At 42.8% G+C, this 124,959-nt stretch overlaps 8 protein-coding genes, 1 long non-coding RNA gene and 1 pseudogene across 16 annotated transcripts in view; 6 read left to right on the forward strand and 4 right to left on the reverse strand.

Annotated features, from left to right (window-relative positions):
* Window positions 1–6,815, reverse strand: part of LOC115016098 (uncharacterized) — a 10,577-nt gene extending 3,762 nt beyond the window's left edge. The window contains exons 1-3 of the long non-coding RNA XR_003833061.1: window positions 6,719–6,815; window positions 6,383–6,438; window positions 243–401 (exon numbers count right to left, since the gene is read on the reverse strand). This is a non-coding gene — a long non-coding RNA (uncharacterized LOC115016098). The remainder of the gene's footprint in view (window positions 1–242; window positions 402–6,382; window positions 6,439–6,718) is intronic.
* Window positions 6,816–13,283: 6,468 nt separating this feature from the next.
* On the forward strand, window positions 13,284–16,669 carry LOC115015647 (cholecystokinin-like). Its single transcript, XM_029443137.1, has 4 exons — window positions 13,284–13,428; window positions 13,937–14,057; window positions 14,149–14,304; window positions 16,216–16,669. The coding sequence occupies exons 2-4, from the start codon at window positions 13,937–13,939 to the stop codon at window positions 16,350–16,352; spliced, it is 414 nt and encodes a 137-aa protein (XP_029298997.1). The 5' UTR covers window positions 13,284–13,428; the 3' UTR covers window positions 16,353–16,669.
* A 4,046-nt stretch (window positions 16,670–20,715) lies between these two features.
* trak1b (trafficking protein, kinesin binding 1b) lies at window positions 20,716–31,413 on the reverse strand. The gene is made up of 18 exons (XM_029443683.1): window positions 31,258–31,413; window positions 30,447–30,641; window positions 28,563–28,639; window positions 28,320–28,436; window positions 27,561–27,661; window positions 27,339–27,432; window positions 27,164–27,242; window positions 26,882–27,012; window positions 26,705–26,779; window positions 26,488–26,625; window positions 26,308–26,384; window positions 25,352–25,600; window positions 24,846–25,123; window positions 23,881–23,999; window positions 23,560–23,767; window positions 23,359–23,464; window positions 22,714–22,839; window positions 20,716–22,485 (listed from the first exon to the last, which is right to left on the reverse strand). Exons 3-18 carry the CDS (start codon window positions 28,611–28,613, stop codon window positions 21,891–21,893), a joined length of 2,544 nt encoding a protein of 847 aa, XP_029299543.1. The 5' UTR covers window positions 28,614–28,639; window positions 30,447–30,641; window positions 31,258–31,413; the 3' UTR covers window positions 20,716–21,890.
* Window positions 31,414–35,383: 3,970 nt separating this feature from the next.
* Window positions 35,384–44,191, forward strand: LOC115015829 (solute carrier family 22 member 13). The gene is made up of 10 exons (XM_029443421.1): window positions 35,384–36,143; window positions 36,737–36,840; window positions 40,257–40,411; window positions 40,668–40,836; window positions 40,985–41,099; window positions 41,665–41,762; window positions 41,846–42,057; window positions 42,143–42,251; window positions 42,857–43,069; window positions 43,192–44,191. Exons 1-10 carry the CDS (start codon window positions 35,802–35,804, stop codon window positions 43,292–43,294), a joined length of 1,620 nt encoding a protein of 539 aa, XP_029299281.1. The 5' UTR covers window positions 35,384–35,801; the 3' UTR covers window positions 43,295–44,191.
* Window positions 44,192–44,570: 379 nt separating this feature from the next.
* On the reverse strand, window positions 44,571–50,676 carry LOC115015828 (digestive cysteine proteinase 1). Its single transcript, XM_029443420.1, has 11 exons — window positions 50,526–50,676; window positions 49,684–49,743; window positions 49,510–49,602; window positions 49,028–49,200; window positions 48,499–48,760; window positions 48,211–48,406; window positions 47,925–48,118; window positions 47,755–47,846; window positions 46,099–46,260; window positions 45,208–45,397; window positions 44,571–45,116 (listed from the first exon to the last, which is right to left on the reverse strand). The coding sequence occupies exons 1-11, from the start codon at window positions 50,566–50,568 to the stop codon at window positions 44,929–44,931; spliced, it is 1,653 nt and encodes a 550-aa protein (XP_029299280.1). The 5' UTR covers window positions 50,569–50,676; the 3' UTR covers window positions 44,571–44,928.
* Window positions 50,677–52,887: 2,211 nt separating this feature from the next.
* LOC115015424 (SH3 domain-binding protein 5-like) lies at window positions 52,888–65,611 on the reverse strand (annotated as a pseudogene).
* A 1,676-nt stretch (window positions 65,612–67,287) lies between these two features.
* On the forward strand, window positions 67,288–73,696 carry mturn (maturin, neural progenitor differentiation regulator homolog (Xenopus)). 2 transcript variants are annotated; one of them, XM_029442723.1, is made up of 4 exons: window positions 67,288–67,751; window positions 71,181–71,303; window positions 72,152–72,244; window positions 72,742–73,696. In XM_029442723.1, the coding sequence occupies exons 1-4, from the start codon at window positions 67,593–67,595 to the stop codon at window positions 72,898–72,900; spliced, it is 534 nt and encodes a 177-aa protein (XP_029298583.1). In that variant the 5' UTR covers window positions 67,288–67,592; the 3' UTR covers window positions 72,901–73,696. The 2 variants fall into 2 exon arrangements, with proteins under 2 accessions (XP_029298583.1, XP_029298584.1); XM_029442724.1 differs by lacking the exon at window positions 72,742–73,696 and having other exon boundaries at window positions 67,295–67,751; window positions 72,152–72,486.
* Window positions 73,697–74,698: 1,002 nt separating this feature from the next.
* Window positions 74,699–81,414, forward strand: znrf2a (zinc and ring finger 2a). Its single transcript, XM_029443038.1, has 4 exons — window positions 74,699–75,425; window positions 77,305–77,400; window positions 78,967–79,072; window positions 79,696–81,414. The coding sequence occupies exons 1-4, from the start codon at window positions 75,110–75,112 to the stop codon at window positions 79,751–79,753; spliced, it is 576 nt and encodes a 191-aa protein (XP_029298898.1). The 5' UTR covers window positions 74,699–75,109; the 3' UTR covers window positions 79,754–81,414.
* Window positions 81,415–81,585: 171 nt separating this feature from the next.
* Window positions 81,586–84,560, forward strand: txnl4a (thioredoxin-like 4A). Its single transcript, XM_029443037.1, has 4 exons — window positions 81,586–81,746; window positions 81,983–82,162; window positions 83,963–84,066; window positions 84,153–84,560. Exons 1-4 carry the CDS (start codon window positions 81,618–81,620, stop codon window positions 84,322–84,324), a joined length of 585 nt encoding a protein of 194 aa, XP_029298897.1. The 5' UTR covers window positions 81,586–81,617; the 3' UTR covers window positions 84,325–84,560.
* Window positions 84,561–89,723: 5,163 nt separating this feature from the next.
* fam49al (family with sequence similarity 49 member A, like) lies at window positions 89,724–121,577 on the forward strand. 7 transcript variants are annotated; one of them, XM_029442645.1, is made up of 12 exons: window positions 89,724–89,743; window positions 107,299–107,389; window positions 111,395–111,474; window positions 115,601–115,722; window positions 116,712–116,817; window positions 118,881–119,017; window positions 119,121–119,198; window positions 119,359–119,475; window positions 120,101–120,180; window positions 120,506–120,632; window positions 120,965–121,035; window positions 121,121–121,577. In XM_029442645.1, exons 3-12 carry the CDS (start codon window positions 111,405–111,407, stop codon window positions 121,182–121,184), a joined length of 972 nt encoding a protein of 323 aa, XP_029298505.1. In that variant the 5' UTR covers window positions 89,724–89,743; window positions 107,299–107,389; window positions 111,395–111,404; the 3' UTR covers window positions 121,185–121,577. The 7 variants fall into 7 exon arrangements, with proteins under 7 accessions (XP_029298505.1, XP_029298501.1, XP_029298504.1 ...); XM_029442641.1 differs by lacking the exons at window positions 89,724–89,743; window positions 111,395–111,474 and adding exons at window positions 94,983–95,327; window positions 112,942–113,021; XM_029442644.1 differs by lacking the exon at window positions 89,724–89,743 and adding an exon at window positions 94,984–95,327.
* Window positions 121,578–124,959: the final 3,382 nt, after the last annotated feature.

Consider the following 124,959-nt stretch of genomic DNA (forward strand, 5'->3'; position numbering starts at 1 on the left):
AATCAATCCGAACGATTTTTTAAGTGATATTCAACTGTCAGAAAACCAAGCAGGTAATATGAAGTATAAATGATCTATACAATCTCCACAATCTATGTAAAATATAAATCAACATTTAAAACTCTTAGGTTTGAAAGTTAAGGTCTTAGAAGTTCTACTTTCAAAGGCTAACTTGCCAAGCTGCATCGTACAGCAGCTCCTAGCAGCTAGCTTAATGCTAACGGTTAAGCTATATAGCTTACCTGAGGGGGATACCTAAGGCCGTGAAGGATCCATCAGATGTATCCTCCAAATCCGGGAAAAGAAGGCCGCATTTGAAGGAGTCGCCGAAATGGGACATCCCCGTCACAGCCGCTGTGACGTAATCGGTCTACAAATGCGTCCTCCGAAAGCTGCAGTCCCTGAATTGAGAAACAGTTATTGGATGACATGAGGCCCGAAAATACTTGAGGAAGAATGCCGGAAGATCCGAGTAATTTTATACTCAAAAGTCGAGCCATTTTGGCTTTATGCACCACCGAAAAACTTTCATAGGAATGAACACCGCCTCCAACGCTGTATCCAGTTCTCTTAAAGTGAAACTCACGTGAAACTCACGTGAAACAGATTCAGGAAATAGTGTGTGTGTGTCTTAGTGTGCCCTCTCCTTTCTATACCGTCTCTGGTATGAACGTATAACTGCTAAACACATGCTGACGTTACCATTTAGCTCAAGGTCACCGTTATTTGTGAGTTCAACGGAGCCTCACAGAGCTGCGAGCATGGCTGCAGATTCTTAGACTTGTATTCCATGTTTAGTCCATAATGAAAAAGGGCCATTACAAGTTTGCAGAGCCAACAGTAACTGAAAACTGCAAGATTTGTCCAACCAACAATCACACAAAACACTACTTGTTTCAGCTGTAGGCTACACTTTACAAAAACAAAAAATCAGCAGCACAAGTAAAATATGTAACATCAAAACAAGAGTCAATACAAATTTGAGCATAAAAAGGGAGGTTGTAGACTAATTTCATTTTCAATTCAACCAAATTGTCTTACACTCTTCCACAGACCTTAAAATCATCTCTTTCAAAAAGGTTTTCTTGCAGCAAAACAAGCTTCATTAGTTCTTCAAGGAATTTTGTGCGTACACCCCCTAACTGCATTTAGATGGAGCCATCTGGGAGATGGGCGGCTTGGCTCTTCTGAGATCGTCTGTCAAGCTTTAGCGCAGCCTCTCGCGTTTGGCTTCATCTCTGTGGGATTCTCTGTAGATTCAGGTTGCTTTTTCTTTCCATTTTGGCATCCTGAGGACCACATGGTTGACTAATGGGATGCCCGTGGAATGGATAATGGTGACTGTGCACAAGAATATATTTCCATTAACAGCCACCCTGCATCCACTTTAAAACACAAATGGAGGCTTTGGAATGGCTTTCTTACTTTTGACCTTTTAGTTAAAGGGCCTACGAAATGATAAACATGAATTTCTACTGATGATAGTAAATGCTATTTGTGGTGTAAAATGATGTGTTATTTATGACACAATTATCGCAGTATTTAATAAATCACGATTTAGTATGTCGATCGATGTTTACATTGCCGCTACCGGAAACACCCGACGCCGTGTTCTGACGTCACAAGTAGAACACAGTGCACCAGTATACACAGACAGCACGGCAGACGTGGCGATGTCGGACTCAGAATCGAGTGACAGTGAGTCGTCAATAGACTCGTTGCACCTTCAAGAAGAGGAGTTTATTGAAGAGGATGCTGGTGTCGTGGATTTAGATCATGCGGGCGAGTTTAACGTGGTGGAAACAGAGCAGCTCGAGACACAGTATTCAAAATGGAGACACAGATGGGAGCGAACATGCGGATGATGGTGACGGTGATCCTGGATTGGCGGAGATCCTGTGCGGCAACAGAACACAGACAGGTATATACACAGGCATATAAATAGTATGACATTAAGATGACGTTAATATTGGCCTTTTTCTGGATATTGCATATTGTGTACATGTCCTTACCACTCTTCTTTTGTACATTTATGTGTACATGTGAGAACTGTACAATTATGGAAGCAATTGAAGAGCTGCTGCCAAGAAAAGGATGTCATGGAGGAACTCAATGAACATGAGGGACATGGTGCAAACAACCTGCATAACAGATCACCCAGGATTCAAATCAAAGTGTCTGGATGTTTGGGTGTTGCAGACAGCCTATCAAAGGTATTTGAAGAGGGACAGACAACAAGCAGGTGATCAGCCACGTAATGAGGAAGTTACTTTGTTCAAGTATCCAGCACTTTATTAGAGTCAATAACAAAACACAATGTCAGTTCAGTGATTGAATCTGCTTCTATACAGCACAACAGCATCCCTCTTGTTTGGTTCTTCCACCGACTGCTGAGTGGATCTGGGACTTCCAAAGGTTCCTCATCAACATTGTCTTGGCACAAAGCGTAGAGTCTCGGTCAAGAGTTCAGTAACACTCTGCAAAAAATATGTTTTATAATCAAGCATTATATATAATATGTATGTGTGTGTGTGTTGCACATTCCCATGCAACCCATAGCTTCACAATTATCCTTGGCGATCGATTGTTGTCCGTTCTTTCTCGTAATAATTGACAGCAGTCTTTGCTGGACGCTTCAACGCAGACGAACACGGGCAGCGGCTTCAACGCAGACGAACACTGGCGGCGGCTGTATTCTACTTGTGACGTCATCGCCCGAACATTGCCGAAGGGGATGCTCCCGGCGTAGCGATCGATTGTTGTTAGCGGAAGTCATTTTTATGCGGTATGATCGGGATTTATTACGAATACATCAATATTAAAAATATATATATGGCACATTTCACAATAGATATGCAACCTCTATCATATACCAAGGCCAATAACACTGGTGAAATATCATTTCGTAGGCCCTTTAAAGGTTAAAAGTTACATTTGACAAGGTTAGAATGAAGTTTTCCTTTATTTTATAGCCTTGTGAATCAGCTACACTTCAGTTTAGGGTGGTTGCCAGCTTTGCTTTATAGACAGAATAATACGATATATCCTAAGGTGAAAAACAGCTCTGTTAATTTAGTCAGGTTTACAAATATTAACCTTCTGTTGCAGGCTGCGCATCAAACTGGCTTCAACAGGTGTTTTTCAAAGTGACAAAGTGCAGCATACAGTTAATTTCCTTTTTTTGTTTTAGCACAGATCCCACTTGAGATTGACAATAAACAAAATGTGGGCAGAAATTGAGCAGCTGATCGTGTGTTGTCAAACCAAACTAATCATATGTTTCCTGGAAAGTGAGTACATACCGTAGTTTAGACAGAGAAAGGATAAAGAGAGAGAGAGGGAGGGAGAGAGAGAGGGAGAGAGGGACGAGACATTCTTAAATGCTAATACGAGAACTGGGTCCAGGTGCACGGGAGACAGGCAGAAGAAGTACCATCTGCTTATCCAGACAAGGCATGCCAAATATGAAATATTCATTATGATTTTTAGAAACACACAAGCATACCATGCATACTGTATTTCAGTAGCGCCTGAGGCTGTGCACATCCATATGCAATAAGATAGGAGCCTGATGTACCTGTCAGTGCGTGTGCGTGTGTGTGTGCGTATGTGCGTGCGTGCGTGCGTGTGTGTGTGCATAAATGACTATCTGGATTTCTGTGTGGCTCTGTGACTAATTCCTTCATGTCAACTCTGATTACGATCGTTAAGTGTCTCATTCCCAGACCTGCACCATCTCAACAATATCATTGTGTTTCCCAATCAAAAACTTCCAGGTTGGGCCTTAGCTGAGTCTATAATTCTGTAATTACGTATTCCTGGAAATAAATGTGTGTATGTTTGCTAATAATTGTGTATAGGTAAACTAATTGGTGCATTTCCTATTATTTAATTCCAGTCTTTTAGTCAATGCAGAGCAGCTTAGCTTGTCATATTTGATATATATTGAGAGTAAAGTTACCAATAATAAATTAATACGATTTGAGGACAACTGCCTATGAAGTCACCTGACTAAATCCTAATCCTCTAAGCCAGGGGTCGGGAACCTTTTTGGCTGGGAGAGCCATAAAAGCCAAATATTTTTAAATGTATTTCCTTGAGAGCCATATATTTAATAAAATTGAGTTTTAAGTATATCACATCTCTGAGTACTATCAGTGTTTCCCCTACCATTATCTGTGCCCCCCCCCCCCCCCCTAAATGTGTTTATTTAATATTCACAACTCACTTTTCACATTGAACAGGTGCTCTGGCATAACTGGCCCGTGGGTTTTGGTAATTAAATAAACGCATGGCACAACCACGGGAAAATACATATTTGAGGAAGTATCTAAATGTGTGAATGAAATGAAACTGCCCCGGGACAAATTGCCCCGGGACAAACTGACGGGACCGACGACAGACAGCCTGCGATGTGATGAAAAGAGCGGATTAGTGCAGGATGCGGGAGAAGATGCAGCGGGAGAACTGTGCAGGTGAGCTGACGGTGTATCACTGCATCATACACCAGGAAGCGCTGTGTTGTAAAGCTCTGGAGATGGAACATGTAATAAGCACCGTAACACAGACAGGAACTTTTAAGTGTTTTAAGTGTATCATGTCTCCGAGTACTAAAAGCGGTATCAGTGTTTCCCCTACCGTTTGTGTCCCGTATGAAACTAAAACGCTTGAGATACTTCCACTGACGTAGCCAACGTAAGCAAAGTTCCCCAACGTACGGAATTAACGTAACGTTATGAACAAACGTAATTGTACCTATTTTAACCCAAAACATGCTCTTTTTCCTTAAACCTAATGAAACTGCGACTCTTTCATAACGTTAGATTTGCACCTTCTCCCCAACTGCAGGTGCAGTTCTTCTGAAGCAATATAAAGGTGGACAAAACAAGTGATAACAGCCATTTAATGGCCAGATAACCTTCAAAACGAATGGACATTTAGCACATGGCTAAATGTGAACTCATCATAATACCTTGGCAAAAAAAAAAGAAGCAAGAATGTTAAAAATAAAATAATTCAGATTCGCTCTCTGCTATGAGATCCTTGAAAACAGCAGCTCAACAGAGGTCCACATCTGGTCAGAGAAATTGAGGGCTGACTGAGGTGGATATAACAGCTCAGACTAACCTACCCACTTCTTCTATTTATTATAACAGGTATAAAAACAAAACAAAATACACATTTGTAGACTTAAAAAGGTCAGGGATTTCAGGGTGTCAAGTTCCCAGCGGGGAAAAGTTCTGGACGTTGGAAACAGTGGTGGACAAAACAATCTCAACATCATATCGTTTTAGAAAAATAGAAATTTGTCACTTTCATGACAAATGTGCAAACCGGCTGAGGACGGTGACGTGAAAGTGGCAGCAACGGCTCCCCTGATAATGCCACCACTAACTTAACTCTTTCTTATTCTTATCGTACATGGAGCCATTACAACCTTGAAGCATCTCTGTGCGCAGGATTGAACATCTACCAGCTTCAGGTGTCAAACTGTTAGGGTTAGGGTTAACCCTAACCCAGACTTTGCAACCTCAAATAGCAGCCTGGCCCCCTAAAAATAACGTCTCTATACAACTAAAGTGCATTGTAAATTACATTTAGAGGGAAACATACAACATTTGTCCCGTCGGGAGGAGGTGGAAGTGAACAGGTGGTCAAACACCAGACTCAGAAGACGGAGATTGAGAATGCAGTTGAGTTCGTATGGGAACTTTTGTAGGAGACAGGGTTGCAAATCGAGCCGGGATGACATTAAACAGAAACCCTGAAGGTTTAAAGAGTGTTCGCTCTCACCACCACCCAGAGAAACCTTTTGGATTTACAGTAATAGGCTGAATCGGTGCTGGTTACACACGCTAATTGATGATTTCCCATCAGCAGCAGCATCACTGACACCTGTAATCTCCCTCACCAGCGCACACCAACTCTCTCTCTCTCTCTCTCTCCCTCTCTGGACAGTGCATGTCTTCCTGTGGAGTCCACTTGGACACATTTCTTCTAGTGATTGCCAAATTCGTGTCACATTGCAGCTCTGAACTCTCACAGCGCCAATGGCTGCCAAAGTCCACTAACGCCTAATGAATTATACATCCAGTGGGAGGGAGAGGGGGAGGAGAGAGGAGTGTGTGTGTTTGGAAATCATTGAATCCCCTGCTGTCTTCAGCGTTTAACAAGTGTTTAGAAATGTATGGTAATGGGAAGCCAAGACAGCAATATAAAGAGAGTAGAAAAAGTCAAATTAAATGAGGACTCAACACTAATTTATTCACTAACGTGGTGCGAGACACAGAAAAACAACTCGTCAGGATCCGTAGACTGTCTGTCGCTCATTTAAATTCTGCAAAGCTGTCAGGAAAACACTGTGATGCAGAGCAACACTTACATGGCGGAGCGGTCACAGGCGGCGATCTGCAGCATCACACCATCAAGTGTTTTCTCCTGTCAGAACCGGAGACAGTAAAGACTTCAGTTTGTTTTCTACCTACACACAGTTCAGTCAGAATAACAACCTGCTAAGCTGTACATTTTGGCAGTGAGTGGCAATAGTCCCTGTAGTGAAATTGGGAACGATGGATTTTGGCGAAATGTATGGTCTCTGTTCTTCATATTTGTAAAAGAATACTTGTTTTAATTGGCATAATCGACATTTTTTGCACATTAGTCCATAAACTGCACTACAAATCTGACCAAACAGGTTGTAAACATGCCAGAGCCGTACCTTAGCACATGTATTGTTGTCTTTCTCCTTCTGTGCCCTCTGTGTGTATGAAGCATGGGTGTGTCTGCCTCCACCTGCACACACCTGGTCCTCGTTGCCATCAGCTCCTATCTAATCAGCCATTCAACAGTATATCTCCTACATTAGAAGAGCGTTGATGAAACAAGTATTCAGATCCTTTACTTAAGTAAAAGTACTAATACAACACCGTTAAAATACTTACAAGTAAAGATTCCTGCATTTAAAATGTTAAGTAAGAGTATGTAAGTATAATTAAGAATATATACTCAAAGTATTAAAAGTAAAATCCTCACATTTGAGAAGCTGGAAACATTTTTTGCATGAAAAACGACTGAAATGAAATGACAAGTACAATACACACCTCTGAAATGTAAAAAAGAATACATTTTTAAAAGAGTAATAATAATAATAATAAGATCATATGATGATGATTTGGTTCATTGTGTTGTGTAAAGCTCTCCTGCAGAGCGGTCAGGCATCAGGTGTTAATATCATATTTTGGGTTGTTTGTCGTTGATGGCTCAGATTTCATTTCCACATGTAACCAGTTGTGTTGAAAACAAACATGTTGAGCATCCTGATGTCGTTATTCGGCTCCGTCTGAGTTTAAATAATGTTGTTTTCACCCGGACAAACAAACCGCAGTAAACACTCCAGAAACACGCGTGATGTGAACACGCTGAGTTCATGACCTCCACACATGAAAAAAATAAGCATTTCCTCCCGCATAGGTCAAAGGTCAACATAATTATGTTTAATATTTAACGATTTTATTTTTGCCCGAATGGATTTGTGCCGTAACGTAAAGTTATGGAGCTGCATTCAAGTTTTCTCGGAGAATCAGAGGAACGTCACGAGGAGGATAAAAAACTCCCACAATGCTGCACATGTGACACAGCCCTTGTGATGGTTTCTAAGTAAAAGTTTGGCAGTGAAGTCATCACAGATATCTTTTCCCTGCGTGAGACCTGTGTTTGCACGATGGGAGTAACCTATATCCACTCTCGTCTGTCATCACCGACACACCGCAGCATCATTTATAATTCAGCACCGAGACCAAGCAGAGCCAGAGAACGCACACGGATGGCTTTCCTACAGACAACAAGGCAGTGGAGCAACGATTACCAGCCTCTCCAGCCTCTCCATCCTCTCCATCCATGTATGCCTGTGCATAAACATGCAGGTGACGGCATTTCCCAGGCAACAAGTGCCAGTGCAGAGGAGAGAGGATTAACGTCATTATACCTCATGCTGGTGTGTCACATAAACGTTGTTCATGTTGGAGATCTTTGGCTGTTTCTCTCATTTTCTTCTTCTGCAAGAATGTCACTTTTTTGTGTCTCACGCCGCCTCTTCATCAAGAGCTTTTTTAATTGCACAAACTTTTGAAATGTGCCATGATTTAATGAACCCTCATCAACTTAATTGGATGGAATATATCTGCACACTTTCAATGCAACCTGTACACATACACTCGGACAAACACACACGTGTGCACTGGGTGATTGTGCACAATAACGTGCTTTAACAGATCAGCTAAGAATATTATGTATTATGGGGACACTTTGGATGTGCAGGGAATAGCTTCCTGATAGATGCTGCTTCTCTCTCTGAGCCCATAATTGGAATATAGATGTATTTTATTTCAAACAGCGGCCATAGCTTCGGCGTCAAAGAGGGATTGATCAGCTAGTTTCTCTGAGAGCTGATCTTCACCTAAAATAATGGTTTGTAGTATTAAGAACCAGACAATGCTTCCTACATCCGGGTTATGTCCCATGATACACACACTTTTCTATATACACAGATTGTTGCTGTTATACAATGACATATTAATAATTTATAGATAGGTCATGAGGAGATCACGACATGCAGGAGCAGTTAGCGAGAACCTGGCTGAAGTAAAGTATCACGTGACTGAGACGAGCGTCTTGACCTATGGTCTTGACATGTGTCACGAGGCACAGACGGATGTATCCGGTGATTTTTCAAAATAAAATCTCTTTCAAAATAATTAATTTTTTTATTCATTCTTTCTGTGCGGTCCGGTACCAAATGACCCACGGACCGGTACCGATGGTTGGGGATCACTGCACTCGTGGATTCTTAAGCCATTCGTCTGATAATGTAAACACTTTCGTAGCTCCCTGCTGAGCACAAAACATGTAAAACCTCCAATAGATTTGTTATAATAAAAATAATACGTCATGAGATGAGAAAGAGGAGAATAACTTCCAGGAGCTTCCTGGCTGCAGCAATGTTTTCATTAACGCTGATCGATAGTATTGACTGTTCCAGGACCCTTTGAGTCTATAGAGCTAAAGTTTCTGGCTTGCTGTTAATTACTAAGTTATCACAAAGACCCAGCACGCTGACTCCCTCCCACCTCTCCTCCTCCAGTCAAACACATCACTCTCCTAATCCGCTCGCTCGCCTCAAAATCTTATTTTTCCTCTTTTCTCTCGTCTTCTTCTTGTAACACGTTGACCTTGATTTTGTTTAGAAGGTCAATTTAACTTCTTTCAGTTAATTGACACACGAGGGAGGAGGGAAATGAAATAGCTGCTCTATTACAGCATTTATATCTTTTGTACATTTGTACGTCTGTGACACGAGACGAGAGGAATACAATGGCGAAAAAACCTTGAGAATAGGATTTGAGCCACGTGCGCATGAAAATTAATGTGAACATCTCCATCAGAATGGGCCCATTGCCGGAGCGAGGCGAAGTTCGGTCTCATCACCCCGGGTGTCGGAACAATTGATGTGAAGCACACAGTGTGATAGGTCTTCCCGTCCTGTCCATACTGCTGCTCCATCTCCTGGGAAATTCATTCACACGCTGCAGAGAAGTCGCCTGCAGGCCGCCAAAGAAAAATGGAAAAGCTCCAGGTGTGGAAGTGAAGCAAGAAACAAATCTCTGAAAAGAGAAGGTCCAGAGTGCTCGGACGAGGCTGCTTGTGGTGGTACGTGTGGTTTCTTTAATCACGCATTAACAGTGTCTATGTTTTTAGAATTTAACTCTGAAAAAGCCAACTGATTAAAGGTTCACTCTGTGCCAGAAGAGTTACTTTTTCCTTTTTGAATGAACAAAACTTTTGTTTTAATAACTTAATTCATATTAAAATGATTTTGATGTTCAGATTTGAATGCAAAGATGAGAAGAAAGGAAAGATGAGGAGCTACTGAAAAGGAATCTGCATAAAGATACCATGTAATCAGTTTTGTTTTATATATTTCCAGCCGTGCAGCAAGTTTGCAACGGATGTGTTGTTGCATATTTTTTGACCCATTGTGTGTAAAGACGTATCTGGAGCTCCTCGCTCCCCTGAAGATCCGACTTTCAAGGACTCAAGTGCTGCTGGACCCCCTCTGTATCCACACACACACACACACCAACCAGCACCGTCCACATGTTGGCTCTCATCAATAACCAGAGTGTGTGTGTGCTTGAAATGAAGAGGAAGAACGTACTGCCACATTCATGTACAAGTGTGTACACTTCCATGTGACACTTCACATGGAGAGGGTTCATGACAGCGGCCGGGCCTGATGGGAAGATATGTGACACACACATATATATGTGTGTGTTCTGCATATAGGAACTCATAATGCAATAGTTTGATAGAGTTTAAAGTTCTTGCTGGTGAATGCACATTGCTCAGAAAGAACACTCTCCATGCAACAAACAGAAGCACATGGCTGCTTATTAGACCTTGTTATGGATCTCCCCGGGCTCCTTCCCTCCTGGCGAAGGCATGACCCGCTCTGCTCCGGAACACTTGTTGTCTTTGTTGGATGGGTTGGCGACGTTTAGGCATGAGGATTGGTTAGGTTTCGGGTAAGAACAGCAGGGTTAGCCAATCAGAGGCAGAGTAGGGCGGCTCATTCCTTCACCATTAGAAAAATCAAAAAGTTAGTCGTCACTTTAAGTCTGTGTTCCTCGAGAGTTAACTGTTGCTATGGTTACCTACCTTAATATATCTTGCACACACACACATTTAAAACAGTGTATCCAACAGTGTAACACCTGCCAACAGCTGCAACATCTGGATTGTATTTTATATATTTAATCTAAAATGTGGATCAATGTGGTAAAATAGCTTCATTTTTATGTTTTAAAATGACAGCCTTGAGATGTGCAAACCGTGACTCGACTATCTTTACTATTACATGTAATTATTTATGATCACACGCACACACACACACACACACACACGCACAGATATTCTTATAGAAACTAACAGATGTCTGAACAGTGTGCAATGTTCCTGAGGACATGAGGCTCCTGCTGAGCTTCAATTTGAGGCACTGCGACATCCCACCACGGCTCACACGAGGAAGATATAATCGACAGTTCAGCAGGTACAACCATCAGGTCGTAGAGAATATACGAAGGGGCTGCGAGATCTACCGTGTGGGCTGAACGGCCCACTGAGACTGGCCTAAGTGTGTCTGCCGAGCGCCACTGAGACATTAATAGACATTTATGCATTATTTAGCGCGTGTATTTTACTAACTGTATATAAAGCTGTAGCGAACGCTCTCGGCAAGGAGTCTCTCACTGTCACTAATTAGACGCTTCAAGTATTGAAACTCAAGATATCCGTCCAGATGTGTGTTTCATGCACTCAACAGGTTGCCTTGAGGCTGCACTGAATTAATATCTCAAACACACACACACACACACACACACACACACACACACACACACACACACACACACACACTAAAAAAAGTATATATCTAGTATAAAACTCACAAACACACACATTTCACACACATGCAGGCCTCCCACACCACATGGTTCATTAATTCTAATTTGAACGTCCGTGGCCTCACCTCCTACACTCATGCCTTCTGATGGTGCCTGGAGAAAAGCGTCTTCAGCGAGCGAGAAAGACAGGCTGAAGCAAAAACCATGAATGTGAAAGTAAGTCCGAGTGGGCTGATGTGATCGAGAGAGACTCATCGCTCCTGACTGACAGCTAGGAGTTGTGGCCCAAAGTTCAGACAGCAACGTCGCAACTTTCAGCCGGAGGTGATCTGCTCCTGAGGGAGATATCTTGGGTAGATAGTGCACATTTAGTTTATCGGAGCGATTTTGCTAAAAGCGACTGCCTGGAGGTCGGTGAGAGCGGAGGGAGTGAACAGAAACAGTAAAGATGTGTGCGGAAAACCAAAACAATGAGCTGAAAGACGCTACAAAGCTCTGTGAAGCTGAGGGCAACCTCAGAGTCAAGGGATAGCTCTCTGTGAGTTTGTCTTTCACATCATTTCCTTTCACTTTCGGTAGTACGGGTAAGCCTTTTCTTCACACTTGGATTGTGCTTTTAAACAGGTCGTTTGTCTGCACTGCAGCAGCTCAAGTCAAATGTTGAGGGAACAGTTACATATTATAACCGAGACTCTTCAAAGATGTAATTGCATATTCTTTATTTATTTGACAGCAAATGAGCACTTGATTCATATTTAAATGAACATCCTGGAGAGTTACTTCTGAGTAGCGCTCACAGTGTGTGTGTGTGTGTGTGTGTGTGTGTGTGTGTGTGTGTGTGTGTGTGTGTGTTCAGTAAGCTCAGCTTCACACTGTCACTCATTTATCGCTCCTACTTAGACTCCAGCAATAAAAGGATGTCTGTGTTCCTCCTCTGTGATTCCCCCGGTGGATGTTCGCCTTAGTTAACAGCCTCGCTCGTGCTACATGTTCTTGTCCACATTATCTCAGGAGGTACAAACAGCTCCGGAGCCGCGATGGAGATCCTGATCCTGTCATGCAACAGCAGGCTGTCTGCTTCATTAATAAAAACATTAACTCACGACAGCTGATCATTAGCTATTGACTCAGGCTGACTGCTTTACCACAATTGCATGATCGATGAGCCTGGTTAATCCTATGTGCTTAGAGGGAGGGGGGAGGGGAGAGAGGGGGGAAGCAGTGGGGTGGAGGCAGTGGGGGGAGGCAGTGGGGGGGAGGCAGTGGGGGTTTGCTGGATGTGTCTCAATTCGAGCTCAGTCACCTGTTAAATCAACGAAACTGAAGATTCTTTCTGCTTCCGCCCACTTCTTAAGTGTGAACATCCACTGACATCTAATACATGCGTGGGTGTGTACAAATACACACACCTACACATGCCTGACCACACACACACACACACACACACACACACACACACACACACACACACACACACACACACGCTTCTCAAGACAGCAGTGGATCATTCTATCAGTATACTGAATAAAAATACACATATTTCCAGTAGAATAAGGAACTTTTCAATATTTCTACATTAGTTTCAAGCTATACTTTGATCCAGATGATTCACTGTTATGTGCACAACACACTGAAACACTCTATTAAACACACTCATAACACATTGTTAGTGCACGTCCACCAGGCAGCTCCTGACTTTTATGATTAGCAAACAGACAATAAAACTGAAGCACGCTGTTGTATTGGTGAGGTCGTAGCAAATACACTCACATTAGGCTCGCAACTACACCGATGGATACACAGGATGTACGCTGAGGCAACACACACACACACACACGCACACACACACACACGCACACACACACACACAGGGTGCTGAGCGCGGAGTATAAAAGGGGCATCCTTCCCACTCAACAGAGAAGTGCTCTCCTCACTCTCACACACTCTGACTTGCTGAACCTCTTTTCTCAAGGTAAGACAACCACTTTATATATTGCTTATCAAAGAAATGTAACAGAATATATACATTTTATTACAATTCTTTGCCTTGAATCTTTTAATAAGTAAAAGCAATATTTAATAACATCACATTTGGAATGTTTTGTCCTAAAATTATTTATCTTTAGATTGAAAAATAATTGAGATGCTTTTATTTTCTTGAATTTTATTTCATGGATTTATTTCCAGGGATATTTCCCCCGAAAGCAAAGTGGAAGATTATTTCTGCGTTGCTTTGACCTGCTGAAATTGCGCTCAAGATATCAAGATCCACAGTGTGCTGCGTGCTGAGCCGCTGGATGAAAGTGTGAATGTGCTGTTTCTCTCCTGTTCGGTGCAGTTGTCTGGCAGATGGTCTCAGTTGTAGTTTCTTAGTGTGGAAGACGACTGTTGAGTCAGGGGACGCCTGCTGTAACCCCAGACTGGACTGCATCATACATTCCAACTTTCTGCTTGTCTCTCCATCTCTCTCTGTGCTTTAGATGACTGCAGGGCTGTGTGTGTGTGTCGTGCTGGCAGTCTTATGTACGAGCTGTTTGGGGCTCCCCTTCTCCTCCCAGCCCCTAGACGAGGGCCACCGCTCCATGTCCGCTGCGTCTGAAGGTACACGTTTCTCAAAAGACAAGCACTTTTATTCAAATAATGAGTTTCCATATCTTACATCTGCTCTTGTGCGTGTCCTTGTGTTGAGTAGCTCTCCTTGAGGCTGACACCCACACCTTGGGAGAGCCCCACCTCCAACACAGCCGCTCTGCCCCCCAGCTGAAAGCTCTTCCTCTGGCGGAGGACGACGCAGACTCCCGAGCCAACCTCGGCGAGCTGCTGGCAAGACTCATCTCCTCCAGGAAAGGTGTGTGAGGATGCACGTGTGAATGTGTGTGTATCTGGATTATTAGTTTGCATGTGTTAAAACATCTGGCAACAACAATGTTTGCAAAATTGTTTCATTTTCAGAGACAAGTGCTTCTCCCTGCATTTCTCCTCCCCTTGGTCCTGCTAATTACTGGAATCAACACACAGCCGGCGTTGTCAAACGAATTAGTGGCTCTGAAAAGCTTTTGTGGTTTGAAAGAGCGCGTATTAGTGTACGCATCCTTCCGGCCATTCTCCTCATGCCATTTTATTACACTTTGTTTCTACCCGAGTGACTCCAAGTGGCTCTTTTTTTAAACTTCAATGCCAAGAAAGCAAACCAAACACATTAATAATGCATGGACACACAAAGGAAGAGAGGGTCATAGTATGTTGTCACCCTATAGTCCAGCTGTCCGGTCGTAGTTCCTTGTGTTTCTCTGGTCGTGTCACAGGACCGACTGACGGAACACAACACACACACTTATACTCACTGTCAAGACTTCTCGTGTGTCCACGTCTCTTTGTGGAACGATCCCTGCACCCTGACACTTTAACACACATTGTGAAAGAGCTTAGAGAACTCTAAATGCTCTGCAGAAAAGTTTTCTGCGTCCTTCAGCCACAGTTTCATTTCTGTTGCATATTATTCAGTACAAAAATAACAGGCTCAGAAACTGTTCAAGCAGACAGAGAAGTCTAAAAGGTCACATCGAATTTAATATGTGATACCTTAAGGGAATGTGTGCATTTCTTCCCCCCCCCCCGTTGAATCGTGCGTGTGTGTTTGTGGGTGTTTGTGTTCGTGTACTCGCTGTTCACTTGCATGCTTCGGTGTAGGAGGTGTCGTTGTCGAGCCTTCTGCAGCCAATCGTCTCAGCACACCAGGGATCTGAAACACTGTGTTTATGTACGTGTGCGTGTGTGTGTGTGTGTGTGTGTGTGTGTGTGTGTGTGTGTGTGTGTGTGTGTGTGTGTATGTGTGATACGTAGGAGTATGTGGGTGGAGTGAAAACAGCATCTCTGTGAGCGCTCTATTGATTACCAAACGGATAGCCTTCCTGCTTCACATTGAATAAAAAAGTGGAGGATTCGGAGATGTTTTACAAGAATGGAGGTCGCAGTGTGTGGGGAAGAAGAAGAAGAAGAAGAAGAAGAAATGAGGGTGCGATGATCCTTTCAAGGGGAATGGACACGTACTTATTACACTCGAACACATTAATAATGCATGGACACACAAAGGAAGAGAGGGTCATAGTATGCTGTCACCCTATAGTCCAGCTGTTGGTGCATGTGTGTGGATGAGAGAGAGACATATTGAGAAACAGAATATTAAGATGTCCTAAAGCAAACCAGCTTCACAGCAAAGAAATACAAAATCACAAAATCAAAACATCTAAAAACCCAATTAGTCTCAGAAACCAAAGTTTTCTCTCTGGAAGGCATAAACACCAAATTGTTGAATTTGGTAATGAGCTCCACTGACTGCTAAACTGCCCTTTAAGGAGCAAACAAGTTGTAAAAGTGATGACATTTTTGATATTAAAAGCATCAGTCACTGTGAATACATTTGATTGCATAATGACTACTAACTGCTTGGTTTGTGAGAGCATCACTTTATGTCCAGTCTCACCCAAAACCCTGCCACATTTCACCAGATATAACAGAATCATAATGTTTTAGTTATTAAAATTCTGTCTCACAGATTAAGAAAAGTCACATTCATTCTGTTATTGAACTAACTGCGCAGAAACAAACTGAAAGTAGGGCCACGACCCGGTGAAGTTCTTAGCGGCTCTCACGCTCCACTAACTCTGACCAATACTAATTTCCCTCCTGCTCTGTTTCTCCTCCACCCACTCTTTCTACCAACTCCACCCCTCCTCATCCTCTCCACTTCTCCTCCCAGGTTCTGTGCGTAGAAACTCCTCGGCAAACAGTAGAGGCAACGGACTGAGTGCCAACCACCGGATAGCAGACAGGGATTACTTGGGGTGGATGGATTTCGGCCGCCGCAGTGCAGAGGAGTACGAGTACTCCTCGTAAAGGGAAGTCACGGCTCATACCTCTGCGTACGGGCACAAAGGAAAAAGACGAAGAAAAAATAAAAACCCCCACGCAAGCTGACTCCTCACTGTCTCACAATAAGAGTCTATTTATGATGTATTTGTTGTACATTTGTTTGTAAAACTGTAATAATGCAATATATACATATGCCAAATTTTGCAGAAAAGCTGTCACTGTCCAAGATTTGTTTGTTCCTGGTTTTCTCTGATTTCTTTATCATTTTGGGTGGAAAGGACTGGGATGGTGTGAAGGTCTGTTGGGACTAACTGGACTGATTAAAGATGGGAAATATCACTCTCTGCATATTGAATTTCTTACAATACAATGCATGCTGCATAAATGAGCGTCATTAACATTCGTCGGGTGCATAGGGTGTCAAAAACAGGATTATCTGTGGCACCTCATCGCCGCTGCAAACAGATTACAATGCATCTCTGTGTAGTTTTCTAATGCTATGAACCTTAATACATCACAAGCCAGATTAGGTTTGACAGCCTGAGCATGTTCTAATACTTCTAACACATGCACGAGCACAGTCAACAGTCATGTTGGTGATGAGAGCAAGGGCCTTATGAATACAAGAGGATATACAATCATCCTTAAATACTTGACTACAATCTTGATTTCAGTGTCACACAGTGGTTTCTTCGCCTTTACACACCACCAAGTCAACCACAATGTTTTTGACAATGGGACAGAGAGGACGGCTGATTTTAAATGCAATATACTGAGAATAAGTTGGATCCCAGTTCAACAGATCTGTGTGTAAAATATCTCAGAAACAGAGGAATTGTAACGTAAGGAGGTTAGTGGTGTTGTGGAAGAAATCTAAAAGAATCAATTTGGCTTTATTTTGTTTCTGCATCTTCCCTCCGAAGCTCTGACACGTCCTTATTCAACATTTGAATTGCTGGAGAAATTATAGCTTTTGGCAAGAACATACATTTAGTTGAAATGGATAAAGGAAGACTCTGCTGCCGTCACCTTGTGGGGGGGGAAATAAATGTTTCCACACGTAAACTAAGCACGACAGTAAATACTGAAACATGTAACCTATGAGCACATCTTTTAAAAAGCATTGTGTTTTATATCTGCTATCCCAATAAGAGAGGCATAATAATATGTTCACGTTACTACAGGAGAGACTTGAGAGCAATGAGGTGGAAAGAAATATGAGCTGGAAAATATTAGATATCGGCATTATGAAAGGGAATATCTTTATGGAAATGTGGAGCCGAAAGAAGTGTTCTTGTCGGGTGTCTGTTGAGTTATTAGCGCCAGTGTGTAGGCTATGTGTGTTTCTCCTTCTGCTGCTTTATATTTGTTTGAAACAAATTGTATAACTATAACTGTATAACGTCCAGGTGGAGTTTCTTTTATATTAACTGTTACATTTAGCAAATCAAATGTGTTGAAATCAAAATCTCACTGCGATTCAAGTGGAAATCGTAAGAGAACGAAATGATTCCAGTTTCAAAGGGTCAGCGTATTTTCCTAATGCAATGGTGCATTATGGGTAATGATGCTGGTGGGATGAATGTAAAGAGAGAGATTTCTGATGCTGAGAAAAGGGGTCATTATGCGGCACAAAGGAGATGAAAGACAGTGAACGCATCACTCGGGAAGCAGGCCGGGGAATGTTCGAGAATATCTTCAAAAGTGCAGCGAGATCATTATGAGCTTCAACGCCTGCGCTAAATATTGAAGCGGTTTGAAGCATTTGGAGAAACTGATATCGACTGAATTATTAAAGCGGGCTCAAAATATATCCTGATATTTGCTTTTGACAGTGTTTCGGAGTTATGAAGACATTTTGTGCAAAGGAGAAAGATGCGATTTGATTGACATATCATGCAAACAACACATTTGGACAAAAGCCAGCGAACAGGCTGCTGTTCGACCTGCAGAAGGTTTAAGTGAGAGGGAAGAGGAGGAATCCACAGTGGTGGTGAATCGTGCTTCTCCTGGCTGGCCCAGCGTGTTAAGTGAAAGATGTCTCTGCGTGAGTGAGAGGTGCAGAGAGGGATCGATGGACAAAGCATCTCTGTCAATTATTCAGAGAAGTGGTTTTGGACGCCTTGGGGAAAAGTGTGTTTGTTTGTGTGTGTGATGGGCATTGAAGACGGCCTGGACTGAGGTCAAACTTCAATCAGAAAATTGACTTGAAATTCTGAGAGGTTCTTGTGGGACTTGAATCAAACTTTCTGTTTAAAGATCTGAGTTTGACTTGCGAGTTAAAGGCTCTGGAAAGGTTTAAAGGCTTCAGTGGGATCGCCGGTAAATGTCTCCACTGTGTGTGTGTGTGTGTGTGTGTGTGTGTGTGTGTGTGTGTGTGTGTGTGTGTGTGTGTGTGTGTGTGTGCACCAGCAGATGTGTGGATGTGGATATCTGCTACCAGTGCAAATGATGCAAAAAAGGTTGAAAGGCGAATGTGTGTGTAGCCTACAACATGGAGCGAGTTGAGCACTCATACATGCATAAGTGCTCTGGTGTTTGTGCTAATGGGCAAAGCCACACACTCATGAAAGGAAGATGAGCTCCAAGAGTGTGGCTGTAATGAAGATCCAGCAACGGTGACGAGCAGATGGTTGGAGCTCTTCCTGGATCATCTATGAAGCGGTCTTTTATCTTTTATTCTCTGTCCTGTTTGTCTCCAATCCATTCTTTAACTTCCGATCAGCTGTAGTCTATTCAAAGGCATTTTACTGGCATGTAACACAGAAGATTCATCTTCCAGCCATCACCACGTAACACAGCAGCAAATGTTTGAGAGATAATGATGTAGGAAACTACACATTTAAAGTTGTTCGACATTTTGAGTACACTTATTCTCCAGTCTGTAGGGTAAGTATGAGCGGCCTGTTAGCTTAGCTTAGCACAAAGACTGGAAACAGGGGGGGAGCAGCTAGCCAAACCAGCACCTCTTTAGGAAATACATTTTTATCTCCAGGTCTTAAAAGTGAAGCCAAGGCGGTGATACCTTAAAGGCGTATTCTCTGTATTATCCATCAGGGGGCGACTCCACTGGTAGCAAAATGAAGTCTGGTTGTATAGAAGTCTATGAGAAAATGTCTTGTTCACCGTTTGGTTGTAATAAGATACTGTAGTAAGCAATAGAAGTTGGCTGTTAATTATTCCAGTAAGTTGCCTACATTTAGCCAAAATGCACGCATGCAGAAGCATCCCAATCACAGTTAATCTGAATTATGCACCTTGCTAAACAAGCTAGCTAGCGTTACCTGGTAACTTAACGTTTGCTATGCCATATCTGACCCGCCGGGCTTTGGTCCTCTCGTCCAAATATGGTCACTCCTGGCTCCAAAAAAACAAGAGGGTGACGGTCAACATGCCAAACTCGAGGCTTCAACACCGACGTCACGGTGGCTACAGCCACTTTTTCTATACAACTTATGTCTTCGATATATTTTGGTTAAGAAAATGACCAGATATGAGACTTCACAGGATACGCCTCCCAACAGCCTGAGTCAGAACATCCAATAGTCGTAATGTATAATGTATATGGACCAAAATGACGGATTAAGTGACTGCAACCACATCGCTAGCATGGCTAAAAGTTAGTATTCATTTTAATATATTATATTTATGTAATACTGGTAAATAACACCCAGTTTAATATCAATTTCAACTAAAAAGGTCAGAGCGCAGATCTCCGCCAGGTGTGTCTGCAACAGACTCGGTAAGGCTCGTCTTGAGCCTCGGCGTACGGAAATGCATTTTGCTACTGAAGCAGACGTTGATCTCTTGTGGCTCCTACTGGCTGTCAACGACGGTATAAAACATTCAACAAAATAGGTTTTTCAAAAATTAAGAAACACCGCAACCACGAGAGGTCCTCGTCCACGAACCACGAACGCGTGATCTGAGATAATGAACACATTTGGACATTATTATGTGCTGCTCATGAGGGTACTTACACTCATCTAATAGGGCTGTGTGGGTACATCAGACACTGCCATACTGTCTGTTTCTGTGCTCAGAAGAGGATCCTATTTGCAGCTGAGGGTGGATGTCCTCTTTCACATCAGGAGGGATGATGATGACAAAATGTCTTCTTAAATTACATGTAATTTATTCTAAAAGCACTCTCCAGCTTTTTTTTTTTATTATTGCTCACCTCTCGTTCACCCTGTGGCCAATAGAGGTTTAATAAGCAGCCGTCATCATATCCCTCATAGCACAAGAGATACAGATGGATGTAATGGGTTATGACTGCGCCACTGTGGACAGACAGACAATATACTTCACATGCTGACTGTCTTCTGAGTTATTCATGAGCACCATCTGCTGGACGAGGAGAAATGATGATTTCCTGTCGTTTGATTACTGAATTTTTATTTTTTTCAACAAAACCCTGATTACATGCTCACCCGAATACTTATAGAATAATGTGTGGTTCATGTTTATGCACTACACACACACACACACACACACACACACACACACACACACACACGTAACAATTCCTTTTATGGATGTGTCATTACGGACAATGTATTTACAGTGAGCACATGTGACACGCAAAGAAAATTAAATAAAAATAGGTTATATTCATAAGATATTTTTAAAAATAAATAAACACAAGTGCAACAACGTCTCTTTCACACCCAACACATGAAGAACATAAATAATGAACAATAGATGGTCGAGGCACTATATTGCTTCATTTGTCCGAAAGCTTCCCACGACGGCTGATTAGCCACTTCCCTCTCTCTTCCTCCTCTTTGTGAGCTGCGGCTTCAGCGCATCGACCCGTGCCGTCCCGTGGAAGCACCATCAACTCCCCCGTCTAATGGCCAATTAGCAACTAAAGCAAAGTATCTTTAATACCGACATAAAATCTATTTAATGATTTGCTGAAAGTGACTTCAAGGGTTTTTGGTAAGGGTAAGACGGAGGGGATAGAGTGATGGTAAAGGTGACATATCTTTCTGTATTTGGTGGAAAGGTTTATCGTTTATAAAAAGGTGGATCTTAACAAGGGAGAAGAATGAAGGCATGGTTTAGTGCGACAGAGACTACAAAGAGCCAACTAGTGCGATGGCAGATTTAACAGAGTGAACCTGTGTCTGTCTGGACGTGTGTGGGGATTTGTGGATGTGTTTCAGAAAAGGCGAGTGGGAGGACTACATCTAGCCAGCAGAGTCAGTCTCCAAAGCAGGGAAGTGACAGCAGTGGGAGATATCTCAATAACTATGGAGATCTTCTGCTTTAAAGGGGCCACTTTATCCAATTAGTTCAAATGTATTTAAATGAAGTTGGTTTTATACGCTCAGATATTTTGAAAGGGTGCACACCAGAATAGTTTATCATTTATATATTTTTTAAATATAAGCATGAAAGAGTGGATAGTGTCCGTGTGGAACCACAGCAGAGATTAGAAACGTGATGGTAGTGCCATGTTGCTGTCTGTTGTTGTGTTTGGGCTCCGGGTGGCTGCTCAACAGTCAGCCCTCGGCCCTGCACGACTCCTGCTTGGCTCCACTGCAGCAGTCCAGACTACTCCTGGGGCCCCGGGGCTTTCATGGCCATGCTGGCTCCAACCATAGCTGGATAACTCCGGTTCCTCCTCATTCCATCGGGTCCAAAAGGGGAGCCGGATCTGCGTAGCCCACCCAGAGGCCCCAGGATGGGGCCGGGACTCATTGCTCTGCCGCCTTGAGCTCCGGCCACACCCAACCGCTTCACCTTGTCCAGCAGGTTGAGGTTGTGGACGGTCACGCTAACGTCCGTCTGGCTTTCGCAATCCTTCCCTCTCTGCCTGCCCCTCATCCTCCCCGTCACCTCCTTCAGAATGGAGCGGGCCGGTTTGGAGGTCAGGAAGTTGTCGTAGGACGGGCTCTTGAAGTCGAAGCCCGCGGATGTTGGCACAGATGAAGCTCTCTGTCCTGTGGGCGAGTTGGGAGGGGTAGAGGCGCGAAGGGGGTCGGGGCTGGGCTCTCGGTTAGGGGTGATGGAGGTGCTGAATAAGACTCCTCCGTTGCCCTGACCGTACTCCTGGCCCTGGCTCTGGTGATACATCGCTGCTGAGATGCCTCTCTCCTGGAGAAGCCGCACTAACCCGAGGGAGGTGCTGGTAGTGCGTGTTGCATCTCTGCACAAACAAATGAGAGTCAACATCAAACCGCTCACAGCAATGCAATATGCTTTCTTCTGCCTCAGACAAACATTGGGATTAACAGTGAATGACTTTACAAGAGACAAAGTAACAATCTGTCAACTAATTACCAAAGAAGAGTTTCTTAAAGTAGCAAAAAGGAAACATATTGTTTTAGAAAACAGCTGAAGTTGAAGTAATTTTCCGGTGTAAGTAGAACCGTGCCTGAGGTTAGTTGAGGATTCAGACGGCCTGAGACTGAGCCTGCGCGGCGTGCAGGGTGTAACAGCAGGAGAACCCAACAGAGTGCTGGTCATCACGCAGGAGGACGACGCTGGGGCTGAGTTTAGACTGGAAAGACAACACAAAGAGAATTATAAAAGAGGATACTTCTTGCTGATTTCAGGAATTGAAATATGTTACTGACATTTGGGAAGTTGTTCCTTGTAACCACGAGCACCTGCATGTATTATTTAGCACCTCAGAGTATCGAGCAGGCGACTGACTGAATGTTGTTGCTGCCACGATCCCACCTAAGTGACTGTTGTTTGGATCTTATTTGTTTGTCCGGTGGGATTCAGTCGATTTCAGACTGAGTGCACATTTAGCACTCTGTAGGAACATTATCACATTAAGCTGCATGATATGTTTAAACATCATGTTTATTACAATATATGAAATGCAATAAAAAACTCATTTCGGTTGTTTTTTAAAAGCATGCACTGTTTAAAAGAGAGCATCCAACACGTGACAGCTCATGAGGACGTTTGAATAAAAGTGCTTTTAGAGAAGCTCAACGTTGCAGTAGTTGATTATGAATGAACTCAAAGAGAAACCTTTACAATAAGTTTACTTTGACTTCTTTGTTACCTCGGTGTGACGCGCGTCAGCTCATCGGTCGGGTGGAGGATCCGACAGGTTGTGAAGGTGTAGGTCGAGCTTGTGTGGGCCATGGATTTACCAGGGTAGTATGCAGCTGCAAGTCACGCAGACACAAACAGTTGTTATTAAAGAAAACTCATTTCAAACAACCCCCCCCCTCATGCGTGAAATTGTCCAGTCTGTCCTCACCCAGGAAGTCGGTGTTGCTGAGATGTGGCGATGGGGATGGAGAGGGTGGAGAAGGTGGAGCGAGAACGGGGGGAGGCTGCACGAGGTTGGTGTCGGCTGTGATGGAGATGGGGGGCACGGCTGGTGAGGAAGAGGCGGAGGAGGTGGGCAGATTCTGGAAGTATTGCTCTCCTGGTTCATCCTCCTCAAAGCCGCCCCACGGATATGCCTGCAGACAACAGAGAGGGAAGATGCAAGTCATGACAGATGCATGTGTTACACCTGGTAGTAATCTTATTACAAGCAGGGTAAGAGTGCACACACACACACACACACACACACCTGCTCCAGCTCTAGTTCAAGCGGTCTGTATCCCTTCGGCACGACTCCCGGCCGGGCGTCCAGAATGACGCCGAGGTGAGGCTGAGCTAACTGCTGCCAGTGATGCAGGGTGGCAGAGCCTGGTGGAGAGACATGAACACAACTGCAATGTAATCAAAGTCTTCAAACACACACACACATATTTGAGGGAGTATTTATGACTCAATACTCGATGTGTAGCTTTCCTTAAAAAGGAAAAATAGTGTCCTATGGTTACAGTTAAAATGCTTAACGAACATGATGTTCATCAACCATAATAAATGTGTAATAAGCATATGGGCTAATACAAGGCTGAAGTATGATATTTAACCTTTAAACGTGTGCATTTTACGCTAATAACAACTTGTCTTACATATCTAATAAGCAGATCCGTGAAGAGAAATGTTACAGGATGAGTCTCGGTGATCACGAGGACAAACAAAGACACTAAAAAGTGATGAAGAGCAGATGGAAATGAAATGGAAGAGTAATTAGAATGAGAAAAGATCTTTATTAGTCAGCCACGTGAATTTGAAACAAAGAAAGCAAGAATAATAAAAACAAACAAACGTGAATAAATAATAAATGGTAAAGAAACGACAGAATAATACGTATATAATAAATGAGAAACATGAAGCATCTGCAGGGTTCGTACATACTGGAGATGTTTGCAGTGTTTTTAGATGCAGTACGAGTTGTTACCAGCAGAGGGCAGCAAAGTAAACAGCAGCAAACTTTAAGGTTAAATCAGAGCAGAGTTGAAGAGCATAAGTGACAGAGGCCTCTCTTTCATCTTCCTCTTTCTCCTCCCTCCTCCCTCTCTATCCCAGCTCTGCTCTCTCTCTCCCCGTCCGTCCACCAGCCACGCTTGCTCCCTTTCTTTGTCCCGACCTCTCGTTGTCGGTCCCCACTCTGCAGCTCATCCCGCTCTCCCTTTTCTGCCTCACCTTCAAGCGGTTTGACGATCTGGAGTTTGTCAGGGAGGTAAGGCCCTCGTGAGGCCCAAAGGTGGAGGTTTCCAAGGGACATGATGCTTTCTGAGGGAGTCAACGGACTCTCTATGCCCAGGGCATCATGTAGACTGTCATGTCCGCCCCGTCTCCGCACCCTCTCCTCTTCAAAGAAGCGCCTCTCGCTCAGGTTGTTTTGTCGACGCAGAGACAGGCGGCGCAGAGCGAGCTGCAGGTCCTCAGGTCCGCCGGCCTTCTTCTCTCGACCCTCTCTGCTGCTGCCAGAGTTGAAACAGAAACACTTTCTTTTATTATCAAGAAAAGACAAATGTTCCTGGTAAAAACCCAAAAAGTCATAAACAAATAGAAATATCACCCGAAAAATAATAAAGATCTGCCTCTCAGGGAATTAAAAAGGTTCTTCTTCACTCTTTCATTCATGCAGATGTCTAACAAATAATAACATCAACTTCCTCTCTCAGCATAAGCCCGCTCCCCTTCACCTCTCCTGATTGGCTGCCGTCTCCATCAGGATGCTCTGCGTTCTGTTGTCAAGGGCAACACCGTCTCCGCTGAAGTCCCCTCCGTACATGCTGGAGTAAGGTGTGGAGAGGCCGCTGGACTGGGGCGACGTCCGCGCTGACAGAGACTGGTTGGAGCCCGGGATGTTGGCGCTGGTTGGAGTCAGAGAGCGCTGACGGACCGTCTGGTTCACGTTCTTCACCGTCTCAAACACGCGCCTCCGATGGATTCTGCACGCGACCAAACGCAACAGAATGAACCGAAACGGTGTGAAGTTAGTGTTTATTTCTATAATGTGTTAGGGTGCGTTCAAGTGGTGTCGGAATAATCTGGAAAAACACGACTGTCAGAGAAGCATGGTAAGAAACGTTTTATTAACTAACATATAAATGATGTGCTCGCATGTCATTTGTAATATAGTGTTAGGCTGTGAGAGTTAGTCGCTGTCCGATGGGATTTTAGTGGTTCAGCCACAAGTCTGGGACAAAATCACAAATATAAACAGCTCCCAACGTGTTGCACAATACAACTCATCTTCTTTATGTTGTTTCCACATTACGATTTAAAGTTCATGAACGCACCGAAGTTGGAAGAACAACTTCCCGACTCACTCTTTTAAAAACTTTATTGTTTTTTCAATATGTAAAATGTTTAAATGTTCTTCTTAGTCTGTGAATACATGCAGACGTTTACAGAGCTGCAGCAGACCCACCAGAGAAGCCTCAAGTGCTAATTATAATCCTGCAAAATGCTAGAACTTGCTTCATGATCACTTGAAATCAGCTGCAAACTGCAACAAACCTACCCTGATGTCTGGCTTTTAAATGTAAAGTGTGTTTTATTGTATCTCGCTGTATTCTGTTTAAACTTCTTACTGTTAGTTCCATAAAAGCCCTTCTAGGGACGAGTATTGCAAACTAGCATTAGCTATACGTACTTCAGTTCCTCGCACTCGGGGTCCTCCAGACTCAGCTCCTTCCTCATTGTTCCCTCGATCTCCGCTGCCAGAGAGTCCTGCAACACAAACGCTCCTCATGAAGGAACGGACGACGCTCATGTACACACACCTGCAGACGCACACGCACACACACACACACACACTTGCACGCTCCCTTACCATCGGGTACAGTCCGAGAGGATGGCAGCGCCGAGGAGTTCCTGCGGGGAAGTTTCTGTTCCTCAGGTTCTTCAGCTCCTCCTGGGCTTCATGCAGCATCTCGATACACTCTAAGTACTTCTCCTCCAACTCCTGGAGCTGTTAGTAGCAGATGTTCAAAGTATTATTAAAGTCAAACCGTCAAACAGTCGAGACAGGGCAGTGCTGTGGACGTTACCTCAGCTGTAAGCTGCCTTTGGGCATCTTTAGCTGCCACCAGGTGCTGAGAAAGTTCCTCGTTCTCCACCGCAAACTAGAAGCACACATGCAGGTTTGAATTAGCGAAAGGAACAGAGCATCATAACGGTCACCTTTCAGGTCAAACGGGTACATGTGTATGTCCATGTGCACGCACAGATTTGGCTTTCTTTTGCAGGTCTACTATCTGAGAGAGGAGGTGTGTGATCTCTTCTTGCTGGCGGGAAGCATCCTCCGTCTTACGAGCCAGTTCCTCCGCTATGGTAGAGATTTGGAGGCTGGACATCCCTGATAGGACGCAAAGGAAAGTTTGGGAGGGAAAGACAAGACACGAGAGAGTAAAACAAGAGAGTTAAAGCATCCAGCTCAGTCTAAGTTACTTAAGTTTCAACATAATCGTCCCATCAGACACAAACACAGGGAAGCTGAACAAACTTACGGAGCTCTTTCACACAGTCGTTGACAAGCTGCTGCTCCTTTTCTTCATAAATTTCAGTTTCCGATTTCAGATGGTGTGCCTGTGTACAATCACGCATTATGTATATATAAATACACACTTTATAATCCCAGAGTTTTGACAGTTTCATACGTCGCGTCGGTGCGTGTGGAGATACCTCTGAGCGGAGTGAGAGGTTCTCGTCTTCCAGCTCTTTGAGTTTCCTCTGGAGTATGCCTCCTGTAGCCGTTTCCACTTTACTCCTTTTACCTCTGTGGACAGATAAATATATGAGATAAAAGTATGCGTTTACGTGTCTCAAATGTGTAAATTGTAAATTATAAAATAAGTATTTACAGATCGGAGGAGTGAAATTGAGTAACAAAGAAAGGATGCTAACGTTGGGGAGCTGCTGGACTCGTCCTCGCTCTCCTCGACTGCATTGGTGTAAAACTGCAGCAGCTCATCCTTCAGGTTCATCTCATGGTGCAGCTGGGCCACCTGGAAGAAGAGCAATTTAAATGTGTGTATGCATGCATGCATGTGGTGTGGCTGGATCTTATAGCATATGTAATTCCATATTTTATTTTATATTATATTTTATCCTGTTTTATATCAAACGGATAGCTCAGCTGTTTCAGATGCCCAAAATGTATTTTTGCAAGCTAAAAAAAGGCCCATCTAAAAATATCAATATCAGTTTAAGCGTGTGCTATATTTAGAAGATTTTCACAGCTTTACCTTGCTGTCAGACAGCCCTTTCCAACGGGCAACTGAAGCTGTTCTCTATGATCCTTTAAAACACCAAAGTCAAACAATAACACAAACAAAATCAGCGATTGAGGCAGCTGTAGATCAACTACTCCCATGTTCTGCGAGCTAAAATGTCTATTTTTGTCAATGGAGTCTGGCTTTAAAGAGAGTATAGATAACGGCTGCAGTTCCCGTCGGAAAGGGCTGTCTGACAGCAAGGTAAAGCAGGGAAAATCTTCTAAATAGTGCGTGTACTTGGTGCCGACCGCCATCTACTGCAGGTAATACTGACTAATATGAATAAGTACCTCACATGACCCCGCTTTAAAACGTTAGAGCTATCCCTTTGTGTTTGTGTGTGTGTGTGTGTGTGTGTGTGTGTGTGTGCGTGTGTGTGTATGCAGACCTCTTCTGCGATTTGTCCCACTCGCTCCTCCAGATAGTCATTCTGCTCCGTCAGATTTCTGTTCTTCTTAAGAAGCGACTGGCCGATTCTTGCAGCCAACTCCAAATCTCTCTCTTTCTGTGGGTTGGAGGAGATAGATAGTAAGTAAAGCACCAATAATAACAATCCCACAACACAACATTAGTAAACTTGGTCATGTGTTTGAATTACACTGATAGAACAGACACAAATAGTCAGACTCACCTCCTCCAGCAGACGTGTGACAGCATCGATGTCATTGTAGGTCTTCGTCATCTGGCCCACTCTGTCTGCACATAGCACTGTGGACAAATACAATACACAAACAGAGCGATATATAGAGGCCAATAAAGTCCATTTAATTGAATTTAAATTGAATCGAGAGGAAGGTAGTGAAGATGAGCAGCGCTGCACACAGTTTGATTCAGGCCCCATTTACTGGATGAAAGCAAACTCTCATCTTATCACTTCTGGTGTGAGTCATCCTTTGATAGGTGATAGAGGGGTCATGTTGAAGATGTGATACCTCCATCACCATGAATGTAATGTTCGTGTGTGAAGCAGCAGGGCAGAGCTCTGAGCTCTTCTCGACTTCAGAGCTCTAATCAATAATCTGCTTACATCTGAATCGTCCTGTTAGCATCACAACCAGAACAAACTGTGTGTGTGTGTGTGTGTGTGTGTGTGTGTGTGTGTGTGTGTGTGTGTGTGTGTGTGTGTGTGCACTCGAGGGCAGATATGTCAAAGCAGAGCAAATTCAAAGTCAGTAGGCTTCAAGAAAATTCCTCTTAATGAGAATAACAAAGGCAAGAGACGAGCTGCAGTGTTGCACAGAACTGTTGCTACAAATGTTCTGTTGTAATCTGTTGCCGTCATGAACAAACTGCAACAGCGTAACCTCGAGCCACAAAACATCTTGTATTTTAGACGTGTACTGCACCTTTCGTGTCCTCCTTATAGGACCAGTCATCACATTCATCCCTCGCTAATCTCCTGCTCCTGCTGTCCATCTCTTCCCTGACCACCCCGAGCAGAAACGACAAAAAGGTCCAAACACAGATCCTTTTACTTTCCTTCTCCTGCGCTCACTGCTGCTCAGAGACTGAATGACCCTCCGCCCACATGTCCGCCCCCCCCTGTGAGTGAGAAGGCGTGCGCTCGAGCTACTGAGCGGAAGTAGAAGTTATGATCAGAGAGGAGGAAGAGCCAATCAGAGATGGCGGGCTCCTTTTCCCTTTTTTGTCTTTTTGCTCCCCACGCTTTCACATCTATCTGCCTCCAGTGACTGTTACCATGGCGACCCTCCTCCGCAAACAAACCCCTGACACGCACACACACACACACACACACACACACACACACACACACACACACACAAACTCTTTACCAGAGGTGGAACAACTACTGAGATCTTTTACTTAAGTAAAACATAAACACATAAAAGTGTGTGATTGTGTGTTATATTATATTAAATAATGTTTTTGAATTTAATTTAATTTATAAACCAGTTAATTTGAAGTTAGAGGAGATCCATGAAACAATGACCTCCTTATTAATATCACAAGGCATCACTGCAGTCGCAGCACATGGAGGCTGAACGTTACATGGAGCCTGAACGTTACATGGTTACATACTGTATCGCCACCTTGTGGAGGGAGGCTGCAGCCTCACATATATTAACAATAACAGGGAAAGGACTGCACTCGATACAAGTGAGGAATCTCACTAGGTTAGAACATATAAACCTTAATAATAGAACATAAATAGAAATCTTAATATATAATGTTATTTCCTATTTTATTTAGTCATTTTAAATCTATTTTTGCACCTTAAATTGTGTTTCAAGTAAAGTGGATCTTTCCCAGAAGCAGGATTAAATGCAGCAAGTGCTCAGGTGGGTACATCCTTCACTTTTAAAGCCTGTATTCCTACACCAGTCCCAGAGATAAAGACCGGTTTGATCTCCAAGGTCCCTCATTATCTATTTCTTTACTTCACTGCATTAATTTAACCACTAAAAGCTTCCTGCTCGCTTCATCAGGACCATCAGCAGCACAGGAAACAGACATATATACATATATATATATGTATAATCATGTCACGACTTACAGAAGTATTTGAGCGTCTCTTCGATCTGCTCGGTGGTCAGGTCGATCCTGGCGTCCGGTGCGACGAGGGGAGTGTGCAGCCAGTCATCGTGGTCGTAGCCGTAGACGGTGTCGGCCCGCAGACGGTACACCGGCAACTGCTCCTCCAGAAGACTGATGATCTCAAACTCCGGCAGGTCGGTGCTGTTGCACACATCTGCACATCACAGAGAGGGCAGGGAGGGAGGAGCGTCAATATACCGCAGCCTGGTGCACGCAGGCCTTCATTATGTCTCTGTGTCGGGGTCACATGGTGCCGAATACTCTCAGCCCAATAAGACCTCATTGTGACACCAATACAAGTAGTTTTATACTGTCGCTTTGGCACCTATCACTTTTATAACTTGTGTTTTATGTGTCTTTGTATACATTACCTGAGATTACCTGTATAGATACAAATACACGTTAATGATCCAGTATGAAACAGCCAACAATAAACATAATAACATGAAACTCACAGGGAGCACACCTGAAGTACATTCTGTTACATTTAATTATAAAGAGCAACAAAGACATTCTACATTATATATTCTAAACGAGCGCTGCTTATGTTACTGACAGAAACAGCAGGTTACATATTGCTGCTGTCACGTGCAAACTATCTAGATATATTTAGAGATGTCGATGCCTTGAGTTCAGTCGAAGATGCGATCCTTTTATACTGTGACACATTTCCAGAATAGAAACTGAGATCAAGGCTCTGTTTTCTAAACCCTGACACACACACACACACACACACACACACGCACGTGCACACACGCGCACACACACACCTGTGATGGTCTCGGCGTCTCTGCAGTCGGGAGGCGCCGGGCGCGCGTCGAGCTGGCTGGACTCCCCCACGCTCACATACTGCTCCTCGTGGGGGTGCCGCCGGTCGGGATCTGGGTCCGGGTCCGGGTCCAGGTCCGGGGCCGGGTGCAGGGAGGGGGCCGGGGAAGCCAGCTTGGCTCACCTCTCACTGGTGGAGAGAAACAGGGGCCATGGGCCTCTGGAGCTCCGCCGGGTTAGCAGGTCCACCGGATAGACAGCAGGTACATCAACCTGGAGAGGAGCGATGGGGAGGGGGGAGGATAAAGGAGGGATGGAGAGAGGCGGAGACCTTTACAGAGCTGTACATACTCGTGTTGCTGCAATCCAAAGTCTAATCAATGCGCCTCTCTCTTTCCCTAGAGTCTTTAACTTCAAGTGCTGAGTCTGCACTTTGCTGCCTGCCAGCAAGATGAAGAAAACACAACCAATCCAGTGCAGACACACACCAGTCTTCATCTGTCAGGAAACGAAAGAAGGCACATGGGGGTTAAGAGCAGCTCTTGTTAAAAGCATGATGTAATGATAGTGTACTACTTAACTGATCCATGAACGGGAAATTCTGTTTTCTTGTTGTTGTTTTCCCCTAATGGGAGTTCAGACGGCAGGTAAAATGACAGAACTCTCGGGCTGGTTCTGTGTTTCACCACCTCCCTCACCACATCTATAAACCTCCTCTTGCCTTGCCTCCACATATCAGTTAAATAACAAAGTCTAGAACCACTAACCAACACTGCAACCCAACCTCCAGACGCCCTCCTCACAGCACAGACTGCTGAAGTAAGACCACAGTTTGATCCGGAGCCTCTTGACTGAAGTAGACACAGAAACTCTCGTGCATAGCAAACCTCGCAGTCGTTATTCTGCAGGGCTCAGTGTGTCACTGATGCACAGCAAGCTACAGTCAGTAAACACACCACGGATCTGGATCATGAAATTCACCTGCGTGTCAGATCAAACAGCGAGCGATGCGGAGGAGAATAAAAATAGAGGCGGAGAAGAGGTGTGTGTGTGTGTATGTGTGTGTGTGTGTCCTCTGTAGCCAGATGCATGAATAGGTGATTGTCTCTCGGTACTAGCACAGCACAAAAGACAGCTGGTGATTGATGAATGCACCTGACATCAAATGCTTTAAGCACATGCATGACACCAACAGATAAAGGTGACCAGACGCTCTGTGCAGCAGCACCACAACCTTGGGACGTCTTTCCCATTGCGGCAGCTGTATTCACTCTCTCCGGTGTTAAACCCTGTTCACTGGGGCAGTTACAGAATTACATAATCTGTGGATGAAAGGTGATTTCGGTTTCAAACTGCAGATTTGGGATTATAAATTATGCATTTTAACACTCCCAAATCACCATCCCCATCCAACTCAACCATAGTATGCCAATTTGTAAAAGAAACTCCTCCATCCTCAGGTTAAGGTAAGTAAAAGTTATTTAATATATCTACATAAAGATGTGGATTAGACTTTGAGAAAAGATCTCTTTAGAAAGTAATTACTGAGCTACAGTTGGGAATCTAACAGCGACGAGAGAGAAAGCTAAAATCAAGGTGGTTGTTCTTTTAAATAATCCAAAGTAAAAGCAGTAACAGTACAATGGCATGTCTTAGAAAGCACTTGTATAAGGCCCAGCAGCTCATTGATATGACTACAGTCCTGCAGTGAAAGCTGCGAGCTGCTGCTGCTGTCTGTACCCCCCAGTAAATAGGCCAGGGTTCATTCATGCATGTGGCACAAAACAATGATATTTGAATGCTGTCTGAGGGCGTGGCTTCATCTACATCAGCAGCTCGCATCACGGATGCAGGTCTTTTCATAAATCGTGTCCTCACAGTAACACAATAAGTGTGTCAGAACATGATCAGCTGACCTTATGCTGCATGACATCGCCATTAAAGAAATCTTGTGAAAGCAGCGGTACAGAGCCATACTCACACTCAGCTGTGACTGATCCAAAGCGTTGTCTTTGTCAGAAAGGGAGTCCGGTGCAGTTGAGTAATCCTTCAGGGAGGGGATTGGCAGATATTGATGATTGTCCCAAGGATGAGCAGGTATAACCGGCCCCTGTCAAACAGTCGCTGTGATATGTCTCCTGTCTGGACTCTCCCCACAGCGCGCACAGCTCTGGATGATCAAGGTTACCTTAGTTTGGTTCCCAAAGTCGTTCTTGACCCGGTCCACTCTTCCTTCCCTTCAGCCATCTCCCTCTGTGTCTGTCTCTTGTCTCTCGCCCTCTCCGGAGCCTCTCTCACCACTGTGAAGCCAGCCAGGAGAACAATAACACTTCTGCTCACCGCCTTCAAAATAAAACCCTTATCATTTTAACCCAAAACATATCAGGTGAGTCATAGTATACTATGTCATTCATTTTTACGTCTACTTGAAATTATTTTACATAACTGTATTTTATTTCCATTTTAATAAAATAAAAATAAGTAAATTGTGTTTTATTTTATCGGCAAGTTATCTCTTTGTTGTTGTTCTGTTTTCTGTGTTTTTGTAATGAACTTGATGTCATTTTAAACGATAGTGGTCCCTCACTTATCCGTCGGGTATAAATAAAGGTTGAATGAAAATTAATGAATAAAAACCCAAATTTCCAACGTGAAAATACTTTCCCACATCATCATAATAAGCAACCAAAAACTATGGAAAACAAGAGAAATATCTACACAGTATAAATGTCACCTGACGATTTGAATGTGTTTTATGTGTTATATGTTTTCTATAGACATAGATTTCACAAATCTTTTTATTTTAATATTATTTTTTACTTTTGTTTATTTTTCGTGCTTTTATTTAATTTATTTTTTAAAGCGAACACTTTATTTCTCACCACTTCCGGGTAAACTCTATCTCACTTGACAGTTTTTCTCCTCGCTGCCATCAGACACCCAAACGAGCACCCAGCCCGTTCAGGCGCGAGCATCAGTGACGTCACGAGCACCCACAAAAGGAATGGGACTCATACGATTTATAGCAGACATGTGAAATAGTACTTCCAAGTCATCCAATAATAAATAACATGTATTTTAGATCTAAATCTTTCACAATTTGTACTTATTAAATATAATTATTTTTCTCCTACATTATATTTACATACACATAATTTACCCCAGCAAGGTAAGAAGGATTGTTATTCATAAAAACATCTTTCCATCCACTTAATGTAAGGACTTTTTTTTTTTTAAAACGTTGAACTAATTGAATCTGCAGTGATTGTTTCCCACGTGACCAGCTACACTGAAGAGAGAGGAGCCATTGTTGCCCAGAATAACACAGCTGAGTCAGCCATTCCTCAAACCCACTACTGTGGACCTGACAATGTTGCAAAAAAAGAATAAGCCCAAGGAAAGACAGGCTTAACCGTAACATAACATACGACATATGGTTCTGCGTGGTGTGTCTGTACACCTATTAGGAAAGAATTTTAATAAACATTGTGGATACAAACAGAAAACTGTAGATCCATGTGTTGTATGTTGAATACAGGCCGGAGTCTATAACAAGAACCTGCAGAGGAAACTTATTTGGGCGCAGCTGAAGGCAGTGAGATTAATGTTTGACTGTCAACCATATCATCTTTGGACTGTGCACCAGAAACAGGAACCTGTAATATTAATGACCACATACACTATGTGTGACTGACACTATGATACCGGCTATAAGTGATGGAGTCTTACTGTAATTCAATCTTCCAGCAGCCGATGGCAGCAGAGAGCCTGTGAAGATGTGTTGTTGAGGATGTTTGTTGCACATTTATAGCAGACATGTGTTGTGTATACTATAAATAAACAATGGGGAATTGTAACTCAACAATGTGATCGGCACGTGCAATTGATGCTTAAATGATTTGCATGAATAAAACGCGTTATAATAAACCCATTCGCCTATAGGATCACTATAGTGTTGTGAGTCCTGCACTGGAGCATCTGTTGTGGGGTTTTGTAACGAGGCTATAGCCCTGCCCTACGGTTACATACACGCTCCCTACTGCTGTTATACAAAACGTGTGTGGGGTTCCCCAGATATTGCACCGCGTGGAAGACAGCAGAAGCATTGTATTGGATGCTTGTCCAACTTTCTCACATTTTAAACAATGGATCCAATGAGGACTGCTTTGCATTTAGTTTTTCATGCATCAAGAAGTTTCCGTTATTTGGTTTCCACGTTATTTTGAGAAGTCATCATTCAGCGAAACTGACCTTTGCACTTGATCGACCTGTGTGAACCCTGGTGTGGAGAGAAAACGGCTTGCAGCAAGGGGAGACGTTTCTGCGTGTCAGGTCATATCAGGCCTGCTAAAGATGGATCCTGTTGGTAGACAGCAGCTGGACTGACTACACAAGTACATGGGATTTGACGTAAACTACCTTGTTTACCTCCTGAACAACACCCCATAGCTCCCCACCGCTCCTCTGGTCTATCTATTGCCTGCTGGGTGTTTACACTCAGGTCTGGATTAGATCCAAACTCCAAATTGACCCATATTTCCCCAAAATGAATTTCGACCAGATCCTCTCTGCCATCGGAGGCTTTGGCAAGTATCAGAAAACTTTGTACGTATGGATCTGTTTACCCCAGATCCTCCTCGCCTTCCACATGATGGTGAGCATCTTTACCGGATCCACGCCGCCCCACTCCTGCCAGGAGAGCTCGCTCTCAGTGGCCGGGAATAAGTCCTCCTTCCCCGGTACACTCAGTGTGAACTTCAGCCTCTCGAATTCCTCCTGCTTTTATTCCGATGTGCTGCAGCTGCAGGGCAACCGGACTGCGCGCGTCCCATGTACACACGGGTGGGTGTACAGCAAAGAGACTTTTCAGAGTACAACAGTCACCGAGGTATAGTAGCATGCTGATTTATTTTTATTTTTATTTGTTTGCATAAGGAAAATATACAAAACAAGAGATTGGAACATGAGAGATATAGTCGAATCAACGAAGTTGGAGAATATGCTGCAAAACATGAATACCATCAAACAAACAAAAGAGATAAACAATCAGTACAGAAATAAAGAATGATTCATCCGTTTACTTATTAAGCTTTTATCATTTGTCAGTCGACTTTCAGCAAGAAGTCAAATAGATGTATTCCCCAAAATGTCAAACTACTTCTTTAAAGCTAAATTTTGACACATTTCAGGGATTAAAGCCTTAAGGCTCTATATTACATCTGTCAATATCCTAGCGGTGCATATTCCCATCTCCCCCAATGATACACCTCATCATATTACCATAAACCAACTGCAACACAGTGAGATGTATCCTTGCCCAGCTGGAATGCAGCCTTGGTACCATATGTTGTTATAAATCACTATGGACTGACTTTTGAGTAGCACAGACACACAAGTGATCTCTGCTGGAACACTTGTCCTTGTTTTTCAAATGTAAAAAACAACAACCTTGCAAACACTTTGGTTTTTCCCTTCTACTAGTGGGACCTGGTGTGCGACAGAGCTGGACTGAACAGTCTGGGTTCGTCTCTCTACATGTTTGGTCTGTTGGTGGGATCTGTGCTGTTTGGATCCATGGCTGACAGGTACGCTTTTGTTGTTACTCTTTTAGCCTGCAGACCCTCACAGCATGGCTGCAGGGGCAGACACTTGTGGAGGCTTTTGCATATGGGAGCCACATGTACGTACAAAGGGCACGTCATGCTGGTTGAGTTGAAAGGCTGAGGTGTTTGACTGATACTGTTTCTTCTTCTAAAATATTCAGTGTCATGGTGGGAACATCGTTAAAAAAAAGCTTGTTCTTCATTAATTAATTCCACCTTTATTTAAAATCATAAATACATAGAGGTAGAGACCCCATTTACAATATAGCCAAGTTTAAAATAATAAGAAAATAAATTGCTCTAAGGATAAAAAGCTTTAGATTGTTCTGCATATTATTCCAGGTCGCAGGTGCACAATGAGCAAAAAATGGAGTTTCCAAGTAAAAACATCCGACACCTGCAACTCCATCCAATCATATGAGCGTGTTCAATCAGGAACCACATTAAAAGACAACAATGTAGTTATGCAAGTGTGTAAAGGAACAGCAAGGGCCTTATAAATAACTAAACCCAGCTCACAATGACGAGTATTGTTATTCAAATCAAATCAAATCAAATTTATTTGTATAGCCCAATATCACAAATTATACATTTGTCTCAGTGTGCTTTACAGACTGTACAGGTTACGACATCCTCTGTCCTTAGACCCTCGCATCGCACAAGGAAAAACTTCCTAAAAGAAACCCCAAAATTAAAGGGGAAAAAATGGAAGAAACCTCAGGGAGAGCAACTGAGGAGGGATCCCCCTCCCAGGACGGACAGACGTGCAATAGATGTCGTGTGTACAGGATAAACAACATAGTACAAATACAACATTTGACAGAAATTATGTTGTGTTGGAAAAAAAAGAAATAGAAAGTATGGATGAATCCAGGAAAATGTCAATAAGGCTTCCCGGTGTCCAGCAGGACCAGGTCAGCAGGCGCTGTCACGATTCATGATCCTGATGTAAACTTTATCAGTGGCAACCTGCCACATGAGAGACAGACACTCCGGGGATGATACCCCGGATGATGAGTTAGTAACATACATTTACATAAATGCATACAGATAGAGAGGGAGAAGAAGAGAGAGGGAGAGAAGGAAGAGAGCAGGGAGGTGTCCCCCGGCAGTCTAAGCCTATAGCAGCATAACTAGGGGCTGATCCAGGGCAAACCTGAGCCAGCCCTAACTATAAGCTTTATCAAAAAGGAAAGTCTTTAGCCTACTCTTAAATGTGGAGAGTGTGTCTGCCTCCCGAACACAAACTGGAAGCTGGTTCCACTGGAGAGGAGCTTGATAGCTGAAGGCTCTGGCTCCCATTGTACTCTTAGAGACTCTAGGAACCACAAGTAACCCTGCAGTCTGGGAGCGTAATGCTCTAGTTGGTTTATAAGGTACTATGAGATCTTTAAGATATGCTGGAGCCTGACCTTTAATTGATTTGTAAGTCAGGAGAAGGATTTTGAATTCTATTCTGTATTTTACCGGGAGCCAGTGCAGAGCAGCTAAGACAGGAGTAATATGATCCCGTTTCCACGTGCCGCTGCATTTTGGATCAACTGAAGAGTCTTAAGCGACTTTTTGGGACAACCTGATAACAATGAGTTGCAGTAATCCAGCCTTGAAGTAACAAATGCATGGACTAGTTTTTCTGCATCATTTTGAGACAGGATGTGTCTTATTTTTGCAATGTTACGTAGATGAAAGAAGGCAGTCCTTGAGATTTGTTTTATGTGGGAGTTAAACGACAGATCTTGATCAAAGATGACGCCAAGATTCCTTACAGTGGTGCTGGAGGCCAAGTTAATGCCATCCAGAGCTTCTATGTCATTAGAAAATGCGTTTCGGAGGCGTTTAGGGCCAAGTATAATAACTTGGCCCTAAAAGTTGCTAGACATCCAAGTTGCTAGACATCCAAGTTTTTATGTCCTTAAGGCATGCTTGAAGTTTAGCCAATTGATTGGTTTCGTCTGGTTTAATTGATAGATATAATTGGGTATCATCCGCATAACAATGAAAGTTTATAGAGTGGTTCCTTATAATATTGCCCAAAGGAAGCATATATAAGGTGAATAGAATCGGTCCAAGTACAGAACCCTGCGGAACTCCAAGACTGACTTTGGCTGTCATGGAGGATTTATCGTTAACACATACAAATTGAGATCGTTCAGATAAATAGGACTTGAACCAGCTTAGTGCGGTTCCTTTTATGCCAACACAATGTTCCAGTCTCTGTAGTAGAATGTCATGATCAACAGAGTCGAAAGCAGCACTTAGGTCTAACAAGACAAGAACAGAGACAAGTCCTTTGTCTGATGCCAATAGAAGGTCATTGGTAACTTTCACCAGTGCCATCTCTGTGCTATGATGAACTCTAAATCCAGATTGAAAAACCTCAAATAAACTATTATTATGTAAAAAGTCACACAACTGTTTTGCGACTGCTTTCTCAAGGATCTTAGCGAGAAAGGGAAGGTTAGATATCGGCCTATAGTTGGCTAAAACCTCTGGATCAAGACTAGGCTTTTTAAGAAGTGGTTTTATTACAGCTACTTTAAAGGATTTTGGTACGTAGCCAGATAATAGAGACAGGTTGATCATATTTAATAACGAAGTGTTAATTAAGGGTAAAACTTCTTTAAACAGTTTAGTTGGAATCGGGTCTAAAAGACAGGTTGATGGTTTAGACGATGAGATTGTTGAAGTTAGTTGGTTAAGGTTGATTGGAGTAAAACAGTCTAGATATATTTCAGGAGTTACAGATGTTTTTAAAATTCCAACAGTTGAAGTTAAGTCATTACCAATTGAGGTCAGGAGGAGATTAATTTTGTCTCTAATAATTATAATTTGATCGTTAAAGAAACTCATGAAGTCGTCACTACTGAGAGATATAGGAACAGAAGGCTCTGTAGAGCTGTGGCTCTCTGTCAGCCTGGCTACAGTGCTGAAAAGAAACCTGGGGTTGTTCTTATTTTCTTCTATTAAGGAAGAGTAATAAGCTGCTCTGGCATTACGGAGAGCCTTCTTATACGTTTTAAGATGATCTAACCAGACTAAACGAGATTCTTCCAATTTAGTGGAACGCCATTTACTTTCAAGATTTCTCGACTTTTGTTTTAGTTTGCGGATTTGTAAATTAAGCCATGGAGCTTTCTTTTTCTGTTTTATGATCTTCTTCTTTAGAGGAGCGACAGAGTCGAGTGTTATTCGCAGTGAGGCTGCAGCGCTATCAACATATTATCTCCAGTAATAAATCTTATCAATTACACGGGACACTGACACTTTCATATTACTGAAATTCCTGAAGGTGTATTCTCACCCCCACTGGCCTGTAAAGCTCACACTGTCACAGTCATGGCAGGTTACTTCTGCACTGCATGTGCAAACCTATGTCCACGTCTCTCTCTGTGTGCAAGGTACGGCCGACGCTTCATCCTGCTGCTGTCCATCGCTCTCCAGACCGTGTTTGGAGTCGCTGTGGCCTTTGCACCCAACTTCCCCGTCTATGTGACTCTTCGCTTTCTAGTTGGCACCACGATATCTGGAGTCATCATCAACGCCTTTGTACTTGGTACTAACAAAGCACAGATACTCACATCCCTCACATATGGATTATGTAAACTGGATCAGTGGACAGTCTGCACATATTGTACTTTAAGCGTTATAACGGCTCATGCTTTCTTCTGCTGTTTCTTGCCCGATCCCACAACACAAACCTTTGCCACTCCTCCCACTACCTTAAAGCTCCACACCACCTCCCCAGTTTAACCCTCTCCCCATGATTCCTCCTCTCCTCTCCTTCCAAACTCTGCCCTGTTTTTTCAAAGGCACTGAGTGGACGTGCACCAAGAGGCGCATGCTCGCCGGTATCACCACCGACTACGCATTTGGTCTGGGCTACATGCTGCTCGCAGGCTTAGCGTACTTTATACGAGACTGGAGAAAGTTGCAGCTGGCTATATCAGCCCCGGGCTTCCTGCTCGTCTTCTATATATGGTGGGACATTTAATGAGCATCTGAACATTAGATCCAATGTGCATTCATACATGTTAGTGTATTATATGTTTAAATGATTGTCTTGCCTCTGTCCACTCTTTGTCCTCTCCCTTCCCCCCCCCTGTCTGCTCTCACCTTCTCCTGTCAGGGTTCTTCCTCAGTCTGCCAGATGGTTGTTGGCCAACGACAGGAGGGAGGAAGCCATCGCACTCCTCCGCAAGGCAGCGCTCGTTAACGGGCGGGTCTTACCTCCTGCTGTACAAGTGTGTCTCTCTGCATTTCACTACTCTGAGCTCGCTAAGCTTGTCTAATGTGTGTGTGTGTGTGTGTGTGTGTGTGTGTGTGTGTGTGTGTGTGTGTGTGTGTGTGTGTGTCTGCTGCATGCAGTATGATCTGCTGAAGATGAATCTTTTTGTGAAAGGATAAGGATGATGTTACTCTATATTTTTATTATGGTCAACAAACCCTTTTCTTGAGTGGTATACATTATGTCATCAAACCTTGATAATATATATCAATATATATATATATGGCTTTTTATTTCTTAAAACCGCTATGCACTGTAGTTTTTAGTAAATGTAATTGAAATTGGAGTAAAAGTGAGTTTGCTGGGAACTATTTTCAGCTGGGGATGAACACACATTAGGTGTGCTGGTGACAGGACAGTGTATGTGGGATGTGCAAACAATGGGTTCATTGATTGAGCTCTATGGCACAGAGAAATAACACACATCTTTGGTCTTTCTTTCGTTGGATTTGTTAAAGAATGAGAACATTTTGAATATCACCAGCCTCATCTTCTAAAGCTTTTGCTTTACGTGTGTCCAGGTTGAGAAGTTCGGCGGAGGGAAGAGAAGTTATTCAGCAGTGGATCTCGTACGAACACCTCAGATGAGGAAAAGGACAATCATCTTGTTCTTCCTCTGGTAAGTTATGTGTGCATGCTCGTATGCTTTATAGTTTGTTTTACCTCAATAACAAATCCCTTTGTATTCCCTTCGCACCGCAGGTTTGTGAATGTGCTGGTGTACTACGGCCTCTCACTGGGCGTGTCCAGGTTGGGGACAAACCTCTACTTGACACAGTTTGTGTTCGGGTTGGTTGAGATTCCGGCTCGTTCTCTCGTGCTGCTCGTCCTGCCCTTCAGTCGCAGACTCTCCCAAAGTGCATTTCTGGCTGTCGGGGGTCTCGCCTGTCTGCTCATACTCGCTGTCCCTGCAGGTGGGGTGGACACTGTGCATTTAATGTCATCTCTGTCCAAACCTTAGAAACATCACTTTGTTTATTTTGCTCCTCCTGCCTGTAGATTATCCCAATGTCCAGACCGGTCTTGCCCTGGTGGGGAAGTTTGGTATAACAGCTTCCTTTGCTATAATCTATGTGTACACAGCTGAGATATTCCCCACTGTGCTTCGGTAAGACTCGTCTATCAGTACGCTTTTATACCACTTTTCTTCCCAAGGGCCTTGCAATAAGTCCCTATAAGATGCTTATTATTAATATAATGTGTTATAAGTGTTAATAAAAGCACCATAAACACCCTTATTGATGGATTATGAGACATTTATGTTAAAATAACTTACATATTATGTCATTGTTAAATCTTTACTAAGCTTTTTGTTGTTGTTGCTTTCTTAAGATTAATGCATATTAATACTTTAATATGCATTCTTCATCCTGTAGTTGCAAAAAAAGCATAGTTAACTGTTAATAAGTGCATAATAAAATATGCATTCATCTTAAAAAAGCAGCAAAAAAGCTTAGTAGAGGTTTAACAATGTAATGAAAGGTTATTTAAACTCAATAAATGAGTTTGTGATGCTGTTAAAAACAATTATAAGACACTCGTAAGGCTTTTATTAACATTTTAAGTGCTTATAAATGTCTTTAAAATGCCATTTTTAAGACTTAAATTGTGTTTTTACCACATAATAAGCATCTTATTACCTATTAACCTACGCTTATTACAAGGATCTTGATATAAAGCGTTACCAACTCTTCTCCCCTTGTGTTCCTACAGGCAAACAGGAATAGGTGTATCCTCCATGTTTGCGAGGATGGGCGGCGTGTTAGCTCCCATTATAAACATGCTGCATAACCACAGCCCCGCTACACCTCTGCTCATCTTCGGCACCTCCCCGCTGCTGGGCGCTGTCCTGGCCCTGGCGCTGCCAGAAACTGCCAACAGACCTCTTCCTGACACCGTGGAGGACGCAGAGAACTGGGACATAAGGTACGACAGCGTGACCTCAGTGCTCAGCCTCCACGACCCTCAACAGGATGCAAAATCTCAACGTGAAGACCCAAACGTCTGCAAACAGCTCAGTGTGTGCGTTGTGTTTTTGTCTACTACAGGTCGCCTTCCAGCAAGGAGAACCCTGACATGTCTGAGGAGACGAGCCAATCAGCAAGCAGCATCGAGGAGCAGGAGCTCCGACGTCTAGCGAGCCAGGCATAACTGTGTGTGACAGGATGCACACATATTATACAGCCTCAGCTTTGTGTCCAGGTACTGCACTTAAGATGAGACACTACAGATGGAAACATACGTTTTTTTCATGCTCTGGTAAATTGTTTTGAGATTTTTGGCTCCTTAATAACACAAAAAATACACATTTAGGAGTTTATTTTACGACTTTGCAGCGGTAGATTTCTACTAAATCCACCAAACGTCAGCCCTACATGAAGCCTCATTTGCATATTCAAACATATATCTTCAGACATTGTTATGAATCAACTGGTGAGGTTTTAATGGTGATATCTAATAGTTAAAAGATTTAATCCAAAATGCAAAGAAAGAAGCCAGAAATCTCCAACTCAGCAGCACTTGCATTCACCGAGAACTTTGAACATGGTTTCGCACAATGTTCAGATTTCTGTTCCGGGAAACGTACGCACAGATTTAATAACATGCCTGACTTTGACGGTGAGATCTATCAGTTTACCAATTAACTCGCAGTGTGTCGTCTCTACACTTCATCCTCTACACGCAGTACATGAGGATCTGATTAAGAGCTCCATGTAAACCCACTGAACCGGCACGCAGGTGAACACGCGCACAAAGCAGGCATTCATATTTGATGCCAAGGCAAATCAACAGCCGACTGTTTTACGAGATGCAGTTATAAACCTTTGGTCGTCCTTTACGATGTTCCATTTCTCAAATGTTTACACCTTTATTTCAATTTTGAGAAGTGGTTTTGATATATTTTTACACGCAGTATGTGGGGAGACGGGATGAATCATTCCCCTTCAGACAGAAACGTCTGTTTATGTGTTGATTTGAAGAACTTTAGCAGCCGGCCTCTCTGAAGCAGAGCGCAGTCCTGTTTAGCAGAGAGTGTTATGACTTCGTATGAAGAATGTTAGATTTTTGCATTGAAATAAAAACACTTTTATATATTTGTATAGAAAAGTGCACCATGTCTGGACTGTTGTATCTTAATGCTGTACTGAACAAGCAACTGGCTGGTTTTCTATGTTCTCATTCTCAAGAGAAATAAAGCCAGTCGAATGAGATTACATGCAGTTAACTTTATTATACCTAATTTAGCTTTATGAATACTATAGGGAGTGGATATCTCAAGCATGTTTCCGTTTACTTGAAGTGTTAGAGCTGGTCGTGTAATATGCAATGTAGCTCAGACTCCATTACTCCCAAAGCAAAGCAGCCAGCATGCGATCTGTTCCTCCGCTGCATGAAGCTAGAAAGCCAGCAAATAGAAACTTTCCACTTCTTTTTAAAAATGTTTTTATTGTATTGATTCCAGCCAAAGTGCATTTAAATGCAACACATTTATAAAAAGCACAAGAACAAATGTAAGTGTCACAAAAATGTACTACACCTGAAATGAAGGCACTGTAGCCGTGTGGCACCAGCATTAAAACATGTTTGAGAAAAGTGTTCTGTGTGCAAGTGCAACATCTTAACTCACGGCGACGCCATTTAACAGCAACACATCATCATCATCATCATGCAGCTCAGTTTCCCGTGATAATCACATCCCAACAACGTCCAACATTAGGGGCGCTTCATCCTCATGCACTCTCATGGTGGCGTTTAACCATTTTACAAAGAGGAATGGTGCAAATCTATGCCGGTGTCACATATGTAGCATCAGTGGCGACGCCGCAGTTGTTATCCTTCATGGACATGAGGATGTAGCCGTCATTGCCCCAGTAGGTGGACCACGAGTTCTTCACCAACCAGTATGGCTCTCCCTTCATGGTGCCGTATCCAACTGCAAGCACAGCGTGGTCCAAATCATACGTGGCATTACCTGGAAAACACCAGAAGCATGGCGAGTTAAAAAGAACAAGACGGACCGTTTATTGCTGTAAAGTGTGAGAACCAGCGAGAAGTAAACTCACCACAAGCCGGCTCATAGTAGACACCGTGGCTGTAGAAGACAAACGATCGATGCGAGGCGTCGATGCTAACAGCCGTCGGCCCGTTTTTAAAGAGCGCCATCTTAAGGGCTTCTGCATCTCCTGATGTGACGTTGGTGTAGCTCTTGATTTGTGCAGTAAGCTGGGATGTGTTAATGTGGCAAAATCCATTCTGTTCAGAGGGAGGCAGAACATTTAACACTGGGACTAGGACTGGAAACCATTCTGTGTTTCCTGTTATGAAGGAGGCCTTCTCAGGCTCTGAGTCACTGAAGCAGATTTATTATCCGAGTCTAAACCCAGCACAGCGAGCACTAAGTGCAAGGCGCCAGGAAGCGTTTAGGTTTAAGGCAAAGGATCTTCCCACGCCACAGATGTAGGGACGAGCCTACATCTAGGTTATTAATGGGGGAACCTGCTGGTTCTTGTCTCCAAGTCTCCAGCAGCGTAGACGCAGATTTTGACATCATGTCGCACGAGTTGAGGAACATGCGGGCGTCGAGGAAATAAATATATAACCTTGGAGGCGATCAATTATTCCAGTTGATTGGACAATTTCAACCCAACTGGAATCGGTTCTCGAGTTCCAACACTAGTTGTAAGAAGGAGGGAATGGTCAACAGGGGCACAGCGGAGAACATCTGTAATAATTGGGGGCAGATGGATGGACTCATGTCTCAAAGGAGTTTGTAACTTCAAAAGAGCTCAAAGGTTCTTTTTCAGGATTCATTTGGGTAATTATCTCCAAGTTAAAACGAGGAGAAATAAGGCCAACAGAGTAAAAACATTGGAAACGCTCCATCAGTCACCTTAAATATGGAGGACGCACGTTCATTTTGTCAAACTAAATGCAACATCTTAGAATCCTCTCACCATTCCCATGTAGGCTCCGTATGTTTCGGTTGTGGCGATGCCGCCATGTTTCATGATCCACTCGTAGCCTCTCCACTCTTCCCCTCCGTCACAGCCGTTATTGCCGAAACCCCAGGAGCAGTCCACCAGCATCTGCTGAGACAGAACCAGCAGGGAACCCGTCTGCAAAGAACGAGAGCAAAACACGATCGCACACAGATTAGTAACCTCTCGCTCGGCATGAATCACATTCTTTAAAGTCCACAGTATATAGTGAAGAGAGGACATTTTTTACACCAGCTGTTGTCAGCAGGTTGCTAGGCAGACGCTGTGAGATCACAAAGAAGTACATTTAAACGTGGCCCCTGCGTAGCGGCTGTTTATGAAGCTGCCTGTGGGGACGGGGGGGGGGGTGCTGCAGGTCACTTCCTGCTGCTGGAAAAGGCACAAAGATGAACTTCTGGAGCTTCAGGACACCACTCTCTCCTAGCCTCAATAAACTACTTGCAAACACTAAAACTTAGTTCTCATCCCCGGAGAAGTTCCTTCATCTTCTCCCTGTCGTCTCATTGTTGACGAATCACAAATCAATTTAGTAAAACAGGAACATCTTTTAAATGGTAGGAGTCGCTTTAATCGCTCCATTTCCTTTCATTAAAAACTTTCCTTCGTCAGTTCGTAACACCCCTCCTCTTCTCACATTACGCATCGATCCACCGGCACATTACCCACTGCCCAGACGCACATTTCTTAATGACCCTCCGCCAACATTTTCCCTGCAGTGGGTCAACTACTATCAATAGAAGTGAATCATCAACAGCTCCTGGCCCAAGACAAAAATCAAGAGTGTGCGAGTAAAATAGTCAAAGAGTTTGGCCACGTCAACGGGGTGCCGTCAAATTCCATAAACCATTCCATTCATGTCTGGCTCAAGTTGCTTGGCAACGTGGGAAAAGGACTGCCTTTGAGCTTTGTATGCACTCGCACACACTGTCAAGTCTGTGTAACGTGAGGGAAAGTGGCACAATGACTCGTGTTGTGGACCCCGCCCCTCTGAAAGGAACTTGTTTTTCACTCTCAGGGTGTCGTGGAGACAAAAGAGCTGCACTTAAATTAAAGAGCATCAAATGCAGATGACTGAATACAGACGCAAAGTTTACTCAGACATGGAAGAATAATGCTTTGTCCCCCCCCCTATTATTGCCATCTTTCTAAATATTTAAGACTTGCTCAAATGTCATTTTAATAATCCTTGCAACATAAGGGAGTGTCTTATTTAGGCAGAAAAAAAATATATATACACACATAAATATATATATATAAATAATTATAAAATATATATAAAATATATAAATATAAGTATATATACACATTTTAATATTATATATAATATTTATATTAAAATATAAATATGTATTAATATACATATATATTATTTTTTTCATACTGGACATTTATTTTAATTGGTATTATACATTTCCTTAAACTTAATATGGAATGTTTTTGAAAGATGCAATAATAGATTAACACCAAACTGCAATGCAAATCAGACAAAACATGAACAGATGAACTGCCATGCTGATCATGTGTGGCTTCAAAGAGCATAAGTAAGTAGTCTCGTCAGTTGAAAACATCTGGAACGTGGCAAGTGAAGCTACTTTTTAAAATCCCTGTCACCTTTAGGAAGAGAGCGCCCTCTATTGCTCCAGTGGTGGCAAAGCTCCAGCAGGAGCCGCAGATGGCCTGGTCCTTCACCGGGGTCACAGCACCTGCAAGAGCAGAGGTAAAAACTAGAATATCCTGGCAGGAAGATATTTGGTGAGCATTTTAGATATGCATATATGTACCGAAAAGCCTCCAGTCAAGTGACTCGGGTAAGTTCACCCCTTCGTAAAGCATTGAGGGGAAGGGGAGTCCTTTGTTTGGGGTCTTTCCTTGTTTCCTTCCCCTCATGATGAACAGCTCCGACAGTGTGCGATCTGACAGAGAGTTCAGAGTCAGAGAGAAGGACAGCCCTGCTCTGTTCTTTGAGTGGACATACCTACAGTAACAAGGAAACAGTCATAAGAACATGTATTAATTAAAAATGCCTGTGTCCTTTAATAAAAGTTCATACAGCTACACAACTCTCACCGGAGGTTATGAACAAAAGCATGGTGCCTTTTCTCATGCTCTCTTTCGTCGCTGTACTGACGCTGAAACTTGTCCTTGAAATAGTCGAACATGCGCTGCGAGTGGCCCGACGCCGAGGTGTGGATGAGATCTTTCATCGGATTGGCCAACATGTGGTGCTCCACACCTGGACCAGGAAACTCTCCACAGCTCATCCCTGTAGGGGAAACATTTACAAAACGAGTTTGGTTTTTTCCTCACCCTTTCGACTCTTCTAAAATGTCTTGATGTAGACATCAGAGCACAAACCTTCAGGCAGCGAGAACACTTTGGGGTCCACATGAGTGCTGAACTCTTTGTAATCCACCAAGTATTTGTCATAATGTGACCCGAGCAGCGTGTCGTATCCCATCATCTCATAATGGAGCGGTGTGGCAGACTCATCCTTGCCATCCGCCCCGCTCTCCGAATGAGTCACCCACAGTGTGTATGTGTTCTTCTTGTAACCCACGGTCGTCACATTCTGCCAAACTTCACACAGGGAACCTCCATAGTACTCCATCCTCAGGAACTATTTATACATAAATAAACCTTGGTTACATTTGCCATGAATAATAGTGCGTCTTGTTGTAAAGAGGCTAATTGTTGTGTTTTTAGTAATCTATCTTTAGTAAGTAGTTTTCTCCTTTAGCATTTACTTTGTCCCATACTGTAAAATAATATAGTGTAACCTGGTGCCATGCAATGACAACTGCTAAGATGTCAACAACAACGTCTTCAAGCTCATTTATAGAAATAAAAACCATTTAAATACTGCAGTGCGTCTTTACACTCTGACCTGGAAACCCTGCACATCAGGCAGCGACGCCTGCGGTGTGACGGCTTCATCCTTTGTCCCGTTAACCAGGAAACACTTCATCACGTTCAGAGTCATCTCTGTGGTCTCTGGAGTGATTTTATAGGAGACGCCCCACCGTGCCGCCGTCCCCAACTGGTAGGTCGACACCTGGCCTGTTGATAGACGTTATCAGCTCCGTTAAACTTATAACATTTTACCTCTTTAGGACGGTAAGGACACACAATCCTCTTCAGCACAGAGAACAGGCTCAAAGTCATACGAGTATGTAACATGAGTCAACAGAATAAATTCCCCAAAAGTGCTTATTCATTCTTTTTCACTTCTTTGTTTATGTACCGAGTGCTTATGTTCTGCTCTGGTCACATTGGTCTGACACAAGAGGTTCTCAGTTTCCCCTCACTTATCCAACCAAGCAGAGAAAATACAGAGTCAGCTTTAAGAGAAGTCGAGAGGTTTCTTACCATGGTAGTAGTCTAGTCGGCTGGACTTTGCTGCGAGGTCTAGCCAGGCCTCAAATGGCTCCTTGATCTCAGCGTAGGGCAGAGAGATCACTCCTGCAATGGAAATGTGAGACAGTCATGTATGAGGCTAAATTATGAAGAAGTCCCTCATGTGTAATCTGATGTACTGCTTACCTTTCACATGATAGCTGCTCCCAAAAATTGGGAGAGAAGGGACTGCTTTACCCTCTGTAGCTGAAAACATAAGTGTTGAAAGAGGCTTTACAAAAAAACAAACTGACCTGATCATAAAGACAAACACAATGAATGTGAATATTGATGGCGGTCCTTGGACATTTACTCGAACAGTGTTTCCTTATCACTTAAAAAAAGAAAGTCTAATTCAATATCTGCTGGAGAATGTGGCAATTCAGTAAATGCGGTTTTTGTTCATAAGCAGATAATCAATTTCCTGTTTTGGCAAAAAACTAACTTGTCATTTTGTAGGGAAATTGAACAATTAAGATAAGCAAATTCTTTATTAGTGCAGTATTACATGACGATAATGAACATAATATTGACATTGCACATGAATACATGAATGAATTGTGAGTCTTGTATGTGCAGTCTGCTCTTCCTCACAATCCCTCACACTTTATTTATCTAGGAGACCACTAAGAGAATATAATAAGATGTAACAGAAGGATTACAATATAGTTAAAGTTAAAGTTGAGTATCATACGCCTTATTTTAGGATGTATGCAGCTACCCTGTTAAGACAATTAACTTTAAATTGACAGATTTGCCTGAAGTTTAGCCATTATTATTATTATGCCATTCTCTGCAGACACTTTATAGTATTTGAAGACATATACTGTACGTATTTACCACAGCTGTAATGAATTTCTGAAAGTAGTTCAGCAAGCCGAACCATAGCTATCATGACAATACGTTATAATAACACTAACTGCTAAGCTAGCTGTTTTCATAGCATGTAGCTAGCTAAGAGTAAACACATTGTAAATATTGTTCCTTACCTTTGACAGCCAAAAACAAACAAAATGCAATGTAGACACACATTGTTTCTACTGTGAGCTCAGACAATACAGGCGATAAGGTAGTCAGACTAAACTCAAACTAAACCCCATGACAAAACTGTCCAAAATACTGATTAAATAGCCAATCGCAAATTTAAAAAAAATTACTGACATCCGTTTTCAACCAATCACAGTGTGGCATGGAAGAGTGTCGTCCAATCAGATACGAGAGGTGGGTTTTATTTGCGAATCATGTGATTAGTGTCATGTGACTTCACATGTGTCTATAGCCGAAGAAGGGCTATAACTAAAGATGGTAGATAGCCACTTTATAAACTGTGTCTCAGAGATAAATGTGTAACACTTGAGAGGAAATATGCAGTGCTGGGTTAACCTGTTAAAAATGTAATAAGTAATGTCACTATTTTAATAATGCCATCAAAATAATGTCATTAATTACATTTGATTACTTTTTGATTACTTTTCTAGCAAATGTTTTAAACTGCACAATAAAGCTGGAAATTACTAAAAACTGTATTTGTCTGTATTTGTTTTAGAAGCCATCTTAGTAGATAAGTGAGTGTGCGCTTCTGTTTGTGTTTTGTTTAAAAAGGAATAATTAGCCAGGTGTTAGGATCTAATTTAAACAGATATTAACCAAATATTCAAATTTGTTTTTGTATGATTTACAGCTCAACATGGTCAATCAACAGCTTTGCCTACAGGCCAGTATTTAGTAGACTAAAAGAGACATGGGCTCCTCCTGAAAGCAACATCATTGATCAACAATCCACCATTATATTATAGCATTTAAATACTTCAATGAATACAAAAAATACAATAAAAATAAAAATATTAAATTCAACTTCTGTACTTTTAAATGTGTATATAGCTCTCAGCACTCAGTCTTTATATTATATTACATAGTATATACAGTGTATATACTATGTGTTTAGAAAGTATTCAGACCCCTTCAATTCTTTCACATTTTGGTATGTTACAGCGGTATGCTAAAATTGTTTAAATACATTTTTTCCCTCATTAATTTACACTCGATACCCCAATATGATGATAGTATTTGTCGTAAATGGTCTGAACCTCCCGCATACAAAACCTAAACTTGTCACTAGATGTCAGTATCCTACAGAACAATGTCACCTTATTTCCCACTAGAGTCGAGAGCTATAGTCTGGCACAGATATCACAGGATGCAGAGTAATAGAAAGGCAGCATTCAGTCAGGAGCGAGTACAGACATGCAGAAGAGAGAAAAGACTGGAAGGGAGTTGCAAAGTTAAATAAGCTGTGCAGCACTAAGTGAAGTCATGAGACGACACTGCAACAGTAGAATAGTGTGTGTGAGAAGCAGCGAAACAGCTGAGACATGGAAGAAGATAAAAAACAGTCAGCAGGAAAGGATATTTTCTAATTGTTGCATTGTGGGACTTTTAAGGGAACTGACTGCTAATAGTAAACAGGGTGGAATATCATGATGCAGGGATCAAATGGAACAGTATCAATGTTGTGCACAATGTTGACCACAGTGTTGGTCATCATATTGGCTGATACAAAATAGCAGCATTTTGCTAATATCAGTTGATATATCAAGGTTTTAATAGTAAGTAGGCTACTGCGTGGGTGAAAAGAACTGCAGGTGAACATTATGATAAATCAGTTTCAGACTTTTGACCCAGCTCTTTCCAACACAGTATGTAATGATTCCACTTCCTGCTGCGGCAGTAACCCTGATTCAGTTAAAGTGGTCGATGTTACTGTGTCTTAAGTCACTGTTGACAAAGTCTTAGTTTAACATCAAAGGGATAGTTTGGCGTTTTGGGAGATATGCTTATTCGCAGGATCTTTCTTTGACTTCCTGACTAGCAACTGCGAGCAAGTAAATGGTCAAGAACACCTTTAAAAATGTGCAGGTTAAACAGACTCCATGTAACACGTTAATTAGTGAGATTAAGAGGTGCTGGTCGGTGGATTTAGTTCCCTTTGGACAAGGCAAGGCAAGGTGTTTTCCTCTGTTTCCAGTCTGTGTGCTAAACTAAGCGACAGCCGGGGGAAGCTTAATAAGTGTATTTCCCAAAATATAACGCAATATAATATTTGTGCACAAAGCAGGCAATTCACTCAACTGTGGTAGTTAGTACAGGACAGCTGTGTGAGAGCACGCAGGTTCCTGTAACCCCTGCTGTTGCGTAAGAGTTCTCTCAACACCCCAGACAAACACAACAGTTTATAGCACATGATCCTGCTCAAAGTATAATTCTGCATATATCAAATGAGGCTTTGATGACCAATATTTAGTTTTATAACCGTAAGTGCAAAAAGAGTTGATCAGTTATGTGTATCACATGTTTATTGCTTATTTCGTGTCGAAACAATAACAACGGTAACCACAAAACACGGTTCATTTACAAGAATACAGGAGTATAAATATAGAGTATCTGTACTGCGGGGAAGTATTTGAACATTTCTCAAAAAAAGACACGCACTCAAAAAAATCATTTACTCGATCGCCACCACATCAGATGGTGAGCTGCACTCATTCACTCACTCATTCACTCATTCACTCATCCAAACGGAAGACCATGTGTGTTCAGTCTCTTTAGTTTAGTGTTCAGAGTACTGATTGTACTCCACGCTCCTCCTCCAAAATAGTCTCCACGTCCTACATTGGAACGTGACATTTAGGAGCTACACGAGGAGCTCAATAATCAAGGTAGAACAAGACATAATCCAACATCTGACAGCTTGTTTTGTCCCATTTTGATCACATGACATGTCTTTGTGGTGCCAACTGTAGCATATTTACATCAACAACTGTATACCACAGTAACTTTGACACATTTCTATAAAGCTGTAGACAGGTCACACTATTATTGAGACGATTAACATCCTCTACAATATGACAAAGGAAAGAAAATGTGCCATACTGCTGTACAACACACATTTCTTTGTGGCACAAAATAGATGTGTTCTTTTTTTTTTTAGTAGAAACAGAGTTAGTGAAATCAATTAAATGGCAACAAGCAACATCCTCTTTGCAACAGGAAGCAAGGAGATTTATGGGAAATGCAGCTTTTATATAACACTAGCACTAATAATACCAATCCTCATGCTCCTGCTCTCATTTGTTTACAACACAGGTTCACAATCTATTTGACAATGTTGCACTGATGTACTACGTATAGCACCTTTAATATGACACCACGATATGGAGACACGATGTCAGGTTGGTTGTAGCTCCACGTCTTCTGCCACGGTCCAGTTTGAGGCTTGAGGCCGGACACAGTAAATGTTTTAAGTGTGCCGGGCGTAAATTAGATGCTGTTGAGTAGCAGAATTGCAGTGGCCGAGCTGGGAGAGGAAATGTCAGGATTAATGCAATGGGGGTCTTGTTCCTCGCCGGAGTCCCCTTCTTGTTTTTGTGCTCCAGTCAAGGTTAGCTTGTTCAAACCGGCTTCTAGCGACGCCTCCGCTCCCTCTGCTCTGTCACCTGCAACACACACAAACAGAAGTCATGTAATGGAGAACATGTGCATGTTAATGTTAAACCATGGGTACACCAATTCATCTTTGCTAACTGAAAACCAAACATTTTCCAGTTAATGTCATCAAACTCCATCTCGTGTTTGTGTTTATTGGAGTCTTGGACCTGGTTAGCTTAGCTTAGCACACGCTAGTGGAGTCCAGCAAATCAACAACAAATCACATAATTATAGCACATTAACATGTTACATGATTAAAGAATTAACGTGTTAATTAGTGAGCTTTAGTTTCTTAACTTTTGGCAAGGCCAGCTGTTTCCCCCTGCTTCCTGTCTTCATGCTAAGCTAGGCTAACCCCCTTCCTGACTCCAGCTCTGCTCTTACATGAACTTACATAAAAGTGGGCATTGATCTTCTAATCACAATCTAAGAAAGAAAACTAGATGGTGACTTGAAACTATTTGTTTTATTGCTCCACTACAAAAACAAAATGTCAACATATAGGACGAAGCATCACATCATCAGGATGAACACACACCTCTCTCTTGGTCGCAGTCTGGAGAGGAAGCTCCACTGCACTGGCTGCGAGGGCCCAGGAGAGGCGAGACATGCCCAGAAGCCCACACTGAGTCTGGGTCGTTTGAGCTACAGGGGCTCGCCAGCTCCAGCCCGCCAGGACAGGAGGTGAAGAGGACGGAGGAAGAGGGGGAGGAGGAGAGGTTGGAGCAGGGGGTGTGGAGCGAGGAGGGCATGTCCAGGGGGGTGGAGGCAGAGGTGGAAGGTTGGGAGGAGGATGAGGAAGGAGAGGCTCTGGGTGAGGAGGAAGGGGAGAGTGTGCCGGTGTCCTCCTCTGAGCTGCTACTGTGACTGCCCTCTTCGTCAATGGATACGGACACCACTGAAACACACGTACACACAGATATGGACATTAAACATGCAGACGTACAGATGCACCGTGGAAACAAACAAAGACTCACAACACAGGACGACATGGACGCATATTTATTTCCACGCTCTAGTTGCACTCACTTGACAGACCGTCTGACTCCATCTTGAAGTTGGCGATGTCCTCGTTGTCCCCATCTCCCTCAGCACCAACACCCTGCTCCCTGGTTCCCATGGCCAGGGAGCGTCGCTGGGCATGGATCTCTTCGGAGATGCTCTCCAAGTTGCGTAGCGCTGCGCGGTAATCTGCTTTAGCAACCACAAGTTTGGCCTGACGCTCATCCACATGATGCTTGAGTTGCTATGAGAAATAAAAACACAGGGTCTTAGGAACACACCTACTTGATACAACTGTGCACATGGGATTTATATGCATTTTAACACAAAATAAAAGTGATTCCTTGGCTAAGTTAGCATGAACGTTGTGCTCTCATTCCTTGAAGCTAACACGACTAAGAGTCTACAGCCATGCTAGCCCTGTGAGGCTACTGTGGCAAAGTGGTACTTTAAGTTAAATGCTTACGCCAGCAATGCTAACAGGCTAACACACATAAGGTTTAATGTTTACCTTGTTCGCCTCCATAGTTTAGCATGTTACTATGCTAACATTTGATAATTAAGTACAGTTGTCATTAGTTTTGCAGATATCTGGTCATAAACTAAAGTGGTGGAAAGTTATGAGTTCACCAGTTATTTCAGTTTATCCTCAGGGGGACATGAATTAAGTGAGATATTTCAGTATGAAACAAAGTGATTGACAGACTGACCGACATTAGCTTTGCTTGAAATGTATAAAGTACAATGCTTTGAACTGATTTAGCTTAACGTATCTTCAAATTGTTTAAGATCCTGCTGACATACATACCTCAAGCTGCAGATAATACTTGGCTTTCAGTTCAAAATATGGCCTACAGGGGGAGAAAAGAAGAAGAAATGAGAGAGAGGAGGGAGAAATGGTGCCAACTGTCACTGGAGGAAGAATAACACTCCTGTGAGCAGTCACATTCCTTGGCTCTTACAAATGGAGCACACCCAACACTGCGCAACCAACTCATGAAACATCTGGACTGCATCAGATGACATAAGGCCCTGCCCTGCGCTCTCACAGAGAAACACACACACACACACACACACACACACACACACACACACACACACACACACACACACACACACACACACACACACACACACGTGAGGCCCAAGCTGGGGGGAAAGGACAAGGAAACATTGAGAGAGGAGACAAAAGGCACAGACCTGGATTTGTTGATGGAGCGTTTGAGTTTCTTCTCTAACTGCCTCATTTGGCTTATACAGGAATTGTAATTGGCTGCTGTTTTCCTGTGTTCAGCTTCACTGCGTGTTCTCTCCAGCTCTGCGCCCATCACCTGAAACAAACAATGCAGCTTTATTTTGACTGTAGAAACTACGGCGACGCAGGGTTTTCCACTACACCGCTGCACCGGTGTTGGCGTAGTATGCTCTGCAGGATGGTGTATTTGCAAATGCTTGTACAGATTGGTAGTGTTAGTATTTTTTGCAAATTGTTTAATTGCTGGTTGTGTCGATTTAAAACCAAAATAATCCTGAATAGATGATTTGTATTCAAACTCTTCCATGATTGCATTCGCTGAAAATTACAAGTGAGGAGAGGGGACTTCCCCGCCCAATGAGCGCGCTACACTTGCACGAATATCTTGGCAATCGCAGGTTGTTGGCTGGTTGGATAATTCTAACATAACATATCGCCTAACGATAGTAGAAGCCAAGCAAAAGATGGACAATTCCAGTATAATCACATCGACTACGTCCACTTGCTTTATCTCCTCACCCTCAACTACAAATGACTTGTTAGGATGGAACCTTTTTATTTTTTTGCATCATGTTCGTACCCTCTGTGTAGCGTGGTTGAGCATTTCCTGCCAGGCGGAGTCAAACTGCCGGCTGTCCTCCTCCAGCAGCCTCTCCTCGGCCAGGGCGATGGTCTCCTTGGCTGCCCGCAGGATCTCCACCGCCCGCTGGAAATCCTGAGTGGCCTTTTGGGCTTCAACCTGGGCCTGGAGATCAGAGAGAGGGGTCAAAATGAAAATGTGAATCAGCTTCCAGGTGGTGAACATTACTGCTGTGGAGTTTAGGGTTTAATGATGTACTGGGGTGTCATGAATGAAGTGTGAAATCTTAAATCATGCCATCGTGACATTAATTTCTACCAGCAAGTTCTCACGTGGTATGAGTGCAGCGGTTGTCCATGTGTTGCTTGCAGAGTGCATCTTATGACATATACAGGACTGTCTCAGAAAATTAGAATATTGTGATAAAGTTCTTTATTTTCTGTAATGCAATTAAAAAAACAAAAATGTCATGCATTCTGGATTCATTACAAATCAACTGAAATATTGCAAGCCTTTTATTATTTTAATATTGCTGATTATGGCTTACAGCTTAAGAAAACTCAAATATCCTATTTCTAAATATTAGAATATCATGAAAAAGTATACTAGTAGGGTGTTCAACGAATCACTTGAATCGTCTAATTAACTCGAAAACACCTGCAAGGGTTTCCTGAGCCTTGAAAAACACAGCTTGGTTCAGTAAACTAAATCACAAGTATGGGGAAGACTGCTGATCTGACTGCTGTCCAGAGGACCATCATTGACACCCTCCATCAGGAGGGTAAGACACAAAAAGAAATTTCTCAAAGAGCAAGCTGTGCACAGAGTGCAGTTTCAAAGCACATCCACAAAAAGTCTGTTGGAAGGGTGAAATGTGGCAGGAAACGCTGCACAACCAAGAGAGATGACCGCAGCCTTAACAGCATTGTGAAGAAGAGTCGCTTCCAGAATTTGGGGGAGCTTCAAAGACAGTGGACTGAAGCTGGAGTCCAGGTATCAAAAGCCACTGTTCACAGACGTGTCCGGGAAATGGGCTACAATAGCCGTATTCCCATGGTCAAGCCACTTCTGAACTCAAGACAACGGAAGAAGCGTCTGACTTGGGCTATGGAAAAGAAGCACTGGACAGTTGCAGAGTGGTCCAAAGTCCTCTTTTCAGACGAAAGCAAGTTTTGTATTTCATTTGGAAGTCAAGGCGCCAGAGTCTGGAGAAAGGCTGGAGAGGAGCAAAATCCAAGTTGCTTGAAATCCAGTGTGAAGTTCCCACAGTCAGCGATGGTTTGGGGAGCCATGTCAGCTGCTGGTGTTGGTCCACTGTGTTTCATCAAGCCCAGAGTAAATGCAGCTGTGTACCAAGAGATTTTAGAGCACTACATGCTTCCGTCTGCTGAAAAGCTCTATGGAGATGAGGAATTCATTTTCCAGCATGATCTGGCACCTGCCCACAGTGCCAAAACCACCAGTAACTGGTGTACTGACCATGGCATTACTGTCCTCGATTGGCCTGCCAATTCCCCTGACCTGAACCCCATAGAGAATATGTGGGGTATTGTGAAGAAGAAGCTGAAAGACACCAGACCCAACAATGCTAATGAGCTAAAGGCCGCTATTGAAGCATCCTGGGCATCCATAACACCTCAGCAATGCCACAGGCTGATTGCCTCCATGCCACGCCGCATTGATGCAGTAATCCGTGCAAAAGGATTCCCAACCAAGTACTGAGTGCATTAATGGACATTTTCAAATGTTTGATTTTGTTTTGCTGTTATAAATCTTTTTTTTTACTTGGTCTGAGGAACTATTCTAATTTTTTGAGATAGGATTTTTGAGTTTTCTTAAGCTGTAAGCCATAATCAGCAATATTAAAATAATAAAAGGCTTGCAATATTTCAGTTGATTTGTAATGAATCCAGAATGCATGACATTTTTGTTTTTTTAATTGCATTACAGAAAATAAAGAACTTTATCACAATATTCTAATTTTCTGAGACAGTCCTGTATGTCCTCTGGAGGAACTATGGTTGATTCCCTATACAGGGGTGAAGAGATTGCACATATAAACCCGCACAGAAAGATCCTTGATCCAAAAGACAAACAGGAGCTTTGTCACTAACACACCCTGACACAGTGTTAGTGGGCTCCTGCGGCCCACAGTCACAGTCAATAGGAGGATTCTTCCCATCATGCTGGACATTTTTAGACCCACTCTTTCCACTCAGACAGGCACGACTTAAAGGTCAGTGTATTGGCTGAACACTAAGCAGCTACTGTGAGTCCTCTCAGATGTCCTGGGATAAGATAAGAACTAATAAAGGAACATCTAGTTATCCGGGTAATTAGTTAATTTAATTTGTGCTAATAATATATGATACACATAAATGTGGTATTAAAGGCATTACTTTTTTATCATAACAACTTGTTCCAAAACAAATTATTACAAGTTATCTGGGGCTGTGATGCATACATATTGTTTATGATGTTAGTTTTCAGCGTGCTCTCCATCTACATGAATTATAAACACGGTAAAACAAAACAACATCCTCGTCCTTCTGCCCATCTTTGCAGATTTTCAGCAAAAAGGTTCCATCTGTGAACAATTCTGCTTCGAACTATCGGGCACATCATTTCACTTGAATCTGAGACATCAACAGGCGGTCCCACTGACTTCCTCTAGTCCTTGAAAAGCTTTATGAGCTTACAGTACATTGTTCACAGTGCGGTTGAATAGGACACATTTCCCCTCAAACTGAAGTTTTATCCGTTATAAGTGGTGTGCAACCATTTGATATTCTCTAACATACCCTGTTACTCCGTCAGTATGACCCTTGACCTTTTTAAAAACAGTTTTTCCTGTCTGCGTTGACTGCACTGTATGCTACAATGGAAAAGTCATTTCCCTAGTTTCTATCCTTGAGCATTATGAATGGATTATTGTTTGCGGTGTCGCAGCTAAATGTCCATTTTAAATATAAAAATAAAGCTTTCCATTCATGTTACAACTATAGACCGTTTCACAGTTTTAAACATACATTGTTTGAAATCCAAACGTTTGCGCCGGTCTGCCAGAAGGTTTCATAAATGGACTTCTTATTCACACATTTTTAGATTTTGGTTGTCTTTATCTATATATTTTAACCGGATAAAGGATTCTATCTTAAGTTGTTAAAGAAACAAGCTGAGCGAAGGTTCATCTGAGCTTTTTTCATTGAAATAGCTAATTATCTGCGTCTTGAAACACAAAACATTGATCTAAACGTGCTGAAATGTTGATCTGATTGCAGTTCTGTTTGTTCTCACTTCAAGTCACTTCTCACGGCCTTCCCCCGGCTCTCTCTTACATTAACCCCTGTGACATGACCCCCTGCCACTGTCAGCCATGTTTACGATAAAGACTCAGACAGTGACGTGAGCAAGTGGAGATCTGCATCGTCTCACAGATATAGTAGAAAATCCAAAAGCTGGCGTCTTTTGTGTCCTGAATTGTTGGGATATCTTGAGTGTTGCAGCGGTTAGATATCCTATCTCAGGGGTGTCAAGTCCCTTTTCGAGAAGGTGAGGAGATAGAGGAAGGGAACGGGAGGATAACAGCTGTTCTTGAGGTGTAATCTGTTAGTTTGAGTGGCAAAAGATGACTCCCTCGTCTTTGTCCCCAGTCATGACCCATTTCCCAGGCCTGGAGAAGAGAGGGGGTGCAGGGAAAACAGAGAGAGGATGATGGATTTGTGATGAGGAAAACTGAGACTTTAACAATATCCATCAATGGTCTTTGTCAAGTCTCTCTCTCTCTTTCCCGAGACAGAGCAGCAGCACACTTCATGTGTACTCATAGTGTTGTCCGTGGCTAAGCTGACCAAACACAGTGAAGATTTGAGTCTCTGCCTTTCTTTACTTATGCAAAAAAAACAAAAACAAATGACAAATCTTCAGCCCCCCAGTGAGTAACATTCATCAGGGGTGGAGGACACAATCTGCTGTTATCTTCGTGACACAAAGGCCCGCTGAGCACGGGGCGGCATGCCAACGATGAGCATTGTTCTCAGTTAATTAACTTAATGTCATGGAACCCACAATATCTGGCAAACAATACGATGGTTTTGTGCTGAAATACGATGACATGCTGTCACCTCCTATATGCATTCAGATCCTCCCATATGTGTGTGTGTATAAAAGTGCAAACCTCAAGTTTCAATCACGTCAGACGCTGTCATGCTGCTTTTGTCTCTCGAAAGTCCGTTTTCTGGACGTGAGAGATGGAGGGTGGAGAGGTGCATGAACAAAATGAGAGACGGGGTACCAGAGACAGACAGGCAGACAGACAGGCAGACAGACAGACAGACAGGCAGACAGACAGACAGGCAGACAGACAGGCAGTGGTGCAGAACAGAATGCTGGGTAAAAAGGACAAAGGATAGGACAGTACAGGCAAATTCCTATACACCGCCCCCCAGTCTGTTGGAATGTAGGGGGATAAACATGGGGGGTTGGGGGCTGCGACTGGCTTATGGGTGGGGGTAGTAGGTTGTGTGTGTGTGTGTGTGTGTGTGTGTGTGTGTGTGTGTGTGTGCGTGTGTGTGTGTGTTCTGGCAGGGTCACTGAGGGTAAGCATTTTGAATCCCTTTAAAATAGGTCATGTATTAAATATTAAATATTCATCCATAAGTCATGATCAAACAATACGCCAGTTTAACCTGCGGGGCTTCATCGGCTTTGCTCTATGTAATCCCCCTGGTTACAAACACACACACGCTCACACACACACACACACACACACACACACACACACACACACACACACACACACACACACACACACACACACAGGGGCTTTGGATCCTTTCAGGTGAACGCAGGTCCCATCAAAATTCAAAACCTCCAAGTACTGCCAGAAGCAGTTGTCATATTGCAACAGAGATAAGCAAGGACACGCACAAACACAACACACACACACTCACACTCACATAGATACACAGTCTATTTCAGTTTGACAGCTCATCCCTGACACACAAATGTCCGCCTGATGAATGAGTCAGGCTTCTTCCTTAGTGGCTGAGAAGAGGGGTGCGCTGGACTCTAAAGTTCTGGTGCTGCCCAATCAGATCAAAGCCTCAACATGCTGGAGCAATTCCACAGCAAAGGACATGACCCACCGGAGAGGGGACAGTTTATTGCCTCACTTTGCATCGACCCGTAACAGTGCAGCATGCATGAAAACACAAAAGGCTTCTAAGATCCAGCAAAGACATCAAGGCAGATTATGAAAAATATGACAAGTGCAGCAGTTTCATTGCAACTCAGACAATCCCTCTTCCCCACACTAAATGTGTGTGTGTGTGTGTGTGTGTGTGTGTGTGTGTGTGTGTGTGTGTGTGTGTGTGTGTGTGTGTGTGTGTGTGTGTGTGACACTAGTTTAGGATACAGAGGTGTGACTGAGTTTAAAAATAGGCATCACGTGACTGTTCTTCCTTTAAGTAGATCTAAGTTGAGCTCTTTAAACTTCTCATCGCTAATCCTCAGTAAGCCTGCCCTCACACTCGCTGTCTGCCGACCTCAGTAACTGCAGCTCTCTCCTCTCAATGACTGTGTACATGCACGTGTGTGAGTGTGAGCGTGTGTGAGTGTGTGTGTGTGTGTGTTTTTACCTGTCTTGCTACTTTGCGGGCTTCCCAGTAGGGTTTGGAGTCGTCCACGGCTCGTTCGATCCTCTTCACCAGCTCGTCCAGCTTCACCGTTGCTTCCACCAGCACGGCTGCGAAACCGCTGACGGCAGTCCTACACACAGACACACACACACACACACACACACACACACACAGATGTTAGCTTTTAAACGTACTAACCAATCAGAACGGGAAAAGCAGTTTTGGTATTTTACCCAGTACGACTGTTTTTAAGCTTTAGCCACAAATTGGCTTTTCCGTGCTGGAACACGGCAACGCAGCTCTTCTAATTCAAGTCATCACTAAACCATTACCCAAATACAGTACAAGCACATGCATTCTTTGTGAGCACTGATGGTGTGTGTGTGTGTGTGTGTGTGTGTGTGTGTGTGTGTGTGTGTGTGTGTGTGAATCTTTTGGCATAAAGCCCAAGGTGGCACCGTGTTGGACAGAGAGTTCTCTACGTTTTCTTACCACAAATAATAATAAAAACTTTATTTATATAGCACCTTTCAAAATAAAGTTACAGTTACATCTTGCTGCTACTCTACTTCCTTTGTGCATTGTGCAACCCCCTCCGTTGGTGATGCATACTTGATTACAGCTGTTCTCCTCAAAACTGGTGGAAATGCCTGGCTGGCTTTCTAGATAAGATAAGGTTAGGGTTACAAGAATCCTTAACAGCACCAGAGCTCATATTGTAATAAAGGGTCATGAGTTTGTGTCTACATGTGTTGTAATTGACAAGGAGGAGAGTTTAAAAGGCAGCAGCACCTGAACAGGATGTTGGTGAAACTGACGGACGAGTATAGAAGAGGGGAAAAGAGGGGAAAGGGAGAGGGCGCTACAGGAAGCGCACTTCCTGACTTCCTGTTCCTGCGATTAGATAGTGACACAGCATGCAGGCTGGGAAGTGTATTCTCTACACTACTGCTCATATATTATATGTAATGGCAAACAGTGTTCATCTTTAACACACACACACACACTCACACAATGGTTGATCTCCGCCATGAGAGGTTTAACTTCATGTTGTCAGACCTCAAATCTGAACATGGATTTAACCTCATGGCATTAGCTTGTCCTGAATCCTCTGAATCTACTGTACAGTCCTTAATCAACTCCAGACTCTGCAGGGAAACAGTGTGCAGCCTGCCAGCAGCACTTCTCACATTCTTCCGCTCCCCCATTTTTATTCTGCCTCAATTGCCTTCTTTCTTTTTCTGTTTGCATGTCAGTGTACATATTTGTAAAAGTGACACAACTGCTGCTTCAAAATATTGAAGGAAATGTACATTTTACTAAAAACTGCAGTTAATTCCTTCACATCATATGGGTAAACCTAACCAGGGTCTATAAGAATTATCCCGATTCTAGCTGGAAAACATGAATTAAGCAATATGGCTCCAGCATTTAGATGTGTGTATACAAATGAAATCCGTCGTTACATTTATTACAGCTCTGGTTTGTGGCGTTCAGACGGGATTGAAGGTCTAACGAGAAACAGAAGGGGCCTACTTTGAGGAAAAGAAAAACTATGGCATGCCTCTGGAATGTTTTTACTTTTGCCTTGCAGTCACCCTTCTAGTAAATGTTTAAATCCGAGAAAAAAACATCCATCTTTCTGCTGTTCCTCGCCTCATTTTACAGCCGCTTTAAAAGTGTTGGCTGTGTTTTTAAAGGAAGGCTGAGGGAGTTGCGGGGGAAACGAGGAGAGCACTTGGGATTTAGATTGCTCCAAATGTGTGTATATTCAACATTCAGGTTACAGTTACGCCTCTTGCAGCACTAACGGTTTCTACAGTACAGTGCAGTGTGTTATTAAGGAGGAGTGACGGTTGCTGCTTCAGCTTTTCCACATTTCCCCCCCGAGAAGCAGCTCCCGCATTTAGAACATTTCCATCTTTGCGAGACATTATGTGTAAACTGTTTCCATGCAAACACCTCGTTGCTGTGGCAAAATCCTGAAACACACAATAGCAAACTGGAAAAACATAAATGATCTCACAGCACCTACAAGATTTGTCACTTTCTTAAAGTAAGATTTTGAGTGTGAAAGTGAGACGTGAGTGTTTGAGTGTTGAGCCCGGCACGGAGCGGCACTGATGATAACGCCAATCGTGTTGGTGGTTGGTGTTTCGTCTTACCTCCAGCTCACTTTCCCAGCGGTTAATGTCATCTGTGGACTGGTTTAACTTTTCCAGCTCTCCCTGTTTACAGAAAACATGGCATGCGTAGAAAGGCACAGAGGGAAAGAGAGAGAGAGAGAGAGAGAGAGAGAGAGAGAGAGAGAGAGAGGAGAGAATGGTTAACACAGATCGTCAGTGTGGAGGTTAAACTGTGTGACTTTTGTTTACTAAGTGACTGAGCATGCAGGACAGGGTGTGTGTGTGTGCGTGTGTGTGTGTGTGTGTGTGTGTGTGTGTGTGTGTGTGTGTGTGTGTGTGTGTGTGAACATACTCTTAATAATATATTTTTTATATTCTATTAGATTAGATTTTATTGCATGACTGGAAAGCACATTCATTCAGTTAATTACAAAGTAACTACTATAATACTGTAATAAATAATAATAATAATAATAATAATAATAATAATAATAATAATAATAATATTACTATAATAAAATAGTAATAATTCACATTTTCCTTGCTTTTCATGACTATATATATATATATATATATATATATATATATATATATATATATATATATATTCCATTAGATGTGAGGTTAACATGTTTTAAATAATATTCCACACAACCTGATTACTTTTCACTGGGCTTCCCATTTTCATCTCAATGTCACTTTCACTGGTGGAAACATCTGGATCTAATTATTATTATTATCACCTGGATTCTTGGATCTACTTCTTCTTCCTCCTCAGCACACTGCGAGTCCTCCTCCTCACAACTATTCCCATTTTGTAAAGGATCCATTTTCAGGAAATCTGGAGATTTGTTGGCGAAGGAGAATGTGTGTCTTAACTGCAAAACAAAGCGCGACCCCCCGGGGTGCTGGACAAGCAGGGGCGTCCAGCTGTGATCCGCCCTCACTAACCTTTAAACTGAGCACCTCGCATGCTTCAGGCTTTGTTCAGGGTGCGTGTAAAGCAGCAGAGGAGTCCGCTGTGTGCAGAGGAGCGCGTCTGACCGCTGAGAGATCCGACACGCACTGTGGAAGATCACAACCTCAGGGATAGGCAGGCAGCAGATTCAGTTGAAAATAATTTATTAAACTAACTATAATGATCAATGCGACTACTTCTGGTTTGGACTTTCAAAATAAAAGCACATTTTGTGTAGCGGCAGACTTTTAAATCAAAAAGTGGGCTATGACATGAGAATATCTCAAAATGTTTATACTATGAGAAACAACTTTATAAAATAATATAAAAAACAAACTTGAGCGGTACGGGGTTAAGTGCCTTCCTCAATAGTGATAATGAGGGTTTCTTTTCCCAGATGTATTATGTCAATTCAGGAATCAAACATGTGACCTTCTACCTACAAGCCCTCAATTGCATAATGTTGCCTACAGGTCCTTCTGCAAATGTGGCATGTAGAGTAGAGATTTAGCATTGAACTCAAAACTGATCCCATAGTTAAGGGCCTAACAAGCCATTACAATAACACATATGTCCACATACTGTAATGTTGATCAATTTAAAAGAACATGCAAATTGTGATACTTACCTAATTAATCATAATTGTAAAATAAGCCTATATGTTCTGTAACTTTAATGTACTTGATTTAGCTTATATGACCTTATCTGCCAACCTTTCCCCAAAATACGCTTTTATTTTGACAGGACACACGCTCATATAGTCCGGTGTTATTGAAGATAATTGTCGCGAGCTTGATGCAGCTTCCAGCATGGGATCGTTGGTCTCACTCGCCCTCTGGTGGAGAGGACACCGGGGAGCAGGGAGGGTCAGACTGGAGCCATGTTACTGGCTGTGTTCCTGTAAACACTGTGGTGTTTATGGAGACAACAGTTTCCTGTATGGCACCAACAAAAGGTCATTAAAGGAGTTTTAAAGTAAAGTGTTGATTATATAAATGTTTTAGAAATTAGTTTAATTTTTCTTTTTTTTTTTACCTAATCCTTACTGTTGGTATTTGTATTTGTTACTTATTATTATTATTATTATTATTATTATTTATATTATTATTTAATTTAATTTAATTTAATTTAATTTAATTTAATTTAATTTAATTTAATATTTAATATTTAATATTTTATTATCTGAGCTGGAGAGTTCATTACTGACCTTAGAAATAGTATCCTGCCAATAACAAAACTAAAATAGTAAAACATTTTAAGAATGTGCAGCCACTTCTTTCCAGTAACTGGATCTTGCGAAAAAGAATATTTACTTTTTTTAATGAAAAACATTACCAACCAAGTGGAGTTTAAACTTTATACCTACTCATTCATAGTAATTAAAAACAATAAAGATATAATATAATCTATAAAGATAAATCTATATCATGTCAGTCTTTAGGCATGATTTATTGGTTAACGATTAAATTAGTCTTTTTCTCTTAAAGCACATAATAGGTTTATATAATATTCTTAAAGCAGTTTCTATAATGCATAATGTCAAACTCCCAGTAGGGTTCAGATATAACTGCATGACGTCTGCAGCAGGTTCAAATGAGACAGTAATGTTGTCTACAGTGAGACACTTGGCAGTAGGGCTATGCAGCGCCTCACATATGGACGGCTGCCCGGCTTCACTGTTCGTCATCGCGTTTTTCCCAGCGTCCTCCTGCGTATGCATGCATGCGACCGACGAGCTGATTTCATAACGTGGAGAGGAAGAGAGGAATGGGGCTTTGAGATCGGATGAGCACCAGACCCGGTAGGCTCTAAATGCACCATCAGTGTTATTATCTCTATTCCCGGGCCATGCAGACAGTGCGTTAGAGGCGATGCGGTAGTGCAGGCTGCTGCTGATGCTGCTGTCCGATCAGCTGTTATTTTTGTCTTGAGCATCATCGCCGTGACGGCCAGAAAGATCGAGATCAAGCTCCGGGAGCCAGGGACACCACCGCAGACCGGATAACAGAGGATGGAGTTCAAGCATCTGGTGGAGGCGGCGGAGAAGTGGTGCTCCGGTAACCCTTTCGACCTCATATTCGCCGAGGAGGACGACGAGAGGCGGCTGGACTTTTACGCAGAGCCCGGCGTCTCCTTCTACGTGCTGTGTCCCGGCGGCAACGACAGTTTCGTAAGTGAGCTTCTGCAGGGCCTTTAGCTCTCGCTCACTGTGTGTGTGTGTGTGTGAGTGAGTGTGTGTGTGTATGTGTGTTCTTGTAGGTGTGTCGAGGGGTGGCTGGAGGTGGGGTTGTCCCGGTTGGTCCCGGTTTTCCGGCTGATGGAGATGGAAGAGGAGAAGAGGGGAGGGGGGCTTTGGGCAATGATGTCATTTCAGTTTGGGTGCACACCCGACACCCTCCCACTCCTCTGTCGATGGTGTTTTTTCCTCCATCATAATCAACTGCAATAACCCTCTGAACCACAGCACCGTCATGCTAGCCAGGTTCAAGAAAATACGAGGCCTGTAACTTTCAAAATAAAAGCCCTGTGGACCACCATGTTGTATTTGGAACACAAAGAAGGCCTGTTAAATTAAAGTACATACATGTATCTGAGGGAAATACAAGTAGCATATTCTGCTTTTCTCTTAAAGTGTCATTTAAATGACATTATTTTTTATTTCTAGCAATGAAGGCCAATGCTTGCTGTCAAAAAACTCTGTGTGTAAGTGTGCAGATAATTATCTCCATAGTTAATCCACTGAGTTATTTGAATAAAGAAGTTGATGTTCTGCATACATACAGTGAATAATTAACAAAGGACACCTTTTCATATCTTTATTTTGAAGGGATTATTGACAGTTTTCTGCTCTGATCCAGAATTTAAAATTGTCCCGGGGAAACCAATCTTGTAAAAAATGTTTACCTCGACACAAATAAAGAAAACAAATCTAAATATCTGATGCTGTTCAGCTATAAAATCTCCCCACATGATGGACTAAATGACATTTATAAGAAATAGCCTACCTGCCTACTTATAATTAAAAATAGTTTCCCCAAAAACAGCCACATTTAAAGCCCCTAAGCAATATCAGGGTCAGCGTTAAAGCACCGCCATGTGTAATGTGTATGTAATGGTGAAACATAAACTCCTTAAGTTTATAAAATTCCCTAATCTCCAGGGTCAATATGGAGGATATGAGCTCAGGGTTTTCAGTGATAGCTACAGCCCTTCTTGACACTAGCTATGTCCTATACCAGCGTGGTGCAGTGAACCCGAAAGCTCCTGACGCCGGACCCGCCCTGCTCCCTCCTCCTGCTCAGTGATAGGGGCTAACAGGGCGGGGATGGAGAGCAGATGGAGATGACCCAGGAGCCAGGGCGTCTGTTCAGTCAATAACACATTATGTCACAGCGACCGTGGCTGTGTTATGAGTCTGGTCTGTCCCACAGACAGCAGAGCGGCTGCTGGAGAAGAATAGATTAATATAAATCCAGCTGCTGCGGGATCAAACCATCTTATTGAGACTGACGCTAAAGAGAAGGAAACACAACAGAGGGTTAAATAACACGTAGGTACATAAATACTTCATCTTCCTTCCTTTTTGTTTCACTTTATCTTCCCGGCAACCCTCAATTGTCCTTCTGCTTTTGAAAGCATGTCAACTGCTGCAGCCCTGACACACACACACACACACACACACAAACACACACACACACACACACACACACACACACTCACACTCACACACACACTTTCACAGTTATCTGTCTGCTATGCACTCTCAAATCAGCGTGAATAACTCTCTGTCTCTCTGCAGGACTTTGAGATCTAGTTATTCTTGCTTGATCAATGCTGCTATCAGCAGGGTGTCTCACATGCTCTCTCTCTCTCTCTCTCTCTCTCTCTCTCTCTCTCTCTCTCTCTCTCTCTCTCTCTCACACACGCACACGCACACACACACATTCCTTTTCTCAGTTTATGTTGTTCACCCCTCACAATCTTCTATCGTCCTTTCACTGGAGGGCGCTGTGAGATCAGTTCCACCATAATAACAGCTGCACATCACTGCTTCCAGTTCTGTAATTTCCCTCAGGGCCGGTCTCAGTAGTTTTCAGTCATGTTCAGGTGAAAACAAGAGCGATTGGCTTTGTTTTGTGAGATCTGCTGAAAGATGGGGTTTTTTGCCGGTGCAGCAGAGGCACACCCTCATGTGAGAGTCCATCCATCAGTGTCAAACTGGAACAACCGTCCCTAAACTCAATATTAGCCCCGTCAACAACACTGAGACCAATTCCCCCCGGGCGGATTCACATGACTCTCACATGACTCCTAAAAAAAACACATTATGAAACCAAATCGTTAATTTTTACCTTAAAATTCCACTAATAATAATTTCAGGAATGGTTTTCATGACGTTAGATCAATTTTAAAGGTTTTTATATCCATTAAAACTCATGCATATATTAAAATGACCTTATTAAAAATAATATCCATTAATTATACCCATGTTTGGCATGAACTCTTTAATGTTTACCTTACAGTCATTTAAAAATGTAGACCCTTTTAAGGTGTAAATTAACGGATGGTGTTCATGTGTGGTCCAGTGTCAGCGGGTTAACCCCTAAAATATCTTTAATCTGTGTTTATAGTCAATACAACCCGAACTTTTACTACACAGCCTGTAGACTCCACGTTTAGTTTTACACCCTAATAGCATCACTTAATACATAATCTATAACAGTAGATGGACAGATTTATCCAATGCTTTTAATAGCTGCAGCAGCTTTGTAGTTTTAAATGCTTTGGTTACATTTGAAAGAGTTCACACAACATGAAACATTAAACATCTGCTCCTACCAGGGACCAGAAGGAATTGCATATTTAAGCTCTTTTAGTTTTAAATACACATTTATGGGATCAGAATTATCCTCGTTTCTGCGTAACATTTTGCTCCTCCAGTCGTCCCCTGCGTAGCTCAGATCCCACTGCACCTTGAATTACACAGACGTATCACCGGCTTTTACCAAGGGTTTTTTTGGGGGTAGTGGACAACCTGCACTTCTGTTTGATTCGACTGAAACTCTTACGTCTGATGTCAAGGAATTATGGCTTCTTCTTCTTCTAATTATGACGGCGCACATAATTCTGACTTAAGAAAGAGTTCCTGAATGAGCTCATGGTTTGACACTGATTCATGGACGTCTGGTCTCAGTGTGAATGTATCATCATCTACTGTAAGATTCTTGATTCAGATGTATTCAGGAACGACTTGACTTGATACACATTACGAACTTGTGTCTTACTGTAAAGCGCCGCCACTGTTTGTGTTAATTCCCCTCCTGTCTCTGCACATCCTTGAAGAAATGTGTCTTTATCTGCTGCTTTGTTCTACTTTGTCTTCTGCGCTGCATTGCCCCTGACCCAGCTTTACTTATTTTACGGGTTGGTTCCTGGACGTTGTATGTCACTATAGCGTGTCAGTTCATTCTCTAATGTAATTACATGGAGGGATATAGATTAACCTCTAGAAAATTAAGCTTTACGGTGCCCTTCTCTCTTTATCTCAATGACATTCAGTCACATTGGTCATTTGCTCATCTTTTATCTGCGTCTGTAGCACGTGTGGAGCGAGAGTGAGGACTGCCTTCCCTTCCTACAGTTGGCCCAGGACTACATCTCCTCCTGCGGGAAGAAGACTCTGCTGGAGGTGCTGGAGAAAGTCTTCACGTCCTTCAGGCCTGTAAGGACACACGAGAGAGCGACTCTCTTGGGAGTCACTGTTTTCTCTTGAACACACTGCATCAACACACGGTGACCTCTGCTCACTGTTTCTGGGTCTGATACATTCTGTTCTCTCTGCTGCAGACAAAACAAGTCAACCTCTTCCCAGAATTTGATTCAAGGCCTTTTGTGAACTCTTAGAATATTCTGGTCTACTTGATGCGTAAGAGTAATTCTAGTTAAATACTTAAAGCTGTGATATGTAACATTTCCGCATTCAAATATGTAAAAACGACTAGACTTATGTTATATATTATGTTGAGTTGTGCACTTACATTATCCCAAATGTTTCCAACAATATTCCGTTTCATTTGGTTGCCTGTCATGGGGATGTATCCCCCTTTTGAGCACGCGTCAGCACAGTGAATGTCATAAATTGACTTTTTATCCAGTTATAATCCACATTTTTGTAGTTTTTAACTAAAGATTTTAAGGATTTTAGTCATTGGAACGTCTTGATGTTCAATCATCAGAGAAACAAACTGAGCAAGTGTTAGCGGCAGCCGAACAGCTTTGAAGAAACACTGATTTTTAACGTGAAACTGCTTCACCAGGTCTGTTTGCTTTGGAGAGGAGACGTGCACCAAACTCCATCTTTTGTTTGGATTGAGAGAGCGCTAGTGGCAGAAAATTACATGTGTTGCTTTTAAACTGCCTCCGTACAAGACGGAATGAAATTGTGTTGGTGCTATTGACACACACACACACACACACACACACACACACACACACACACACACACACACACACACGTCTTTAAGCCACAACCTTTAACACAACCTTGTCTTTCTAACCCTGTCACTGTAGCTGCTGGGTCTGCCAGACATAGAAGACGACAGTTTTGAGCATTACCACGCTGACATGGAGGGGGAACCGGGGCCCGACCACCAGCAGATGGGGGTCAGTCAGCAGTGATGAAAACCCCGAGACGAGGCCTGCAGCTGGGGCAGAGCTGCTCCGGAGCTCCGGGCCTCAACTCATCAGCCCAAAACACTGAACGACACACTCTTATCCAAACACACACACACACATACTTACGGCCAACTTGCTAAAAATGCACCACCATGTTCTTGAATGTCTCAGTGGCTTTGCTTCCCAAAGAGTGCACTCTGTTGCACTGTGTTGACCCGCCCCCCCCCCCCAAAAAAAACACACACACACACACACACACACACACATTGGGGCTACGTGACAAGTAGCCGCGTACAATGCAAGTATCATAATCATTCACCATCTGGTTAGTTAAAGTTCCACAGCACAGCAATATTACATTTGCCTCAGCTGGCTTTGTTATGCAGAAAAACAGTCAGATGTTATCGCAATACACACACTTCCCCCGTGGCTTTGAAGATGAATGTGACAGATAACCTACTTTCTCTGCCTGTCTGTTGACACAGAGGATACACGAGAGCTGGCTGAAAGACGAACGGGCGAAAACCGACGGTTTGTGGCCGAGTGAGACTACTGCAGTGACGCAGATTAAGAGAGGGGGAGGAAGGAGGGGAGCGTTTTCTACTTCAAGCAGGGACACAAGGAGGGAACTGAGGGATGTATAGCTGTGACTTAGATTCAGATGGGGCAACTCTTAAAACTAGTTTTAAATACATGGTTAAAATAGTCGCATAGGTTCTAGCCAAAAGCATTTTTACACCTCATGTGGAAATCAAAGTGTGCAGCTTTACAGTAGCATGGATCATTTCTTGAGGTGTGTCTCTTAATGTTTCTAAAGGCAGTACACCTCAAAGAGTTAAAGGCACTTAATGAGGACGTTTTTAAATCGATGTTACTATCATATGACCATCACAACAAAGGCCCATGCTGCAGCTTAAGTCCTTCCCCGGTTTGGGTGTCTCACTGTCACATGACACCACTCTGTCCTGTAGTCTTCCTGGTTGTTGGTGGTTTCACATTGTGCCCTTCTTTCTGATGAGTTCCTAAATCTAGCCACAATCTATTTTCTTTCGCCGTGTGTTGTTTTGATTTTGAGGTTTCTCTTAACCATGAATTTATTAAGTGCACACCCAAATCCCTCAATGATATCACAGGGGAGATATAATATGTGTTGCCAGCCACCCTCCGCCTGCCCTGTTATTTCTAATCTCACAGTGTGTTGTTATATGTCACATCCAGCGCACTGCAATGCTTCAGGCCCCCCCCCCACCCCGACCCGCTGCCGCCTTCAACCACTCGCTCTACATGCAAGACTGTTTTCAGAGGTTCATCTATAGGCTGTTTACTTTGGCTTGTAAATGTTTGTCCTTTTTATTGCCTATTTGAATGTTTCTCATGCAGTGTATCTTTTGTTTGTCCTCCAATGTGTGTGAACTTGTTCAATAAACCCTGTGAACAGAGTGTTCCTCTTGCATATTCCTTTCTTTTCCTTAATGGTCGGACATTAAATGGTACACAAAGCGCCAAACATGGAGGGCTTTCCATATCACAGAGTGGACTGGTGACCTGCTGCTGTGCCAACAGCCCGCTGGTGTTACTGGGTTTGACGTCACGCGCCACCTGACGCTCCTAATCAGAGCTGCGTCAAGCTCGAGACGTGACTGCAGACAGGAAGCCTTCAAAGTAAAAGCACATAAGGTGTCCGCTAAAGAGGTTTTCAGGTGTAGCTTTTTCTGAATGACTAAAAGCAAATTACTGGACAACGAAACTGTTGCCTGTGGAAGATTTGTACCTATAGTAATAATCATTAGTTGCAGGCCCGTATTAGAAATATACCTCCATCTCAACCAACATCAGTAGCAGCATGCTTTGCATTAATGCATGAGCAATACATATTTAATGATATGTTATATAAAAGTAAAACATTTACAGGGGCCATTTTTCTGCATTGAGTACTTTTGATACATTCACTGCATTATACTTTTATATTTTAATATTTATATTTTTAATGCAGTGTATTTGTACAGCAGCACTTTTATTTAAGAAAAGTGTCTGAATACTTCTTCCACCACTGATTATTATTAGTGCATTAACATGTAAGTGGTACTTTTGGGTAGTGCATCATATTTTATAAACTGATCATATGTTTTAAAATCTTAAATTGGAAAGTAATTGTAAAAGTATTATAGTGGAGTATTAAGAAACATGAAATGGAAATAATCAAGGTACAAGTACCTCAAAGGGCAACAGCTACAAACAATGATAAAGGCTTCCACAGATTTATATAGAGATATTTTATAAACTTTTAATTTAATTCTATATTACAGTGACTTCCACAGTTTGTTACTACATGTAATTCCATGAGTTCACCGCTTTTACTTTGAAGGCGAAGTTGTGTTATCCTGTTAAACTTTGGGTAGTTTGACGGCGCTGCCTCACAGGGGGGAGGAGGGCAATCCCTGCTTTTATTTTTCTTTCCAGACGGCCACAGTTGAGCACAAAAAATAACTTGAACCAGACGAGCTGTGGGTCAACACTTGCGCTAATGCGCTCGTCTGAAGTGGAGGAACTGAAGACTTTTATCTGAAGAGATTCTATCTTTTATTTTATATTTTTTTTAAAAAAGGGAAGGGCTGTGCAAAGAGAAAAAAACAACCATTTGGAAATTAAGTTATGCGTAAGTGATTGCGCACTTTACGCACAGGGCGCACCATGAAACTTTAAGATGTTGGATCACATCGCCTTTGTTGTTGTTCACGTGCTAGGCTTCATTTCCTTTGTTGATGTCAGTTCTTCACAACTCACTGTAACCATGTCTCGTGGCTAAACACTTTAAAGCGCAGACAAAACCTGAGGAGGTGAGACTGAGACAGCATGGGGGCCAAACAGAGCACCCCGACATTTGATGGCAGAACTCGGGCTTATTCCAGCTCCGATCTCCCATCTGGAAACTCCAGGATCGCGGGGTTTAGGTACACCAATGGACCAGATGGTCCCCGGATCCGTTACACTGGTGGAGGGCCAACCAGCTCCGGGCTCAGTATACCGGCCGGCGGCAGGTCAGGGTCGCACGTTGTCAATCAGAGCCTCGATGGCACGGATGGTGACGAGGAGGGCGAGCTGCCTCCTGAGGGCCACAGATTGCTTATCGGGTCCCTACCGGCTCACCTGTCCCCTCACCTGCTGGGAGGTAAGATTGGACCGAATTAAATTCTTAGGCGACTAGCACTTACACGATTGTGCCATTAGTTTAATCGACAGATCAGTAAAACTGCGTTTCTCCACAAAGAATTATGCAAAAACACCAGTTTGACTCTTTGGTTTACCAGAAGTTGTGTCATAGGTTTCCTGGAAATCAGCATGAAAAAAAAGCATTGTGATTTATCGACTAAAGAAATCATAATGACTAATCGACAGCCCTAGACAAACACAAAACATCTGCAAAGAAGGAAGTGACATTCATACCAGTAAAGTGCCTTTATGATACCTTTTAATCTTCTGATTTCTTTATTGTCCCTGAAGTATACTCTGTCTGTGTTACAGTAGTAGTAGAGACATGAGGGTGCTAGGGCTGCAGCTAACCGCAATTCATCTGCCGATTATGTTCTAGATTAATCAACGCATCGTTTGGTCAACACAAGTAAAGAAATTGAATCTCAGTTTCTCAAAGCCCAAAGTCTCAGGTCTTCAGATGTCTTGTTTTGTCCGTCCAAAACCCAAAGATATTCAGATTAATATGATATTAAAAAAAGAGAAAAGCAGGTGTGTGTGTTGTTTTTAGTACACGTTGTCCTTATTTTACACAACAGCCCTTTATTCATCTCATGTGGCACAACTGTAATATGTCTGCTCTTGTAATGGCCGTCAGTATGAGTTAACATGTGAGTCCATGTATGATATCATACATTTATGATGCAGCATATCACAAGCTATAACCATTACGATTGCTGTCAAAGTCGCTTAGTATTTTTCCATTTGACATATGATACCTGGCATATGGTAATAGCAGTCTTATGACTGAGCCCTTTGTTTAGCACTTCTGCACTTTTATTGTAGCCACAGGTGGCTCTACTGTACTGTACTGCCGTCTCTTCTTTCGCCTCGCTGTCTTTACAAAACTGTCCTGTTTTTCACTCTGGCGGAGAGGCAAGAGTGCATTATGTAGGTCAACAGATAAAAGCTTCCTGCTGGTTACACATTGCCTCACACACACACACACACACACACACACACACACACACACACACACACACACACACACACACACACACTTCCTGAATGCGCAAGTCTAGCTGTTTCTCAACTGGTGAGTTGCCTCTAACCCAGACAACACCAACAAAAGAAAGACTGTAACTAATATTGTTACGGCGCTCTATCCACACTCCTTAAGATAGTGTTTTCTGAATCCTAGTTGGAGTTCTTGTCAACGCTCCAATTTCCTCATATTGTGGTCAATAAAACTACGTCTGAATTTCCACCTCTTTCAAATTACCGGCCGGAGGTAATTTCCCTGATGAGGAAGTCGAATCATCAATAACCTTTGCTCATCAGAATCATCTGATTTGAGACCCTGCAGGCCTGACAGTGTGTCAACAGGCTTATCCTCCCTTACAACCACATGACCCAAACATGAGGTTCACACCAGGCAAAGAGTTCATCACTGCATATATGATGCATTTATTGTAGGAGGTTAGTTTATCTCAGGTCAAGCAGCTCCTGGCCTGTTATTCTTTGTGCAGCTGAGACGATGCACTGCGGTTAATTCTACATTTCGTACACGCTGTGCACAAAGTATTAAGGGATCTCACCTTGAGGACATATTCGCAGTTAGTTTTGTGATGAGCAACGGCAGCTAAAGATTGCACGATTAGGTAATCAGATTGTAACAGATTGTTTACAGCAGACAGATAGTTGGCGAGTGCATGGAGGTGTTAGGTCATGCAGGTCTGTGTAAAATCAAGCCCATGCAAACTGTCCCAAGCCCTCTGTGTTGTGTACATATCAATAAAAGAAGTGATGAGAGAGACACCTGGGTCCTCATGGTCTTGTCTTTGTGTTTTCCTCCACAGGCTTCCACTGTCCTGTTTGCTCCAAGTTTATGGCATCGGATGAAATAGAGAAGCACCTGCTCATGTGTTTCAGCAAAACGCGGCTCACCTACAACAGTAAGAAATGAAGGGGGAAAGTGCAAGTGGGCCTGGGGGGGATTGTTAAAGTGGAAGCATGTGTTAGATGACAGTGGTGCTGGAGCATCAGAGGGCTACAAATGTCCAACATTTAGATCCTTTACTCAAATTAAAGTCGCAGTACTACAATGTAAAAAGATTCCATTGCAAGTCATGCGTAAAAGACTCCTAGTTCAGAAGTCAGAAGAGATTGTTGTAAAAGCATTCAGTATTTCACAGGAGGAAAAGAAGATTAAATAGTAGAAGAGTCAACATGATTTCATGTAAGAGAAATGTGTTTATTTTCTCTTTTTATCTTGTGACCCCTTAGATGGTTCTGACATGTTTTATTATATTATTACTATTTTATTTACTGTTAATTGGTATTAATTGTTTTTTTTAGTATTTGTTTTTATTTATAAAGACTATTTTGGGGCTTTTTTTGCCTTTTTATAGTACAGTACAGCTAAAGACAGAGAGGAGAGGAGAGAGGGACGGAGAGGCTTTTTATAACGTAAAATATTAACTTTGCAAGGTAATTGTTAACTATAACTGTCAAACTAATGGCGTAGAAAGTCCAGTGTGTACCTCTATAAATATAATGGAGTAGAAGTAAAAGGTAGCATTGAGTGCAAGTTCCTAAAAACTTTACTTCAATGCAGTAAAAAGTACTTGTTTTCATTCCCCCGCTGCCTCTGTCTTCCCCTCTTCAGTTACAACGTTATACCATATTGTTTCTATAGCTGGATCATGAATTAATATATAAAGTCTTAGATCAAATAAAATAAACTTTTTCCACAGATATGCAGCGAGGTGATGCAGCTGCATATTGACTCAGCCACCTACAGTGCATACGTGCACACACACACACACACACCTACGTGTGCACACACAGGAAAGGCAAACACGTCTTCAGTCACTACACACACTCTACACAGACGCACCAGGCTTTCCAGTGTTGCATGTATACAAACAAGAATAGAGTTCTGCTTATCCCTAAAGTGTTGATGCATGTGCGCACACAACTTTCAGCTGGCACACACCCCCGGCAGCATGCATGCTACTGATAAATACATGCAGCTCATAGACTGCACGCTGTGTTGTAGCTTATCACAGGCGTACAGATGTGTACAACCTACACAATCATGGCTTTATCCCTCATCTAACACATCACAAGTCTATCTTATATCTCCTACATAATTCATTTTAATATGGGCACATGAAAAGCTACAGTCACTCCTTTGCCTCAGGTATTGACACTAGAGCCTGTCATAGATAAATATGCAGGTCAACATGTGACACAAAAGTATATGTAATAAACCATCAAAGAAAGGGATAACAAAGTGAAACTGTTCCACATAATGCAACATATTCCCAGTGAAGACTTTACTCATTACAACACTGGCAAGGAGACCAGTCCTCACAACAACAGGCTCTCTGGTACCTGAGGTTGAACAGATGGTTGTGCAGGATTCAGGGACTGAACTGAAACATCTGATGCATGATTTGGAGTGCGACGCAGCTCTTTTCTCAGTTTTCTCAGTCTGTCCGTATTGTCTTGCTCAGAGGACATCCTGTCCAGAGACTCTGGGGAATGTGCCATCTGTTTAGACGAGCTGGAGCAGGGAGACACCATTGCCAGGCTGCCCTGCCTCTGCATCTACCATAAAGGGTAACTAACACACACAAACACACATGAATAGGCAGATGGTGCTTGGAAAAAGTTTAACAAATGCTCCAACTGTCACGACTTCAAGAGGTAACCTCAGCTTCTTTTCTACAAGTGGTATCAGTCTTCTGAAGGGAGCATACAAAGAAAATACATTAGCTTAATGCTAAGCTAAGCTAACCTGCTGCTTATGGTAGCCTTATTTTTAAAAGACTGATTTATAAAGCCGGTCATCTTTTGCTAATTTATAAAAGAAATAAAAGATTGTTATTGTGATTATTGGAGCTGAATGGGCCCGTCACAAATTGATCGACTTATCGGACATGACCTCGATATTGCCCGTTGTGTTGACATTCATGTTTGTTTACATAATAATGTCAACAACATTTTTAGCCGACATGATGACAGAATAAACAGAAGGGTTTTCCCTACTATTATAAGACTTTGTGACATTGCACGTTTGAATTTAAAGTTAATTGCTCTTTGAAAGGATGTACTTCTATATTATATCGGTGCCATTAAATGCTCTTAGGATGACAATAATATTGTTTATCGCAATTATTTCAAAGACAACTTCCTTCGATCACGCAAGAGACAAACCTGTTGTCCTCCTCTTCCTGTTTCAGGTGTATAGACGAGTGGTTTCAGGTGAATCGCTCGTGTCCAGAGCATCCCTCCGACTAGGAGCTGCAGGAGTCCAGCTTTAATCACTGTACATTACTGCGGTCTACTGTGTACCCCGACCTCATCCCAACACTGTCTGATCCAGCCGAGCTTCAGCGCCCCTCAGGGATTTTAAGACATTAACGTGCACAGAACTTTTCATATTGCCTCATGGAAAAGCGATGGACTTTGGATATGTTTCCCTCGACGTCGCGGGACGTTCAAAGAACCACTGGTGGAGTCCTTTTGTCTCCAGAAGATATGTGAATGTTCCTTATGCCACCTGCTGGCTTAAAGTGGGCTCATGCAACCTGGGATCGGAACTGTTTTGCTGAACAAGGTGTGGTTTCATAGCAGAGAGGACTTATATAATCAACCTGGAGTGTTACGTGTCTTTTCAGCAGAGATTTAGGTTGCGAGACTGTTCAGACTTGATCAGAAGGCTGAAGGCTGATGTTGTGCAATGTGAAAAACAGCCATTCAGAATTTAAAAAAATGCCTTTTTTCAGCTTTAAGGAATGATTACAGTGTTGATGGTAGTTAGGAAACAGATCTTTATTTTAGTGTGAAATTGGCAAAAATCATTTCTTGTTAAACAATCAAGTGTCCTAGACCAAATAGTCTAACGTGAAATAGTTGGACTTTGTCAATCACTTGTCAATTCAGAACCACAAAGATGTGATTGTGTAGTTTCGTGTTGGAATTAAAGATAAAAGCTAAAACATATCTAATGTTGATTCATAAGGAGTGCCATAATATGCTGCTATGTCATAGACTGGAATATTTTCCTATAACCTTTGAACGTTTGTTGTACTGTCTATTTGTACTGTAATGAATTGCACAACAATACATGATTTGTCTTTATGTCTCTGTACTGCATACGTACTATTAAATATTTTAATAATTTATATGTAATTGAAATGAGTCATCCCCCAAAGAGATGCATTTTTAAGACAAGAGGAAGATTTTTTAAATAGATCTTTTTAAAGAAGTATTTATACCATGGACGTATCATTTACACAGACTGGCAGTTTGCAGTTATGAGACACGGTATCATCTACCAAAAAATGTCTTCTATAACACGAGACAAGACAGCAAATGACTTAAGTTCTCAGCCGAGAAAGAGAAGTGGAGATAAGTAATGCCACAAGTGGGCAAGTAGAGACATGAATAAAGTGGATCATGTGTTCTTTCTGTGTGTTGCAAAATGAGCAGTCTGAGGGAATGTCTGCTTTTAATTTACTTAAGGTGTTGCAGAGATAATACCTCTCTATTTCTTTGACTATATTTGGTAATAAAAGCGCATGAGGGTGTGAGAGAAGGTATTTTTCCTAACAGCAAATGGGAAAGTCTGTCTACAGGGGGAAAACATTGCATTTGAAGGACAATTATAATCTGAAAGTACTCTCTTATTATTTCCTTATTACATGTATCCAGATTGTAAACACACCGTCAGAGAGGTGTAAAAGAGAGTTCACGTCTCTAACTCACTTTAGCTAATATGTGTTTTATGACTGATATGATAAGATGTTAAGGCCATTTTATTGATTGGAGAATTGTTGGAAACTTATTTCATTTCATTTTACATAAGTAAAAAAAACAAAAAAAAACACAAGTCTGTCTTTATGCCAATGTTAGTAAAACCAAAGTTGGTAATAAAAACATAAACATCTTTTCACTTATTTAGTATCATTGACCTGACTGATTTCTTATTTATTAAGTTTTTGAAATGTCCCCTACTCAAATGTTTTATCATTAAAATAATTAAATGTATATTTGTACTTTTAAATGTTTCAATTACTGTACAACAAAAACAAACAAATGTTTACGTACCTAAAATATACGCGTGACGTAACCACGTTGTGTCCACACTGTCGCTTGTTTGATGACGCTATTGCGTACGCACAACGTAACATTTACGAAAAGGTACACAGCAGCAGGAGGTTACGGGGTTTTTCGTAATATTAGAGTCAACAAGCTACGTTTTTCAATACGCATTCCCTTTTATTTTGAGGTAAGTGTTTCTGCACGAATATTTTATACTTCCTATCTAACTATTAAAGTTTAATTCTTTTCCCTTCAAGACTTTTCTTTGGCTAACGTCAATTCAAGCTCACTAGCTAGCAAGCTAACTGCACGTTCCTCTCAAACTATGAGCATAAATCCTGATTTAACTGGATGTTAACCACAAGTTACTCTCACTGCCTCTCAAGTTATGTGAAGCTTTAAGTCAAACATGTTGTTTTTCAGCTTGGGAATCGACCGCTTAGGATCAAGATGTCGTACATGCTACCACATCTCCACAATGGCTGGCAGGTCGACCAAGCCATCCTGTCTGAGGAGGACCGAGTCCTCGTGATCCGCTTTGGACACGACTGGGACCCAACGTGCATGAAGATGGACGAAGTTCTTTACAGCATCGCTGAAAAGGTTTGATCCGTGTGCTATCCAGCTTATAAACAGAGTTATTATTATTATTATTATTATTATTATTATTATTATTATTATTATTATTCCCCTGCTATCTTAACCTGCTCACTTCCAGCCCCCAATTGTATTTGTAATTATGAGACTGAAGTACAGACTTGCAAATCAAATGATATACCAAAGTGTGTAGACCTGAAAATAACAGAATAATGGTTATTATCAGCTGGAGATGGAACATATTTATATGGGGATCACAGGCTGTAGTGTTTTTATGTTTAAAAACCTCAATTAGTCAAGTCAAGTTTATATAACATGTTTAAAATCAACCTGCGGTGACCAAAGTGCTGTTGAAGTAAACGACAATAAAACAAAAACAACAATAAATGGCAATGAAAAAAAAAAGCAATATCATAATATGCGCTCACATCTACAAAATACATAGACTAAAACGTGTAAGATCAATTTATAAAATAAAATAAAACATAATACAGTTTTTAATTATCCAAACGAGTCTATTTTTTATTTTCAAGTGTCAGTTTATTACTACACTAACAAATAACTATATTAACTCTCTATATCAACTGTATTAACGCCCTTTTAGAAATGTTTGCCTGTAAAATTCTCACACGGAGCCGTTTAGGACCGACAGGAGCGTTACAGTTTATAGTTTAAATTGACCTCAGCTGAAACGCGTATTGATTTTTCAACTTACCAACATTATACGAGCTCCATTTTCTGGGATGCTGTAGAATTTTCTAGTGCAGATTTATATTGTCTGCTGAAGGGAAGTACAGATTCATCACTATTTTCATCACGATGTTCACTGCTTTTGGCAGTTTATTGCTGATTTTACAACTGAGACTCCCATTACAGTACGTTATGTTGGGGTCATCTTACACTCAGTCAGCAGTTTGTAGACCGTTTTCAGAACATGCTGCCCAAAGCTATAAACGCTGTTTAAAAGCTGAGGCGTTGCAATAATTTCTTAAAGATGTAAGTTAGGCTCTTTTTTAAAGCTTATTTAGGCATGCCCATTTGTCATACCAGGGATACTGTAATCCTTTAAAGGTGAGGTATTGCAGGTAAAGCAAAACAGTTTTTTGGCAGTCTAAGAACAGTATGTGTAGCACGAGTTCATATGTTACGTTCAACTTTTAAATCCAATCTAAATGTATTTATAAAGCACATTTAAAAACAACAACAAACGACCAAAGTGCTGTACAATCAAAAAGCATAAAACAATCAACACACAAAGACCAGCTTAAGAGACAAAAGGACAATAAAAGCAAACTAACTCTGTTTACGGACGAGATTTAAAAACAGGCCGTGTAGCTGCCAGCCTAATGAGCAGAACTCGTTCCAGAGGGTCGAGGTTATAACTACAAAGATCTCCCCTCCACCTTGATCTTACGACAACCAGAAGCAACTGGTCAGCAGACCCGAGTGACCTTGATGGGATGTGTGGTTGTGAAAGATTAGAGAGATGTGTTGGAGCAAGCCCATTTAAAGATTTATAGGCGAACAATAAAATCTAAAAATCAATCGTAAAATGTACAGAGAGCCAGTGAAGGGAGGCCAGTACGGGGGAAACATGCTCTTACTTGCTGTTCCTGTTAAAAGACGACGTTATCAGGGAGCCAGAGTAATGTAAATATCTTATTACATGTAAGGTGAACTGGCAACACAAACAATACCACAGGCCAAGAGAATTATTTAGTTGAATTCAGAAACTTTCCCTGCTGTGTTGTTCCGCCTGTAATGTTGAATATGGTGTTAATATTCTCCCTGCGTCCGTCCTGTCAGGTGAAGAACTTTGCAGTCATTTATCTGGTGGACATCACAGAAGTGCCCGACTTCAACAAGATGTACGAATTGTACGACCCCTGCACCGTCATGTTCTTTTTCAGGTAAGGCGCTCAGTGATCGGATTTATCAAAAACAAATCAATTTAAATGTGGAGTTATAATGTGGTTGTTGGTGTTTTCTTTTAAAGGAACAAACACATCATGATAGATTTGGGCACCGGCAACAACAACAAGATTAACTGGACAATGGAGGACAAGCAGGAGATGATTGACATTGTGGAAACAGTGTACAGGGGAGCACGAAAAGGAAGAGGTCTGGTGGTGTCTCCAAAGGATTACTCTACAAAGTACAGATATTAATCCTTTTTTTTCTCCAACGTTTTTGAGGAGTTTGTTTTTTATCTCCTTACATTTTGTGACGCGACACAGAGACTACAAGTTACAGAAGGAAGATCTTTTTTAACATTTTTGTTTTTGCCAGTGTGTTGATTTATGCCATTTGTGTTTTTTGAGTGTTATTCAATTTCTTCAACAACAACACAACGTCTTCATATGTTGTAATAAACATGGATGGATATTTACATACATCATTTGTTTGCTGCAGTTGTTCCAGGCTGTCTTTTCAAATTAACTCACAGAGTATGGCTGCTGAAAATGGGGGGGGGGGGGGGAGTTGTGACACGCTGTGAATGCAGCCAACCCACGAAAAATGCTCGAGTGAAGCGTTCTGCCCACAGTCGTTGAGTAATGTTCATCATGAGTTCTGTTTGCTGCAGTGTCAGAGATGTAGATTCAACGTGGTCGTGTTGGAACACTTCTGTTATGCATTGTGTTTCCTGAAGTGTTTAACTTTCATCCTTTAGGGTTGAGAAAAATCAGGAACTTCAGAGCTTTTTTGGAGCTGACAGTCAAAACACTAGACTGACCGAAAATAACACATTTAGCATTTTTAGTAAAAAATAAATAAAAAAACTTTTTTAAAAATACATTTGGTGACAAATCCAATGGCATGAACATGTAAAGTATTTGGTGCACTCAGCTGTGGAATGTTTTATTTGTTGATATTTAGTGAAAACCTGCCTGAAACCAGAGAGTGCACTTACCTAAAACCTCCACCAGGTGGAGCCAGAGATGTTTGTCAGCGTCACAGTGCTGATTACATTCCAGTGATGCAAAAGATTCAGATTGCTTATTCACCACTGATGAGATATTAGTTCAGAGTCTATGTACAAAAAACATGAAATCAGCAGATTTAACTTGCAGCTAGTTTCCATCTGCAGCCCCCGGGGGAGGTGGGCAATACACTCCTACAATTAATGCAGGTTCAAAACACAATTAATATGAATCCACGAGCGGACACATTTCGATTATAACACCCTAACCCTATGCAATATAAACGTTACGTAGGGACACAGTGTACCCCCTAGAGAGAAGGGTTTAAAACGAATACACTATGTACAACGAATAGAATACAAATAAAACGTATATATACATAGATATGAAGCGGTATCACTGTATGTACTAAAACTACAAGGAATGAACTTTAGAATAAATAGTGCATGAATTTAAAGTGGTAGTACATTAAATATAGAGCTGTTGCACAACATAGCCTGTGTTGTGAGATGGTATAGTGTTTAAGAACTATTTTTTACTCTGTGGACTTTCTTATATATATATATATATATATATATATATATATATATATATATATATATATATATATATATATATATTTAGAATCACTGAATTTGAATCCTACAGTAGAAACTCTTAACGCCTGGTTGAGCAATAATGTGTTTTCATAAGAAACGGTGTCAAGTCCTGAAGGACTTTATCGATCTACAGGATTTACTCGCTCCAAGAACTGATAATCTGAAGTGATCTACATTTCTTATTGAAAGTCTGTTGTATAAGAAATGAAGAACATTCAATTAAATTCCACTAGGACTCGAGTTTCCTCCCAGCTTTCATCTGTTATCCATCAATGACAGAAAGATAGAAACACTGAGAGAAATGAACATCGCAAAGGAAAGTGACGCAAGACAGTTGAGGGTCGGAGGGAGCGAGAGAAATATCAGTAGATGAGTCTCATTAATATCGGTTAACTGTCAGCTCCATCTCTTATAGCTGCTTATAACCAGACACCGCACACTGCATGAGAGACAGCGTCCAATTTGCTGAGTGATAGATGAGGTGAAAGGGGACAGTGTCTCAGTCTATTTCACTATGTGTGTGTGTGTGTGTGTGTGGAGGATCCTCTCCAGAGTAAATAGCCTGACCTCTTCACCTCTCCTGAGTGAGACAATGTGGGAGTCACTTGGGATAAGACTTCCAATCTCAGAGTCAATGTGTGTGTTCTCTTGGACATTTTGACTGTACTGTACGTCTGTGGTGTTGCCACGCTCCCCCTCCACCCAGTTCCCGACTGATCTCTCCGTCTGGTTGGAACTTTCCCTGGAGCGAGAGATGGAGGGGAAGACGTGGATGAATGAACAACAGCTGGCTGACGAAAGGAGGTGAGGACGAGGCCAATAACTGCTGCTGCTGCAAAAAAAGACCCCGACCACACTTGGCTGCTCTTGAGTTAAAAAAAACAAAACACATAATCTCTAAAATATCAGTTTTTCACGAAGCAAAAATGTGTTTTCAGGTTGAATGCCATTCATTCTTTAAGCATAACCATATAAAAGCTGCAGTACAGTGACCTCATTGCATTAATGTGTGTACACGGGCAGGCATGAGTTACAGTTCAAAATAAACTCATTTCCTCATCGTTCTGTGTGTGTGTGTGTGTGTGTGTGTGTGTGTGTGTGTCCCCTCTAGGCCTCCATGTCCTTTCCATTTACATTAACCTACAGTCTGGCATGCTTTTGTCTTTGTCTGGCCCGTCCCTGCAGGGCCTGTGTTCACCATTACTGTGCCATTGGCCTCATATGGAGCACGGGGCCAAAGTTCACCTCCATTGGCCCATTATGATTCACATTATCATGCATTGTTGTTTCCTATTACTGTTAATCAGCTCAGCCTCAGGGTGGGGGGGGGGGGAGGGGAGGTCTGGACCACTAAGGGTTAAAACTCCGGTCTCGACTCACATGGAGACATGATGTTCAGTACGATGTGCAGAGTTGTGTTTTCTTGTAGACTACACGGGGAGGATGTACACTCTCTCCTGTAGCTGTGGTGATCCAGGATCTGTGAGGATGATCTGGGTGCCGGGGGGGGGGGAAGACATGATGGCATCCCTCTATGTTCTCTCTCTAGCTCTCCCACCTCCTCTTCTAGTCTGTCACTGTCCATGTGGGGGGGAAGGGTGAGGGGCAATTGCCAATTTCTGGGACACTCCACCCCCCACCCCCTGCAGCTTCCCCTGTTGCCACTGATACAGACACACACATATACACACACAAACAATGTGTTAACCCCTTCCCTCTCCCCAGTAACTGTGTAAATGTGCGTCACATCTCATCTTGGCTTCTCAAAGTCAACCTGAATCATCACCATGAGTAAGACAAACGTGTGAGCCCTAAAACAAAGACGTGGATCCCTTGTTGTCGCAGATTACATGTGTGTGTGACATTAACGCACGTCTCTGTGACCATATCTCTCTTCCTCACGCTCCGTACTGTGAACCTTTGCACATTCCTCTGACAATTGTGCTCATTTCTGCACAACTCTTCCACTTGTAATTGCTAACATGCACATATACAGTCATCCAGTCAACAGATCTTCCTCGGTGGAAATCTGTGACCTTGTCAACATACTTATCCCATAAACTCCTCTTGGCTCACACCACGGTCTCTTTACATAACCGACACGCCGGAGAGAGCCATGGAGACTCATCCCTCTCTCAACAGCTCTCATTACCTGATTCCTTCAAAGAAAATGTCGATTGAGAAACATGACGCGAGGAGACAGTTCACTCCTGAATCAATATATCTATAAGATCTGCTTCGGCTTGTGTCCCCGTGGGGGAATTACTCAGAGTAAATGAAGTATTGCCTACAGGTTGGTGAAGATTAACTAAGGCAGATGTTTCATACTGATAATATGCAGAAGAAGCTGACACACTTAGCAGCCGGGTGTCATGTTGGTTTAGTTCCCTCCTCTTCCCCTCCTTGCGTCTGCCTTTTACTCCACTAAGGGACCTTGTGACTAAATGGATTTGCATCCCTCTTCCCGCATCATTCCCAAAGGGGTGTCGTCCCTCCATCTGTGACGACACGACGAGGGGGTCTATTTAACTTAACTGGGACAGATAACGGGGCACAGAGAGGATGTGTGTTTATGCAGTCTGTGGCACTGCTGACGTACCGTCGCGCACACTGAACAAGCACACATGGATCACATGAGGCCCCCCCTCGCTCTGAGCATTCACCTCCATTCAGAAGCTTCAAGCCCAATTAGCACCTGACCGGTCCTCGCAGGCAGCCCGGCCCTCCCGCTGCACAGGAGGTGTGACGCTGAGAAATCCTCCAGCTGAACCAACAGGACAGCACACACACACACACACGCACACACACACACACGCACACACACACACACACAAAAAACTCAATTTGATCTGTTCCACGGCACTTGTACAAGTAATTGAAACTCCTTACCCTCCCACACACTCTCTGTCACACACCACACTCTGACTCACACTGAACTTTGTGTTGGAAGATGATCATACACATCTCTCGTGTACAGTGTTTTATGTTACTATGGTTTAGGCGTATTCACCTGCATTAATAAACATTGATGGCTGAGCAGCTTTAGAGACATGATATCATGCAGTTGGAGACGTTATAATTGTGGGTTTGGAGGAAGGATTTGGTGAATTATCATGTTTAAAATGTACAAATATGTAATATTCTGGCTAAATGTCAGCCGTGTCTGTTTGTAGGTTTTTCTATCGTGTAATTAAATGAAATTCAGGGATAAAAAACATCTTGAAATCCTTTGTATGAGACTGGAAATCGATACTGGACTCTGTTTTCTTTCAAAATCCCCAAAGCTTCAGTTGGACCTAATTTCTTATCACACAATCCCCATCACCGTCTCTCCCTGGACATCTTCATCCCTCCTCCTCCTCCTCCCTGTTCACTGTTTCCTAATCTCTGCTCCTCTGCCTCTTCATCATCTTTCCCTCCTCCTGTTGGAGCCACTGTCCCCCCACCTGCCTGCCTGTGCTGGTACAGCCCCCTCTCTCCGCCTCTGTCAATGTATTTTGCCCTTATAAGGAGAGAGCACAGGCAGACTGTACTAACCGCGTGAGCTCAGCGGGGGTGTTGCAGGGCAGGGAGACCACAGCGACTGTAACGCAGGGTGAGACGAGAGGAGGATGGAGGAGAGTGGATGAAGGGTTATTGGGGGGGGCGAGCTACCACACTTCTATCATTGACTCCAAATGAGACGACAGAAATAGGCATAGGGGAGGAAGAGGGTGGGACGAGGGAGGAGAGAGAGGTGAAGATCTGTCATGGCTGAGGGGATGTTACTCAATGACACAGCACTTTCCAGCAACATTTATCTTCCACGTCAAAAGCCGAAGTATCCAAACTGATAATCTACATTTGCAAAGCTCTCGTTTTCTTGGTTCTGATGCTCGGAGTATGTCCGCATGATGCCAGCTCACCGGCTGCCCACACACTCATCGATATATCCAAGTCTAACATTTAGCTGGTGAGAGTCATGGAGGGAGAGTGTGGGCTTCAGGACGGACGTCTGTGGTGCAGTGTGACGGTGCAGGCTTCAGATGTTCCAAGCTTTGATGAGGAGTGAGATGACCTTTGACTGGGTGAACCTACTCACACAAAATTATGTTTTATTTAAGGTTGTCGAGCGTGTTCGCCGTGATTATGTTTAAAAGAGCGTTGTACAGATTTAGCATTTCAGTTCTGTAACACTCGAGAATGGAGAACCGGTGACACACGTGACTATCAAGTGCTCTGATCGATGCTTCCGACGGTCCAACGCGGCGTGCTAATAAAACCTGGAAGTACTCTTCTTCCACCCGACGATTAATCCTGAATCGATAAGAAGTTTAATGGAATCGGTATCGATACAATCAGTTCCCATCCCTCTCATGGACAGTTCAAAATCGATGCAGCAGAATTAGAGATATCGGCTTTCGTATTCCACCTCCATTACCCACAATGCAACTCAACTAACCCATCGGTCGTAGACTCGTTATGTTAGTAACGGCTGATGTATGAGGAGCGGTCAGTCACTTCTTTCTAACTCAACTCGCCCTCGATTGTTTCATTTTCAAACCTTTTAGTCTTCAGCCCCAAACGACGCCGACTCAAGTGACATCACATGAGGCGATTCATCAGTCTTCACACAGCTCCCTCTGAAACCATAAAAGGCGTAGACTTGCTCCACATGGGTAAAAGAGTTTTCCTCTTTAATGGAGTCAGCATAACGCGTTAAACTCTGAGATCTCCGTTAAACGTCTGGATTTATTGGAGCATTTCAACAATGTGGCTCCAAAGACGACAGCTGGACTGTGAAAGTCAAAGGTTCACCGCTCCGGACGTGAAGAATGAATATTAATCCAGTTAAAGTGAGATTATGTAACTTTTTTTTAGAGAAGAAATAACACCTCTTCTTCCTCTTGCAAATGAAACGCGCACATCCTTCCTCAAGTCGATGCTGATACAACTTTGCTCGCTCGGGCATGAGACGTAGCTGATGGTGGCTAACGTTAGCTCACGTTGATGATGACATTTCTGTATAAAATCCGTTGCTTTGATTTTCACTTTCACCGTGTTTCACCTTAACGGCACTGGTGCACTTTACTTCTCCTCATAATTCATAAAGCCTTGCCTTTATAAAGACTAAACTCATCTGAGGACAGGCTCACACACACCACAGGCAGTCTCTGCCATTCATGCAACTGCAAGCAGGATGGGACAACTGACCTAAAAAATAATAGACACTATACTGTATGAATAATCCAAGGTGCTGGTTGGCAATAATGCTCAGGTATTAATATTTCAGTCTTGAACTTTCCCATATTGCAGGTCTTGAAAAGAGAGAACGTCGTCTTATTCAGCGTTTAATCAAAGTGGACAATCAAACTGAAGCCTCGGAGCCGATATGATGTGTAAAGAGAACTTTAGAGTATTACAGTTATCAGAGGACGTGAAACAGAGACTTAACCCAAGTTAATGAGCGGCTTAGCGATCATTCATTCATATGCAGGTAGTAAAGGACTGTATACAGCAGGTTTGTGTGGAGGCAAACCTTCCCTAAAGCTTATGCAAATTGTCTTACTCACCATCCTCCATCAGTATCCTTGGATACAAGTTATTTATTCATTTTGGTCTCCCTCATTGCAGAGCCGCCGTCTTTCAGAGCAGGTGATGATCATGTGTCTCAGCCGGGGTCGGCAGTATCTGCTCTTCAATCTGGCACACACACACACACACACACACACACACACACACACACACACACACACACACACACACACACACACACACACACACACACACACACACACACACACACACACAGAAAGACACTAATGTGAGTCTCCCCTCGACAGCATGCAGAATTGAATTTCACGGTGTGGTGAGATGTGAACAATTTGTCTGTTAGCCAGAGTTCAGTTGGTCAGGAGGGTTCAAGACGAGGCCTCACATCAAAGGTGATGTTTTCTTCACAGACAACAGGCAAAAAGCCTCCCTGCCCTCTCGCTTGTTTCGAAGAGAACATCTGGTCCCGCGCAATGTTTGAGTCATTAGGGGCGGCCATGCTTGCTACAACTGTGAAACTGGAGTATTTAATTGTTTGAAAGCCTTCCAGATTCGGATGCTCTGCATAAATAAATGATCTCAGTCTGTGTTGGAGTTGTTTTCAAAAGAAGAAATTAGAAAGGCATTATTGATCGTATTGGTAAAGCAAAGTCTCATATATTATATAACACCATATGTTCTGTAACTGTGCTGGATGATGAATCACACTTAATAAGAGGTGTGTGTCCGATTCTTTAGTATTGTCACAACTTTGTGTGTTTAAAAACTGTTTCCTGGCGTTGGACAAACAATTTGTACAAATAGTTTTTTTTATAATCTTTGTATTTTCTCTTAAACAAAGAAAAAATAAGGAATCAATGCGTTCAAACAAAACAAGAACAAATAAAAGGATCTGAACAAACACAAGGGGACATTTGTTTGCTTCCTGTGTGAGGCACAATGCGTCAGTTTGGTCACACAGTCATAACGCCCCGCAGGACGCTCAGGCCATCATGTGTAAAAGTGCACCAAAACCAACAGATGTCACCATTTATGAGCTGCCGAAGCCTCACATGTCAGGATACATCCCCAGGAGCGCTTCACTCAGCAGATGGGTGCAAACCTACTGTCTTTTGTCTGGATCACAACATTTGTTTTGGTGGTGACTCCACGTTTGGGGATCCAGACACAGTAACTAAAAACAACAGAGATCTCACGCCAGCTTTTTTAATAACCTCCAAGTGACTCATGGTTCTCCTCCTCAGCCTCATCTGACATCCCTGTGGCGAGAAAGTCTCCCAGCGTGTGTCAGATAAAAAGCTAAAACACTCTCGCATCACAACAAAATGAAGCGCTCTCTGCTTTATCTTTGATCTCCCGTTTCGTCTCGGTGACGCTCAGTTGCCAGCTAACAGGAGGGTGTCAACGACTGCAGCACCACTTCCATGTTTCTGCGCTTCTCTTCCTCTGTCACGGACTACAGATGGTGCAGGTGCATTCTGGTACAAGGAGTCTACTTTTTTTTTGAGTTAAATATGTGTGCATGTATGCAGTGGCTGAATGTATCTAATATGTATTTTACATATTTAATTAATGTGTAATACAAGCTAATGTCTGCAGAGTGAATATGCATCATCACAGGGAAGTCGAGGTAAAAACACAACTGTGTTTAATGTTTGCACGTGATCGCAAGCGACCCGTAAGAAGTCAGTTTAGTAAGTAGTGTTTGTGAAAGTAGCAGTCAGAAGATCCACTTCTCAGACAAAACCACAAAAACAGGAAGAGACATATTTATTGTTAGACATTAAACTCTTCCTCCGGTTTAGACTGCACTGAGCGGCCGTTGTCTCACATTCTCAGCACCATATGTTCCATCTGAACTGAATTAATATGCACATCTGTATGTGTTTGTGCATGTTTAGTAGGAAGAAGTATACAGATCCTACCCCTAGTCCACAGCTCAAACAATTAACTTCATATTTAACATTAATATTTAATCAGTGTGAGGAGCTACTAGCTAACTCTCAGCATGCACTCATCTAATCTAAATAATGCTATTATTAGCTACTAGCATGCCCGCTATCTATATATCTATATATCTATATAACACATCGCCATATACAGTTAGTCACTAACCACATTAGCGCTCGTGCTTATTTTCGACTCTGCTCGTGCGGTGTTGGTGACAGTTGGTGCCTGCACGGATGATTTCACAAACTCTGTGTGAACCTCAAAGTAGTTTCTATTTCTTCCAACGTTGTGTTTTAAAAGTAACTTTTCAATACAAGTGCGATGAGAGGCATTCGATGTCTGATTGCATCTTTAAAGGGAATCATTTGCCCACAAACTGATCATTTGTACATGAATTACTCCCCCCCCCCCCCCCGTGTTACCTTCAATTCTTCAAGAAAACTTCGTATTTCTCGCATGCCTCCACGATGAGCTAAGACTCCAAAAACGGAGAAAGGTTTTGAATAATTGAAGTAAATGGGGGCCGCGTTTAACAACAGCAACACTACATCAAAACAAAAAACTACTCACACAACTCGAGCACTTTAATCCAAGTCTCATTTATCCAGTCGTGTGCTCACACAAGTATTACTTTAAGCTTGTCACACTCAGACCGCGAGTGTCTCATTTGACCAAACAACCTGTTCACATATTAATAACGTCCGCAGTGGGAAGAGTTCATCCACTGGACTGCTCTCACAGTCCCCAAATACACTCACGTAACCTGATTATAAAAGGTCTCCAGGTCTCCCTAACCTGATTCTACCCTAAATGTGGCTGCAATACAAACTGTGGTTGAGTGTTGCACGGCAGCATGTGACCTTTCAACTCTTCTACGCTGATCCAGTTCCCCGGTGGCCAGCACTGGTGTGGGTACAAGACCACCAGACAATAGATACTCTGTCCCACCCTCACACACGCACACACACACACACACACACGCACACACACACACAACACACACACACACAGTACATAGAGGGACAATTTAGCCATGGCTCATTTAATCATGCCCTTACTTCAGGCCAGCGACCCTGAAGTAAGGGTCCCTAACGGGAGTTTTCACCATACCAAAATTTAACTGAATGACAAGGACTGAGAGGTAACGGGAAACACACACACACACACACACACACACACACACACACACACACACACACACACACACACACACACACACACTAGCTACTTAACCTGTTATCATGAACATTTCATAAATGTCACCTCCTTTATGCCCATGGTTGCTCAGCGCTGTGCGTTTTTTTCAGTAAATATAAACAGCCTCGCACTCGCGCTGCTTCTAACCACAAATAAAGTGAATTTATTTCCCTTTCTGCAGCACAGAAGCAAGTGATGCTCGGCAGTCACCCACACAGTTTGCAAAAATACCCTGCTGCACATCCTTATTCACTATGATTCACTTTCACACCGTGTGGACAGAAAAAAGTCATTATGCTACTGAAACAATGTCAAACACATTACAACTCTGCTCTGCACCACACACACACACACACACACACACACACACACACACACACACACACACACACACACGCACACACACACACACAGAGAGTGGTTCCCCCTCCTCTTATTGCCAGCAGGCTAGTGGTAGATGTTAGTCAAAGGGGGAGGGGGTGTTGTGAGGACATGCTGAATGTGTGTGTGTGTGTGTGTGTGTGTGTGTGTGTGTGAGTGTGTGTGTGTGGTGGGGGTCTTTGTGGTAGGCGGAGAAGGGGAGAGGGAGGGGGACATGGCGTTCTATTTCTCATAGACCAACAGCTGCTGTCTTTAGTGCAGAGAGAGAGAGAGAGGAAGAGGGAGGGCGGTGTGGCGTGAGGCAGTGCGTGTGCTCAGTGTTTAGGTGAATCCACAGCCCTCTGGCTCACAAGGATAAAGGAGCCTCTCTAACGAAGACAGAGAAAAGCAACACAAGGACTTTTTATCCTCTTTTTTTTGCACCCTCTGTCTTCTTGCTTCATTCTCTCACGAGCCACCGGCGGCTGGTTTGTCTCTTTTTTTTGTGTCTCTTTTGTTCCCTGCATCCATCTGTGTTTCACCCTCGGTCCAGAGAGAAGGAAGGAAGAGCAGAGTCAGAGGCATCATCCTCCCCTCCCGCACGCCCAGCCGGTAAGCTGAGCCAACGCTCTCTTCGTTTTATCTTTCAAATTGCTCGATCCGTTTAGTACAAAGGGGCCTTACAGTCCCACCCTTCACCTAAAAGAGAGGCTGCGAGCTTGGCTTCGCTGGAGATGGAGGCTGAGGCTGGAGGATGGACGTGGGTTAGACTGGTGGCTGCCTGGTGCTTGGTTTTCGAGGGTGGTTTGGCGGAGAGAATGGCGCTCGTGCCTGTGGGTGGGAGGACTGGATGTGGAGGACTAGCGTGGGTCAGGATCCCGGGAGCAGGGGAGGGAGCGTTAAATTTGGCCCGACCCCCGTAGCGGCTGGTCAACTGGGGCTTGTCCTCTTTCACTGCAGTGCTTAGCCAGAGCGGTACGGTCACTGCCACAGTCGCACACGCACACGCACACGCACACCTAAGCAAAGACCCTTTCTTCCTCTGTGTATTAGCAGCGAATCCATCGGGAGAATACAGAGTCCACAAATGCTTATGTGTGTTATCGTGTGATGGATGATGGTTTTGGTCACAGGACATATGTGACCTAGAACCATCACTGCACATGCATCATATATCACACTGATGCACTGGAGTGTTCTGGGAACAATGTGGGTAGATTGCATGTCAAACTCGCCTTTTCAGCTCCATCATCACACATGCATTATACCAGGAATTATTAGCATCACTACGAAAGAAGTACGATTTTAATACAGTGAGGTAGGTGTTTGAGGTGTGTGTGTGTGCGCTTGTGCAAACAGCCTGCTAAAAACAATAGCCCCAGATTGCACTGCTGATCAGAAGGGGTGGATGCATGCGACTAAGAGTGGAAAACAGGGAGGAGGGAAGGAAGGAGGGAGGGAGGGGGGGAAAAAAAGCTGAATGGAGGGATGGATGAATGAGGGTTAAGGCTTTTCAGGAGCGTTTCGTTCTTTTCAAATGTGACACATTACGGGTGGAGGAACGGGTGTACATTGGAAAGGAGCGGGAGAGTGGAGAGGGTGAAGCTACCGTGTGACTCTGCAGGTCTTCTTTGTGTGCGTGGGGGGAATGAGGGAGCGATGCTGTGGAATGGAGAGATGGATTAATAGTGAGGAAGAGAAAGCATGATGAGGTACGGTGGGTGTTTGAGTGTGTATGGGTGGAGAAACAGACAGGAGAGGTGTGTAAGTGAGAGATCTGGTCCCTGTCTATCCCTCCGTAATCTACTGACTCTGGTTATAATCCATACGAGTAGATTAAATGATGATTTACTGCCATGTTGACTTTCATCACACACACACACACACACACACACACACACACACACACACACACACACACACACACACACACACACACACACACACACACACACACACACACACACTCTGTATACAGGTATACATACATATATACATGGAGAAGTTTGCCAAATGTTCCCGTGTCTATGTAAATATGTACACACAAACATGTCATATTCATAAATTACTGAATATTATAATCATAATCCTCATTTGGCTCTTATTTGTGTCTCTTATTGTGTTTTCTGTGTGTAACTTATGTGTTGTTGTTTATGCTTCTGCCTGCCTTGGCTCAGTCTCCCCTGAAAAATAAATTAATATTCTCCGAGGGACTGTGCTGGTTAAATAAATCATAAATCTTGTCTATATGTATCCATGAATAGATAAAATACATGTTTGATGCTTGTCATAATTTATTACTGTCATGCGAAGCGTGCTTACACACAGCGAGTGATACAAAGGTTCCTGTTACACTGTGGGGTCATGAATCAGGATATGCAGATTATAGCCCATTCACTTGCTCTGAAACAGCCACGGTGTGTGTGCTCTGAGTGTGTTAATCAATGTGTGTGTAGGGTTTTTTTTCCTGGTCTAAGATGGAACGGAGGCTGCGATGGTATTTACTCTGCTGTTGCTAGGACACTCCCTTTGAACATTTTACCCGAGCCTTTTCATTGGCCCGCCGCGATGATGCAAGATTCCCTCATTCCAAATCTTTCCTGAGCGCCCATAGAAACATACCCGTCTGCATTTCCTCCTCTCTCCTCGCTTCTTCTCTGTCACTCTTTGTCTCACACCTCCTCTTCTCTCCTCTTTCTTTCTCTGTGTGTCAGTATCCCTCCTCGTGCGACGCTCTCTATTCTTCTCTCTCGCTCAGTAACTCATCAATTCATCCTCTGCTCTCAGTATTTAGTCAGTCTCATCACCTTCTGTCACTTCCTTCTCCCTCAACTGGTCAAAATGCTCACCGCAAAATGATGTTGACAGCGTGTCCTGATGTCTTGCAGAAGATTTAGTGCTCTCACAATGTCCTATTTCCTCTGTCCATACGAGGCGCAGCATCTTATTAGGTAGCCTTAGCATGTGTCAGGAGCATCAGGTTTGACAAGGCGGTTGACAGGAACGGGGGTTGGGGGTGTCATGGTGGATTTCTCTGTTTTCTCCTTGACAATATGAACAGCTATTCCTGTCATAACTGCAATTACCCCAGGTTCACAGCTCCGCTATATATTCCCGTGATGACATGTATTTCACGCTACAGATGCGTGTAATGTTATGGCTGCAGCGTGTCGGTGTGGGACTGGGAGTAGAGGATGGGAGTATGTGAGGTTAGAAAACGATAATGTTTGTTGCGTCTCGCTGGATTTTCTAACCTTCGAAGCACTTTCAACATCAGGTGTAATAACGTGTAATGATCTCTCACGGCCTTCACTGAACCCGACATGGCTGAGGTCGCAGAAAAACCCCCACGACCGACAGTCTATGAATAAGGCAGATGAGTGACATGTGAAATGACACGGAAATGTGTGCAGCTACTCCAAAGTGTCATGGTTCATGACAAAAATAAGTGTTTTGTCAAAACATTTAGACTCTGAATAGACGCTAATGGGACAGCGTGTGCTACAACGTGTGTTTCTGTGAACTCAAACCATCCTTGATCATGGCGTATGATTCAATGGTGGATTATTGCTCTTTCTCACTTAGCAAAGTTTATCAGACGGACTTCCAGGGATGTATTATGATGCCAGGAACAAGTTGTTGGACAACCATTCAATCCTTTGATTCAAATAACAACATCATCCATATGTTTGTCCATGAGGCCAAACTGATTTCCTCCCAAAATGCCTGACAATCCACATCTAATCTAAACACTCTTAATCCTGTTGACTGGCCGCCCCATCTGTCCAGCAGTAACATCTGTCACTCAAACATCTGGCGCTCGAGCTTTCACCCTTGCTGTTGATGGTCCTTTTGTTTTCATTGGAAGTTTAGAGGTCGGAAGAGACTAATATAGTAGTCACGGTTAAGATAATTAGAAGTTTCATATGTGATCCGTCGTCACCTGCCTGGTAATCCCGTGGTTTTTAAAGCAGTACTGTCAGAAATCAGGGATTACTCCCTCAGAGCAGAGATGATCCTGTTAAAGGGGCACAGGGTGGCGAGACGGAGGGTCCTGATTTTGCATGCAGAAGGTTATATTTATGCGAAAGGTATATTCAGTACTTTGTCAGAGAAAAAGATGGATGTTGCCTCTGCAAAAAATTCAGTCCTGCAATCTAAAGATGTCTTAAAACAATAGCGCAATATTTTGGGAAATGTGCTGATTCCCTTTCTTGCTAAGAGTTAGATGAAAATATCAATGTCAGTTAAATATAGGGTTTCAGTCAGCAGCTGGTTAGCATAGCTTAGCATAAAGACTGGAAATTATTAGTATATTAAACAAAAAGGAACAACAAACCTACAAAATTTGATTCAAGAAAAGGTGATTCAACAGAAACTTCTCTAACGCTCCATCCCACTTGTTTTGAATAAAGGATTCTTTAATCTAACACATGTCTGTGAAGTAACCCACTGAACCAGTGAGGAAATAGATTTAGGAGACTTTAATTCACAGTGACAAGGGAGCCACGATCTGATAACTCTTTGATCACATTACCTAACTCTCCATGTTGGATGGCACTCGTGGAAACTACTGCAAAGTCTTATTAAACTCTGTTATCATCCTTGTTACGGGCGTCCTGCTGAAACTCTTTGAAATGTGTGATATGACATCTAGTAAGACACGGAGACGGGCCACAGTGAATCCTCTCGTGCCTCTGTGAGTCCACTTCTAACCGGACATGACTTGTCCTTCTCTGGCAATTAAAAGAAAAGGATGAATTTCTGGATGTAATCAGATTACTTCAGATCTGCTCTCTGTGGACTTCCTACAGTATCATGGCCTGTTGTCTGTTGATCAGATCAATTTATGTCCACTAACGTCAATGAACAGCCCAAATGCCCACCCTCTGGTCATATTTAAGATCAATAACAGCAATTCAATGGGAAGGTGAGGCTGATTTAGGCCGATGGAAGGCTAAAGAGAGCAGAGCGGGAAGAGAGACGGTATTGCAATCAATGTGCAGAGGCAAATTATCTACTTAGCAATGGTATCCCAATCAAAGCTCCAGCTGGATGATATCTGACTGTTTAGTTACTGAGGTTTGAGGTAACTAAACTTACATGAGAGAGGAACACTTTGACTATCTGATAGGAAGGACCGAGTGCATTTAGTGTCACAGTCTCTCGGTTAAATCTTCTTTACAGTTGTCTGTTCGCTAAAAGCCCAAACAGCGATAGCTTAGTGACTCCAACAAGGTGCAGCAGGTCTATCAAGCTCTAGATAGACCTACACAGACCACATTGAAGCAGTTACTGTCTCTCGGCTCCATTGGTTGGCTGGGGTCAGGTCCGGTTGACCCCTCGTAGGCGCAGATGTCTTCCCTGGGATTCTTCAGTCGCCCCCTTGAGGAGGGGCGTACCTCTGACATGTTTACAGTAATCTCTGTAAATCTGCATTCAGATGCAACAAGACACGATCTTAGTATTGGAAGCTGGTGTCAGTTTGTAGTTCGAGTAGTATCGACAGTCATGTTTGAGCGTGCTTTGGTTGAATGCAGGTAAACAGTCCGTGTGGAGACTGGAGAGCAAAAGAAGCGTAAGACATTGGCCGAAATGCAATCTCAGAACCCATCAACTATCATCCGAGGATGATTACGCTTAATGTTAGCTAAAGAATAAACTGTTAGTTGAGTGTAAACCAGTTCGGTTGTAGATGTCGTCTCTCAACTGCAACTCCATGCTCGTGTCTCAAGTTACTAATTGGACTTCAAACAATGAGCAGCGCAATAAAGAGGAAGTCTTGACCCAGTGTTGTCGTGCTCTCTATTGGATTTGACACTCCAGTAACTGCAGACAACAGTACAGGACAGCGTTTCATACAGGAACACATCAATCAGTTATTATCCTCAAAGCCTTTTGGTTTTATAAAGTTAAAAGTGAGGCATATCTTTAGAAAACCCTGCCAATAAAGCATAAATATAACCACCACAACCTCTTTGTTGCTCGTCCAAGTATGTCTCTTTGTAAAATGAGCAAACACACAGGGTCATGTCAGAGTGAACTTATTGTTCCCTTATTACACTGTACTGTATCTAAACTAGCTCTACCCTGCAGCACACACACAATGCTGCTCCTTCATTTCCTTGTCTTATCCAAAGGATCAACTGGTGATGATGATGATAAAGTTTTAAAAAATGACAACAAAATTCGACTTATCATCGTTATCATTGTAAACTGCTTGTGTCGGGCAAGAACAGAACACTTGACAGCAACCAAGGAGGGTGGGGCTTAGTGACGGTCAATTCTCATTTCATTATCATCACTGTCGGTGTAGTCTTAGCATGTTGCTGTGTGTGTGTGTGTGCGTGTGTGTGCGTGTGTGTGTGTGTGTGCGTGTGTGTGCGTGTGTGTGCGTGTGTGTGTGTGTGCGTGTGTGTGCGTGTGTGTGCCAGATCTGCCTTGGGGCACACTAGGGTGCTGGCAACCATGCATGTGTTCAGTGTTTGATCAGGGTTGTGAGACGATACACAATCCTTTTTTCCCTTTTTGTGCACCCGAACACACACACACACACACACGCACACACACACTTACACACACACACACACACACACACACACACACACACACAGGCTCACTAATTAGTTCAGCTTGAGCCAGGATTAATCTACTGTATATGTTATTTTTGCATCAAACAACAAAAGAAAGAATAGGCATGTATCACTGGACAGAAATAAACCACAAAAACAGCCAAGATCTCAAACTTTCACACAAGGGATTCACAAACACGTCCTAAATCGTCTTTTTTGTTTTGTTCATTCTCACCCTGTCCCATCAATTACTTGTATTTCCCTGCGTCAGCTTGAGCCCATACATTACATGCCAGCCAATTTCCTATATTTGAGAGCCGCTGCTGCTAGTCTGCCCCACCCAGTGGGACCGGGAATAGTCTAACACTGCATCCTCTTGCCATGTAAGACACACTGCAGCAGTGCGATGGAGCATCGCCTCCGTCAAGGACATGCTGGCTCTTCCCGGTATGTAGAGGGTCGACTGCTTAGACACACAGAGCTGTAAATAGATTCTAGGTCACGCTGGTGTCAGAGGTCAACCCGTTCATTCATCCTCTGTGGTCATGTGCTGCAGCTGACTGTGTCCCAATTCCACTCTATGTAGTAGTATACAGTATGCACTACATACACACATGTTTTTGCTGATAATATTAAAATCTGTGAAGCTGACATTATTTTCTGTCAGCTGTGATATCGGGGGCCAGGAGTGGTTAACTTTTAGACTTTTGCCAATTCAAGTTTGAGTGTGCTTGCGACAACCGGTGCAGCTGCGTTGACCTTGTCCATGCACGTTGACAATTCTGTGCCAATTATTCTGCATTCATTTTTGAGGCTCTGGCGGAGGAAGAGGAAGTCTCGGTCCCGACTACAAAGATCTGATTGGATAGATAAGATTTGTTTCCCAAGATCAACCTGCAGCTTTCTTTTCTATTTCTGCATGTTCCCAGTGTGTGCACACTACAGACTTAAAACCTACTAAGGATTTGTAAGCAGGGTGGCTTGGGGTTTTAGACTCATACCACAACGTGATCCTGCCCTGGGCAACTTTGTTGTCATACACTCTCGTGCCAGGTTTGATTTCTGTGTCTGTACGATCAGCTTTTGTCCAATAAAGGTGAAGAAAGCCAAAAGAATCTTGGAGTTGAAACAGCTTACAGAGCAACAGAAAGAAACTGAATGAGAGAGTAGGAGTAGGAATTTAGATTCGAACAAAACATATAATTGTGTTAGAGAAGAGAAAAATGGCTGATGTGCAGGCTGAAGCGGAGAAGTAGGCGGGGAAGTGGACAGACAGAAAGACGGGCAGACAGACAATGAATGGACTGAAAGAGTGAAGGAGAATCACAAAACAGCCTTTATGTACCGTTTTATAGTACTCCTTGTTTTTCACTTGCTGCTTTACACTAACACACACACACACACACACACACACACACACACACACACACACACACACACACACACACACACACACACACACACACACACACACACACACACACACACGTCTAGTTTAATTTAATTCAAGTCAAACCAGCTCAGTGTAAGTTAATTGAATACAATGAAAATGCACACTAACACACATAATGCACACATGTGTCACACACACACACACACACACACACACACTTGTATCATGTAAACAAACACACTGCCCCATATAAAGCAGTGTGTAGAGTGGCTGGCAAGACAAATATCGCCGCTCTCGTTGTTTACAGATAGCAGGGGATCAAGGAAGGACAAGGAAAGGGGGGGGGGGGGGGGGGTGCAACACAAGTATGCACACACACACACGTCACAAGCCCTCATGCGAGTACGTGTAGACCCCGAAGTTCCTATAGCGCTCCCTTTTGATCGCAGCTAATTGGCATCCAACATCACAAAATAAAGATAACAAGCGCTCACCGCACATCCATTGGTCCCGACAGCCGACGCACAGAGAGGAAGCTCTTCTTAAAACTGCAATTGAAAGCTGTGATTTTTCCAACAAAACAGCGCCTGAGTCAAATTGTGTTAATCAAATATTAATGACTACATTAAATATAAGGTATTTATTAATCTGTGTGGTGGAGAAAAGAAAAGAAACTGAATTATATGACCAAGAATCTCTCATGTTAGACAGTTTCAAAAACCGGATACTGTTTAAACCAATAATGCATATAAACCCTTATATTGACACAATAGAGACATTAGAGCTCGGTTTGTATCCACTTCTAAGCCTCGAAATCCTTCAGTTGCTGCTCCAGTTCTTTATTTCAACCAAAAAGAATGATCACACTGCATGTTACACAATGAAAATGGATTCAAGTATAGCTTAAACATGCTATACCCTATCTCTCTGACATTTCTTCTGTCTCTCACTCTATCCACCCCTTTTTCTTTGTCAGCCTCGCAGCTCAGAATTACAATGCTCATTTGCAATCGCCCTTTCATGAGGCACCGTGCACTGCTCTGGACTCAGCCAGTGTGTGTGTGTGTGTGTATGTGTGTGTGTGTGTTTGACGCTGAGAGAAGGGGGAGGGGCGATGCTGAAGAATTGTAACCTCCTCCTTCCATTAACATCTCCATCTCTTCCTTGCCCTCTGACGCTCACCCACCCCTTTGATTCTCCTTCTCTTCTGATCTCAGCAAAGGACAGCCGTATCTATAATTGTGTATGAATGTGTGTCCGTGTGTCCGTGTGTCCGTGTGTGTGTGTGTGTGTGTGTGTGTGTGTGTGTGTGTGTGTGGGCCTGAGTTGTAGCATTTAATCGGTGGTCAATCTTTAGCAATGGTCTTACTGGGTTTGACACTGCCTCCTCCCATTACACTCTCCTCTTTGTCAATTATTTTCCTCTCCCTTTTTCTCCTCTCCTATCCTCTCCTCTGCTCTGCTCTGCTCTGCTCTCCTGTCTGTCATTTATCTCCTCTCCTCTCCTCTCCTCTCCTCTCCTCTCCTGTCTGTCATTTATCTCCTCTCCTCTCCTCTCCTGTCTGTCATTTATCTCCTCTCCTCTCCTCTCCTCTCCTGTCTGTCATTTCTCTCCTCTCCTCTCCTCTCCTCTCCTCTCCTGTCTGTCATTTCTCTCCTCTCCTCTCCTCTCCTCTCCTCTGCTTTGCTCTCCTGTCTGTCATTTATCTCCTCTCCTCTCCTCTCCTCTGCTCTGCTCTCCTGTCTGTCATTTCTCTCCTCTCCTCTCCTCTCCTCTGCTATCCTGTCTGTCATTTATCTCCTCTCCTCTGCAATGCTCTCCCCTGCTCTCCTCTCCTGTCTGTCTCATTTCTCTCCTCTCCTCCTCTCCTCTCCTCTCATCTCCTCCTCATCTCCTCCCTCCTCTCCTCTCCTGTCTGTCTCATTTCTCTCGTATCCTCTCCTCCCACAACACTGACCTCCAGTATAAGATCACCACCACCACCATCAGCACGATGCTACTTACAGCAATGTACGGTATACTAACACTGTACATTATATAATTCACTTTTTCTCCAAACAAACAAAACCGAGGCTTAACTGAGTTTAAGTGGGTGTTTAGTTCACTCTATATCCTCCTCTTTTCCCCTCCTGTCTCTCAAAGTATGAGCCGATAATTTATCCGCAGCCTCCTGCACTCATCTCTACCTTTAGGGAGAATACGGCGAACAAAGAAGCAAAGGACAGAGGGAGGATGTAAAAGACACACAAACAGAGGAAGAGGTGGAAAGGGTGTGTGGAGAGAAGATGAGTGAATGAACGCCTGCGTAAAAGAGGGGCTTTGAGCGAGCGGGGGGCGGAGAGAGGGGTGGAGAGAGGGGTGTGTTGAGAGAGCGGGCGAAAGGTTGAGAACCAGTGGAAGATAGAGAGTGAGAATAGGAATAATCAGCAGTTGTCGTTATTTGTTCAACTGAGTACCAGACTCAGATATCTGTTCTCTCTTTCCCCCCCCCTCAGACCCTCAGACTCTCTCTCCATCTCTTCTGCTTCTTGCTCTTCTGAATAAGCAACTATATCTATCTACTATATATTTATATATATATATATATATATATATATATATATATATATATATATATGTCCCGGACTTCTCTCGCAGAGTCTGCTCACTGGAGACTGCAGAGTAGTCTAATATTTGATTAGCAGGACACTGATTCATGATGGGGCTTATGAAGTCTTCCAGGAATCTGATTGATTAGTTTTGACTTTAAAGACTTCAAACAGACACAACAAAAAAACATTTATATATATATTTTATATATATATAGACTAAAACTCACAAAATGTATGTAGAAACAACAAATTCATACGCAACCGTACAGGGACGCGTTGAATCGTATGCTCTAGACTTTAAAGCCGCCTCACACAAACTTACATTTCATTCATTCACTCATGTGCAATATCAATAACATGTTATTGTTATTGACCATTTTGCAGAATTAAAGCTGAACTGCGGCTGAGATGAACTGAGCGTGATCTCAAACCCACCTGCTGTGCTACAAGAACAGAGACAGAAGTTGAAGTTTGTGTGCGGATCACATTCAGCAGTGCTGAGAAACAGGTGGCATGAAGCTCTAATGGGAAACTAAAGCACTCAACTAATTAACAGAATTGAAAATAGCAATCCATCACGGTGTGTTGTCAGGGCCCTGAAGCTGGAGTAAAATTATACGTCTGCTCTCAATTTGATCCATTAATATTTATGATACGAGCTGCATGGAGCTGGTTTACATTGATGATACGCTGAACATAAAAACAACTTCTCTGTGGTTGGAAACATGAGATTTATATTTCAGCGGGTACATATGAGACTCAGAGTCGTGACCAGTTAATTTGACTTTAACAAGTGAACTCTGTCCACACGTGCTAACCTCTCTAAGTTCAAATCGTCACCTCTCTTGACCTTAGCACTTGACCTTTGCCCTTTTCCCTGAAATGAGCGATCAATAAGCATTAAGCTTAATTTACTTTAACCTCTTACCGTAACACACAGAAATAATTAAAGTCTGTAATTAAGGTTAAAGGACACGAGATTCCAGGAGTGAACGGTTTGGTTTACAACCCCTCAAGTAGGAAAGTCAATGCTTTGGGGTGCAACACACTCTGGAGATCAAGGAGAGTATTTGCATCCATCCATATACCCATCCAGCCATCCAATCCACCTGATCGCTAACACTGAAGAGTACCCGACTGTGTGTTGCCATGAGAATAAGAGGCTGTGTTTCCTTGGCAACTATTCCTCAAAGGCCCCCGCCTCTCTCCTGTCTTGCACTCTCTCTTGATGAGATTCGATGATGCAAAGGCAGCAGCAGTCGTGTTAATAGTTACACCAGTAAGACAGCGCTGGAGTGTTGAGAGACGCACGATGAGATAAGGGGTTAATCCAGTATCGAAATGTGAAAAAACGGTAAAGAAAGTAACACCTTCTGAATTCTCAGATTAGCTCCTGGAAGTGAAATGCTGCCAATTTTGGATTGAAGCTTTACATCTTTTGTTTGTTACTATAATCCGTGTGTGTGTGTGTGTGTGTGTGTGTGTGTGTGTGTGTGTGTGTGTGTGTGCATGTGTGTGTGTGTGTGTGCTGTGTAGATTGGTATCACTCCATTGGGACATCGTGGGACACTTAAAGCAGCTATAATCTTTTCTTTATTGTAATAATATACAATATATAATTTTAATCTGAAGGGGGGGTCGCTCATAGTGTCACACTCTCGGAGAATTATCCCCAGACGTCTGAGCTTTGCTGCTTTCAGCTTTTGTTTCTGTTGTCCCCAAGTGGTTTAAAGTTCAGAATAGTAACATTTTTAGATGTAGCACAAAGCTTGCTGGGTAATTACATCCTCACCTAAAAGGCCAGCGAAGGAAAACTATTACATCAGCCTGATTACATAATTACTGTTTTATGTTTTGTTTATAATTTTCCCTTTACGGCCCTTTCTTTGTCGACTCTTTTCTTTGCTTGTGTTGACTCAGTTCACGCTTCAACGTTACTGCGGTGCTTTTCCGACACTGTACGGTACACGATGTATTTTATGTTAATTTCTCTTTCTCTCTGTCTCCCTGTCCGTCTCTTTGTCAGGTGGTGGGTGCTGATGCTGTAACCACTGTGTGGAGCTGACAAGCCCTGGTTGATGCAGTGAAGTGTTCCAGAGGGATAAACACAAGCAAAGGTAGGACAGAAAATTGAAGAGTGGAGAAAAAAAAAAAAGCACAAAGAAAAAAAAGCACATAAGCTAAAAAATAAGGACACGGCAGAGAAACACCGTATGAGCGAGCTGGAGAGAGGGATGGGCAATTTGGGCATAAGGAAACTGAAGGGTAGAGATGGGAGTGTGGAGAGTACAGTCGCTGTATGGGTTTGATTCACATGCCACTGAATACCCAGTCAGCCTGTGTGTGACAGAAAGAGAGATCACTGTGGTTTAGAGACACGCAGATGGAGAAAGGCCGTTCAGATGGTATTATTGATGAGTTAATAGTGGTTGGACTTGGCAAAGACGAGCGGTGCCGTTCAGTAAATCCACAGCGGTGAAGCTCCCGGGCTGTAACAGGAGGAATCTTTCAGTGAGAGCTGAAAGGAAGCTTGGGAGGCCCTCGCTCTGCCTTGCTTGGCTCCCAGTCTGGACCAGGTTTGCTTTTCAGTCGCCATGTGGGAGCCGAGCCGTGTCTTTATTAAGACTCGAGGAGCCCCTCGGTTTGGTTTCTCTTGCCGGACTACAGATGAGAGCTGTGTGCTGCACAGTTGCATAAGACAAGCACTTTGCTCCACTTCCACTCTGGCTGACTGCAAACATTGTGTGTGTGTGTGTGTGTGTGTGTGTGTGTGTGTGTGTGTGTGTGTGTGTGTGTGTGTGTGTGTGTGTGTGTGTGTGTGTAAGAGTAACTGCAACCAGTGGCCACCAAACACACTTCCTAATTAATGTCTTAATGTCCAAACAGTGAGTCTGTGATACGTCCATCGGCTCTTTTAGGTAATGTAGATTATTGACGGTAGTTTTAAGAGGAAACGTAGATTTGTTGGCACCTGAGGGTGAGACTCAGGAGACTGAACGGCACCAGGACAGAGATGTTCGGTGACAAGGCGAGGCCAGAGGATCCGGGAGAGTGCGTCTGAGTGGTGAAATGGAGAAGTGAGGCAGAGAGGAGAGCTTGAGGGGATATTTTTGAGGAAGTCATTCTGACGTCAGAAACAAAAAGAGTTGAGTTGAAAACACACACGAGGCCGATAAAGCCAGAAATGTAAACAGTGTCTAACATAACTTATGCTCTTTATGCCAAGCAGCCGAGTATCTTCTTCTACAAACAGCATGAAAAACACAAAACAAAGAGCAGCATCTAGTACGCAGGCCAAATAGAGAAAACCACAAAGCCTTTAAATAGATGGCTGAAAAAGAGAAGTGTGAAGTGGACAGAGATACACAGAGGCAGAGCGAGAGCAGAAGTTTACATCAGTCTCTCTGAAACCAGTGGTGCCGTGGGACTGCAGCTATCGCTCTGAGTCGCGCTAACCTGGGATTTACTCACAGCAACGATTTCACCAAGCAGGGAGGACAACAACCTGAAGAGACTGAAGGCTAAAGATAAAGGAAGAGACGAATCACTGGTAGGGGAACAGGGTAAGAAGAGAGAGCTGTCGGTTGGTTTCTTGACTTCCTGGTAGTTTTAGGCTTGGTGAATGTTTTGTTTGTGTTCTGCAATTAATACAAAAGACTGTTTAAAAGATCGACGCATCAGATCACTGACCGGTGCGTGAGCAGAGCTGGATGCTGTTTCCCCGCTCACATCTTCTGCTGCGACGAGCAGACCATATCACCAGGCCAACAGTATCCTGGCAACCATCAGGCGAGCGCTGCTCTCAGGATGGACCACATGCTGCTGTAGACTCAGTGTATGTGTGTGTACGTGTGTGTGTGTGTGTGTGTGTGTGTGTGTGTAGAGTGTACGACTACCTGTAACACACACACACACACACACACACAGCCTTTCACGTTTCAGTGCTTCATGTGAGGCTCGAGAATTGATTCTTCGCTTGATTCTTCGCCTTTGCAATCACCTTGTCAGGCTGAAGATGCAAATCTTTTATTCATATATTCAAAGCGGTCGGTGCAGAGCAGGTGGTGTAAAAGTCAGGAAGGTGATGGCGTGCGTTTTACACGTCTGGACTGACGCTCGCAGGCTTTTGCCGTGACTCAGCAAATATATCTTTCTCTGCCTCCCGACAGATTTGGTAGAGTAAACACATAATACAGCAGATGCAGTTCTCATCTTAATAAGCTACATCGGAGAATGTCAGCGAGCGGTCTCAGCGAAGGGCCAGTGTAACTCCATCCCCTCTCTGTCTGCGCCTCAGTGCTGCATTGCAACACACGTTCTTGCTGAGTAACAGTGAAAAGGCGGTTTTTTTTTTCTTCTTCTTGGTGGCATCTCGTAAACATGCTAATGCTGACCATAAATCAGTCTTGCAGGGGGGAACTGATAGGCCTCCGCTGTGTGCTAACATAGCACATAAACACATACGGCAGAGGAAGTGAAACTTGGCAGCTGCTTACCTTTTGCTACCGAAGGGACGATTAAGGAGGAAGGCGTTCATACTCGCACAGATGACAGTCATTCTTTTGAATATTGGATTGCTCATGTGGCCTCTCAATCCTCTTCAATTTCCTCTTTAAGTAGCTTTAAGGTATTCAATACTGTCTGATAATATCACATATGTATTCTGTTTGTTCCAGCTCTTTATTGAAATGTCTGCACCATTCAATCAGATGGAAATATTCCAGCATGAACTGTGTAAACTTTAGTCGTTAATACCTTAAGTATATAAGTTTTAAGTCTAGATACTGGCATTAGGGCTGGATGATAGTTAAGGATGATATTTTATCATCTTTCAATGGAATTGTATCAGGATGAAATCATATATTAAGTTATCGTCACACACAATTACATCTAAATTGATAATAACGAGCACATGCTAATTAGAATTTCGCAGAAGAACCTGATCAAACTCAAATCAAAATCAAAGTATTGTCTTAATCTGATTACACTGTAAGTGTGTGTGTGCATGTAAACAGTGTGTACAGCTGGAAACATGATCTGTTTATGATCATTACGCTATATGCACTCTACTAACTAGCGTCAGGACGTTAGTCTGTGCAGGAATATGACTTCTCTGCTGCTGCTGTGTGCGTACTGTATGTGGATTAATATCATCTTGTGCCACAATATAGTCCTGTGTGTGATTAAATAATTAGAGAAGAGTAAAAAAGAGGTTTAATATTTGACGGCAGTGGAAATATATTCAGAAGGATCCTATTAATGATGCATCCACCAGATAAATCATGACACGTGGCTCCTCCCTGCATGATAAGCTGTTTTATATTTTTAATTGGTGGCTCTGGCCTTGGTATTACTTGGTATTGGATCAAACCCCCAGCCCTTATTTTTGAACAACATCAGCGTGAGTTGACGCTTCCTGGCTCGACCACTATCATGCTCTTAAACGCTGAAACACATGTTGTTCAGTCTGAACACACACACACACACACACACACACACACACACACACACACACACACACACACACACACACACACACACACACACACACACACACACACACACACACACACACACACACACACACACACACACACATGTATTCCTGTATACATCCTGCCCATTTGACCAACAGTATAATGTGATAAAGCTTGCATCATTGGTTTCATAAAGCTCTGGCATCTGGCCTTTGGTTATGAAGTATAAAGAGCTTGTCATAAAGTATCCATAGACTGCTGTGCTTGTGCAGCATTAGGAGAGAGTAGCCCGAGCATAGTAAGCTTTTATTAGGTTACTATAGTAATGTAAATAGATTAAAACCACTGCTCAGCTCTAGTGACTCCCGTTGAGTGAGCTAAATGATTCACTACTGGATTTCAGACCCCCTCTAATGGAATACAGGGATGGGATGCAAACTGTGATCAGTGCCATTTATAACTGCCATGTCTCTGGAACTATTAGATGGAGCAGAAGGAAAATAATTAGAAGAAGTGCAAATGGGTAAAAAATGTTTGAATAAAACACTCACAGCCTGCCGTATTCTCCGTGTGCATGTTGTGTATTTTCATGCGGGTTGCCAGGTTCTGCGTACTCTATGCATTTTGTTGTTTCCTCCCGTCCAGGTTGCCAGCCATGGGGAACCTCATTAAGGTCCTTGGCAAGGATTTAGAGAACTGTCCACATTTTTTCCTGGACTTTGAAAGTAAGTGAGCGCCGGGGTGTGTGCACGTGTCTGTGTGCTTGAAAATGTGAGCGCACGTGTGTGCAGCAGGGGCGTTCAGTGGGAGGTCGCCGGGTGGGGGTCACGGGAGGTATATTTGGATGCGAGCTGCTGAGTTGTTGATGGTGTGATGGAGTGTTTTTGTGGGTGTGGTTTGTCATTATCACACGCTCTCTAGTCCCACTCTCTTTCTGATGTGGTATAACTAAGTGGTTTGGAGGTAATTAGAGACAAGCACGCTTTAAGAGAAGAGTTTGCTTTCCTGTTAAACAACACTGTCTTCAAATAGAAAACGAATATATATATATAATATATATATCATTATTATTCAACATAAATTGAAAATAAAAACATTAATTGAGGATGAATAAAAATAATTTGAAACCAAAAAACGACCTCAAAAGTCAAACCTGCATAAAACTATACGAGCGATCAATCTGATTATAATTTCCGCCACTTTTACGTGACAGAAACCTCTTTTTCAATTGCACTTTTGACTCTCATTAAAGGGTTTAACACCCACAAGTGGGACACTCAGGTTTTACTTTTGAGGTCATTTGTTTGGTTTCAAATTGTTTTACTCACTCAGTTATTTTGTTCTGTATTTGATTCTTTGCTCAATTGCTATTGACACAAATATAATCCCATATAAATTCCTATTCTTTACAGAAAATTAGGAATAAATTCTCTTTTTCTTCTTTTAACATAAAATAAATGTTTCTAATTTTTCAAGTTTTTCTATTCTCTGTCAATTATTATTATTATTATTATTATTATTATTATTATTATTATTATTATTATTATTATTATTATTATCATTATCATTATTATTTTTATTTTTTATTTTTTATTATTATTATTATTATTATTTTTAATTATTATTATTATTATTATTATTATTATTATTATTATCATTATTTTTATTATTTTTATTTGTAATTATTATTATTATTATTATTTTTATTTTTAATTATTATTAAAAAAAATGTTTGACTCTTTGGATAATTTGCTCAATTCCTATTGAAACAAATAAAATCTAATATATTTTAAGATTTGTGCCATAAAATGAGGAATACATTCTTACACTCAGAATTCTTTACATAATATTCTGCAAATACAAATTAGAGTTTGATTGGACTATCCCCACACATTTGACCTTTAAACCTGAGGATTGCCATCATCACTAAATCAAGCAAGCTATAGATGAAACCGTAGGAGTGGGATTAAAGAAGCTCTGTGTCCATGTTGCCATGCTTCACCCAGGACATACATCCACCATGCCATTCCAACAACCCCCTCTCATCCAGTCCCCCACCCCGACACCTTCACCTCTCACACGCCCCACACACACACACATACAACTCACACACACATACACACTGTACACACGCACAGCCCCGACACCCGTCCCCTCATCACCCACAGACTTCTCCCCTCTCTCTGTTCCAGGGGGCTCATGGGAAACCTCCTGAAAGTGCTGGCTTGCGCCGAACTTGAGCATGGCCCAATAGTTTTCCTTGACTTTGAACGTGAGACCATCCGCTTCTTATTTTTATGAGTTATCCCTTACTCTTCGTTGCCTTTGCTTTCTTTTTCTCATTCCATCGATCGTAGCAGGTCATTGATTCCTCTTTACGTAATTATTTACCCCGCTCTCCCTCCTCAGCTCCTCTCCTCCTCACTCTTGTTTATCTTGTGATTTTTGCTCCAGGGGGACTGGCATTTGAAAGGCTTCTTTCTCAAGGGGTCTCATTCACACGCGCCACTTCTTATTAGACGCAGACAGATGCACAATGGCATTGAGCTACACAAAAAAAATGGAGGAGAAATAAACAGCGAATGCCAGTCCTGTGTGGGTTTCTGTTGCTCGGGGATGACGACGGCTAACAAAAAGTCTATCGTCATCCCTCCACCTCCGCATCTCCTCATGCCCTATTGTGTGACCTATTGTGTGTCTAACCAATGTGTGTGTGTGTGTGTGTTGCACTAAATAATGTGTGTCGGAGAGTGAGACTGATAAAGAGAAAGTGAGAGAAAGAGGTTGGTGAATATAAGCACCTCTATCCTCCCCTTTGTCTCATTTTCCCAGTGGATTGTAAACTTTGCAGTGTGGAACTGTCCATCTCAACAAGTCCTTTCGTTTTCAGTACTCACCGTTAACATCGTCTGTACTTGTTGCATTGCATAACACATTTTTACTAGACTCAAGACTGATTATGAGACTAAATGAATTGTTAAGATGGAGATGTTTTGCGGTGTATCCCAACACATTCTGCCCCTCCTCAACCACTTTCCCCCTTTTAACAGCTTCTTCCTCCTCCTCCTGTACAGACGGTAAGAGTGGGAGAGCTCACTGCTGCCAAGAGACGTCAGCTGTCAAACAGGCTGAATTTCCCCCCTTTCATTTAATATGCCTGTGATTCACTTTACTTCAAAAGCAAAAGGAGTGAGTCAGAATCAGGCATGGCAGCTTTAGACACGTCCCCCCCCCTCCTTACCCAGCCAGCCCTGAGCCATCTGTGAGCTCTCCCTCTCAACCCAGAGACACAGTCACCTCTGTCACACAGACCCAAGTTTGGAGCTCTTATTAAACTACTTATGGCTGAATGCTAATTATTATACAGCGTTAAAACCTTTTGAAGGATCGCGAGCAAATCCCATGAAAAGAAACAACAAAAATGTCATTTAGAGTTTATATTTCACACATGACGACATGATTGGAATGATCGAATCGTCTCTTTCAGCTTTCCTTTTTGCTTTTGATGCTACAAAAAGGAGTCGCTTAGCTCAGCGTAACGTCTTGGACCTGAGTGGCATCTATGTTCTCATCTTACTTGGCAAGAAAGCAAACAATTTCTTATATATATATATATATATATATATATATATATATATATATATATATATATATATATATATATATATATATATATATATATATATATATATATATATATATGTAGTATATGCAATGCTCATTTAATATATTACTCTACTTATATCATGTTGTTGTTTACCAGAGAAATGCAGGAGCAGGTTAGTGAGAAGTCGTCCCTAAAATAGCCGGGCCTGCTGTGCTTATAATGGCACGGAGGCAAGCAAATATTGCATGATTACTATTTCTCTGCGGGGAGGCAATGCCTCAGGGTGCACAAATAATCAGTGGTGCTACCTCATGTAGAGAGCTGCCTGGGCACACTCCCACTACCACTTTATACCTGAGTCACACATTGAGTCGGATATTTCTAGGAAAAAAATAAAAACCCAAACACACTGATGACTCCTAAAGTGTGTCCCTCAAACACTTCATCCCTCCTGTATGCATGCAGCACGCCACATGGGCAAACAAAAGCACAACTGCGACTGGGAGGTGCCCTGCGGCAAAAAACACTGAGTTTACAGTATGTGCGCTGCTCAGTGCCCAGAGGTTTTCCTCCCTGCTGCTTGTTTGTTTTAACATTTATCACAATTAAACCTCAAGGGCAAAACACATTTCTAGAGAGAGTGAGGAAAAAGATGGATAAGACTATTACGTGGATCTGATGGGACAATTACACCTACCGCTATCCCCGCCCGTATAAATCTCCGCCGAATGAACAGCTGGGATGATTACAGTTAAGGAGTCGGACACAATGACCAAGTGCTGCAATCCCACCACTTTCACTGCGCCTGAAAACCATCAAAATGTGACTATCGGTTGATGCATCCTCATCCGAAGAGTTCCCTGAGGAGAGACTGGCGTCATCTTCCGGTCCTTATCGGTTGACCACACGCTGTTTTCAAACCTCCCTGTGTGACAGAGCGTGACCTCCGGGTCTCTTGTTTTAATAATGGCTGCAATGTCCACTAGCACGATGAAATGCAGTCGTGTAGTGAGTAATTAGCTATCTGGCCTTCTAGAATAGCATCTTTCCAGCTCTTCATCACTAACCTCCTTCTCTCCTCAAATCTTCTCTCATTTCCTTCACCCTACACCCTCCCCGCCATCTTTCCTTTCCTCTTTTCTGCTCCCCTCCCCCTCGAATGTTTTTCAACCGTACCTCACATCACACTTTCACTTCCCACTCCCTCTCTTCCTCTTTCCTTCCCTTGCTTCCTCCCCTCCCAGATGCCCAGCCCACGGAGGCAGAGACAGCCGTGTGGAACCAGGTCAGTGCGGTGCTGGAGGAGGCTCACGGGATCCTGGCCGAGCTGCAGTCCTATAATGGCGCGGGCCAAGAGATACGAGAAGTGAGTCGATGAGTGCTGAACATCAATAACTCCAGTTTAGTCGAACCGCGGCGCAGTGTGTGATTCACATGGCCTTCAAGGGTGAAACCCTGACATGTAGTGCACCCTGCACTAAAGCCCAATCAAATGTGTGAAAGGATTTTTTCAAACAAACATATGTTGTTGTGTTTTTGGCAATGCTCCGGTAGAGGCATAAACATCACCCGATGATGAACACAGAGCTTCCGTGTGCTCAGATTCAGCGGCACATTACTGCAAAGCAGTTCCCTCTGCAGGATGAGTGATTGCTCAGCTGTTGGCATTGTGCTCCACTTGTTAACAAGTAGCGCTGGATCACTTCCTCTCCTTGAGGAACTTTCTTAAGAAAGATTCATCCACTAAACTGTACTAGCTTGATTATTGTTTTCTCTGAATATGTGGACCTGCTAAGGATTTGTGAGGCCACTGCTGACATAAAGGGACATGTTGAGTTCAATCATCGTTGCACTGGGGGACATGTTCCATCATTACCGTTAACATGAGCACCGTAGTGAGTAAATCCTAAATACAGTCTCCTGCTGCGAGCAAATGTGTATTAATCCAAGGCTGAAAATAGTCCCCAATAAATTCTCTTTTCACTCCTGTTTGCTTTTAGATGTAAAACTATATATTTGTATTTATTTACACCTTCAACAGGGACACATGCTGGTTTGTGCTAGGACTTGATGACAATAACATGTTCCTACTTTCTTGTTTAGTCCTGTGGGATAGCTTGGTTAACCTTTCATTTATTAAAATAAAGTGTAGTGTGAAGTGTTAGTGGATGTTGTGTTGCATGTTAATGCTGGTAACCGACATTTGACACAGATTCTCTTTTTGCTGAGTGCTACCAAAGTTGAAAATGTTTTCGCTAAAGTGAAATGTGGCTTGAAGGAAGAGACGATAGAAGAGATGTGGAGGTTGTTTTGGAGAGTAACATCTGTGCTTCTGCCCGTGTTGCTCGCCTGCAGGCCATCCAGAACCCAGGCGACCTCGCTCTGCAGGAGAAGGCCTGGAACGCAGTCTGCCCCCTGGTGGCCAAACTGAAGCGCTTCTACGAGTTTTCCCTCAGACTGGGTGAGCATGGCTAATACATTCAATCTATGGAGTTATTTCAATGTAACACACTCTCTGCTGCTCATATTGGAAGTCTGATACGAGCTGGAATTATAGCGCCTTTAACCTACATTTAGAAAAATGTCAGCCGGTCAGAAACAAGGAAGCAAGGCCTTGACTTTCGCTTTGTCTTCTCGACAGGATGTAAGACATGTGACGTGTCGTATGTGACAGACAGATGCTGTTAATACATCGACACATTGTATATGATTCACTGAATCATTGTTAAGGGGATGAAAGTGGAGACTTTTATCATTGCGAGTGTGTGATTTTACAGCATTCCTCAACACACACACACACACACTCACACACACACACACTACGATGTCCTCCCAGCCATTTCTGCAGCATCCTGACCGAGCAGCCAGGCAGCCGTTGCTACGGAAACAGTGGTACATGGTGGTCCAACACAAAGAGAGACGAGTACGAGCAGAGGAAGAGAGTTGGCCCGCCGCCTCTGCTCTGCCTTCCAATAATACTTTGATGTCATGGACATCGTGTTCTCAGCTTACCACAGAAAGAGGGCGAACTAATCATTTATGATAATGTATCTCCGTATGGAGAGAAAGGGAAGAAGGACTGGGAGAGCACAAAGTGGAAGATCTCTCCTGAACAACAAGAGTTCTCATATACAGTAAACAAACAGCTGCGGTGTGTCTCCGTCCAATCTGTCGGTATATCCTCTCAGGAATCAGGGCTCGGGATAGCGCTCCGTGCTAACAGCAGGAGGGAGAGTTTCTGCCCAGGACCTTTAGATGAAACACTTCATCGCTGTATTTATAGAAGGCCCTTATGCATTGTTAATGCAGAGGAAGGGATGGGACCTCAGGGGACTTTGCTTCTGATGCATTACACAGAGCCTCTGAGGTCCAGCTCTAGTGGTTTCTGATTTGTTAGAGGCAGCAAAGCAGGGAAAAGGCTTAGGTTCAATAACATATGTGACACAGGGGATATGTCTGGTCACTGATACGGATACAGTGTCCACAAGGATGCTCGGTCAGCCGCAGTGGGATCTATATGGAGTAACCGTAACAGTATATGTTCGTTTAGTTTGTCTTGAAATGTGTTGTTAATGCAAAAAAAGATCCTCATACATACCTTCCATTCGCTGCTACTAGATACCAAACTGTTGGTGGTTTGAGTTGCATTGTGGGTAATGTAGGCGGCAGGTTTTGACAAGGAAGAAGAATGAATGTAAGTAACAATAAGTACTCTTTAAGGGATCGCCAAAGTCATTACATGTCATCTATACCACATTTTGTGGCAATCCATGAAGTGGTTGAGATTAACAGAGGTTAAAAAGTCACACAATAACACAAACGAACCGATTGAGGCAGCGATAGACCAAAATTACTCTTTTTGTCAAAGGAGTCTGGTGGTTTTGAAGAGAGCAGCTTCAGTTCCCTGTAGGAAAGGGCTGTCTGACAGCAAGGCTGCTGACAGCAAGGTAAAGCTATGAAAATATTCTAAATATAGCGCACACTGATATTGATTTTGTTAGGTGGTTAAATTTGTTTTGCCGCTGCCCCCGTGCCAACCACGATCCACAGCTGGTAATACACCGACTAGAGATGAGTACCTCATACAACCACACTTCAACACATCCAAACTGCCCCTTTAAAGCTGCGAGCCGTACAAAAAGTATTAAGAAGAAAAATAACGTTGTCCCAAAGCTAAAGTTCTGGTCACATTAAATGTTAAATCCCACCCAGAGAAGCTCTCAGATGGGATCCAAACAAAGGTCTACTGCCTGAGGCCAGATCCCACTGTGCTGTAAAAGTGGGTCCGTTTCTAAATGCCCAACAGGTTATCCAGCGAGGAGGTGACAGATTTCATCAGTTTGAACCGGTTTAAATCCTCCCGCTGCTGCATTTTTGTTTTTAAATCCGGTGACATGAAAGAGACTTAAGATCCGGTGCCAGATTACAGAGAATTCCCGCCGTCTGAACACCAGGAGATAAAATATGTACAGTGCAGATTGCCCCTTGTGCAGATACATTTCTGACTTCAAAGTGTGTTTGCAGAGAATGCCCTGCGCAGCCTGCTGGAGGCGCTGACCAGCCCGCCCTACGCTCCCATGCAGCACCTGGAGAGAGAGCAGGCCCTGGCCAAACAGTTCGCTGAGATCCTTCATTTTACACTCAGCTTTGATGAACTAAAGGTGAGGGGAATCATGTGTCGGGTCTGATTACAGCACTCAGAGAAGGACCTTTTCTGTACTGAAAAATCAATACCACAAAATCACCTCTTCTCTCACCACGCAGATGACAAATCCAGCCATTCAGAATGACTTCAGCTACTACAGGAGGACTATAAGTAGGAACAGGCTGAACAACCAGCAGGTGAGGCCTTGCAGACGTGCTGCACAGAGAGATGCACCAGCCAATCTTTCCGTTTGTCATTCAGAGTTACACAAATCAGAGCCACTCTCATTTCACCGACTGGATGACTCGGTTATTGATGATGAATTCTTTGTTTTTAAATTTTGTTTTGGGCACTCAGCTGGAAGCGGAGAACGAGGTCAACAACGAGATGGCTAATCGGATGTCCCTGTTCTACGCCGAAGCAACACCGATGCTGAAGACTCTGAGTAACGCCACCACCAAGTTTGTTTCAGAGGTATGTTTCCAGTTATTCCCAGGTCAGATCTATAGATATCGAGGCTTGGTTAACACAAAGAGTTTGCACCTTTGAAACTGAGCTGGAGTCCAGATTTAAAGGGGGAAAACTCACTTTGTCAGTGCTTGACATACATTTGGGTATCTGGAGTGCCAACCAAAGTCACAATGAAGGTGACGTCCTGCACTAACTGACCATCATGCAGATTAATTATTAAAAAGCTGCAGAGCACAGAATACATCCGTTTTACAATAACATACAACTCTGCATGTAAAATAAGTGTTTTTTAAATAACATTACATGTAACTTGTAACTGTGAAAGCTTTCAGAAGTCTTTAACTAACTGACACCTGAGGCAGAAGTTACAGGACATGCTGTTCACAATCGCCTTTCATCAAAGTTGCCTTACCTTCCTTTCCTTTAACCAAACTGCAGATGTACTTTGTCTCCACCTTGTGGGAGAACATTTAGTTTACTCAGTAAATAAAGTACAAAGTGCATTTGTCAGCGAGGGAAGGGATGCACGTTCTCAGAGTTTGTTTAATTCACACACATTGAAATTAATGTTATTTTTATGCAGAGGCTTTTCTTCTTCTTCCCCCCCCCCCCCCCCCACGTCCTTCAGAATAAGACCTTGCCTATAGAGGACACCACAGACTGTCTGAGCACCATGGCCTGCGTGTGCCGTGTCATGCTGGAGACTCCGTGAGTACTTCCCTTTCTCTCGATCAATTAATCTCCTTCTCTGCCTGTCCTCCTCTCCAAAGGTCAGAAGCTTAGTTTTTAATAAGGCTCTTTCAAAGAGAACACAAAAGAGGCATTTTCTCAACTTTGAGCCACTAATTCAACAAACTGAATCCTACTAAATGCATACAGGGAATCATTCATAAAGTCCTTCACGCTACATTTCAAATGTTCCATTTTTACGAGATGTCTTTATATGAATAGAAAGTCATCCGGACTGTGACCCCTGACTGTGACTCTGGTTCTTATCTAACTCTTGATCCTCCGTGACTCGTCTCTGTCTCAGGGAGTACCGCTGTCGGTTCACCAACACAGACACCATGCTGTTCTGCATGAGGGTGATGGTGGGAGTCATCATCCTCTATGACCATGTTCACCCTGTCGGGGCTTTTGCCAAAACCTCCAAAATCGATGTGAGTACAAAGAAAAAGGAGTGTTTGAATTTCTGTTCCTTCACTAGAAGCTGTGCAACATTTGGAGCCGATGTAGACGTGATTCTGCACCCGACGATGCGCTCTTAATGACATTAAATAGACATTTCAAGAGTAAACAGTAATACTTTGTGTATTTGAATCTTTGCATTTTCCTTGGACATTTCTGCACAAAATGTTTCTTGTACAGATTATTTATAGTATATACAAAGACATGCTCATGTATGATACATATTGAACATTACGCAAGTCTTCTTCTATACATGAGCTGCTGACCTTTCTCTAACACCCTGCGTTGTCTCTTCGTCGAGCAGATGAAGGGCTGCATCAAGGTGCTGAAAGAGCAACCGTCCAACAGTGTGGAGGGACTTCTGAACGCACTGAGGTGTGTATGACGCGTGATGTCTCAACGACGGAGACAGAGACACAAGGAGAGCCTTCTGATTTGAACTTATCCCTCTCTTCTTCAGGTACACGACACGGCATCTAAATGATGACAGCACCTCCAAACAAATCAGGGCCCTCCTGCAATGAGAAGGTGGAGAGGAAGGTGGAGAGGAAGACGAGGAGGAAACAAACGCCAGTGGCTGATGAACCTGTGTGTTTACAACGAACAAAGTCATGTCCAGGTTTAAGAGAAACCTGATGATAAGAAGAGGAAAAATAATTATATATATTGTCAGCTGTCCATCATTCTGTCTCTCATTTTGTAAAGTAAGAAAAGAGAAAAAAAAGCCAGAAAGGAAAATATAGATATATATTAAAACAAGTGAAACAAGCAGCAGATGAAAAGTAAGTAGGATTAAAGAGGAAGCTATATTGTGAAATTTAAAGTCAGAACCGACGCAAACTGAAAATGTAAAAAAAAAAAAAAAAGGGTTCATGTTCCAGCAGTAGTCTGACAAGTATTTTTGCACACAAACAACACCATCTCCTGTCCCTCTGAAATCTGATCCCCCCCCCCACACACACACACACTTTGAAGCTCTCGAGGTTGCAGGTGCAGCGGCGCCGCTGTGTCCTTCAGCTGCACCGATCTCCACCTGCAGGATATTTATGAGGCAATGTGATGGATGCACTCCGGAGATTTGCTTCTACCTGTTGTGTTTACTTTGTGCATCGGTGCCGCTGAAGGAAAGGAGGCGAGGAGATGAGTATTATTTTTTAGGATTCCATCCTTTTCGCCCTGATTTCTCCCTCATTGCCACTCACCCTCATCCCTATCCCCCGTCCGTCCACGGGATATGTGCTTTCTTCCTTGGCACCAAAAAAAAGAAAAGTTGTGTTGTTACGCTGTTATAAGATCCAGCACGACACATCTTGTGAGTAGTCTGGCTTTACTTGAACAATGTCGTTCACTCTTTGTCTCTCTCTTTCTCCATGGTGCTAACGTGGTTCAGAGATCACAGTACTAGCTCGTTAGATATCCAGTTCTTCGTCCCTTTTGTTGTTTGTTGTTGCACTAATCTCAAGAAGAGAACATCTGCTTTCTGTGATTTGACATTAGTGCACAAAACAGGGACGACTCACATCTTACAGGACCTTTAAGAACACAACAAGGCATTCTAGGAAAACCACAGCACACTTACTTCTTCACCCAGTGCCAAAGCTGATTGGTTTGTGCTTTTATTACATCATCAAGCCAGGCTCGAGGAAGGGGGGAGGGTTTGAGGGGATGAAATCTTGTAAAACATCACTGATCATCATTTTAAGTGCATATGAGGATACGAAGGAGTTAAGACGACATCAACATGTTGCACACAAAGTCAGAAGGCAGTCAAATTCCACACACATGCATTTTAAGAGTGGTCCAGTGTAAATATGAGGCTTTTCTCAACGGGCATCGACGTGGTCAGCTCGGGTCCTCGAGGGAAAAACACAACATACATCGAAATCCGCATAAAGTTCTTTCTTTTAGCACGAGGTCGTCGAAAGAACCGAGTAATTGAATATGTGGGAAATCAAAGTGAAAATTCAAAAAGAAATTCAAACAGAGATTAAAAAGAAGTGCTGTACTTTGGATGTCTATAGCCCTTAGTCTAATTTAATTTGATCTTATAATATATTTTCTATACGGGGTATGTGCACAAGCATAGTCTGTATAAATATATAGATGGCATGTTGTAAAAGTTCTGACAGAAATGTGTAAATAAGGTGTTTTTATTCATTTTTAATTGTTCAGTGACGCTGGAATTGGGTATGTGTTGTCTCTCAGAATTACCATGCGTTTGGCTTGGACCATCGGACTTGCCGTAGTCATAGGTTTCAGAAATTCAGCTTCATTATTGCAGGTGAACCAGAGGGAGGGGAGGGACGCTAAGGGGGAGGGGGATAGGGGCTGTCCATTTGCTTGTTATTTTGTACATTTTGTGCAACAATAAACTTGTCATTTATTACATTCAACCATTGATGTTGTGTGTCTGTGAAAGTGTGCAGCTCCATCCATGACCTTAGTAACGAATGCAAAGCTGGAACAAACGTCCCATTTGCTTTATTACGAATGCAACACTGATTCCATTGCATTTCCCACAATGATCACCATCTCGATAGATATGACTGCAGTTAGCAAACTTACACATACACACAATGCAAACACATTTTTAAAGGGCAGGTTCACAACCCACATGAACATTACAACTGTGATCATTCTCCTTATTCATACCAGCCATTAAACAGCTTGCAGGGTGCAGGGTGCTGCTATTTGATGCCACAAACATATGTTTCCTGTAAAAACAGTAAGCTCGGGAGGGACAGAGCTACCCGCTCTGTTGTCGAGGACTTCTCTCCACCACCCTCGCTTACGCCAGCGGATTTAACCAAATAACAAACAAAGGATGAAATGGAGCAAGAAGTCAACCAGGAAGTTGTTCTTGGAGCGAGGCCATGCAAGCGGAGATCCGAAGCCAGCAGTGCTGCAGGTGAAGGAGACACGCGGGGCTCATCCACGTGATGGAGCTGATGCATCCTAATGGGAGGTTTGTGTCTAAATTAAAAGGGTTTAATTGGATGCAAAATTAGTTTGCAACCCCAAAGGGAGGAGTCATAAAAAAAAAATTCAACCAGCGCAATATATGATGCTAAAACAACTTAAGCATCTATTTTGATTTCTTCCTAATGTGCTTCCAAAGCGAGTGATGTGGGACAAAATGCACAGTCGTCATCCTGTGCAAACATGTATTCAAAAGCCATAAAGTGAAACACAACAAAAGAAAGATATAAAAATGGATCGATAGCCACTTGATTTGACTATATCAGATGAAACCTCATAACAATTTAAGACGCACACACACACACACACACACACACACACACACACACACACACACTCTTGTTTCCAGTTCTTGTTTAAAATGTCATGGAGTTGACAATGTTTTGAGCACAAATGGTTTTCCTCACCTGAGGAAGTCCATGCAGAATTAAAGAAGAAGTGGTCACAACCAGTAGCGAGGGCTCACATGCCAAAAAAGGGAAGAAACTACAAGTGTGGAAGATAAAAACACAAAACATAATATAAGAAATTAACTCAAAATCAAGGAACTCCCCAACGTTCAACACTTCGGCTGTTTGTCAGAGCGGATCAGTCAGTTCTCGCTCTTACCACAAGGGGGCAGCAACATATCAATTTACAAACGATTGCAACACCAATTAAGATAAATACTTGATGCTTAATGGGATCCAACACTAGACACTAAAAGAGCAAATCATTAATCATGGAAATGATCTGTTGTTCCAAATAAGCAGTAATGTTTGACGATCAAACAACTTTAACTTTCGCTGTTCTGAGTCCCTGAGGAGGTTTTTTTTAAAAGCTAAAAGCAGAGTTAGCTTCAGGCACAACGTCCAGCTGTTCGTGCAGTGTGAGTGCTGGAAGGTGTAAAGTAGGGCAGGGGGACACAAGAGAGCCAGTCAGAAGCTATATGTGGAAAAGAGAGCAGAAAGCACATTCTGTACCGTCTTATAGGGCTAAATGCAACCACAGAGAAAGACGCAGACACCGCTGAATTAAAAATGATTATTTGGAAGTAAAATAAAGAAGATAGTATGCAAATGTCATGGTGTGTGTGTGTGTGTGTGTGTGTGTGTGTGTGTGTGTGTGTGTGATGAACCAGGATCCATGAGTCTGGCCTTGTGCCCTAACTGTCATGCAATAAAATACGGAACCAATGCTTCTCTTTACTTCCCCAATGGCATGCATTCAATTTCACAGCCACATTACTCCTGACAAACATAACTTATTCACTGCACGATATACGCCACAAAATAACAGAAAGTTAAGTCAGGTAAGCAGGTGATGCATTGTGGGTATGTG

The sequence above is a fragment of the Cottoperca gobio genome, chromosome 11 (genome assembly GCF_900634415.1).
Source record: "Cottoperca gobio chromosome 11, fCotGob3.1, whole genome shotgun sequence".
In the NCBI taxonomy this organism is placed as follows: domain Eukaryota; kingdom Metazoa; phylum Chordata; class Actinopteri; order Perciformes; family Bovichtidae; genus Cottoperca; species Cottoperca gobio.

What these genes read in the sequence shown, in the direction of transcription:
- LOC115015647 (XM_029443137.1), top strand. Translation starts at nt 13,937, where the DNA reads ATGACTGCAGGGCTGTGTGTGTGTGTCGTGCTGGCAGTCTTATGTACG. An exon ending in CATGTCCGCTGCGTCTGAAG is followed by an intron (nt 14,058 to 14,148) that starts GTACACGTTTCT and finishes TGTGTTGAGTAG; the next exon opens with CTCTCCTTGAGGCTGACACC. An exon ending in ACTCATCTCCTCCAGGAAAG is followed by an intron (nt 14,305 to 16,215) that starts GTGTGTGAGGAT and finishes TTCTCCTCCCAG; the next exon opens with GTTCTGTGCGTAGAAACTCC.
- trak1b (XM_029443683.1), bottom strand. Translation starts at nt 28,613, where the DNA reads ATGACGAAGACCTACAATGACATCGATGCTGTCACACGTCTGCTGGAG. An exon ending in CCCGAGTGCGAGGAACTGAA is followed by an intron (nt 25,601 to 26,307) that starts GTACGTATAGCT and finishes GGTCGCGTGCAG; the next exon opens with AATCCATCGGAGGCGCGTGT. An exon ending in CAGCAACACCGACTTCCTGG is followed by an intron (nt 23,465 to 23,559) that starts GTGAGGACAGAC and finishes CGTGACTTGCAG; the next exon opens with CTGCATACTACCCTGGTAAA.
- LOC115015829 (XM_029443421.1), top strand. Translation starts at nt 35,802, where the DNA reads ATGAATTTCGACCAGATCCTCTCTGCCATCGGAGGCTTTGGCAAGTAT. An exon ending in CATACTCGCTGTCCCTGCAG is followed by an intron (nt 42,058 to 42,142) that starts GTGGGGTGGACA and finishes TCCTGCCTGTAG; the next exon opens with ATTATCCCAATGTCCAGACC. An exon ending in ATATTCCCCACTGTGCTTCG is followed by an intron (nt 42,252 to 42,856) that starts GTAAGACTCGTC and finishes GTGTTCCTACAG; the next exon opens with GCAAACAGGAATAGGTGTAT.
- LOC115015828 (XM_029443420.1), bottom strand. Translation starts at nt 50,568, where the DNA reads ATGTGTGTCTACATTGCATTTTGTTTGTTTTTGGCTGTCAAAG. An exon ending in CCGACTAGACTACTACCATG is followed by an intron (nt 49,201 to 49,509) that starts GTAAGAAACCTC and finishes GTCTATCAACAG; the next exon opens with GCCAGGTGTCGACCTACCAG. An exon ending in GCTTTTGTTCATAACCTCCG is followed by an intron (nt 48,119 to 48,210) that starts GTGAGAGTTGTG and finishes TTGTTACTGTAG; the next exon opens with GTATGTCCACTCAAAGAACA.
- mturn (XM_029442723.1), top strand. Translation starts at nt 67,593, where the DNA reads ATGGAGTTCAAGCATCTGGTGGAGGCGGCGGAGAAGTGGTGCTCCGGT. An exon ending in TCTTCACGTCCTTCAGGCCT is followed by an intron (nt 71,304 to 72,151) that starts GTAAGGACACAC and finishes CTGTCACTGTAG; the next exon opens with CTGCTGGGTCTGCCAGACAT. An exon ending in CCGACCACCAGCAGATGGGG is followed by an intron (nt 72,245 to 72,741) that starts GTCAGTCAGCAG and finishes CTGTTGACACAG; the next exon opens with AGGATACACGAGAGCTGGCT.
- znrf2a (XM_029443038.1), top strand. Translation starts at nt 75,110, where the DNA reads ATGGGGGCCAAACAGAGCACCCCGACATTTGATGGCAGAACTCGGGCT. An exon ending in AACGCGGCTCACCTACAACA is followed by an intron (nt 77,401 to 78,966) that starts GTAAGAAATGAA and finishes TGTCTTGCTCAG; the next exon opens with AGGACATCCTGTCCAGAGAC. An exon ending in CTCTGCATCTACCATAAAGG is followed by an intron (nt 79,073 to 79,695) that starts GTAACTAACACA and finishes TTCCTGTTTCAG; the next exon opens with GTGTATAGACGAGTGGTTTC.
- txnl4a (XM_029443037.1), top strand. Translation starts at nt 81,618, where the DNA reads ATGACGCTATTGCGTACGCACAACGTAACATTTACGAAAAGGTACACA. An exon ending in TTTACAGCATCGCTGAAAAG is followed by an intron (nt 82,163 to 83,962) that starts GTTTGATCCGTG and finishes CCGTCCTGTCAG; the next exon opens with GTGAAGAACTTTGCAGTCAT. An exon ending in ACCGTCATGTTCTTTTTCAG is followed by an intron (nt 84,067 to 84,152) that starts GTAAGGCGCTCA and finishes TTTCTTTTAAAG; the next exon opens with GAACAAACACATCATGATAG.
- fam49al (XM_029442640.1), top strand. Translation starts at nt 115,516, where the DNA reads ATGTTTTTCAACCGTACCTCACATCACACTTTCACTTCCCACTCCCTC. An exon ending in TCAGCTTTGATGAACTAAAG is followed by an intron (nt 119,018 to 119,120) that starts GTGAGGGGAATC and finishes CTCACCACGCAG; the next exon opens with ATGACAAATCCAGCCATTCA. An exon ending in CCAAAACCTCCAAAATCGAT is followed by an intron (nt 120,633 to 120,964) that starts GTGAGTACAAAG and finishes TTCGTCGAGCAG; the next exon opens with ATGAAGGGCTGCATCAAGGT.